The 144179-nt window shown below is 46.2% G+C and overlaps 1 protein-coding gene and 1 long non-coding RNA gene across 4 annotated transcripts; one reads left to right on the top strand and one right to left on the bottom strand.

Annotated features, from left to right (window-relative positions):
- Positions 1–37679: 37679 nt before the first annotated feature.
- LOC121065009 lies at positions 37680–97570 on the bottom strand. Its single transcript, XR_005816862.1, has 8 exons — positions 97088–97570; positions 96445–96659; positions 93399–95722; positions 85379–85480; positions 46927–48003; positions 45698–45917; positions 45328–45487; positions 37680–39062 (listed from the first exon to the last, which is right to left on the bottom strand). It is a non-coding gene; the product is annotated as an uncharacterized LOC121065009 (long non-coding RNA).
- Positions 97571–103533: 5963 nt separating this feature from the next.
- Positions 103534–143832, top strand: PTP4A3 (protein tyrosine phosphatase 4A3). 3 transcript variants are annotated; one of them, XM_040547393.1, is made up of 6 exons: positions 103534–103679; positions 132618–133410; positions 134809–134901; positions 138055–138185; positions 138766–138840; positions 139342–143832. In XM_040547393.1, the coding sequence occupies exons 2-6, from the start codon at positions 133306–133308 to the stop codon at positions 139457–139459; spliced, it is 522 nt and encodes a 173-aa protein (XP_040403327.1). In that variant the 5' UTR covers positions 103534–103679; positions 132618–133305; the 3' UTR covers positions 139460–143832. The 3 variants fall into 3 exon arrangements, 2 of the variants coding, with proteins under 2 accessions (XP_040403327.1, XP_040403328.1); XM_040547394.1 differs by lacking the exon at positions 103534–103679 and adding an exon at positions 106067–106284; XR_005816861.1 differs by lacking the exons at positions 103534–103679; positions 134809–134901; positions 138055–138185; positions 138766–138840; positions 139342–143832 and adding an exon at positions 123952–127597 and having other exon boundaries at positions 132618–133302.
- Positions 143833–144179: the final 347 nt, after the last annotated feature.

The following is a 144179-nucleotide window of genomic DNA, read 5'->3' as shown; positions in this document are numbered from 1 at the left end:
AATGAACACCAAGTTTGGCTAGGACTATTGTTTATGATAGAGACAAGTATTTTTTTGTTTGTTTAAAAAAAAAAATAAAAAATAAAAAAAGATTTCCATCAAACAAAGTCTTTTCCCTGAGTTCTCCTCTGGGACTGCTGCCATGGGAGCTGTTGTACAGTAGGAAGAGGGGAGAGTCGCTCAATCCCATCAGCAGACTGGCTCCTGCATGAGGACTTGCAGCCTGACATATGGGCATGGTCTTCATCCCAATCCACACAGTGTTTCATAATCCGAGGCAGGATTATCTCAGGTCATAGAATCATAGAATGGTTTGGGTTGGAAGGGACCTTGAAGATCATCTAGTTCCAAACTCTTCTACTAGATCAAGTTGCCCAAGGTTCCATCCAACCTGGCCTTGAACACTTCCAGGGATGGGGCATCCACAACTTCTCTGGGCAACCTGTTCCAGTGCCTCACCACCCTCATAGTAAAGAATTTCTTCCTTATATCTAATCTAAACCTACCTTCTTTTATTTTAAAGTTATTACTCCTTGTCCTATCACTCCACTCCCTGACAAAAAGTCCCTCCCCAGCTTTCCTGTAGGCACCCTGAAGGCCCCTACAAGGTCTCCCAGAGCCTTCTCTTCTCTAGGTTAAACAACCTCAAATCTCTCAGACTCTCTTCACGGGATCATCTGAACTCTTTGATTCAGCTTCTCTAACTGGTTAAAAAAATAAATAAACAAATTGAATTTTCATTAAAATTACTCAACTGTATTTACCGGAAAATTAGTAGGGAAAATTAGCACTCATCTACCTTACAAGATTTCTCTGAGACATAAGAAATGCAGCCAGAAGCGCCCTTAGGTGGGAGGCAATCTCGTCCTGTCATCAGGTACGATGCTGGTTACTGTTTTTTCCCCATCCCCAGTTTGCTTATTTGCTCAGTAAAGTCATGCCATACCAAGCAGAGCTTCACAAACCTCTGTGCAAAGCTCACTGATGCAACTTGTGCTGGCAGGAAAGAAGTAGAGAAAGGATAAGGGAGACCTCCAGAGATATTCTACTCACTGCTGATAACTTCCTCTCCCTTGATATTTCCTTTCCCGTGTCATAAACAAATTTAATCCTCAAAGTGGTGGCTAAGAGGTGTCTGAAACTAATAGCTGCAGCTGAAAACTTCCGTCCTTTCAGAAAGTGAGGTTTTGCCAGCAATTAGGTAGCCAGTGCTTTTCTGGCTCACTGTCTTGTCAGGAAGGGTGGAGCCATTTTCAGCTAATATTGTCTCTCTGAACATTTCACAGTCTTCTGAATCCTTGCAGTACCATCTAGGTCCTTCTCTGCTAATTAGAGAACACTGGTCATCCTCCAACACTTAAGCAGATTCATATGAGAGAGCAGTATTACACTGACCAGCCAGAAGATATAAAAATATAGCCTGTTAATTCTCTGATGCTGGTGCACAGCCCTCTTGTGCCATTACTGACACCTGTACCATTTCTCAAAATGCTTGATAACCTGGTCAGTGATGGATGGTCCAGATGTCTCTTCCACAGATACTCTTTCTTCTTTTTGCTGTCCTTCCCAGTAGAAATTCTTTCCTAGAGACTGAATGAAATCTTTTTTTTCTACTCAGCATGAGTGTAGAGAACAGTCCTCTCCTTCAGTCCTCTCCTTTACAGCTGAATCAGTCCCATTATTCCAACTCATACTCTTCAGTACTGGTTTTATTTACTTCCACTCATTGTTGTTCGTTTAGCCAAATATTTGTCTTTTTCCCTCTTTTTCTATGTTACAATAACAGCTTAAGGCCCCAGTCAAGACGAGGGTTGTATTATACTGGATTCTCTGTGTTTGCACATACAAGCACACACAGTGGGGAAGGCCCCTGTCCCAAGAAGTGTACTGAATGTATAAGGAATATAAGACCATCAAGAGAGGCCTGGACATACTGGAAAGAGTCCAATGGAGGGCCACCAAGATGATGGTGGGACCAGAGTACCTCTCCTGTGAGGAGAGCTGGGACTGCTCAGCCTGGAGAGGAGGAAGCTCAGGGGGATCTCATCACTGTGCACAAACACCTGAAGGGAGGCTGCAGAGAGGACAGAGCCAGGCTCTTGTCAGTGGTGCCCAGTGCCAGGACCAGAGGCAATGGGCACAAACTGGAGCACAGGAGATTCCCTCTGAACATCAGGAATCGCATCTGTATTGTGCAGCTAACAGAGCACTGGCACAGGTTGCCAGAGAGACTGTGGAGTCTCCTCCTTGGAGACCTTCAAAAGCCACCAAGATGTGGTCCTGGGCACCCTGTTGGACTTGGTCCTGCTTGAGCAGGGGCTGGACCAGGTGACCTCCAGAGTCCCTTCCAACCTCAATCATTCTGTGACACAGTGATTTAAAGAAAAGAGTCTGGTAACCATTGGCAATCAATCAGGACAGAAAGGGAGCAAAGAGAAGAGCCCTGCAATGCAGATGAATTTCCCTTACATCAAATGTTTTATGTACAAAAGAGCTACAGAGAAAAACTACCGTTAATACCCTGCAACTCCCTGCAGGTTCTTCACAAAAGCTGTCCTAGCCAGAATTGGCTCGAAGCCTTGCAATTATTGAATATGATTCCATCATATTTTTGCCTTGGAAGACACCAGACTTAGGTCCATACAAATTATGTCTATTTTTCCCCACAGTTATGATACAATAATTTCCCTGCTCTAAAAACTTTCACTGCCAGCCCAACTGCATTTTTCATTCTAGCAAACTGAAAATCTCCCAGATTCTGTCCCCTGTGCCACTAGCTCTTTTCAGAATATGATGATTTCCAGACACAAATATAGATAAAAATTCCCAGACAGAAAACATTGCTATTACCAAAAAAAAAGAGAGAGCGAGTATGAGAGAGATGGACCAAAGAACCTTTTGGCCTGCATCTATTAACAGTCTCCCTTAACACTGGATATGTTAATGGGTATTTTCATACTGTTTGAACAAAGCAGCACAATCTGCCTCATTTAAACCACAGGAAATGATTGTTCCATTAATTTGGTACATCTGCCAGGTACAGTAATTCTCTGCTAAATATTGCATGTGGTGGAGAGTTCTGGATGTTGAAGCAACAAGAGGCACCTTGGTATGTGATTAACTCTTACACTCATCATGGTAATTATTTATTAGGCCCAGCAGTGGCATCAGGCTGGATAACATCATGTGCCAATGACAGTGAGATGCCGACCTCCTGGGAGTGTTTGGGTTTCAATATCTGCCTCTCGCTCAGTGAATCTCAAGAAAAGGATTTCAATGAGGGGCAAGAAGGATGGCGTGCACTCAGCCCTGGTGAAGGATCTGTAGAAGATTTGCTTTTTCTGGAGGTTACAGTGGGCAGATCCTGAAGGGAATGGATGGTATTTACCTTCTTAGCTTCACTTTGCAAGTCAGTCAAAGGAAGGTTGGTTTGTTGGCCATCAAATCTGTAGGATGACAGTGACACTACAAGCTAGAAGACAGTTGGGTCTCTACTGTCCTGTGGAAAAGGTTTTGCCTGAAGTGGTTCCTGCCTCCAGTAAGCTCTTGGAAGAATTCTGATTCATTTCAGTGTCAGAGGCATCAGAATAGAAATATTACCCTAAAAAAAAAAAAAAAAAATTGACAATGAATTGAGCCAAGCCACAGATAACCACTGACCACTATTGACTGATGCTCAGCAGCAAATCTCCCTCCAAGAAAGATGCGCATTGAATCTCAATAGGGTAGTCAATCCTGAATTTTCCTACCTCGCAGGAGATGGTCAGAGTAACCCAGATCATCTCCAGCTCAGCCTCCTGCAAAGAGAAGGTTAAAAGGCAAATTGGGAATATCAGGACAAAGAAGAAGTAGACTTGAATTTTGCTTCTGCAGTCAGTGTTAAGGAGCATAAGAAAGCTGGAACCTATGCTTGGAAATGCAGAGTGAACATAAATTAAAAAATTATCAGTTTAAGATACAATTTCTCTAGACATTGAAGACAAATATAAAATGTCCTCATTTTTTATGGCTAGAATTTGCTAAATATTAAAACAAGTATGCATGACAACGTGCACTTTACTGAAATGTGTTTACACTGAAGGAAGGAACCCATCAAGGGTCAACATTAAAACAGAAATCCACAGAGCAAATTGGAGAGACAGAAAGTAGCAACTGAAGTTCTGTTTTTACTGACAACTTAAATATATATATATATATAAAATACCTCTTCTTCATCCCTCTCTTATCACATTTTTATAATAAAAGAACTTTTTTTTTAATATATAAAATGTTATTTCTTTCTAGTCAGCAGCTCTACAGAATCAGATTCTTCATCAGAAGATGCTGTGTCTGCTTTTCTTTTCTTAATTCAAGCAGAACATTACATCTTGGATACATTTTTTTCACAAAAAAAAAAAAATATTTGTCATCTATGACTGAAAATCTTTTGTTTTTCAATTTAAAAAGGAAAATAAATAATGTCTTATTCTGTAGACTCTTGAACAGCAAAGAAACAAAAACATCCTACGTATTAGTTATTCTTGTCAGGATTTTTATTCAGAAATATAATCATCTGTGAAGCATCATGCATCCCTGGTGGTAAATATACATAAATAACCAATCAGACAAAACAAGGACAACAGAGGTTTTTCAACTGCTATTAAAAACAGCCTGAAATGCAATATGTTTGCTTCCAAACGGCTATAGTGATCTTTTACTGTGGGGAGAAATTAACAGAGCAAATTGCTGAGATACAGAGCATAATCCATTCTGCACTGATGTCATGCAAATTGATTTGAATAGGCCTGATGTAAAGCTGCTTTGAAATCCCACATAGAGTCAAAACAGGCTTGAGCCTCTACACATTTATACCTCCAGTATTCAGCAGGCATTTTCAGGCCAGGAAAGGTGAATGTGGCTGTCTTGCCCTGGTAGGTGGGACACGCATGACATAGCTTCGTCCAATCAGACATTTTTCATCTTAATGATTTTTAAGTTACATATTTTCTACACAAATGAAACATACTACAGTTTGGGGAACTATCGTGTACTTATTAATAACAAATGTTAACAAAGTTTTGAACTTCCTTTGGAAAAACTCATGTTTACATCACAAACCATCACATAAGAGCAAATAAATGAAACTACACAAATTATGTATCTGAAATAGAGGAGCAATATGGGTTGAATTTGAAGCTTGATTCATGGCTTAGCTTTGCATGTGGTGGTGCCGACACTCTACAAGTTATCCTTGATGCATTTTGGATTTAGTTGGATAGATGATTCTTTACATGATTTTTTTTCTCTCTAACAGTCATTACTTCAAATGTTATCCATTTATCTCCTCCATTTAAGCAACATTATTCATCTGAACAATAAATTATGTCAATACCACCTGTGGAAATTTTCCAAATGCATTTGGAGAAAGGTCTGACAAACAGAATGTAGGAGTGAAAGCCAGATGAGATATCGGGGAAAACCTCACTGAAGTCTAGAAAATTGTCATTTTTTCACAGGGACTATATTTTTATTATTAGACACTATCAATTCAGCTACTGTCTCACTGTGTGACTGGACTAACTCCTGACCTCTTGCAGCCTTAGATCCCATAAATATAAAAGGCAACAACGCTTTCAAGTTAGGGTTTTATATTGGATTTACGTACTATTTAGATTAACAACACAAAGCACCATTCTACAGTTGTTACTCATATTCTTTTTTCTGGAATATATTCACATCCAACTTCCCACAAAACTGTTGCCTCTTAGCTTCATTTTGGATGCAGCTGTGTGGTGACTCACAGCCCTCACCTACCACAACTAAATTCTTCCTATTTACTTCCACACGTTGTCTCCTTTGTCCACACGCTTTACTTCATATCCTATAATCTATAGTATTATTCAGTTCACAATATTTCTCTCCACAGTGTGCTGTTGGAAGTTTTACTTGCAGATTCCAATTGGGCAGTAAAGAAAATCAATCACAGAGGAAGCCAGCTTGCCAGATATTAGCATGCCAACAACAGCTGGGAGAGAGCCTTGAATTTTTGTACCGCTGAGCTGAAATTATTGGGATTGATGGTAGAAAAATAACTTCACGGTGAAAAAAAGCATTCAGCTATCCCAGCCACAACAGATTTTGTTTGCATTATTATGTACAACTAGTGCTGTGAATGGAATAGGTTTGGCAACATCAGAAAATTCTTCTGGCATCTGACTTCACAGGACACTAGGGTGCCTGCAATGCATTTACTTACATTTTTGGAGAAGGTCTTCCCCTCTTTCATGTTATATTCCCCGGTGAAGAGTGTGTTTACTGCCATCATGGTTAGACTTTCACATGGCATCTACTGACATTAAGAACCACCATAAAAAGCATTATATAAGCATCACATAAACAGTAAGGTGAGGCAATTTGGGATTGTAAGAAGTTTAGAAGAACAAAACTCCTGTCCTTCATCTTGGATGTTATTACAAACTCGAAACACAGTCAAGTGTACCACTTCCTTACTCTTAGTCCAGTGCAAACACAACTTCATATGTTTTGTGTTTTTTTTCTCAATGAAGGCATACTTCAGGCATCAACATTGTGGCTGGGATTTCAGCTGAGACTAAGACATGTAAAGGCAATAGCTCCATGTGCACTACCCTCCCATTGCTGTCAGTGGCACAGTTTAGCTTGCTGTTAACCAGACACTAATGACTTGGTTTGGTTGCCCATTTGTAGGTGAGCAATGACATTTGCAGTGTTGTAGAAGACATCCAGCCAGCCTAAGTCTGATTCTCCAGAAGGGTGTGGAGCATGGGTCCTGAGAAACACAATCAAGTAAGCTTGGATGCCTTGATATCCTGTGATAACTCAGACATCACTGTTTGCTACCGGAAAGTATTTCAAATAAATCCTTCTACCTCGTCAGCTGAGTGGTTCACTAGGTTTCCGCTAGATATCCACGGACTAGAATGAAATTTCAGATACCCTGTTCACAGTATATAAGACATATAATTATAGGCTTTTAGATTTTGTTTCCTTAACCTCAAAGTGAATACCACTTTCCGCATGCCACTTTTCTACCAGATAGATATCACAAATATTTCTGTTGTCAAAGGGCAGTCAGGTAGTGCAGGAATATTAAACTGGGAGATGCCACTATATATATATATATATGAGACCAAATGCTTGTTCTCTCTTCCACCTGCAGCAGATTAAACCTATGAGATAAACCCAGCACCAGAACTAATACTTTCCTTTCCTTTCTTTGAATAGACAAAAAAAGCTGCAATACATTTGAGAATGGAGAAAGTAAGAAAAGAAGCAGAGACTGATCAAGGTGTGGATGCATCTTTAATGAACCTTGCTTGAGGCAGCTACAGAGCTCGTATTTCTGTTCATGTCAGCCTTACATTTTTTCTTTGTGCCAGGCCAATGGGCAGTAATGAGATGGCAATGATTCTTGTCTTACTTTTTTTTTTTTTCTGTTGTTGGTTGTTTGGGTTTCTGGTTTTTTTGGTTTTGTTTTGTGGGGTGTTGCCCAGAGTTTTTAGAGCAGCTCTACTTTCACATGTGGAGGCTGTCGTGATCACAGTGACTTTCACATAAGTTATGCAGCTTCATTATGTGAATATTTCTTTCCATTCTCCCATTTGTCCTACTCCAATGACAAGCTTTCAAAGGTATGTCCAAGGGCTGAATTCCAGGGTTCAAGAGCTGGAAAGGTGTCTATTGCAGATGCTGCTTATTAAGTAGTTTACCAAGTCATTACCCCTTAGGATGCCTCTTCTTGCTTACACTGGAACAGGCTAGGGAGTTAAAGGGATCTCTGGGAATTCGGTTAATTAATCCAACTGCAAACAGTAATTAGACTTTATCGTAATCAACTAATTAATTCTTCCAACTCAGTAGTTAATGTAATGAGTGAAAGAAACACAACCAGCTCTTGCAAGACATGAACCTCAGCTTAGAAAATAAAGGAGCAAAGGCCATTCAAACCAATTAAGGGGGAGTATATAGACAGAGTTACTCAGAGGAGAGGTGGTTGTAGAATACATGTCATGGTTTAGCTAGTATTTTTCCTTTACAGAATCACTTTGCAACTGGTTCCTAGTCAACTTCAAATGTCCTCCACACTTTCTCAGTTATGTGCTGCACATATCTTGTCCCTTCTTCTTTAACTCCTCTGAATTAACTATCTTGGAAATTATACTTTTTTATTCCCAAAATAATGATACTAACCAAGCACTGAGGAGGAAGAAGATGATCTTCCATAAATATACCTTTGCCTCCTCCTTAAATAAGGGCTTCACTGTTTCAGAAATGTTGACTGTAGCACAGTGTTTTACTGATGCATTTTTAAATGTTCTGTCATGCAGATATTAGCTGGTCAGTGGAATATTAGCCAGTGCTGGTGGAAGGATAAAAGAGTCCTGGTAGATGGTGGAGTCCTGGTGGATGACAAGCTGACCATGAGCGTGACAGCAACATGTCCTTGCAGCAAAGAAAGCCAATGACTTCCTGGGCAACGTTGGGGAAAACATCGCCATCAGGTCACTGTAGGTGATCCTGCCCCTTTACAGATACTTCCTCCTAAGAAAAAACAGGAGAAGAGGCTAACAGAACTATAAACTCTCTCCCTCTCTTTAGCATATTATCCAGTTTATATCATGTGCTCTGTAGCTCCCACAGTCCAGGTCAGGGTTGTTGGATCCAGAGAATATTGCAGATGTAGCTCCACTATGAGAACTATTTAAGGATAAGCCAATCCCAAAAGTTTCCCAATAAAAGCTATCTTCTAGGACTGTACCATCAATTGAAATGATGCTTCTCCTGTCCAACAGCAAGTGCCAAGGCAAACATTTGGTACAAACATTTGCTAGCTGTTTGAGTCAAAACTTTTCATTCTGCACTCACAGCAGGTGAGGCTCCCGCATTCTGTCATCAGGAATGTTCAGCTAACAAGAAATAACTTGTTAAGCTGCTATAACACTATTGCATGCACATGTACACACATTGCCCAGCTACCTCCATGCTAATACAGTTTTACCCTGGCTAGTGACACAACCATTATTAAAAAGCAGTCTATCTTTGTCAGACAAAAAAACCGCTAAAATGTTTCTGCACAGAACTCATTTAGCCGGTGTGTCCTTGCATGCCCTTACTTGAATTGACTCAGTGACTTTCTGAGCAGCAGCAAACCCTATCCATTCCCCTCTCCTTTTTAGCAAGTTCTTGTCCTCCTTCTGGCCTGTCCCAACTCTTGGTCATCTCTCACAGTCTCTGCATGAGCTGCAGCTCTTCAGCCCTGTGCTGGGACTTCCTAACCTGTTGCACTCTGTGTTCCACCACCTTTTGGGTTCAGTAGCAGTTGAAAGGAAGGAGCAGTCTCCCCTTTTTCCAGATGGCCCACCTGACAGCCTCTTGCAAAGGAACATAACAGACTCAGACAAATAAAACTAGCATTTTCCACCAGAATACACTAAAAAAGTCCTTCCTGGTATCTCTGTCTCCCCAGATAATTATCCCAGATCTCACTGCCTCTGAGATCTCTGATATATTTGTGTCGAAGACATTTATGGTGTTAGTACCTTCAAGGTCAACTCCATGTAATAAATCTAAAGGATAATTACCTGTTGGTGAAGCCAGCGGTCCTGGCATGGCCTGTGCTCTGACCTATTTAGGTTACAAATATAGATGTCACCCAGCTCTACTCCCTTCATCTCTGCTAGACTTTACTGCTCCTCAGCTGAGCAGTACCATAAGGCCACAAGTACATCAGTCCAGGCCAGGTTTATTGTAGTGCTGCACATTTAAGGGTATTTTAGCCAAATTAGTCAGTTTGTGAGCTCGATGATTGAAGTCCAGATATCTGCATCCCTCTGCCTTCTAGCATCTTCAAAGTCCGACAGTCCCTGGCAGCAGGTGGTTGCATCTCACATCATGGCAGCAAGCTCTATGTCATCTTGTCTGTCACAGTCTTATATCAGCTGTGTAGGTGGCTAAAGGAACAGAATCACAAAAGCAATAAAGAAATAGCTTCCTATAGCACTTAACTATTTTACATTTGAGAATGAGATGAGAGAATGGCTCGATTTTGCTTTCCCTCTGAGAAAGGGCTCTAAGTCAGCTAGCGATGCTGTGCAGGAGAAAATAAAAGTATTACCTCAAACAGCAACACTGCTGTGAAAATTCAGTAACTAATGGCACTATTCAGTAGGCACTGTGTGATTCTGTGCAGGGCAGGGAGCAGATAGAGAAGGTTATAAGGGATATGTAATCATGCGTGATGTTTATAGATGAGGGGCGTTTAGATACATGGTGTTAGATGAATTGTAAAGGAAGAAAGAGAGGGAGAGGGAGTGATGTGCATTACAGAATAACAAATAGAACTTAAAATGGTGAAAGCTTGACACCAAGGAACAAGAACAAGGTAGAAATGGAAGTGGAAAGAGAAGGGAGGATTACTTGCAACCTTCTCTATCTGTCTGTCTAGACATGGTAGTTATAAATTTACCATTTAATCATCAAAAATTAGGGTTGGCAGGACATCAAGAAGTCATGTAACAGCCTAATTCCCTGTCCCTAGGTCATTCTTCCCAGATGTTTACCCATCCCATTTATAAAGCCTTCTGGGACAGAATCTACATTTAACTCAGGCAATTTATTCTAGCATTTCTCAGTACTTGCTGTCTAGAAATTTCCTCCCTATGTCTAATCTGAAACTCCTTTATAGCAGTAATACCACTTATTTCATGACCTGCTCATGAGGAACACAAAGAACAGATTATTGCCTCCCCTCTTTCAAATTTTGCACTGCAGTACTGTTGTAATGTCTTTCCTGTGCTAAGCAATACCTATTCTCTCAGTCTTTCATCCTAAATCATGATGATGAAATCCTTTGCTTAATATTGTGATAATTCACTCTGTCCAACAAGTATTTTTGTTTTTAATATCATTATTCTCCCCTTCCTGAGGACTATGCTAACTTGACTACAGTGTTTGCCATTTTTACCGTTTGGGAGAGCTGATGAATTTTATGAGACTTCCCTCAGTTTCAGACTATGTCTCAGTTTCTCTCTACAGAACACAGGCAATGTTTAGTTATTTTATATGGTGCATCCTTCACCCATGCAACTCGCTGTCCTTATACCCAATCAAAGTCAAGATCATAATAGAGCAAAACTAGCATAGACCTGTGAGGTCCAGTTTAATTGCCCACACACAAGCACCTACTGCCTTTTGAGATGTCCTAACCTATCCCTTTCAGGCTCCTGGGCCAAAATACCATTGTGCTCCTGTATGTCATTTGCCATATTCGTTGACCCTGAGAAGTCTCAGATACTCTGATATCTCATTAAATTCCTCTATTTAACTGAATTGCACCCACAATTGTGATTATAACACCTGTGTTATAACAACATACTACTGTTCCAATGTGCACTAGGTGTCCAAATACTTCTCCTAGATGCTGAAAATGTACTCAATACCACCAGCAGACACTAGAGATGGGTTCAGCTGACCTGACACTTCATTACCTACATGTAAGCCTTGAGGTGTCCTTGGGTTATCTTTCCCAGCCTCTAGATGCAATCCAGTTAGGATTTTCCATTAATCTTGTATCATGTCTAGTAGCTCCATAAAAAAGATAAGGGATAAGCTAGGGCATCTCATATGGTGTCAGATACCTATGTCTATGAATATAAATACAGATAAAATAAAATACACACAAACTTTCATAACACAGACCTAGGCAAAACACTGTCAGTAGCATAAATTTTCTACTTGGAAAGGTTATTCCTTAGTTGACTGCTAGGAATTTTCATATTCTTTCTTTGAAACGTATGAGCTGTGTCATACTGTCTGTATACTTCATTTCTAGCACCTGATTGCAATTGTGTAGAATAGGGTACAGAGGTACTAGAAGAACCACATCCCATAGACACAAAATGCTGTTATCATGAGTCCCAAGAGGCTGAGACAGGAGAGACCTTAATTCAATATATGGATCTGTCATAGACCCCTAAAACAGGCTTTGTCACATGTAAATATATGTATGCATGGATGGTATGCCACCCCATAACCTTGGCCCTCCATCAGCCTCAGATACCTAAATACCTTCCAGCACTCATGAAGCAGGACAGAGCTATTCTCCTACTCTTATCTCTGGCAAGTCAGGATGCAACATGACTTTTCTAAGGCCAGGCAAGAAATCAACAGAGCAGAGAACTGAACAAGGGTCCCTGTAGGAAAACACTGTAAGCATTAGGGCAGCTTCCTCTGCAGCTTTCTGTAAATAGATAGATAGATAAATAAATAAATAAATAAATAAATATTGCTCTTTTCTCCCTGTAATGTTTAATCTGAATAATTCTTTTGGACTGAAAGGTCATGGAGCAATTGTTTATCCCTTACTACATGTATGTGAGGCACCTACCACAATGGGGTTAAATTCACGGGATGTCACAGCTGTAGAATAAACCATTGTTACAAAAACATCTCACTCCTAGTAAATGTTCTGCATTGAAGAGTATTCTTCAGTTTGTGTTTTGGTCCCTAGTTCCCTTTCCTCTTGACTTTCTTTTTCAATTTAGTATTTTACTCGTTCCTTGATAAATCAGGAAACTTTCCCATTGCATTCCACTCAGCTTTTATCAAGGGGCTTTATAAATAATAATAATGACCATGCAAAGATGCAATTCAGTTAACAATATAATGACTACAGGGATTAGCACTGCTGTATATTTTTATGGGTGTAATATGTCGTTTTCATTCTGTTGCCATAATGAAAATAACAAATTAACAGAAGCATTATGCAAATTATACATTAAAAATGTCATGTTTATTAGTCTATCACAGCAAAAGAGAAGCTACAGCAATAGCACTGTTAACTGCTTAACATCCACACTTGTAAAACAGAGAAGGATCTCATTTCAGCATGGTTTGGCTTAGCTTTAAGGTCATTTTCTGTGAGTTCAGTGGTGATATATGAGTGCCGAAAACAAAACATATGCTTAAAACATTTCTGGAGAAAAGATGTTAGAATTGGTTTCAGTTCAAGGACAATTCTTTTCAATTAACTTATCTCAAGTACCTGTCTTTGGAACAAATTCCCCAGAAGATCTCCTGCTCATTGCACCTGCAAAATATTTGTGTACAGCTTCTAAGGAAGTTCCTTGAAGTCTCGTCCCTAAGCCAGAATTGTCTACAAATATTTATCCAAGAAAAAACTTTATTATGTTTTGTGTAGGAGACAGTTTTGCCCTGCTCTCTTTGACATTAAGTGACATGTAGATGTCTTTTCCAACATACCCTGAACTTGATTTTGCTCCTAACCAGGAGGCAGATTAATGAAAATCCAGCAGTGATTGCTTTCTAACAGCATTCAGTGGTTAAACCTCAGTCATAAGAATTTCTTTGTCTTTGTAAAAAGAATTTGTTATTCACAGAAGAGGATTAGCAATAGTCAAGAGATTCACGCTTTGCTTTTGTTTATTAAATGCCAAACTCAGTAATATAGTTATGAGGTTTTCATAATATACTATATTATTGAAATTCATCAAACTTAATATAAAGACAAAGGGGAATTAATTTTCTTCATCAGATTCAGATTGAAAAACCAATAGTGCCAGAAGCTGTTTTTTGTTTTTTTTTCAAGAGAAACAGTCTTTTCATTGTGGATTTCCAATCAGGTAGCAGAAGGAGGCTGGGAAAAAACAACCTAAAGAAATAAAAAGGGACAATGTCTTGTCTTGTATGGGAAAAAATGGAAAAGTCAGAAAGAGTACCCACATTTCAAGGTTTTCACATCCCTGCCTCACTGCCTACATCATATCACCTTTCTATGCTCGTGGCCATGTAAATGCCAGATATGCTTGAATCTCCCTTTGGCACCAGTGGGGACCTACAAGCTGTCTGCACATACCCAAGAAGAGCAGATGCTCTGAGCTAAAGACTAATTTAAAAAACGATAGTAAACATAATTAAAAAGAAAGGGGGAAAAGGGAAATAACCATCAGACAAGTTCAAACACAAGCCAAACTAATCACAAGTTAAAAGAAACGCATTCATTTTACAGTTACTGTATTGGAATAAATATATGAAGTCATTTCCACAGGAGTTTAGAAACCTATAACAATAAACATGAAGCTGGTAGAAATTTTAGATTTCCATTCTGCGGAAATTATGACATCTTCAGAATAGATTTGTTAGACTGAAATGAAACAAAACCAGTTTTTGACATTTCTCACAGAATTTAATTGCCTGAAACATTTCTTAATTGTTTCAGTTCAATCAAGACATTCCATTTTGCTTTGATGCATTAGACTATTTCTAGTTCATTTCATTACTGAAATTCATATATATATATAAAACACTCTTTTTTAAATTAGGATTTGATTATGCTTCTTAAATTAAAATGTAAAACCAAATGAATATACATTGGTATTCTAAATAGGTAATTGATATTCTAACTGTACTGGTAATTAGAAGTTAGGCTGATTGTCGCTGGCAATCTGACCTCTCAGTGACCATTTCTTCTTGGCTTCCTAACAGGTAATTACAGAGCCAAGCAATGACAATGGGGATATTCACTTCATGTAATATAGTCAGGAGACCATATTTAAGTCAGGAACCCAGGTCCCATGCAGGGCTCAGGCTGCTCAGGAAGTGGTTCTGTGCAGACTAACTCTGCTGAAATCACCAGCTAACAAGAGGAGTCATACAGGATGGGTTAATACAGATAAAGCCAAGATTAATAATGCACAAGATTTTCTGAATTGAGAATCTGAGGTGTTGCATTATTTCTATGATACCCAATTTTTCACGCTTTCATAAAGAATTTTTTTCACAACCGTCTTATTTTTTTTAAAATGACATTTTACAGCAAAGGATGCATCTAGAAGAGCATTCTATATATCAATTTTAAAGACTTGTGGGGTTTTCTTTTTGTTTGTTTGTTTGTTTTTGGTCAGAGGGTGGAATTCAGCTCCATATTTTGCAGCTGAGATATCTTCCTTCTCACTGGGAAGGCTCACTGGGTTTGTCTTGTGGCCATCCCACCTCTGCTGCCTTCACACCAATGCTAACAACATGGGGTTGAGCCGTGTAAACCCTTCCACACCCATCAGGAGCTGTGGTCCAGAGGATGGGGTACACTATGCTTCAGCATTCTCATGCACCTTTTACCTAACAATATTTTTAGTGATTCAAGAGAGAGAAAAAGAAACCAATCACATGTCATTCCCACCTCTTGTTGTTCCCTTCCCTTTCAATTGGCCTCAGGGAATACTTCTGAGAGCAAGATTTGTATCAAACCTTAATCACCATCGAACTACAGTCAATATACTTGTCAGGTGGCTAGAACATGGGTTCCCTCTTTCACTGATGCCCTCCTAAATGTGCAAACAGAAGAATTAGAGGTTGAGCCCTCAGTCTGAGCCCCCAGTCCTGTATAGACACTAGGTTTGAAACTCTCGCCTTAGGTCCATTTTCAGAGAGAATAGTCCTAATGATTGTTTCTGCAGGTCAGGACCAACAAGTAGCGTAGAAGTTCTACCAAACTTTTTTACCAGTTATTACGGGTCCTAAGGTCAAGATGGTTCAGCAGTACCAGACTATTGGAGAGGGAGAGAAAAAGAGAGAAGACACAGTATTTCTGCTCTACCGATAGTGATCAGTACTTTGGGAAACATGACATGCAAGGGAGGAAAACAGGAACTGAATTCCTTTGCCAGGGATGCAGAAACCAAGGAGAGACAATACATCACTCTCCATTCCAACTGAGGTATAAAACATGGTTCTGAACTGAAATAAGGAAATTTAGGCTCTGTTCTCTGGGGAGTAACAAACTTTCCAACAAGAGCATATGTGAAGTCTGGGGTAGATAGCACAGGGATGAGACAGTCTCCATCCATGTCCAAAAATATTGCATGTTCTCAAAAGCAGTCCAAACACCCATCATATAATAATACTGAATTGTTAATTCTGTACATTTTCTCACAGTCCCTTCCAGCTCTATTTTCTGTGTTTCTCTGGATGATATAAGAAGGGAAAGCCATGAATAAGTATTCAGAACATGCTAATTTTACACTGGCTAGTTTTAATTAAGAAAAAAAGTAAAGGTCATTCTTAGAAGGGCTCCCATCCAGGCCAGCATGTTCCCTTGGATACTCCAGTTCCTTGGGTGGATTATTGTGTCCCTGAGATTTTTTTTATGCTGCATGCTGTGGGTAACACATGAAGAGGAAATCTTTTCTGCCCACCGCCATTGATATCTCCCACAAAGATTCATTTGATGCTTCTGATCTCTGGGAAGGGGAGAAGAAAGAAATCCTGATAAGTCTCGGCTTGCCAGCTTCATTGCTGAACTAATGCATTATTCATGCATTTCTGACAGAGAGCAGTGAGTCTAATGTGCAGAAATGAGCTTGGAAAGCTGTTGGATTATTTCTGAGGATTGGAAGATGCTCTGCTGTGGCTGCAAAGCTCTTTGTGTTGGTTGCTGCTGCTGTGCCAATACTCCCATGCAAAATGTGATTCCACCATCTAAAGACTATTAGAGCCTTTTGTTTGCATTGCTTTTTGCTTTGCAGATCCTGTCATCTTTTCCTATCTGCAATATTTACCAGTTGCTATTGGAAAACCTCAATGAGATGAAAAAATGATAGCCAATCTCACTCAAAAAAAAAAAAAAATCCTGGTGAAAAGAGTAATTCACATTGCCCTTTATGTTGTTATAATCAAAGAGTACAAGCCAAAAAGTATTTTATTTTAACTGACAAATAAAATATTTGGTGCTACGATATAACACCATGAAGAAATCCTCTGTGCTGTGGTGTAGTATCTGGGAGGCTTGCTGCTTTGCTGACTGAAGAGGATATTCAAGGGTGAATTTTCCTTCCGTGCTTAGATTCATATCCCCATACACAGATCTCAACAAAGCTGGGCAGAGTAAGCATTTTAGCAAAGTAAACATTTTTATCCAGTCATGTTATTTTGTATTATAAACATAAGCAAAGAATTCTGTCTTGTTATAGAGTTGACTGAGTCTGTTGATTTCAGTAGGGTAGCTATCAAACCAACAAGTGGTACATCAGCATGGCCCAAAGACTAGATGGGCTCAAGGAGCATGTGATAAAGATGGGGCAAGCAATGGAAATGAGCTAGACAGATAGTTTTCATTGCATCATTAGCATCACTGTCCCTGTCATTATCCATTAGATCCATTGTATGTAGTGCCCAGATTGCATTCAAAGGTTTACGCTCTTCCATCTTGAGACAGCAGCTATTTCCAGCCTCTGAATGACCTCTTCTGTCTCTTCAAGCAGTCAGCTGGACACTTAGATAAGGACTTCAGGTTTGAGATGTCCTCATCTCCTGATCTCCAGGAGGTGATGTGAGAGGGCTGAAATGGATCCCCTCATGATCAACTGCAAGAAGACCTTGAGGTTGGTTTTGTTCCCAGGAATATGTACCTGAAATCACTCTCATCTTGCGATGAATTTATAGACTTGGAGACTGATTTTGAGTGGTTTGTGTTGGCTACATCCAGTTAGCAGGTTGTTCAGTACTACTAAAATGGCATTTGGGGAAATAATGAAGACATTATCAAGTATGGCCAGACTATGCTTTTCCAGTATCAACATAATGCATCAGATTAAACTCATTTGCCTCTCAATGTCATGTGCATAGCATTAATGCTCTAGGCTAATGAAACCAATTGTAGGTTTTCCAGTGACTGTCAAACTGTAGTGGACTGGAGTACGTAAGATTATTCTGCACTGGTACAATCTGGAGCTTTATGACCAAGGAATCAGAAATAAACATCACTGCTATCTATTCCAGTTGTCTGGCCATTTCAGAAAACTGAGCTATCTGCAACATGAAAGCAACAATATCAGTAACATTACAAGCCCATCGATGATTTCATTGGAGTTTGTGTTGACAGAAAAGCTTTAATATTTTCCAGGCAGACTTCACATCCTAAATGAGATTGAAACACCCTGAAGGGCCTCCAAGAGCTAGCCTGAGCTTTGTCCAAGCACTGTAAATCTATTACAAAGAGACACGCTGAGAAATAAACTGGTAAAATTTCATGTTAAATGGGATGAACATCTCTTCCCATCATAGTTTCTGCACTGTTCTTTACCACAACTGCCAGGGTACAAACCAAAAATTATCAAAAATGTATTTATGATTTTTTTCCCTATACAAAGCTAAGACAAAGATAAAATTTCTTCAGCCACTATAATTTTGACCTACTCCACTGATTTCTATTAATACTGTTTGAAGACCTTTCCCATAATTCATAACTCTTGAGACAGAAGATGCTGCCCTTGTTTTACAGCAAGTTTTCTTATGTTATGTATAGTGCCACTGAGGACATTAATTTCCTATAGAGTAAAATAATGTCTAGTCTAACTTGCAATTCAGTGCAATATATTATTCCATGCTATAAAGGCTAACAAAAACTTTGATTGTACAAATCAGAATATATCAGGGTGATATGTTATTTTCCCCTTCTTTAGTTTCACTGTCCCCAGTGAAAGAAGGAGCCATGCAAATGATACAAAGTTCAGAAAATGAAACTTTGAATGGAAAACAGAAAGAGCTTGATCAGTTTAGTGTTTTTTTTTATAAAAGAAAAAAAAAAGGTTAAAGCGACTGTAATCAGACTATATAAATCTCTATGAAGGGAAAAGAAATTGCATAAGAGGCTCTCAACTTGGCAAAACACTGAGTAAGAATATCAAAATGATTGTACCAGACAAAGGATTATGTGGTTCCTACATCTCTTTCTAATAGATGCCTGTAGTGGATGAGTAGGGAAGACTATTTAACAAATGTCCAGGATGTTAATTTATGAAAAGTCAGAGTGAAATGAATTTAAGATTTATACTTGCAAAGGTAACGAGGTAACAAAACTCACTAATGTTGCAGTGGATTCTGCAGTAGTGGGTAGGGGGAAAGGGGCTTTCTTAAACTTTAAAGTATTGCTTACACATTAATGAACTCCAAGAAACCCCCCAGTTTCTCTTGTATGTCAAGTCAAATGAAATAATTTCAATTGTTGCTTCTGGCTGTGTGCTGTTTGGATTCATCACTGATGTAACTCATGGTCTGATCAGGATCAGTTAGTCCTGGCTCTGCTGTCTTCTATCAGGCTTGCAAGAAGTGAGGGAGAAAAAGTGTCATGAAATGTTTGGGCATTTCTGAACAAAGACAGTTTGTGCTTCCTCCGGAGAGAGGCAAATAAAAACAAACTAACAAAAACAGATGGCATGTTATAGCATTATGTCTAGGACTGCAAGATCTGAGAAAACAAATGCACACAAGCAGAGAGCTCTGTGTTCCCAAAATCAGGAGAATCATCTACTTCATCTCCTACCCATACGAGATCACTTTCAACTGTGTATTGGTTGAGTTATTCAGAGCTAGTAGATTTATTGTCAGGTAGCTTTTATGATGTGCAAAGATTTCACTTAGCCCCAAAATAAGATAATAATTGCTAATCACATCACTCTAACGCCCATTAATTTGTCCAATATTTGTCATAATAACATTATTATCCTGGTGAGCTAATGTACAGAATTAAAATGATCACCATCTTTGTTATACCTGTTGCTGCTCAGTGCTCAGTAAATACATTTGCTATCTAAGAAAATGTACAAGCAAGCAATTCCATTCTTATAAGGGACTTTGAATACCATATCAAGAATTAAATGGGGTTGTTATTAAGGTGGAATCCTACAATTCTGACAATGAAGCTGAGAATCTCCAAACAACACCCAACTGAAAGTGGGAAGAATTTAATTAAATGTCACTGTGCCTTAACTGACAGTGGTAGAGATCAGATCACTTTGACAGAGTCTGGCTTTATATCTACTTACATCCAGTCCTCAGAGATTTCTGCTACTTCCCCATCACCACATCCCTCTACAAGGCAGAGGATTAGCATCCTCATTAGAAAGATGAAGGAGGAGGAGTGGATATTGAAATTTAAATGACTTCATAGTATGAGAGAATCTTTGAGGTTGGCAGGGCCCTCTGGAGATTGTCTAGTGAGAAGCTGAAAGTTCAGGCAGGATGACATGGGGTGCGCTAACTTCTGTTGGTGTGGTTTTATGTCAGTCAAAATTAGGATCTAGATGCTTTCTCTCACATTCAGACTGTGTCAGGCTCTCCAAGGGGATAACACCTTCACTGTTTCTCAGAAGGGTAAAGGTGCTGGCTAGGGCAAGAGCCCAGCTCTTTTCTCCTCGGTGTCTGGTCTGCTACACTTTATTCCACCTCTAGAATACCTGATGGGTCTGCAGAAATATTCTCCAGACAAACCAAGAGCCAGGATATATTCATCAGACATTATCATTTAGGACAGATTTTACTGTCTCTCCAACCGGAAAATTAGGATGTTAATTTTCATCCAGAACATGACATCTTCACTTGCTCAAGTCCTAGCATTAAGAATTAAGCTGTATCCCACCACAAAGTCTGCAGCTCCACTCTTAGATCCTAGAATGCAGAATAAGGGGAATCTTCCAGACCTTACTGCCACAGATGGACAGCAGTAAACTTTCCTTTCAGCAGTCCAACACAGGGAACTCACGCTGTAAATCCTTAAAGGATGATCTCCCCAGACACCTGTAAGATGAGTCTGGTTAAGATGTTCCTGTTGCTGCATGATAAATTGAGAGTGAAAATCATGTTTTTGTATTTCATGCTCTCAGGACCTAACATTAACTGAGTTCTGTTCTTAAACCGACAGCTTCCTGCTTGACATTTATCTGTAGCTTTGGCTCAAAAATTATATTTGGACCGTATGTTCTGTTTTCCTGAAGGGAAATCACCATCTGTATTTGCAGTTGTTTGATGATTAGCTACAAGTAGTATCACACAGAGCTTTTTCAGGTGTTTGCGCTGGATAAAGATTCACCTCTTTTTGTTGTTTGGCTTACTATAGAGCTTCTAATTAATCCAAAACTTTGTTCTAAGGATCCTGTTTTCTCCCAGTGGCACTGGTTTCCAGCCATGATAGTGTAGCCACAGGGTGCCACTATCAGAAGTGTCTGTGCAAAGCACATTGGGGTCTATTGCGTAGGCAAATGCCAAGGCCCCAATCACAACACTCTGTTTGCAAAAGATATGGTTCATTATTCTTGCCTCATATTTCTTAACTGCTCTTGGCACTACAAAAATGGCAAAAATACATATGGAAAAAAAATGGCAGATTTCCATGCAGAGATAACAATATTTCAAAACAGTATTTCACTGTAGTACTCATGTGACTGGTCTCTGTGTCTCTGCAGAAAAATGGGGTAGCAAGATACCCTTGATGAAAAGAGAAAGGCTCTGCTTTAGTGCAATAACTTGGGAAAAAAAAAAAATATATATATATATATACTCACTTTGATTATTTTTTTCTGGCACAATATCCCTGTTTTTCTGTTTTTGCTTTTGTTCTTTAAATATTCATTCTGGGTGAGGCTATTAGTATGTGGTATAGCACTCTTTTTCCACAAAAGGCTCAGAAAATACTTGCCAAGTTCTCCCTTCATATAGTGAGAATTTTGTACCGCTGACCTAGAAGAAAAATGAAGTAGAAGTAAAAGATAACTTTATTAGATATACAAAAGACAGTTTTGTAAGGTCATGATAAGAACTTTAATGCCTGTTAACATATTTAGCAAGTTCTGCACTTGCCACACGTAGACTAAAGATTAGGGGTATATTGTTTGCTAAGCACAAGTACAGCAAGAATCTCAAATCCCAACCCTCAAAACCAAGTGCATCACCCTTCTTGGGTATATTCCTGGCAGTGGAAGTCATGCAATACTACCACTGATTGCACTTATTATGAACAACAGAAATACGAGGTGAACCACATAAGAGATGCGTGCTTAGTAAGGCACATGGCTATGGTCTTTAGGACAAGAGCTAACTTCACCCAGACTGGATGGCATTTATGTGCACAAGAGTAGGCATCTGAGTCCTCCTAAACATCAGTGGTGAGGACCCTAGTGTGTTTCTTTGCTTGTTTTTCCCCTAAGTAGCTGCTGTTGCTTATATCCTTCTATTGTTTGCTTCACCTTCTTTCCAGAAACATAAAACTCAGCTCAATAACAAACTTTGTGTACTCGTTACTTAGGCAGGTAGGACAAGTGTCATGTAGTGCTGCCCAGACTGCAATAGACAGGTCCATGTCAACATCCAGCAGTCCAAAGACCTCTAGTCATAGCTGCCTTTAAATGTGGCATCTCTTGCTTCTCTGACATACCTGGAGTACCTGGAGCTGTAGCAGCCTTCAAATTGCCTCTGCACTAAGTAAACAGACACATCTTGGATGTGCAAGGTCTGACCTCCAGTAAACACTCCCTGTGTCCTCACTCTCACCATTGTAGTCCAGCAAAAAGCCTTTGGGATTAACTCACACAACTTCACTTTTCCCATTTGCAGCTTTGCTACAGGGTACAGTTCAAGTGCCTACAAGCAAGCATTCAGCGCCAGCTGAGGCACTTCAGTGTCTGAGATACATGCACAAAACTGACAGCTATGGCAGAAAACCTACTGATGGTGCAAACCCTGCTGCAGAAGTACCTGGAGGCCAAGAAAGATACTCACAGGAATCTCAAATGGCACAAGACAGCTGTGTTTGTCACCTGTAATAGTCATTTATAGTCATCTAAGCACTCTTCACAGAAAAATTGGACCCTGCCAGTCACATGTGTGCATTAACAAAGCAAACACTGCTTTTGATTTTACTTTGCATTTTGTTCCCACAGACACTTTATCAGGATTGCATCTTCCCCTAAAAACTGAAAGCATGTGAGTCAAAATAATCAGAGGTATTTTGAACCCCAACCTTCACATCGAAGGGCCCGCTGTGTGTTTGAGCACAGCTTGTCCGAGCTGTCACTGTTACAGCTCTTCCCTTTGCAGCAACAGATCAGAGCACAGTGAAACCAAATGAACATAACATAAAAACATGGGTAAACATTAAAAAAAAAAAAAAAATAAGGAAATTACATGAAGTTTTATGTCATCAAATATTTTACTTTTTAATATCCAAATCTTGTCTCCTTAGGGAGGAGAAACATAAGTCATCCCCATGGCTTATATTTCCCTAAGAGAAGTTATTAATCTGCTTAAACTACTTCAGACTGTAATTATCACCACTTACTGTGAAACTAAAGCTTGAGAATTTTTGATTTTTACTATTATTTACTGAAGCTGTCCAGGACTCAATAGTAATCTCCTAAGAAAAGTTGTAATCAATATCTTATTAAGGATTTTTTTGGAGGCAAATTGGCTTTTATTCCACAGAAACCTATACATTTTCTTGTTTTAGTGAGCCCTTCCTCTCTGGCTATCTACTCCCTTTTCATTTCTTTCCAAATCAAAAACCAGATCCTATGATTTATTTTTAAAGAAAGTGAAACAAATGGAATTTGGAGATAATGGGAAATGTGTATACAGTGCAAGGAACAGGGGCCCAGGAGACCTGAGTGCTCCCTCCTGACTGTGGCATGAGGCACCTGGCATCTGTGACTTCACTTCCAACTGTATTCACCTTTTCTTTTGTGGCAATGCTTATTCTATGCCTCTTACTGAAAAGAATAAATAAGTAAATAAATAAAAATGCTGCAGCTCAAATATCAGGAGCAGGCACAAGAAATGATCTATGGAACAACACTGAAGTTTTGTCCATGCCGATTCCTGTAAACAACATTACAGACAGGGAGAGCTCACGGCCCCTGTCCTTAAGACAGACCCTTATAAAGTCAGAAAATTTCAAATCCCAGAGCAGATTCTTGCTATCAACCTGGCTTTTCTGAGTCTTCATCTTTAATTACCACAAAAGAAATAATTTTCCCTCTACCTTATATACTCAAAGCTCGATGGAAAGAATTGCAGTATGCAACTAAAATGAATGAATACTTAGGAGTGAACGTGTAGTCATGCAAAAGTCAATAAGCTGTTATTTTAATAGCTGAAGGGCAGTAAGTTTACAGTTAGGATGCTTTAAAATCTTTGAAGAAGTCTTTATTACAACCTTCATTAAATAAAAAGTATGTACAGCTAGAAGGAGTCAACAGGCTATGTTCAGAGTATTATGTAACATGTTAAAATAATAGAAATGAAATTGGAACCTGCCAGCAACAATACACGACTGAACTGAAGTGTGATGGATGGGATCTGAGAAATGAAACCCATTGGAATAAAAGAGGTAAAAGGGTGAAATGGCAACAAGAAACTGCTTAGGACCACAAATATGCTTGATGGAAAAAGGAAATGGGAAAAGTATCGGACTGAAACTGCAGAGCAGGAGGCATCTTTACTGTCACGTTGATGCCCTCTTCATTTGATGCTCAAGTTCACAAAGTCTATAAGTCTCTGTGCACTCCAGGCCTTCTCAATGTGTATGTATTTGGCCAGGGAAATCAAAAACAAAAAAGTCAATGTGTATTTTGTGTGCCCCATGCCTTTGTTTAAAGACTTGGCTAGTTCTGGCTTGTGCCTTGGCTTCCATCAGCCTCCTGCTTCCACCTCACAGCACCCATGAGCACTGAGGAAGCAAATCTGGCTTGGCCATCCTGAGTCATACAATGTCCTGGCACAACCCTTCTTGATCCTGCATCAAAATTACCTTCCTCTGCAGAGGGTTTTCCAGGATTTCCTGTGTAACCACTTGAGCAGACTGATAAACTAAGCACCCTGTCTTTATTTCTTATTCTCCTTCCTAGGTGAGGCAGTCAGAGGCAAAGCCCTTCCCTGATATTCCCTGCCCAAACTCACAGCTCGATCGGTTATTGCCATAAGGGGTTTAAAATCTGCATGAGACTTCTACAAATCTTTTCTTTCTTACAGGGGTAGATGATATTTATGGTGTGTTTAGCAGCTGTGGGGAAAAAGGGACCGAAAATTTATGATATCCTTCCCACCCTGCAGTGTCTGGGACATTTTCAAAAATCTGGAAATGCTCAGCATTTTAGACGAAGGCACTCTGAAAGGCTCTCAGTGCAGCAGCCAACATTTGCTTAATGTTCTGTTAATATTTAAACAACAAATCTGTCAACAGATTAATTGGCACTGTCACTTTCCAGCAGTTTTATGGGTACTTCAAGCCACTAGCAGTCTATTCCTAAAAGGAAGCATGTAACATTTAAATATGTATGCATACGAGATAATAGGAATATTAAGCATCCTGAGGAAAAGCCGTAATCACTATTATGCTGTTCTTGTGCTGAATTCCCAATGCTTCCAGCTTTCTCTGGAGAGGTGTTGGCAGAAAGACGCGATCAAAGGTCTCTAGAAATTACTTCAGCACTTCTTCCCATGGCAGGGGTGCCATGAATAGCAAGGGCCAAGGATCATGACAGGAGAGAGGAAGACGGATAATGTAGGAAGCCATTTTAGACATCCTGCCCTCTTCTGCTGCTGGAATACATGTAAGATGGATCAAACTGGGGCCCCCAGCACAAGAAGGATGTGGACCAGTTAGAGTAGGGCCAGAGGAGGGCCACGAAGATGATCAGAGGGCAGGAGCACCCCTCTATGGAGAAAGGCTGAGAGAGCTGGGGAAGTTCGGCCTACAGAAGAGAAGGCTCCAGGGAGACCTCATTGCAGCCTTTCAATGCCTAAAGGGGGCTTATAAGAAGGATGGAGAGGGACTTCTTTCTTGGGTAGATAATGATAGGACAAGGGGGAATGGTCTTAAACTAAAAGAGGGGAGGTATGGATTAGAGGTTAGGAGGAAATTCTTCACTCAGAAGGTAGTGAGGCACTGGCACAGGCTGCCCAGAGGAGCTGTGGATGCCCCATCCCTGGAGGTGTTCAAGGCCCAGCTGGATGGGGCCTTGGTCAACATGATCTAGTGGGTGGCATCCCTGCCTATGGCAGTTAGATGATATTTAAGGTCCCTTCCAACCCAAACCATTCTATGATTCTATGAAATTACACCCAATTAATTATAGTACTCTACCCTATCCAAGTCACAATCACTTGAAGAGTGATTCATTTCAACTTGTTTACCATCTCATACTTGGGCATTTCTTCTAATTTGTTGGTCAGGTTTTCTGAAGTGTCACTGGTGACAAAGTTGCAGAAAAAGGTAATTCTTGGACACTTTTTTTAGGATGCCACCTGTCATTCTCTGAAGACTCTCCTATCCTTTTTTCCAACTCATTGTTGAGGGAACTTGGATAATTAGATTTGGAATGATGCCTAAAAGCTGAAGTTAGGTGCAAGGAATCTTGTCTCAGGTATGTGGCAACACACAAACCCTACTTAAATAATCTGGCTTTGCCACCCCTGCTTTGACAGCGACAGCTAATTATGGGAAGGATTCAGTCAGATGGACAAAGATTAATGCATGCACTTTCTCAGATATGATCAGAGCTAATAGACTGAGGTCAATTTTGCAAGACTGATAGAAGCTGCCAGTGCATAATCCCATTGCTCTGCTCCATAAGCAAACATGTACCAATTTCAAGAGCAGTGATGCAGCCTTATTTGCTCTGCAGAGTGCTAAAAACACATAAGAGTGGGACAGAGAAGAAAACAGAAATAAAAATGAACAAACAAACAAAAACACTGAAGACCCTAAGTGATCCTTCACAAAACTTACTTTGTTCTCATTCCCTGGTAAATCCATTAGCTTGCACTTAGCACCATCCTTTGGTCCAATGTTTAGTGGCAAAATAAATTACAGCAAATTATTCAAGAACTCATAAAATACTATTTGGTTTCCACTGTTTGATTATATAACCCATGAAAGCTATTACACTTCCAAAAAGAGGTTGTTCTGTTCCTGGCCTCACGAGTATTTTTAGAAGCAATTCATAGAGATTTGTGAGTGTGTGTGTGTGTGTGTGTGTGTGCGCGCGTGTGCACGGCAACGTAAGGAACATAACAGTTGTGTGGTGTTGCTGTTCCACTACAAGGAGCTTAGGGAAGGTTTCTGATAACCTTCCACGTGTTTATCCTGGAGCATTTCTTGTTTGCACTGTAGTTTAGATGGGGATAATCATAATCATTTATATGTGTATATAGATATTTATATATATAAAGTACCTATCAACACATTGATAAACACTCTTTGGAACCACTCTGATGGCAGCGGTAAGAACAGAAGTTGGCTTGTTGTACCTTAGCACTTCTGTTTCCAAAATTGGTTGCAATTTGAAAAAAAAAAAATAAAAGCCCCAAAACTCTGCTATTTTGCTCTGTGTGCTTCATCACATTTCCTTGCTTAGCCAGAGGGTGAGTAAATGAGACATAGTTAGAGTTTACGTTTATAAAGATTCATAGCTTTAAATTTTCCCTTTAATTTCAAGCAATCAAGTAATACTTCTGTTCATTCAGCAGCTGTTCAGTGTCTCTTTGGTGAGGCAGGTATCTGTGCATTTGGGAGCTCAGACCATATTTCTGGAACATACAAACCAGAAGGATTTTGATATTTACCACTGAGAAGACTTTTTAACGTTTACCTAGTTATACTACCAAGCCATCACTCCTTAATTAATGACTGTTTTCTGGCTGCATCTGAGGTCTGTTTTGTCACTGGGGATGTCTGTAATTAACATTTAATTTAAAACTCAATATCATTATTTGGTTTTACAAGTGGCACCTTAACTGAAAAGTGAATTTAAAGAAAAAAAGCCAAATTTTGAGATATTTGCTGTTTACTTTTTTTCCCTTGTCGGACTTTTATTGAACACACTCTTTTCTCCTATAGTACAATATTCCAAATGCTACTAACTTTGTTCAAATGCTTGAACTTCAGAAATGGGCAATTTCTGACCTTCCAAAAATGTCTCTGATCCTCTAGGAGCTCATTACAGCTCCTCCTCCATTCAGTCTCTGCAACCACTTTCTCAGTTACGCCATTCTGATGTCACTTGTTAATAAATGTGTGAGGTGTCACGACCACTAGAGCTGGTTATTTAGAATAAAAGGCTATTATGTGTTTTAACAAAGGAGCTAATGAGATAGAGCTTTGATAATTACCTGCTATATTACTGTGAATAGATTCATTCTGTAAAATGTGTAAATTATTTAGGGACAAAAGAGACAAATTATCTCCTGGAGCCCCACATGGCTAGAAAGTTGGCACCATTCTCCCTTTGCCAAAGAGTTTTTCCAAATGAAGAAAGGAATATTACTTCAGGACTGTTAATTTTTCTGTTGAGGTGACCATTAAAATATTTCATTACTATTTTCCTTCTCCCTGTAGAGGAGATGAGAACATCATTGATCTGGGGATTTCTGACTTCAAATGAAAGACAGCAGTGTTGATGAAGAGATAGAAATACCAAGGATAAAGCAGGTGTGGTTATAATTAACATGTCTAGTATGTCCATCCTCATTGCTTTTCTGATCTGTGTTACAGCTTTAAGTATTAGCAGATCTCAGCTTTGAATTTACAATTTCAAGGTTTAAAGAGACATGGTTTCCTCTAAATTTTATTAGAGCTTAAAATACAATTATAAATCATGTATTAAATTACATTAGAATCTCTTTATATACACAGAATATTCCAGTTTGCTTTATCAGTATGAAAGATGGAGATGGCTTCAGCGTGATCTCTGAAATCTCCAATATAACAATTAATTCACCCAACACAAGCAACACAGTCAAAACAGCAATCCTTAAGTGCCAGCTGCAGCAATGAACTCCTTGAGAACCAATTTATCCTCAGAACATTTCACTCAAATTTGGCAAGTTTTATTTAAGGGAGAAATGAGAGGAAATGTTCTCTTTGCCGGATTGGTGAAGAAGAATGCGGTGAAACCATGCCCTTTGCTCTAAACATAGAATGAGACCCTGTTTACTGCATTTTGCAAGCACAGGATGCAAAGATGGTCTTTGCCCTAGAGATCATACACGTCGCCCAGGGAGGTTCTGGAGTCTCCATCCCTGGAGATATTCAAAGCCTGTCTGGACAATCTGCTGCAGTGGCCCTTCTTGAGCAGTGGGTTGGACTACAGGATGTCCAGAGGTAGGTGGCAACCTCACCCATCCAGTGATTCTGTGGCATTATATACAGCCACAGTACAACACAGAAAACCACTATGAATTTAAAATAAATTGATGTGTTTGTCACCATCCCTGGGGGTGTTCAGGTGATTAGGTGGTGATTAGGGACATGGTTTAGTGGGTCACATTGGTAGTAAGGGAATGGTTGGACCAGATGATCTTGGAGGGCTTTTCCAACCTTAACGATTCTGGGATTCCATGATTCTATATCACCAAATTGCTGCTTATTTCCCCACAACAGATCTGGTGGGTATGAGTCACCTTCATTGAAGGACTCAACGTGTTGCCTTAAACCACACTCGCAGAGTTGATGTGTCAATGTATAGTTGTACAGCTTTTGTACAAAAAAAAAAAAATCTATGTAGCTAGTTCTTACAGTTCAGTTGACGATCAGCAATTTATTAAAATGAACCCAATCAGGGCATGTTTGTTGCCCTTACCTGAGAAGAATGGAGCATGTGAGTCGTACTCTAAAAACTTGTCAAGCATTGATATATAAGGGGGAAAACAGGAATCTGTTCTAAGAGAATAAAACCTAGAAAGCAATCTAATATACTTGCAAGAAGATTTTAAGGTAAGAATGAATATATATATGGAACTTATTATTATTATTATTTTGGGGAGTAATTCTGAAGAGATCTTCCATGAGAAATATAACAGAACTGGAAGGAGACTTAAAGAATATTCCTTTTCCAGGACAAGCAGTTATTCTAGTATAAGCAGGTAGAATGAAGCGAGACAAAGAAATAAAAGTTAAATAACAAAAGAATTAACCTTAATTTACCCTAATTAACCTACAGATAAATTGGTCTCTGCAACTATATTCTGCCATCACATTATGGTTTTTAGAAGTTATTTTTATTGTCCAATCCATCTTCACTTCGACTTTCTTTCTCAAGTCCTCATTACTATTCCGCGGCTCAATAGCTTTTTTTTCACTGGACATGTTAAATGGTGGAAAAATAAAATGGATCAATACAGCGACTCAATTAATTCCTCATCTTAAATTCTAATAAAATCAATTTGGAGAAGTGGTGTATCATTAAGCTTACATCATAATGCAGTAATTAGAAACAACTTTCATCTTGCCAATTCCTTTGAAGATTTTAATGGCAATCAATTAAACATGCCTTGCTTCTCCATTAAAGATTTTCAAAATGGAAATGGGATGAGATGTTAAAGATAAGCTGGCTGATTACACAAGCATACCACCCATCCCCATTTCAAATATTCACCCCAGAATATGCAAAGTCACCATTAAAAAGTTTGCGTAAATTAAATCCCCTTCTCATAATAACCAACAGTACGTTCTCAGTTAATACATCATGTTTTAATAGAATTGTACAGAACTTTCTGATTTGCATATTTACTAAATGGAAATTTTGGTGTGGCTCATTGTGATCAGTCTGGTTTTTAGGTTTACAGACAGCCACTTTTAGAAGTTTAGCTAGATACATATTAAAAGGATGCAATTTAAGATTCACTGTCTACTATTTAAATACCTCTGCAGATTTTAAAGAGAAACGGAGAAATAGTGCATATGCAGATTCATTAATACTAACAATTATATTTTCAGTGGTGATTGCCTTTGTACTTGGTGATGCAAAAACAATGCAAAAAGACAGCACTGGGCTCAGATCACCTACAGTCTAGGCAGAAACCACCAGGTGCCTCTGTTAATTCTTCTGCCAAGGCTTTAAACCCAGTAGGTATTTGCATTCATAAGGAAAACACGCACACCTATTCAGTGGTTGAACATCTAATTAGTGACCACAGTTCTCCCCTGCTTCTCTCTGAAAGCAGAGAAATCCAGCTTCCATCATTGTTCATGTTTCACCTTATTGAAATGCAGCAGCATCATTCTGACACTGAGATGTCAGCACTGCACATGCTGTACGTGGTGAAGTCCCAGTAGGACTGAGCACAACAGGCATCTCCACACCACCATCTCTGTATTAGCACCCCATGCACCCCAGATACAGCACTTGGCTTTTTTTGTTCTTTGTTTTTTTGGTGGGGGGTTGCTAAGTTGCTCATATCTTACATATTAATGCTTGCACAACAAATCATCATAAGCAGATCAGAAGTATTGCCACTGAGATAATCACAGGAGAATATATGCTTTGAATTAATTCTAAAACCTGAATACCACTTATTGTCAAGCTCACTACATGGTCTTTTTATGTTATTTTTATTAATTTTAAAAAATGTGTTCTTTCTACAGTGAAAGAAAATAAAGAAGCCACATTTAAGTAAAAACCACTTCCAAGAAATGAACAACTTGTTCTTTAGTCCATGTCATCAAATTTTTATAGATAAAGCTATTTTGGGATATGTCAGTTAAAGAGACCTCATTGTGCCTACATTTGCAGTCAGCCTGAGTATTGATTAAAATATGAAATGTTATAATTAAAGTTCATTGGAGTTAGATTTCATAAAAAGTTATACTTTTGTTGAAAATGTAAACCCAACTTCTGTCTAACAGTTTTAAAACTTCTTTCCTGAACATTTTATGAAATATTAGTATGTGTAAACAATTCTATTTTTAAGTTTTCCTGAACCTTCTTGCATTTCAAGCAGAAAGTGAAAACTTTAAAAAAGTGTTCTAAGCAGGAGGGATTTAATACAGTGATAGTGAGGGGGAAGAGGGACAAGAACCAAAGAGAAAGAACAAAACCAAAAATGGAGAAGAGGAATATTTCATAGTTCAAAAGATAGCAACTTCAAAGAAAACAGTTTTAAAAGTATTTATGTAAAACAATTCCAAATAAAATTGCATTCTTCAGTCAAAACAGACAGCAAAAGGAGCTATCTTTCATTTATGTTTCAGAAACTGGTATTGGTGTTAACTTAGCCTGGCCTTCATTTGGATTTTAGCAATACTTCTATTTTTGACACTGAAGGATCAAATGGTAGGAAACCACCTTTCATTCTTCTTGAGTACTGGTTTTTGCACGCAAGAGCATATTCTATTTTTACTATAGAAAATTGCTCCAGACAGCCTCGGGTTTAAAGTCAAGCATGTTGTAGGAGAGTATGCAGATATCTGACAAACCAACTCCACATGGGTGCCATGGGGTGTTACAAGGAAGCAATGGGCAGAAGGGGCTGGTGGAAAAGGCACTGCAAGACATCAGGAAGGCAAGGAAATTCAAATCAAAGGCAATTCTTCTGGAAACCAGCTTCTCGCTAGAAAGAAACCCAAGTATCCACCCATGGAAGAGATCAGGATATTAATGGTTTATGGGAGTGGAGCCATTCTCAAAACAGAAAATGTGGGACATACTATATGACTTGCAGACATTTCCCAGAAATTATTAGCAGCTGCATCTTCTAGGTCATTGTCTATGCTACTGATATGTTAAATAAATGTGCAGCAGGATGTGGCTTAATTAGTCTATTACAACAGGAGGCAGAACTCCTGTGCACTTCTAGAAAGACACAGCACTAATTTAAAAGTGACCACCCCCCATGGCAGGTCCATCACTGAGTTAGGATTTTCCAGACAGAGAATAGATAGCTGTTTACCCAGAAACTTCTGGAAAAATCAATTAGACCAAGTTAGCAGCTGAACTTGGTTCAATTAACCCTGATACACAGTCTGCACTCAGAGAGAAAGCAATTGCAAGGGGCATTTTTCATCCCTGAAGAAACTATTTGCTTGCAGAAGTCCAACCACAAGTCAGGTACTGGATGTACAGCCCTCAACCTCACAACTGACTTGCTGGTCAAGGAATTAATTCAATTCAGACTCAGCTAGGGCACCAAGTTGGTTTTGAATTCCCACCCAAAACAACTTTGTAGATACTTTTGAAAAAGTCTTTTCTGCAGCTCTGCCCTGCTAATGTTTTTTATTTATTTATTTTTCGTCACAACACAATACCTGCTCTTTGTGAAAAGAGTAGAGATACCCCAGATTTCTCCTGTTGTCCAGCATAATGAAGCTGTTTAAGTGACAACAATTGACCTTTTTTTTTTTTTTTTTTTGCCATTTCCATGCACACCAGCTTCTCCTCCCTGCTCAGCAGCAATATCCCTCAGAGATGCTAGGGGTCAGCACACATCCAGATGGTGGTTGCTCTCCAGCAATGATATTAAGGCCTGTTATCACTGTGAAAGACATATTAATTTGCTAATGAATTGAGTCTGTCACTGCTGCAAGATTTGCAGGATGCTGATTTCTAGGAGGTTTGAGGAGACCCAAAGACATAGCTTTTCTCATGCCAGGCCTGTTGCATTTTGTTGAATACTGTGGTTGCCCACATCCTTCTTCTAGAAGTAGCTAATGAATACATTCACCAGCTATCCCCTGCAGCTGGGAGCAGGATGGGAGAGAGAGAACTGAAAGCAGGAAAACCCCATGGCTGGGATGCAAGCACCAATAATAGGCCACTTCCAACAGCATACACAGGGATTTGTTGGGCTTGAGGTTCACACTAAATATTGTGATAGCAGTCTAGCTGGACAGCATCTAACACAGATGGCCATTGATATATCGAGGAGGGGACGGTTAAAAAATACTGTTCATTTGCAGAGAAAATAATTGGAGATCTGATATACTGTGTTTCATGCATCTATTCAAGAATTGCAATCCAAGTGGCCTTAATGGTATCATCAGTCACTACAGACACTAGGAGAGACGGCAAGATAAGGCTGATACAAAACATAAAGCCATAAATATCCGAGCAATGTTTACCTTCCAAATATCTGCTGTGGGATATTCACCAGAGTCAGAATTTCATGCTGACGTCCCTTAAGAATTTCATAACGGGGCTCGTGGGCTATTGGCCGTTCTTTTGTTATGCTCTGGAGAAAAATCAAGCATGAAGGGAAGATTATTTGAAACTAGAAAGAAATACCAGTATTTCTTGCTGTTATTTACATTCCCACTGAGTATCAAAGTACTGTGCATGTACTCTTCATGTCTGTGGCATTTCCAGCCAGATTTCTGGGAATCCACTAGTAAAAAAGTACAACAAGTCTTCTACTCTTCATTAGCAGAAAGAGACAATTCAAATTTTAAAACAGAAGTCGTACAGAAAATTAATTATCTAATGTTTAAAAGTCCCACAGGTGCTGTTTCACACCCTTAACCTAATGGCATATGAGAGTCTCTGATTAGAAGATGAATTTTTATGTATGTAATGACCTGAAAAACATTGGGGGAAAAAAGAAAAAAAAAGAAAAAGAAAAAAAAAAACCAAGAGCTTTCTAGTCTGATTTTATCTTCAAATAAACATCCAAGGCTCTTAAAGAAGCCCACATTGTGCAACCATGTAATCCACTTGTAGCCATGGCACAAATCCTGTTTTCCTGAAGAAGCAACAATACAGGAAAAACAGAGAAGGAAAGGGATTTCAGGGAGGGAAGTAAATTAATGGATTCTTTGAGAAAGGAATGCAAAAGCATTAAAGAGTTTAACTTTGAAAAACACTTACAAAAAGAAAGCAAAAGTCTACAGAAATTATTAAAACATAACTGGGAAGCTGCATTTCCTTTAAAAGAGATGTGTAAGAAAAGGCTAGACTACCATGGTATCAATCCAAGTCAATACCCTCTTGAGGAAACGGCTTGACCAGATAAGCCCTCAAAATCTTTTCTAGCCTAATAATTCTACAGCATTCTCACACTCTTCTTCACCTCCTTTATGCCAACTAAAAAAAAAAAAAAACCACTGAATCTGCGCAACAACAATTTTACATGTCTGGTTTCCAGCAGAGGAAGGAGTTTCTCCATGCAGGAACTGAAGGAGACCACAGAGGATATTTTCTGCAGATCCATGTGCTGTGGAGAGCATTGCACGGATCCAATAAGCTATTCTGAGCAGGGCAACTGCCAGCACCACAACCTGGACAGGTGGCCATAACTCAGCCCTTGGGTCAACTAAATTTTATCTTCCACAACCATGAACTTGTGGCTGAGATGTCACATTCATATAAGGAAAGATGTTGCCTGCAGGCTGTGAGAGGAGATTTTTCTCTGCTGTCCATGTGAGAGCCTATGCATAAGGATCAGATTTTTTTCATGTTGTTTTCTTTTAAACAGAACAAATTACGCTCCTTGTCTATTTTCTGCACATGGAGGAATTCTTGTGCCAGGGAATGGCTAAGATAACAGCCAGCCAGAGGGTGATGAACTATATAAATGTTAAATATTATATATTACTTTTATTTATGCCTCCCATAATGATATTCCTTCCACTGTCTCTTACAGCCATGCTATAGTATAGAAGGGTCTAGGGATCCATGGTATAGATCACTTGGTTTTCTCTCTTTGGCCAGGTTTACTGGGTTAGATCCTGAACTGAGGGATTCAAAAGCAGGAGTGCAGTGAATTTCAAGTGGTAAATCCATTCTGGAAGTAAAAACCAATATTGTGCTCAAGGTCCTCCTTCTCCCCAGCGGTGGTCGATGCGTGTCCCACCACACCGTTAACATAGTCCATTTAGAAACCAAACCATCTTGAACAGCAGCTCATTAATATTGCTGAATTCTTTACTTTTTTTATGAGGGCATGTTTGTGTATGATTTACCTGTTCATGAAGCCTCAGTAGACTTGCACAAGGATTTGACTGAGGCTAAGGAGAGCAAATGGATTTATCTGCCCCTAGTAGCCAGTCTTCCTCCCTCACTCTCACACCTTCTCCACTCCTACTGATTTTAGATGTATATTGCATATCCCTGAGGGCTGATTTAGTGCAGCAGTACAGGTTTGGGAATGAAAAACAGGCACAGAAACAGCTCTGATGCATGGAGGGGGCAGCTTGCTGCATGCTTGTACTGTTTGCAGTGGGCACCTGAGCTGGGAGTGCTGCTCACTTGTCATCAAACCCTGGGTTAGCCTTCATAAACTGGTCTCTACAGACCTTTGATGGGATGAAGACTGGCTCAACCTCTGTGGCAGTGGCTGTTTTCTTGAGGAAAAAAGAAATATAACTTGGAAACAAAGTCACAAGAATGAGAAGTTTTCCACTTCCTTCACAATGTAAAAGTCTGTGAGATTTGTGCCCATGAGGCTTTAAACACCTGTGACAAGCAGGACTCCAGGAGAAGCCTCTAGAGAAGCCTGTAGTTCTCCCATATCTCTCCCAGTTTATCAAGGAAAGCAGGAATAGAGCAAGAAAGTGCAAGGCATCTGCTTCTGCCTTGTCCTTCCTGCTATTTGATGATGTTTGCTTTCCTATGGCTAGCAGACAGAGAGTTTAGGGATATGATGGGAAACAGCTATTGACTCTTCTCATAATTATTTATATATCACTCAAAGCATACAGATTAGTGAAAATATAGATTTTTGTCAGTGCCTACTTCACAGACAGAAACAGCCACAGGAACTTCACTATTTTCTGAGATGACAGGAAAAATAAAAGACATGTCATTGTGCCTGCTGAGTCTGTTGCAACGCGCATTTCAATTACTCCTGTCAATGAAAACATCTTATCATGTGTTTAGTAAAGAATGAACAGCTCACCTCGCCTGACCCCAGATTTCCTTCTCTTTTTATTAATCAGCACAGTTGGCAGAAATATTCTTGATTTTCTCCATGAGTTCTGATATTGATTTGAATTAAGTGCCTGTATCTGAGGGGGAGCTGAATGGAGAGAATGAAAATCAGTTCAGATCTCCCAGCAGCCAGCTGCTGCTACCCCCCTTCTCTGCTCCATTGTCGGAGGGTCTGAAATTCATCAAGAGGTACACCACTCCTTTTTAGAGGACGAAATGAAAGAGTTTAAATCCAGAAAGAAACTATGTCCTTTCTCCACCCCACATGGAAATGAAAGAGATTGAAACACTGAAGGCATCAGAAGAATGAAGCTTCTATTTTTCTCTAGTGCAGAGACTGCAACCCCATGAAGTTTCCAGAAGGCATTCAAGCTCATCTTTCTGACCATCTTTGCCAAAAAAAAAAAAAGTTCTGCTTAAACTAGAGAGATGCAATTATGCTAAATTGTGCAAAGGTAAATGAGACTCAGCCATGCACGAGGGCCTTAGAAGAAGAAAACGGGGCAGATCCTGTGGTTTCCATGGAATTAGTCTTCATGACAATCAATTTGATCTGAAAAGCTGGGTTGTGAATTCTTTCAGAATTTTATTATTATAGCATCAGGAAATTGCAATGACTTGAGAGGCTATCCACAAGCCAAAAACACTTTTACTTTCTCAGACATTTTTGCAGCCTTTCAACAAAATTTAGGGATTAAAAGCATCTGTCTTTGGGTGTGCTATCCATTTTCTGAGTTTTGTTGTAAATGCTGCTAACTGATTAAGCATGCTGCTTTTATTTATTTTTTTCTTCAAGAGCTGTCAGAAGTCCTGGCTTTTTACCACCACCACCACCTGAAGTTTCTTTGGGTGTTAATAGGTAGAATAATGAAGAGGTCTTATATATGACTAGCAGTTAGAGGTCTAGAAGGAGGGATGAAACACTAATGGATCCCTAGAGAAACAGAGAATAGGGAATAGTGCTGTACTCTTGCCAGCAGAAGAAAACACCATAAAGGCATAGGGAAGCTGTAAAATGACCCAAGGTACATATAACAATAAAGTACAGTTGAAAGCAATGCTGATGGGACATTGGAGATAAGGACTAGATAGGGTGGTGAAGGATGAAAGAGTGGAAAGAACATTTTTCTGAGTGCTTTTGTCCATGTTGATAATTTGCTTAAATTAATCTCTATGTAAATGAAAAGCTCACTATTTTATTTATTTGGAGGAGGTTTCTGATCTCTGTGCACTCAAAGACATACGTATGCAAACACAAGTACACAGATCCCAGAATCCCAGAATCCCAGACTGGTTGGGGTGGGAAGGGACCTCTGGGTCCATCTGGTCCAGCCCCTGCTCAAGCAGGGCCACCTCCAGCAGGGTGCCCAGGACCACATCCTGGTGGATTTTGAAGGTCTCCAAGGAGGACACTCCACAACCCCTCTGGCAACCTGTGCCAGTGCTCTGTTAGCTGCACAATACAGATGTGATTCCTGATGTTCAGAGGGAACCTCCTGTGCTCCAGTTTGTGCCCATTGCCTCTGGTCCTGGCACTGGGCACCACTGACAATAGCCTGGCTATGTCTTGTTTTCACCCTCCTTTCTGGTGTTTATAGACAGTGATGAGATCTCCCGCCCCGAGCGTCCTCTTCTCCAGGCTGCATGGTCCCAGCTCTCAGCCTCTCCTCACCACAGAGGTACTCCAGTCCCACCATCATCTTGGTGGCTCTCTGCTGGACTCTTTCCAGTATGCCCACATCTCTCCTGTAACAGAGGGCCCAGAACTGGGCGCAGTACTGCAGGTGCAGCCTCACCAATGCTGAGTTAGTGGAAGTATCTTAGGAAAAGCCAAGGGCAGGGCTGAGCTAAATCTCTTCCTCTTAGGTTTCCAGGGGACTGGAAGTTAATTGAAATAACCTGTCAGTGTCTTTGTCAGCTTACATACTCCCAGAAAAGTAAAAACTGATGAATCCATGGGGGCTGGAAAGCCTGGAGGAGCCTGGAGAGATCTGAAATTTCAGCCACCGCAAGCACAGGTCAACCTGAGCTCAGCTCTGGGACTTACCTCTGGAGGCCAGCCTGGTAGAGCTGACAAACTATTTATACCCTCTGCTTTCTTCTACCAGCAAAACAACTGGGACTTCCTAGCCCAGGAAGGACTGCTGTTTTACAGTCAGGGAAGCACAACACAGGTATCAGCACAAGGGCAGTGTCTCAAAGAAATTAGTTGGTGGCCAGGGTATGCCATCTCCCCATCCAATCTTCAAAAAAATCTCGAATGGAAGTCAGGACAGATTTTTCTCTATGTGTTATCACACCTGGTCCTTTTTCTTCCAGTCTCCTTGTCTGCCTGTGGCTAGGCTCAGACTGATAATGAGGTCTCCCCCTCTGTATCCTCAATGCTTTGTGCGTCACACTCTTTGAAGCCACCAAATCTAAGCAGGAGCTGTTGTTTTGCAAGCTTTCTTGTGCTCTTGTGGCTGTTAGCTATCTGTGGGTTCAGCTCACAACTTCCAGGCTATTCTGCACCATTCTCACAGAAAGAAATAAACAGTCTCTGTGACTTTTGTCCATGGCGTGCTGTAAAGGAAAGCAAATGAATTGTGAAAAATAAATAAATAAATAGAATTTTAGTCCCTGCAAACCTGAAAAGAGGAGGAATTGTCCAATTAGGAATGAGGTGAACCTAAGTTCATTAACTTTTTTAAGCCTAATGAAGTCCATGGGAAAGTGGAACTACAAAAAAATAAAAATAAAATAAAATATTATTATTATCATTATTATTAAAAAAAAATAAAAAAAAAGGTCATAACTGAACGTAATGCTATCAGGAAAACGAAAGAAAGAGACACGTGGCTAAGTTACTACAGCTCCACAAGCCATAGGCTACTCACAGACAAAAAATGAAACAAGTTTATGTTGACACAATTTACCTCTCACTTGCAATAAACAAAAGATTGTGCTGTGAGCGAGAATTGCATAGCTAACGCAGGGTGACCTCACTTGGCAGTTGTACCTCCACTTCCTGATGGAGCCTCCAGAATGACCATTTGGACAAATTATTTAAATATTGATACAATGAAATCTGGTCCCAGTGTCTGTTCCTTGAAATCATAGGAGAAAAAATAGCAATATCAGGAATATAACCCAAACCCTCTGTCTACATTTTTGCTTTTCATAGGGACCAAACTAGAACCCTACAGGAAAAAAAAAAAATCATAATAATGATGCAAAAAGTCCTGCCTGAACGCTACTATTGTTTCAGAACCTATTCACTTGATTTATTTTTTTTCCTGACAAACTGCAAATGCTTTCTGCCTTCCTCAGCCTTCATGCATAGCATATTTGTAGCAAGAGAGATTCCGTAGGCTAGGTCCATTCGGTTGGCTGTACAGCTCCGATCAGAGATTGTTTTAGATGAATAGAGACTGTCATTTTTAAAGTAACAGCTGTTGCTCCCAAAATTGGACATTTTCCAGCCAACCGCTGGTATGAACGGAAGCATAAATAGAATCCATTTAGAAGAGGCAAGAAACGAGGCGCTGGTGTCACAGGTGACAGCTGTCCTCGGTGCTGGAAGGAAGGTCAGGTGGCAGAAGTGTCCTCCCAGCTGCTGCTGCTTCAGCGATAATTGTCAACCTTATGCTTTGCGCCCGTGATTGCCTCAGGTAAATCGAGCCTTGGCACTTCTTGTCTGAAGAAAACTCACAGAAGAAATAACAGTTTTTTGCAAGCTGTTTATCCAAGCAGCCAGGAACTGGAGGACTTCACCCAGGAAAAGGTGCAAACGCTCCCTAAGAAGAGCTTCCAGAAATTAACCCTTTCATGGAGCCACAAAGCAGCTTCTTTACCCCCCAGTATGCTCAGATACTAACCGACTTGCTAAAAAATATGAGTATATTAAAATGGTTAATAAATCAGTGGGACAGTCTTATTCTTCTCTGAGGGGTTTGTATTCAAGGGTCATGTGTTAGCTGGGATACAGGGATTCAATGTTGTATTAACTGCTGTAAATACGTGTAATGTAAGTGTCAACACTATGGATGTCTGCATCTCTGGTGTTCTCCCTGGGCAAGATTCATTTACCCACAGTTATGCATCTCATACTATTTTGGGTTGAAATTATCACATTTCTGCTTTATCTGTAACTGTCTCCACCTGACTGAAGAATGGTCTGTGACATGCTTCTATGCAGATATTAAAAATTTAGAAGCTCCCAGACAGTTGTATGAATTCTGCCCTATACACCCCAGGACAACACAATTTCCAGTGGTCTAAACCAGCCCAAAAAGCTGGAGATTTCCTCCTGGAGAGTTACACTCAATGGTAGACTTCACACACTGCAGGAAAGCTCAGGCCAGCCAAGTTTCCTACCAGGAGGCCTTACTGGTCCAAGTCCCCCTGCTGAAGTCAACACTGGGACAGCATCCCTGTGAATGAGATGCTGTATAATACCAGTGGATCATCTGTAAGCCCTGCAAGGTTTATTTCACTTCTGAAAGAAGCCCTACACACCCTGAGGTCCCTCTCTTGGCTTGGCTACTTCTGACATTCCCCTGAGTTGTCTGCTGTTACCGTTATGTAGAAGTAATTTATCCTACATCCTACCTTACAGGATGTGGCCTGGCGATGTTCTTCCCAAATCTTCCCAAATAAATGTGTGTTATCCCCATACTTCTGGTTTTAGTGCCATTTACTAATAAGTCTACACTGAGACTTACAGACCAAATGAGTCTTGAAGTTAACAACTAGGAGGTTAACAAATTTTGAAGGAAAGTGTGAAAGAGGTCAACTGATGTTTTTCTCCTGGGGCCGCTGTCAGCTGACTAATAAAACTGGCCAACCCAAAATATTGCACCTGTTTCAGTCCAACTGCCTCATATTGTGGATGAGGAACTGAAGGTAAATAGCATGTCCAAAAGTGCCATGATCAAACAACTCAAGGAGCCTTTAGGCCCTCCAGTAAATGCCTCTACTATTGAGCCATTGCTAAAGCAGGTTTAACCAAACCTCCCCAAGATTGTCTCTTTTTTATTCCATGTGGAGGTCTTGCTATCTCCCAGAATAGCACTGCCTACTGTGGGTTCTGACCCATTCTCAGATAAAACACTTGTTCCATTCTGGATCTCCTGGACTTCAAGGACAGTATGTGCTGTCAGTGGTTGCACATACGATGAAAGATTCATGAGCTCTGTTTTGAAAGGACACGCCAGCCTCAAGCACAGTTCACATCTGGGTTTTGTTTTTGAAAGAGCTGAATTTCAGCATCCAGTAGTTGGTATCTCTACTGCTGAATAATAATACCAGATACTGTTGAATAATTACCAGATTGCCCCCAAGATCAGATAATAACTTCAAAAACATCAATGGGGAGAGAATCTGCTCACGGCCATGCATCCCAGATGGCTGCTTGCATCTGATCTTAAGGGTTCTCCCTGGCAAACAACCCCTTTTCTCCACTCCATGGGGGTTTGTCTGGCTGCCTTCCAGAAGAGGTCAGAACTGATGTGTGAAGGGTTCACCCACTTCATGGACCCAGAGAGCAACAAGCTTCTTCAGCTTACTTCTTGCAAGTGGTGGAGTGCTGTTAACTTCACAGAGCAAACTCCTTTCTGCCTCGCATGAAAACATTATTAGCTGAAACTCAGCACTGTATGAAACACAATGAACTGGGTTCCCAGATCATCTTTTCCTTCCCCGTTCTCAGTGACTGAACTATCCTGCCAGCTAATTTAGAAGGAAAATTCACTGCAAACAAAGGGAGCAAAACAAATGATTTTCCTTTCACGTCAGATGGCCTCCAGTTTCTCAATTCAAACCACGTCCAGGATACGCAACAAGTGGAAGCTCTTAGCATGGTCTTACAGCCATACCTGCTGGGGAAGGCTGCAAACAGGAAAGCCCTTATCATCTCTCCCACTTCATCATGTTCCCACTCCATGGGACCAGCCCATCACTTGCTGGACATGTGTTGGCTCTATGCCTTTTCTTTTCCAGTGAGCTCTTGGAAGTCTTTACGTCAAACTATAGGCAGTGTCATATCAGGCAGATATATGGGATAAGAGGTCCAGAACCATAAGGAAAGTGAATGGCACCATGATAGATATTGCAGGTGGAAATTCCTGTTATTGCACGTCAATAAAGGTTTATCTCTGATGTTCCATCTACAGAGCTATTGATTTCCCAAAGCCAACAAGTTTTGGCCACTGCTTCTGCTACTAGGCAAAGGAAAATGAGGCAATGTAACCATGGTCCTCGTGGCATGGTAGCTCTGCTACATAGGAAGGGGAAGCAGCAAGGAGAAATTTGCCCTTCTTGCTGCCTTTGACCTGCCAGCTCCTATGCTGTAACAGTGACCGACAACTTCATGTCAGTGTCTGCATAGTCACTCCTGTTTGATTGTTCAATTATAAGCAGCTCTGTGGAAGAGTGAGAAAAGGGAAAAGCGTGGGCAGGAAATGAGAGAGGAGGATTTGTCAAGAGGAAGAATGCTAATGTGCAGCTGGAGAGGGATGTGGCTAGAGTAAAACAATGACAGGGAAAAAAGAAAAAACAGAACAAAACACAAAGAGTGGTGAGGGGAACAAACTGCATATGGGTTTGTTATTTAATGAATCTTGTGCATGCTGATAATAGTGTTGGTTGGTCTTAATGAGGTCAATGTCCAGCGGGAACTGAAGGGAACCAGCCCTTTCATAAAGACCATCAACAGCATTGTCAACTTCCCTCCTTGCATTGAAGGACTCACTGGGAATTTATGAAATCATAGCTCCTGGAGAGAGACCTGTTGTCTGTGCACCTCACTGATGGCTTGAACATACAGGTGAGGGCATGAGGCTTGCTCCCTCCCTCCCTCCCTCCCTGCCTCCATCCATCCATCCATCCATCCTTCCATCTATTGCGACTCAATGGATGAATGCACTCTTCTGTCAGCCCGTCAGCTACTTTTCCCACTGCTGCATTTAATTCTTTACTGGAGATGAGAATACAGAGAAAGAGTCTTAGAATGGGAAATTGATTTCAAGTCAATCCATGGGTCAAGTTTAAAACAATCCCAAGGTGGTTCATATTGAAGCTGGGGAGATCCACACCATGTTGTAAGTTCTGAAAGTGGAGGGCATTCATGGGCGTTCTCATCCCTAGAGAGCCACTGATTTTACAGAATACTTAATAACAACCTGCAGGTCAGAAATTCCCTGAACAGAAAGTGGCTGGATGCCAGGAGAATACTGGAGGAAAATGTATTATATGCTTACCCTGTTCTTATATTTGGTATCACCCTGGGCCACTGTGAGAAACAGGGCGCTGGGTTACACAGCAAAAGTTGCCACCGATATTCTTCTGTTATTCCATGACCTGCTACATCCTTTGTGTAAGCAACACCCCCTCATCCCTTAGGTGCACACACAAACTCACAGCCCCTCACTCCAACACACTACCTTTGGGCTTTCAGTACGTCCCACCATCACAGTCACGCCTGTCCCTCAGACCCCTCTTTCCTATATTCCTATATTTTTCTTCTTCTAATATACACTTTTTTTCTGGTTGCCAGAGCTTCTTTTGTTACTTCCTAAATGTTATTTTTGTTGTGAGATGCATTGAGTACCTAGGAAATCTCTTGTACCCTTATCAAAGAAAGAAATCTATCTAAAGAAGATATATTTTCTTAGAAAACAGCTTGTACCCAGTCCAAAATAGGTCTACGGTACAAAATGACTTCCAATACCAAGGACTATCTTTGTCTCAGAAGCTGTTGGCCTCAGGCATCCTGTATAAACAGGAAACAAGTGTGACATGTAGAGGATGGTTTAGAGCATCTAGTTTGACAGTATATGTGCTAGAATAGACCAAATGGCATTACCACATTTCTTGTACTGGAAGGGAGGTGTATACGCACCCAGCTATCCATCATATGGTAATTTAAGCATTACCATCCTGGCATTGCAGCATGTTCCTTCAGGTTCCTACAAAATTTTCACTCTGGTGGTAAACATCACCAAAGCAGCAAATATATCCTCTCATGCAGCATTGTTGGGCATGGTTCATTTTTCCAAAAAATTATTTTCTAAAAAGGACTCAGATCCTGAAACCCAGTCAGGGCTGTGTGTGTTGGGAGGGGATGGAGGGCAAGAAGCCACACCGGTTAATGGATCAATGATGAATTGTGTGTGTGACCCAAGCCATTATTTTTGCCTTTTGTGGCTCAAATCTGAGAGCTGCCCCAGCAGAACAGCCATCCTCCCAGGGCACTGGCAAGTCACAAAGCTCTGAAAAGTGCACTTTCATGTGCAGAAACAATGGTAATTTTTAATCTGCCTAGCACTTCAGGGCTCTGCGCTGCTTTTCCTGCAGCCGGCAGAGGTAGGTGAGACCCTGCTGAGGATCTGCTGGCTGTGCTGAGATTGTATATGCAAGTCCACGCACAGCATATTTATTAAACAGGACAAGAGAGAGGAGAGCCAGTACATGACATGCAGATCAAAAGTCATAGGCTCAGGCTGCCCAATAAAGTCAAAGAGGAACCAGCTGGAACAGCAACCTGAAGCACTACAGGCTTGTTTCCTTCCAGTAGCAGCCACTGATGATGTATGGCCCTAAACTGTACCATGAGAAGGATTCAATGACCCCTGGGGGTCCCTTCCAGCTCAGGACATTCTATGATTCTATGAGTTTAGCTGAATATTTCTATTTTTTCCCATCATCCTACCACTTGAGAATGATGCTCAGACTTAAGCACATATTGGAGGGCCACCTTTCTTTGTGGCAACCCCACTGTATATGCAGTGACCCCATGGCTGCAAGATGTTTATAACTAGGACAAATACGTCTTCTCCATGTACAGTACCTGGACTGAACTGGCCTGTCTCAGCAGCTGTCTATTTGCACTTCTCATCCTGGGACAGTTCTCTGTCCACAGCCTCCTATGCTGTCCTCCTCAGTTTTACCCACCCAAGTGAAGCATGTGGGTGTCTGCTGTTGACAACAGGAGATCAAGGCAAGGATTCCTAAAAAATCATAGATAGTATAAGTCTAAAACTCCAAACGGTTTGGTCCAGAATCATACTTTTAGCCACTTTACCTTTTCTATCTCTAGATCCAAACATTGTCCTTGCACCCTTCTCTTTCAACCTTGTTCCCTGTTTACCTTCCCCAGATCTTTGGTGTCCCCAAATCTTATTTCTTCTTCTGGACCACTAAACCCCACTCCCACCTACCATTCTCAGCAACTTCCTTTCCTTGTGCTGACCCTCTGTGGTGTTCCATGGTGTTTCTTTTGTGTCCTTCAGACTGTCACATCCCCTGGCCTTGTGATGTCTTCATCTTGGCTTTAGTAACCTAGCTTTGCTTCTGCTGTAGCTCCAGATGTGACCACCCATGCTCCGATCAACAGCTTCTCCCACAGATATCCAGTGTTTGCACTCCTTGCACTTTATGCTGGATAAGCAAAGCAGAGTAAAAACAATTCAGGATAAGGGCTGTTTACAAATTATAGGCTTTGGATTTGGCTACTTGCTAAGGCAACATATCACTGCTTTTCAGCAAAAAGCAAAATCTGACTTTTTTGGCTTTCTGCATATGTTTCCACTGAAATTTTAATTTTCTAAATTAACTCCAGTCAGGCTGAGTTCAAAGCCTCTACAGGGCTTTGAACGCAGGAGGGGACACCGATTTTAGTACTGCCTCTGTTGTACTGCAGTGACTGAAATTAAATTATTGCACTTCTTCGTGTAGAAGTCTCCGAGATTTGTAAAGTTTCACTTCTTCATCGAGAAGAGTTGCTTATATGAATTAATTAGAGGTTTAGGACATGGAATTCCATCAGGAAAAAAAACAGAAAGATCCTTCTTGGGAAAAGGTTAATGACTTTTATAAGGACAGTCCTTGGCTCCAGCCTTTGCTGGAGGACCACTGTACCTGAGAGGACTACATGAAGCATACCAAGGGAATGGGAATTACTGATTTTGTTGGCAAGAACCCTAACTCCTGGTTTCTGTGTGAAGGCAGAGCTTCCTGCTTTGCCTTCTCTTATGCATGAGGATGGACTTCACATTACTGCTGTAATTTTTATGAGAAATCTCCTATAACCCTATGTTCCTGTAAGAGTTGTATCCACATTAGCAGAAGTCCTCAGTGAGTGGTAGGCAGCATTTCAGGACAGCCACAGCAGTTGAGTAGCGTATCCTTTAATATGCCTTCTAATCAGGGAAAGAATAGAGCAAAAATAGAGGAGGCAAGGGCCAAGGAGGGATGAAAACAACACAGGGCAACTTCAAGGGTATTCTGCAAAGCATCTGCGTACATTATGGGAAGAAAGTAAATGAAGAAGTTGATCTCAGCTCATGGAATAGGTCTACGTAAAAGAAGCATATCCAGCAGCATTCCCATGGGTCTGCACCATGTGCTAGGATCGCTCCTGCATTCGAGTTTTGGATAGCTCACTCACCAAGAACACGCTGAAGCCTGCTGAGTCAGGAGGCAGACCTGACACTTGTTTTACCTCCAGCCAAGTGATTGCCAAGCTAGGCAGAGGGAGCAGTTTGCAGAAAAACAAGTCCATTGACACTTCCTTAGCCAGCTTTGTGTTTTGCTGCTTTCCTTGCATGCATCCAGACATGCAGCCTCCTAATACTACACAGAGAGGAGTTGCACTAACTACAGTTCAATGGGATGGTTCACACGGGTTTCTGCAAGGCTGGGATGGGCATTAGTAGGAATTTTAGGTTTTTAGATGGCCATGTTCATTTAAAAAATTAGACATAATTTCTGACCAGTGTTTAGCTTTTGATCAAGTTGCCAAAAGAGAAGCAAAATGTATATTACTAAAAGAGGGCTGGCGCTCTACAGGACATAAAGAGAAGCTTTGAAGTCCACAAACATAATTTCAGGGAGAGAAGTAAATAATGAATACATTTTCCCTCCATGAGTAAGCAAACAGATGGGAAGCAATGCAGAAGCTTCAAAAGGGAAAATCATCAAGCTGTGCTCCAAAAAAAAGACCTGCAAGATCCATTTGGATGCGTCTCACTGGCTCATCAGACAGTGGCAACCCTACAAGCTGGGTGAAATCCTGCTTTGTGAGATGGAGCTTCAATTTTTGTCTTTTGGTCTTTTATCCTCTGGCTTCTCTTGTTTTTCTTGCAGAAAGAGAAGGAGCCCAGGATGGCCTCTCCCCAGCTCCTTTCCATGTAAAAACTGTAAAGCAGGGTGTGCTCTAAAAGGAACTGGGTTTGCCAAGCAGCATTCACCCCGATGCTCAGGACTCCTCTGCAGCTTGCCATACTCTGCAACTGACTTTTGTTTGTCATGTAACAGCCATAAAATATGAGCATGATCCCCCACCAGCACAGGAGTGGAAATTGCCAATTTGCTGACTCCTTCTTGGACTCTCACTGCTCCCTTGCACTGGAAGGTGGCACGTTGATGCCTCTCTGATGGGTTGTGTCATCCAGGGCAGTGGGAGCAGCCATCTCTGCAGCTTCCTGCCTCTGGCCCAGCCAGCAGGTCCTCCAGACTCCTCCACCTAAAGAAGAAAGCAGCAGGCATTCACCAGTTAAGCAAACAGCATCAGCAGACTTACCAGAAAACACGCATGTGCAGAGACGCTTACCCTTTGATCATAATGTAAGGGTCTTCAAGAAGTCCATAGGCTGTGATGCAGAAAGCTCATAGCAAAAGCTCTTCCTAAACACTCAAGCTCTCAAAATTAAGTAAATGGAGGTATCCCCAGAGAGAGCAGCATTTCAGCACAGGCTTAATAGTCTTAAAAGCTGATGAAAGAGGAATGAATGGCCAACATCCTATGTGCTTGCCATCCTACTCACAAAAGCCTAGTTTCCATGTTGATCAGGCACTAAACCAACACTGCCTTGCAATTTTAGCCCTCTTCACTATTGGTAGCTTTATTGGCTCAGCACTTGGTTGGAGAACCATGGATATGATGTTCCAGGCACATTACCTACACAGAGCCCCCCCCCAGAGCCTCAGACCCATCTTCTGAGACCCTCCAGTCACAACCAATTACTATTTCTGGAGGTTTCCCAAGCAATATTATGCATAGGATGATTGTACGTGCAGAGGGTTGAAAGTACATATTTTTCTTGGTTGAGGTTTCTTGGTTGCTCACACTCTGCTCAAATTTCTTATTCTAAGAATTCATTTCTATAAAGGGCACATTTCAGAGCAAATTCTCAATAGAAAATGTCTCTTTAGGAGGTATACTCATTACATATAGTATCAGGCAGGGATAAGATTATCTCACACTTAAGAATGACTCTGATACATTTCAGACAATATAACTACTGATTCTCATGCACAAACAATGGAGTAAACATGACAGATTATTTCATTGCTTTGAGAATTCCAGGTAGGAAGGAAAATAAATAAATTCAAACCAACCAGTGTGTGTTTTGTCAGATGAAATCAGGAAGGAATTATATTTTCTTTCTAAGAGTACAAGAGCATACTAAATACAATGAAGAGTTGGCTTTTGTCTTTTTTTGTTTGTTTGTTCATTTTTTTTGTTATTTTTTTAACAAGAAGGGAATAATAAATGCACACTTGCATCCACTGATAGTTTCTCTGTTGGCAGATACAACCAACAGCTTTCTCCAGTTAAGGACAGGAAATTGAAAGAAATCTTAGGGGGAGTAAGACAGGCATTAAAAAAAAACAAATGTATTCTGAGTGGCAGAAAGTCACTCAAAGTTTAATAACAGCAGGAAGACAGCCATGCAAAGTGTATGTCAGCTATGTATGTCAGCTATGTGCAATAGCTCTGATTTTTTACCTTTCAGATTGTACTCATCTGGTTTAAAAAAAATAATAATAATAACCCCAGAAGGCCAAAGGGGAATCATTTGAATGGTAGAGGTTGGATTAGAATAAATGATCCTTGCAAGAGAGTGGGAAACCTGCTTCAGGTGGGAAACTTGGAGACACTAAACAAAAGAAAAATGCAATAAGGGCATGTCAAAGGAAAACTCTTTGAATACCTTCAGCAAAGCACCACACAGCTTAGAAAACAAGAAAACCCAAGCTCCAGCTCTTGTGTTTCTTTCACCAAACAGCCAGCCTGCTTCATCTCAGCCTCCGGTGAAGGCTTTAGCCACACTGGCTGTGCCAGGCAGACAATGATCCCACGATCCAGGCCTTCAGCACATCAGTACTGTGAACGTTCATTCCCAGGAGACAGATGAAAATGGGAATAACCATCACTAAAACCGCAGCAGCTGCCTGCAAATCTCAGAACTCAACAAGCTGATTTCCCATTTGTCCAAAAGAAAAACACAGAACAAAATGAAGCCCCCACTCGGTTCCTCGTTCCATGACACCCAAGGCCAGGAAGCATTGCTGTTTCCCCATCACTGTGAACACTGATCTCTTCAGCTACACACTTGAAAATACACCTCACACTTCCCTAAAATGCAGAGCTCCTTTGTAGTCCCAAGCCCTACGGACAACTCCTTGTTAACCCACCAAGCACACGGCAGTAAGGGCTGGTTGTGGATGATTTTCCATACCAAAGGGTACAAAATGATTTAGAAGACTGTCTTCCAGAGGCCCAATTTCATCCTGATGGACAGGAATGTACATTGGGAAGGGATCCAGAGAATTCAAAATGTGGGAGGAGAGCAAGAAAGGTGAGAAGAAGCTGCTAAGGAGACACTAGCAGTGCAGACAAGCAAGTTGTTTGAGAGTGAAAGAATCCAGCCACCTTCCTTGAACCTATCCTGTACCAACAACCCTAATCCCAAGTGGCACTATACCATGCTTCTTATTTTAGTCATATCATCATATAACCACGTTTGCTGTGGGCAAGGCAAAAATGCAGAGACTTATCCTGGGCCCCATTACCTGCTGGTGGAACCTGGCATCAACAAACTCAACAGCTTGTATCCCTCAGGAAGAGCTGAGAGCTTCCTAGGGAGTTAGTCCAGCCTGAACACATGCCAGAAGTAAGTCCCGCAATGCTCATTTCATATGAATTTCAGGACAAATGCAGGACTGAGCCCAAAGCAAAGGCTTTCTATTCCTGAGTTTAGTTATAGAGCAACTTCCCAGGTTGGTCTGGTGAGCAGGAGCAACAGCTGCCTTTCAGGAGACCATTTGTCCTCTAAGACCCACAAGGTGTGGGCAATGCTCACTATCACTCTGCCCCAGCCATTGCCCTCCAGCTGCAGCCACCAGGAGAGAGAAAGACCTTGTGTATTACTGACATACATGTCATTGCTGCCCAGGGCATCCAGAAAGACCGAGCAATTGAACTGGCTGACCAGCTTAAGATGTGTCCATGCCCTATCACAGGAGTACAGGCCTGGAGAAGGATGGCTACATCCAGTTCTGTTCCCCCTTGGGGCAACTGCGTCGTATATTCCCTATCATAGCCCTACCATATGCTTATTTAGGGTTGATAATTGTATTCTTTCCCAAAAACACACTGCATTGTTTCGCCCCTGTCTGGCAGCTTCAGCGAAGCACTGGGGAAGCAGCCTGAATGAATGCATTTGAGCATCACATAAATTCTTGTAAGAAAAGGTTATGCAAATATTTCATCTGCACAGCAGCAGGCTTTGACCTCGGGGCAACCTCTGTGGCTGTGTTGTCTCTGCTAAAGGCTTTCAAGTACTCTCAGATCTGGCATGTGAGATTAATAGCCATGTAAAGGGGTTAGGTTTTGTGCAGAAACATTGCTGAAAGGCAGCACAGTGATTCCTCTGACTCAGTAGGAGAGGGGTCTTGCTATACAGCTACAGTTGGCCAGCGGGAGAATTTCAATCCAGCTCCAGCTTCAGTACGGCTTCCTCAAAGGCATTGGGGCACCCCATTCCCTATACAGAGATGTTTAAGGGGAGTAACTACATTCATATAATTACAGTCTCTGCCTCATCCTGGTCGTTGCTCCTTGGCTGGTGATCCCTGCCACAAATCCATTGCTTGCGCTGGAACAAGAGCACTGTCATCACATCTCGTCTCTAGGCTTTTCTGGGGAATTTATCCAGAACTGTGCTGACTGCAGTGTGACTGCCAGAATATGGTCTGAAAATGAGTAATGTCTTTCACAGCAGGCCAGCTCTAAACCCACATACCATTCAAACTATATCTTAGACACTAAGGGGGAAGTAAGTGTTGAACAAGACCCAGTATTATTTGACAACAGTTATAAGGCTCAGGGACAGCACGCAGTGATGATTTTCCAGCATTAGGGACTTCCTCTGACAAAGATGAGTTCTTTACTTTTAATGTTTTTTGAAGGATTTTCCCCCATTTAATTTACATACTGCTGTTTGACTCCACCTAAACTCCTGGTGTCCTCACTGTCCCTTGGGAAGAAATTCAAAATGTTAATAAAAAGCCTATGCGAAGTAAAGAAAGAAAATCATTTTTAATGTGCAAACACTGAGATCTCTCCCTCTGTCCTTTTATTCACCTAATTTACTGTGTGGTTTTCTGCCATTTAACTTGACAAAGACTCTTTCCTTCTGTATCTCTCACTGTGGAGTATACATCCTTGTAAACAACTGTCCTCAGACCCAGGCTGTCCCAACCATTTATTTAGCTTTCCTCTCCAACTCTGGTTTATTTGTTCCTATCAAGATGATGGTCTTGCTGTTCCTCTTAATTAAAACAAGCATTTGAAGAGGCAAATGCCTCTCTGCAGGTGTTATCTCCTGTACTTGACTGACTAAATAATAGCCTGTTGCCTCAGCAAAGGGCAAGTCCTTCATCTTCGCCACTACATACATCTTTCAGTGTGGAGTGCATTTCCTGCTGATCCTTATGTTTGATATATCCTTGTAGCTGCAAGTATGTGCACAAGCACACTAGATGCAAACAGCTACATGGGATAAGAGTGCTGGTCACAGTGGTGTGGAGTTTTGTGTTGAAGAATGCTTTCTGAATAGCTTTGGATCAAGAATAGGTCATGGATGACCTACAAAAGCTTTTTTTTCTGTTTTTTTTTTTGTTTTTTTGTTTTTTTTGGCATCCTTGCTGTCCTTTCCTGCACCTTTAAACTCCATCCAGTTTTAACAAGTGTTTACACAGGTGCCAGAATTGTAACAAAACCAAAGTCAGAAAGGACCTCAAAGAATCCTCTGGTTGCTCAGGGTCTTGTCCTATCATTTTTTTAATATCTCCAAGGAAACTCTACAGCCTTTCTGTGCAATATGTTACTGTGTTTGAACGAGCATTGATAGTAATGAAATTTTAGCAATAGCCATTGGATTAGCATGTTCTGGAACAAACTTTGGATGAGCACCTGCCAGCCTGGACTTGACTTGTGCTATATCTCTGTTCTCTGTATCTCATTAGTAGTATCTCAAAATCGTTCTTCTCAAGGGTTTTGGTTCCAGGGGCTGTGACTACTTTCAGATTGGTTATCCATGGTCACTTTTTATTCAGATCCAATTTCAGAATATCTACTGTAGCCTCATAGGCAACAAGCTCGAAATGGCTTCAGCCTTTCTGCTTCTTCACGGAAACTTTTTATTTGTACTATGGAAACATTAATGGAGCAAACCAGCCATATGAAGACACTTTCTACAGTTCTATCTAGACTAACAGGAAGAGAAGGAGAAAGTTTTGATACCTTCTTTCTTTTTTCTTTCTTTTTTTTTTTTTCCTCTTTTAAATCCTTCTTTATCAAGTCTTGAAAAATATTCTGCTTTCAGGTTTCCAGATGGCCCCATCTCTATGATTATTTATTGTGTGGACACGAGGAGGCTGGTTGGCAGTAAACAAAGGTCCACAAATTTTCAAAAGGAATTCATACCACTTGTTGAAAAACTAATTAAGTATCATACAGACTAGATGCATGCTACAGTGATTGCAAATGCTTTGTGTCTCAAGTGCTATCGTAGCACAGACATCAACTTTATAATTTTAATTTCCTTACACTCACCCTCTCTTCAGTTCCGCCCGAGTGATTTATTTGGGCTTTTCAAGTGGTATAAATTAGCATAAATTGAAATGTCAATATCAGGCAAGAGGGAAAAAAGAAAAAACTCAAAAACTAATCACTGTTGGGAAAACTACGTATCTTTTTTCAGTTGCCTGAAGAGTCCTTATTTTTAACTAAGGAAGCATTACCATTTCAAAATGCTACAACGTCAAGTAGTTTAGTTAGTCTCATAAAGGAGAAGGAAGTGCAGGTCATGGCTTAGAAAACTCTAGCTGGTCTGTCATTCTTAATTTCCCATTCCTATAGCGCAGGAGTGGATCAGTCTTACCACGTATAACACTAGGACAGATGAAGCATCATCCCACAGGATTAGAGGTTGGACCAGATGATCTTGGAGGTCTTTTCCAACCTTAATGATTCTATGATTCCAAGAGAGGAGAATATTTCTCTATTTGAAGTAGTCTGAGGCTCATGCAGAAGTCCATGTAATCTTAAAGGATTGATTACTCCTTTGACTTCATATGGAGGATGTTCAGATGGTAATGTATTGGGCAGAAGCAAGGGGTAGGAAATTGCCCATATCAAAAACAACTCATTGCACTGGGTATGGACAAGAGGTAGGTACTGGAGAAACCCAGAGATGACCCCTAAGACAGTAAACTTTCCAGCTAAAGCGACAGACATCACAGACACAGACCATGTTATACAACAGTGTTGCATGGGAGGCTTTTTAAAAGCCATGAGGCAATAAGCCAGGGCAATTTCTATTTCATCTTGTACCTTCTCCGGTCTTTAGGAAAACTTCCACTTATTGTCACCATCCGTACCATGAAATAAAAGCTAGAAGCAACCATCTGAGAAGTCACAAACACATGGCTGCGAAGCAAAGGTGTTCCTTCTGTATATACCTGCAAGGGAAGGAGGATGACTGTGTTTCTTCACTGTTCATCATATATCCCAGCATCTTTTATCGGAAGTGCTAAATGAGAGACAACATATGGTGACGGCTATGTTAACGAACTATAATTGGGAGCAGCCAGGAAACAAATGAAGTGTCTGAAATCAGTTTTCATTTCAAAGTGCAATCTCTTCAAATCAGTTGCAGCACTTTGGACGTGGCTTTTCTGGTCTGGATGCTGCAGCCACAGCTTTTTCACACGACTCTAACTGGCTCTGACTTTGTTATCTTCCTGCCTGCCATTCGTCATGTCCATCTCCTGTTCTTTATCAAGCCCTTAGACCGTAAATTCACACACCCTTGCACAAAGGAGCTGTCAGTGGTAGTCTTTTGTTATATAGGCATGCAGCCTCCCATCATGCAGCCCAGCATTTCTCCCTTGCTGTTATCCCATGCCAAAGGGAGGAACAGATATCCAGAGGTAGCGGGAATTAAACATTTCAGAGCTGGGACTCCCATTATTTCAATAATGCAGGTGCATTAATGTTCCTCGAGGCTCATTACTTCCCTTGCCTTCAATGAAATCAGAGACCTTGAAGGGATCAATAAGTACATTATTACTCCTGTTCAATTACATTCCTGCCTGATTCCAAGCCATCTGAAGGAAGCCATTCATTGGATTCAGCTTTCACAAGCTGATTGCTACACCACCAGGCAGCTTAGCTCTGAGGTGGTGCCAGCCATCCCCTCCTTGTACAAGGTACACTGCCTACAAGGGCAATCAGAACACGTTGTTATCTGAGAGGCAGTAATGAATATATTAGGGATGAGATGCCTAGATGGTAAAACTGCTGAATATACTTTCTGACAACCTATGAGGTCTCCAATTACTTCACTGCAAAATTGCAGCAGCTTTTAGGGCAGGAGGGATTTTACTGCTTGTTAGTTGCTTTGTTCAGTACAAAGTTATTTCTCTAGTTGTGCTTAGAAAGGGATAGATTCCTGTTTTCTAAGGCAAGTGGTAAGCATATTTGCATGTGCACCCTATTTTATGCAATAACAAAGTGAGACAAATCTGGTGCCCATTGCATGAGATTCTGTGACTGTAGAAGTAAAGCTTCTCAAAACAGGAAACCCGACAATTTTATGCACAAAAGGAAAAGCCATCTTCCTAAAGCACTTGTCTGCTTGTTGGTGACACTAAACCCAAAGACCACATTCTCATTGCAGTTAAATTGGCATCACCTGCTTCATTTTCTGTGCCTGCCCAGCTAGCTTCCAGTTTGTAGCTGAGATACAATAACCCTTTGCAATTCCTCCTGCAATTAGTGGAAGAGGCAAAACAGGTGACAAGACTTGAGGCAAGACAGGCGACAAGACTTCATCTTTCTTTTGGAAAAGGAGACTTTATGATGATCTGCAACCTCTTGCCTGCCCTGCCACAAGTTTTATGCTGGAGGACATTTCTTAATCATATAACGTTCTAAATATTAGTTTGAATCTGAAAGTCCACAGAGTTTGAACTAGAAATGAGATGCTTATTTTAATGGAGAACAATTAGCTATTGGAGCTTATCATGATGGGAAGAAGGAAAATTCTCCACTGCTCAAACCCCTTAATCAAAGTTGGATAACCTTCCATAAGAGCGGCTATTAAGCAGCAACCTAAATGAGATTATAAAACCATGTGGAGCCTCTTCCTAAGACATTTCCCTCCAGACTCTGAGCCTTTATTTTTGCTTATTCATTCACCGAGGCTAATGTTCAGAACCCTAACCCATGGCACCCAGCATAAGCTTTACAAATAAGCAAAGGTCTTGAAAAGCTTTTGCTCAAAAATAAATAAATAAAAAATCATTACATGGTATCAGTGCCTCAGCTGGTGCCTTTTAACAATCTGTTGGCAAGCAGGTGTGTTTTTATTGTATGGAGAAATGTAAAAAGCAGCAGGGATGTATATGGGGATGTACAGCCCTTGTAGTCTGGGCAATGGTAATGACCTGGAACATTGGAAATGCCCTTGATCTCTCTTGTTTTCTTCCCTAGGATTTTGGCACTAAAAGTATTAAATTGGTTAGATGTTGGGAAATATTTTGAAACTGGAAGGACCCAAATCTGGAAATAAATGAACTTTCAGGGTCCTTCCAACTTGGACCATTCTATGATTCTATGATTCTTGATTCTGTGAATATTCTTACCCCATTTCTGCATTCATAATGAAACCTCTGTTTTTTTTCTCCAAAGAAGGGTGGAAACCCAGCTTTTTGGTTGCCACATTGCCCAGCTAATGGCACAGGAGTCGAGGACTCCAGAGGCTGACAGATACTGACCAGGAGCTGTCTATCTGGCACGTCGTTCAAGTAAAGCAGGCTCCAGAGCAGTTTGCTGAATGGAAAATAATAATAGTAATAATAAAATAAAATAAAATAAAATAAAATAAAATAAAATAAAATAAATAAAATAAAATTAATAAAATAAAATAATAAAATAAAAACGCCCTTCCTCAAGATGTTGCAAATGACATGGATCAACAATTCCAGTAACAGGTGTATTTTTCCCAGCATTTTCTCCACCACTTCTCCTAACAAGTTCAGTATTTCCTCAACCACGCTGTATTTCTTGGCTCACAGAGACTCATTGCTGCCTGCCAGACAGAGGCCTGTTTCAGCCTGTAACCTGCCCCTCCGCAGCCATATTAGAAAATTCTGACACTGTTTTTAGCTAAAAAACATGCCTTCATTTGAGGCATGTCTGCCTGGCTACTCAGTTTAGTACTTGTGTGGTTTTGTAGACGATCTTATGCTTTATCCATAGCAAAAATTGTCTTTTAGTAGAGAATGAATGAGGAGAAAGTTACTCCCGACTGCATGAAAAATGCAGCCTTTAGCTAACGCAGTTAAAATTTACAGTTGGTGTTTTGAAGGAGTATCTTGGAATAGGGCCTATCTTTTCTTTGCACAACAAAGACCCATTATTGACTATGAGCAGCGTAGGAGCAACACTTAATAAATGTGTTAATTAATCAATTCTCTTTAGGAAGATATTGCAGAGAATGGTTCCCATACAATTCTCCCAGATAACAGTTTCTGGGACATCAGGAATTAGAGAAAGCTGTCATTGGGTTAAAAGAAGCAAAGGTACACAGACACACACAGCTCCTGCAAACCACTGCCTAGATTTACCCTTCCTATTTCAAAACACTGCTCTAAAATACCTCTCTGGGGCAGATTCATTTGATGGGGACAGATTTATGGTAGCACTTTCCCCCAGAACATACCCATTTCATTCCAAAGTAGCTCCAGTTCTGAGCAGTAATAAAAACTAAATTACATTTATAAAATCCCTTGATCCCACCTTTAAGGACTGCCAGTAACAGCATTTTCATAAAAGGAAATGTCTCTCTTAGCTCCAAATCTTTCCATTTCTGTTGGAAATTAAAGTGGGGAATAATTTCTTAAGAAAAAGATTTCTGCCATTGACTGACATTCGTGTTAGGCATGGTTAATATTTAATAAAATGTTGAACACACCATGCTATATATCAAGCACTTCAGACACCAGATACTAGATGAGTATCGTATGAGCAACATTTCAATTTACTGAATGTTCGTTCCTATTGCTCCAGAGATTGTGAACTTTCAAATGGCTTTGTGTTTTGAGGGGATTTTTAGAGGAATTCCTACCAGAGGGGAGGCTATGATGGAGGAGATAAAATCCTTCTTGGAAGCAGGAGGGGTTTAGGTATCAGCCCCACACAACACAAACCCTTCCCACTGGCTTCAGAGTACATCTTTGCCATTTGTCCACAGCCTTGGAAGGACTCAAGAATGTCTGTACAGACCAAGATTAGAGTTCCTGGTATCCTACCCCAGGGTAAGGTGAGCATAGGACAGCTAAAGAGGATTATAAGGACAAGTCATAGAGAAAATGGTTCTTATCCAGGATATCCTCTCATCATCTGGTTTGTTGACTACAGTGATTTTAGTAATTTCCTTACTTGAAGATAAGGCCCAAGTCACTGTTGACGTCCCCCATGTTTAATAACAGAAAGCCCAAGAAAATAAAAGTGGTTGCTGGATGAGTGCCTCAATCACATCAATGCTAGGAGGAACAGTGGGTATCAGTGGAAGGACAAGGCACAGGAAAGGTGTTTTTCTCCTAACTGTTCTCTGCTCTGTGCAGAGAGGTCACCAGTCCCTCATTTCACCAGCTCATCACTTCCCACGACAACTAGATCTGCTTTAGGAATAGCCAAAAAATAAGCCCAATAAGCCCATAATCTACTGGTTTCTTGCCCAAGCAACCTGACTTCATTGTGGACTCTCATCTTTTGCAAGTGTGAACAGGAATCTCAGTGACCACCCCACTGCAGCTCCTCTTCTTGTTGAGGGAGGACTGTGAGATAATATTATCACAGTGACATGTTCACCAACCAACTAAGCAGCTTCCCATAGCAGAACATGATGTTAATTGTAAGGTTCTAGCAGAATGCCTGGCACATTTGGACCCATTAGCATCCCACCTTCCCACAGAAAAAGTCTGATGAGACCATCAGACAGTGCTTTCTGCTCTTTCCTGGTCCCACAAATTGTGGTTCTCCTTTCATATTCTCATCATCATCTTTAAAGCCCTTAGAAAAATGAATTGGACTTTCTCAGCAAGCTCATTTTTCTACTGCAGAGCTGCAACAGCTGTAGTTAACAGAGATGTAAGGGCTGAAACTTTGCCAGGATGATGGATGATTATTGACTGTAGAATTCCCTGAAAGTAGTTGTATGATGCAATTCATGTCCAGCAATGGCAGTACATTTACCATCAGTGATGGAAAGAGACTTGCACTCCAAATTTATCCTGGAATAAAATGCTGTTGTCAAGGTTAAATTAATTCAGGATATCAAAAGAAAGCAAAGGAACGAAAGCAGACTGTGAACAAGTCCTTCATCCTCTGCGTGTTGCCACAACACTGTGATGATGAACAAAAAGGTTATTAACGACAGATATAGAAGCAGAATACCTGTCTCCACTTCTTAAATTTTTCTCTATCTTTAAATGAAATCACTCTCTAGAATACAATCACCTCCAAATAAAAAGAAGTGTTAGCTTTTTGGCAGCGTATATGAGAATATGAATATATAGACCTGAAGACAAATAAGGAAGGACACTATCCAACTGTGGGATTTTTTTGTTTATTTACTTGTTTGTTTTTAGACAGAGTCTTACTGGAATTGGACAAGAAAATATTGTTGACATGCCAACATTAACAAAAAGACTTCAAAATCTCTTTCAGGGCTCTTCCAAAATAAAGTCTGACCTGTTAGGCAATGCCTGTGCTTGCACACAGGGGCATTGGTTTAGTTGTGACTCCAGGAGAAGAGTGCTGCTGCAGGGGCTGAAAGATCCAAGCTCGTGTGTATTTACTGAGGGAAAAAACCCTTAGATCATTTACCTCTGAAGATGAACAACCCTACATGCACTGTACACATGGGAATATCAGAAATATTGTTGTATTATTATGGTCCTAACCCATTTAATATTTGTTTAAGCAAGAAAAAGTGAAACAATAAAGCTTTCAGAAATTTAAGAGTATTAGATGAAACCTTCATTTCAACAGTTTCCCTCTTTTCATTTACCCACTTCAAGCTTCAGGTATAAAGAGCCTCTGCTCTGAAATAGTTGGGGACATTTTTATGGAAAGATGACAGAATCACAGGGTTTTTGAGGTGACAGGGGCCTCTGGAGATTGCCTGCTCTTGATCAAAGCAAGGTCAGCCAGAGCAGGTTGCCCAGCTGAGTATTGAAGTATTGAATATCTCCAAGGATGAAGACTCCAAAGCCTCTATAGACAACCTGTTCCAGTGTTTGACCACCATCACAATAAAAATAATTTAAAAAAAAAAAAAAGCCTTTTTCTTATGTTTAAATGAAATTATTATATTTCAGTTCGTACCCATTGCCTCTTGTTGTTTCTACGAGCACCAATGACAAAAGTTGGCTCCATCTTCTTTACATACACCCCCAATCCCATCCTGTCCCAGACAGGTACATACAATAAGATCCCCCTGAGCCTCCTCTCCTTCGTGCTGAACAGTCCCAGCAGTCTCATCCTCTCCTCGTATGTCAGAAATTCCCTTCCCTTATTCTTTGTGGCTCTTCACCTGAGTCACTCCTCTGTGATCACGATTAGATAGCTGTGAGTTGCAGCTGCTGGGTCCTGATCCCACCTGCTTGAAGACAAGCCTTAGAGCCACTCAGGAAGAGAGGATAGAAAAGAAGCAGAATGCAGCTTCAGCCTTTATGTCTTCCTCCCCTGCAGCTTCACTGTTGGGAAACCGCAAGCACAACACATGTTTTTTTAAGATATTAAGAAAGTACATGGCATGCCAGAAAAGGGAAGACACCTCAGATGGCTAGCCCAGCTTGTAGAGGTGTAGTCAGCATGGGAAAAATGAGACTGAAAAAGTAAGGCAGGCACTGTGCAGAGCAACTTTAGGTAGAGATGGGCATAGCCGACAGGGCTCAGTAGAGGACCAGATGTTGAAATCTCTGATGAAGTACTGCTGGTGGTCAATATGACAGCAAGATAAATTACAAAGTGTGTCAAATAGCAGGGCTTACGCATTAAGGACTTCCTCCATGAGTAAGGGCAGCAGACATGAGCTTGCTACTGCGTAATAGCTTTACAGCATAAAAGCTTGTTTCCCTGGGATGTCTGCTTTTGTTACAAAACCAGACATGCTTTTACCTCTTGACCTGTCTGTCTTTCCTTCAGCACTGAGAAAAAACAGTCTCCAGTCAGTAAAGATCTGGCATCTCTTCTGGAAATCATGGAGATAAATTAGTAGAAAAGTGAGGTGGAAGCTTATGCTATTGAAATATGTGCCCTGTCTCCTGGACTGTCAGATTAAATGCTTTCATAGCATTCAGTTGGCTGAATGTTTCCCTTTTTTCACCCTTTTCCTTTTTTTAATAAATATCCATATTTCCTCCAGACTGCCAGATTATCTTCAGGTAGGTGCACATCATTGCGCTAAATGTTTTTTTCTCATTAGCAGCTCAACATTCAGACTGATGTCTGGGGTCTCTGCCAAGTTTCCTTCTCTTCTAGTTGAGAAAAAAAGTCTGTCATTTAGATGTGGAGGATTCATTTTTCTTTTTGGCATCTCTATGGCTCTGGTTTTTTTTCCCCACAAACTTAACATTTCCAAAAGAATTTGAAATAGTCTGACGTATAGTATATGGAATTAGGTAGTTAGGGTGTAATGTCTGTTGCAGTGACTCCAAGCTGAATTCACTGTTCCAGAGGGTTCTTGAACAAGATCTATTCCTGGGGAAAAGTCCTGGTTTGGGTGACTGTAGTTGCTGTGGTTTTGGAAAAAGCTCTGTGTTTGATTTATCTGAAAACAGGCAATGTGAGGAAATTTGATTCTCCAGGCATCAGTGCCTGGGTCTTAACACCGAGATGAGTTCTGTTACTTTTCTCTGAATGATAACTCTAAAGTTACTTCAGAAAAATATTGGAAGAAATCTACATTTTTTGTGTACATTTGTCCATTCCTTCTTAAAGACATGCTAAAGGAAAGCTAGAGGATGTCACTGGCCAGTATGTTGATTTTCATATACTGTCTATCCACTCATACAGCCATCATCTGGTCTTTACAAATCACAAATAACTTTGAGGAGGCAACCTGATAGAAAAGCATTCTGCATCATTCCCGTGGACTTAATTAACAGACAGGGCTAAGATTCCCTGAGATCACTCACACCTGTTCTTCAGCTGAATGAAAACATCGAGTAGCATAAAAATATTTGTCTTCTTTTGGATCCCTGGTTCAAAATGATAGCTAAATGCATCAAAACACAATGTGAGGGTACGAGATATCCCTTACTGCAATTACACGTGGCAGCCACACTAATTAGTCACCTCAGCCTAGATGGTGGGGAGGTGAGATTATAAATTTAAGCTGCCTGGGTCACAACTGTAACAAAGCCAGAAGACAAAAAGACTTGTGGGAAAGAGATAATATTTTAACTATCTGTATTTTGGAAAAGTTCATCAATTGTGAAATGCCATAGGAGTTAAGAAAACATTTTATCTACTAAAATTGATTGAGTGCTGTTTCTCTGTAGAGAGGAAATTCTTGCCTGTTGCTATTTTTTGTTTCTTCAGAAAAATTTTGTCTCCAGAGACTATACAGGGATTCAAGCCCTCATGAACCATTGCTAGTAGCCATAAGCTTGAATATTTTTTTTTCATTTTTTGTTGTTGTTTTTAAGGAATAAACTTGCTATTTTGACCCAGTTAGTTAAATTAACCTTGCTTTCTGCACTGATCCCCCAAGCCCAGCAGAAAACAAAATATCAACACTCGTTTGCTGAAGAAAAAAACATCAGAACTGAAAATTGGATTTTGCTATGTTTTTTTTTTCTTTCTCTTTTTAGCAAGAGAATTTCTTGCTTTTGCAAAAATAAAAGAAAGCCAATTCATTTACCTACTCCCTGCCTTTGGGCTGCTTTGCAGAAACATCAGTTTATAAATGCTTCAGGAATGTTTTGCCTTCGTCATGGGTCCGGGATGAACAACCCAACCTGCCATAGCTTGATTCCTCTTCCGTGTAAGCATCCATCACCTCTTGACAGCTCTAAAGCTTCGAGTTTTTTAAATTATGTTTTTGGAAGATGGGAACAATGGGATTGCATTCTCCGAGCACACAGCAAAAACATGGCTTTTGAGGGCTTGTAACCAAAGGAAAGAGGAGTGATGGGGGTTGTGGCAGCTTTGTCCTCCTCTGCCTCCCAAACCCATGTTTTTCTCCTCTACCTCCTTTCCTTGACCACAAACAAGGGTTTGTGTCCCTAATACCCTGTGACATTGCCACAGCTCTGCTGCCTCTTTTGCTATAGAAAAAAGGGTGTCGACTACCGTGGCAGTTCTCCAGAATACATCCCAATCTCTCACTGCTCGGTGGGGCAGCAGGTCCAGCTCCCCAGAGCCTTTCATCACAAATCTCCAACCCATTGAGCCATGCTTTTATTGCTCCTCTTTCCCCACAGGAGGAGCAGCTCAGCTCTAGCCCTGTAGTTCTGCTAAAAGAATTGTGTCACTTTTGATCCAGAAAGACCACAGAAATGACTCTAAGACACCGTCAAAACTAATAAATATGTCCATCTCTCAGAAGACTAGAGGGGATGTAATTATCGTTTCTGATTTAAAATAAATAAATAAATGTTCCAAATATGAATGTAAAACAGAATTCCAAAGTAACTGATGTTTTTCCAAGGCATATATCCACCTCTCTCATCCTCCCAGCAGAGGGAAAGCCACAGAGAGAAATTTTTGCACAGCTCTAAACTCAATGAGTTTCTCCTGCTCTCCACCCCTAAACATTTCAGCTATCTAATGGCTTTTTTGGAGCACCCATGGACACAAATCTTGCTCCAGAGGGTCACCATGTAAATTCAGCCTGTTGGTGGAGCTGGATCACAGCATGAGTTGAACAAGCGGTAATGTGACAGTGGGTTTGGAGTGGGTTTTCTGGGTGGGTATTTTGCATATTTCACATTTTGCACACAAAACACACAGAGACTCTGTCTATGCCCTAGGCTGGACCTGCAATAACGTAACTGATGGGGCTAATCCTCAGCAGAAATTTCAAACAGTTTACATAGTTTAGGGCTCATATTGGCTATACTTGGAGCAGATTGTACACAAGTTATTCTGGACTTTTTTGTACAAAGGTTGAAAAAGAAAAAGAAAAATAGAAGACAGTGAACACTAGCTCTTCTTTGTTTGCTCTATTATCAATTTTTCTTTTGCTATTTCATAAAAGTAAGAAGAGGCATTGACTTCTGTGATTCCATCCTGGAGATATCCCAAGGGAATTGCACCCCAGAAACCACCTCCTAAGACAACCAGCCCATCTGAAAGTTCTCGCAAATGTGTCTCAGTAAACAGCTTGTTTTTTAGCTGCTTGCGGTAACGAGCTTTAATGTGTGGGGGGTAACATTATCCTAAAGTAACAGTCTTGTAATGCTCTATAAAACACCAAATTTTCACCAGATCACTGATCACCTTGGCCTAGAAGAGCCTAAAGTACATCATCTTTTTCAGCCAGTTTTATTCATAATCAGAAAAAAATCTAATTTTCTTCCCTTCTTTAAATTGGAAGTAATAAAATTTTCTCTTGCCCTCCCTTAGTTCGTCTTGTTGGTCTAGATAAGGGCTACTTTACAAAACTCTCTGTGCCTGTGTATTTACGTAGAGCTTAGCATAATGAGCCACTAATCTTGTTTGAGGCCTCCAAGCAGTATTGAAATATAGATTGTTATTAATAACGATAGCACTTCTGTACTACTGTTGCTGAAATGGCAGCCCTTCCCACCGTGCTTGCAAATGTTGCAGAAGAGTGTGTTAGCTGAATATCAAATGAGTATGTCAGAAAAACAATGTTAACCACCCCAACTATTCCCAGCTATCCAGAATGAATTCTGGTCCTGCAGATTCCTACATTAAAAAATTAATAAATACATAAGTAAACTGTTGGAAACTTCAGACCAGGCTTGCAGCTGATCGAGATGATGTGAGTCAAACAAGAAACAGTTCCACCAAGACTGATAAATCAGAGAATACTGCTGGTGTCTCATTGACCTCACTACGAAGTGAAGTGAAGTCTGGTCATGAAGATCCTTGATCCCAGGAGCTGGGAATGCTGCCATGGCTCTGTTCCCTAACTTGTCCAACACTGTTGGTCACAAAGATGCCACTCTTCAGAGTGAATTAGGAACAGTTGTCTCACAACAATTTTCCACCACTAAATGACATTTTGTTCAAACGGAGATGCTGTGCTGAAACATGTTGATTTCAGTGAAACTCCAGGTAGCAAAACTGAAGAAATAGAGATGGTTTTGATTTTCTCATTTCCCTTTGATGCTGAAATGTTTTGTTTCATTAAAGTAGAGGAGATCTGTTTTGACTTTCTTACCCTTTTATTTCACCTTAATTTTATGCCATGATCCTTTAAATCCTGTATTTATATATTTGCCTACTACAGTAATAGTTCCTCAGACCATCTGAAAATTTGAAAGAAAATAAGTATAATTCACATTTTCAGAGAATATATTGATCACTTCGTAATGTTCATACAATCACTGATGTCTTATAAGCGTGGGGTGGTTTTTTTTCATTTCACTGAAGTTTCTTTTTGCCTCAAAAGCAATATTCAGAATGGTAGTTTTTCCCACAGAAGGAAAATTTTACTTACCATCAGAACTAACATGCTACACTAACAGTGTCTAATCACTGCAATAGGAAGAGGACATGTGCTGAAGGTTTGCCTTTAATAGCCAGTTCCTCAAAGTCAGGAGAAGCAGCCCAAGCCTCTACCTAGAAGTCTAATGACTGACATACAAAGCCTAAAGCCAGGGCTGGGTATAACCCTGTGTCCCATGCTACATCCCCTGTGAACGAAGCCCTGGGAATCTCTGCCTTCATTTCTACCCCTCTCTCAATGCAACAAAACACCTCAGCAATGCGATTTCAGGATGCTCTGGCACCCATCTTGATTTTTCTCGTGTTTTCACATTTATAACCATTTCTCTCCGCTTAACTCTTAATATCTTTCGTATACCTTGTGCATGAAAACTCTGCAGTTTTAATCAGGAGTGGATGCCTCTGGCCATTCTGCTGCCAAATAAAACACCAGCAGCATAACGATGCCGTGGCACAGCTTCAGCTTTAATGCTCTGACAAGTTTTTTATTACTCCAGATTTTGACTAACATATTCATATTTCTAGATGCTTTCCTTGTTCTCACTTTTATTTCCACCTCTGTACTGCTGTTATCTATTATTACCAGGTTGCCACAGTAACTGCATTCCTCAACACTCCTTATTTGCTCCATCTCAATTGTTATATGGGCTCTGTTTGTTCCCACTGTTGCCAAGATCTCCATCTATTTTGTCAAAACTTTCAGCCTTATCTTTCCCCCTTTATCAGCGGTTTGGAAGCTTTTGGCTGTGTGTCACGGGCCAAGAAAGAGGTACCTCCTTGTCTAAGGCCCGTTGTTCACATTTCTAATTGACAATACTCTTATTTTCTGAGGCAGCTGACTCTCAGGCATCAGTGTCTGCAGGGCATTGAGGTTTCTCGATCTCTGAAAACCCCTCAAGGAGGATGGAGACTCCCTCTTCAGCCTGCTGTAGATCACTGGGTCTGCTCTGAGGTTGATTTTTAGCAAACTGCCCACCCCAGCAGCTTTGGCCAGGCTGCAGAAACATCCCCACGTGCAGCACTGGGCAGCTGCTGAATCCACTCCATGCCAGTAGACCCCTTGTGAAACTGCTAAACGCACTCCTGCAAGCTCTGCAAGGGGATCTCCTTTCTCTCTCTCTCTATGTTCTGCTGCCCTCTCCTGCTCAGCAAGAAAACCTCTCAAACCTTTCAAATCACAGAAAGCCCCTCTACAGAGACCCTCCCAGAAATTATAGCATCCCTTATGCATATGACAAGTCTTGACAGAGCAGAGCCTCCCTGATGGGAACAAAGGGGCAGAGGCAGACACAAGGTACAAGGTATCAGTGGAGACCAGGGTTAACACTTCCCAAATACCTGCTTTGGGGAAAAAAAAATATATATATATATATATATATACACATGTATATATATATATATATATATTTGCAAGGACGGTTCTGCAAAAGCCATAATGAAATGCTCCTACAGCTTCACTGCAGCTGAAAGGGGCATTTTCCAATGCCCATGTGTACCCTGAGGCAGTGAGGATGTTTCCCTCCCTTTTTTTTCCCATGTTTTCCCTGAATTTTCCAGAACTGAAGGTGCAGCAGTGGGGAGGATGGGGACAATGATGGCAATGCAGCCACCAGTGCCAAGCACCTCACCACCTAGGTACCTGTCTCAGGTTTATCGCCTACCCAAGTGGGATTTAGACTTCATTTCAGACATGACCAGAGTGATTTCATGGTGCTTTCACTGGAGTGTGGATGAATGGCTTTGCCAGAAACTTCGTTTGGGGTGACAGAAACCCAGCACCAAAGGCACGGACTGCTGCAACTCCTCCACAGAAGCAGAAATGGGAGCAATTTCCTCCCATTAAAAAACACCATAGGAAAAAGGAGACTGTGGCTGATTTTATTCAATTTGTTCACTTTGGCCTTGAAAGGAAGGCAAATGGCTTCCTTTAACTCCCTCCTCACAGTCGGTCACTGGGATGTCTCACAGTAACGCAGGCACCTGAATCATCTCGTCCTCCTCTTGAAAGCCCTTGGCTGACACTACTGTTGTAAACATTGCTGACCCTGTGCCTTGTTTTAGAGACCAAACTGTTTTCCCCACCTGAAGACAGACTGGCAAAAAATTATACATGACTCTATGTGATTTATGTTCACTGTTTCTTTGTATGATTCATGACTATTTTCTCTATGGAACTGCGGTGTAACGGCTCAGCATGATACCACTGACAGCAAAATATTGAATTAAATTCCTATATTAAATAGCATCTTCCTTCAGCAGTATATCATATTAGTTAAAATTTTTTGAAAGGCTGGCTTGACTAAAGAGTCAATGAAAATCTGTACATCTTCTTTCCCTGGAAAAGGGCCAACTAAACTAATATCTGGTAACACCAAATGGGTATATCCACTTCCATCAAGAAAATTAGAAAAAGAGTGGTTGCTGTCCTGCATGGAATATGCTTCCACATACATGGAAAGTGTTGGCTGAAAGCTCTGTCTGAAGCACAAGTGGAGGAATACATCCAAGAGGGATAGTGGACAGGTTATCCACATGGTCAGGGACATGCTGGAGCAGGCAATACCCTGGAGAGGATGTTATAGAGCCTGCCAGGAAAAGCCTGACTTCGCCATGTATCCAAATTATTCCAAATCTTTCCCAAGAATGCAGTCCCTTATGATGTTGTCAATATTTGGAGTTTCTAGTGATAAGTATCTCCCTGGAACAAACATGTAAGCTAGCATCAGACAGCAGACAGAAAATACATAAGTGGCTGGGAAAACTACTGACAGTTTTGTTTTAAATTCAGATGCTAACATTTACCCTGAAGTGTTGAGCAACAGGAGAATGGAACCAACTGAGCCTGTAAAAGCAAAATAGGCTACATTATTAGACAGCACTCTTAAAGCAAGTTTTGATGTTCACTTAATTATATCCCTTTGGTTGAATCAGGAAAACAGAACCATGCCTTATTAATACTTCACATTCTTATGAAGGTCTGTGATTGGGTTGAGTGGATGGCCTTAACAGAATCTGTCAAACAACAGGATAATCCTAATTTAAACGAAAAAGCTCTCTCTCCCAAAGGAGCCTTTTTTTTTTTTTTTTTGATAAACAACTCTTTCATTAAGGCACAAGCCTCGCAAGGCATTGAGTCATGTGTTCATAATATAATGACTTACATGATTAACACAGAGTTAACATAGAAAGGTATAAGGTACTTAAGAAAAATCTTTTTATTCCCAAGAAGAAAAGGAAGGCTGTGATGGCAGTATTAATATTTACTGTTGGTGGTGCAGCAACTACCTCTACCCTCAGTATAAATTATTCCTTAAACTCTGCTGCCCTCCAGTAAGGTGGGGGTCCAGGGAACTTAGGACAACAGATCATTTAGAGTTGCCTAAAAATGTAACTCTATTGGAAGAAAAATCCTTCATAAGCTTATCAAAATCATTACCAGAATGAGTAATTTCTACCAACACACTGAGAACTCAAGAATAATATCAATCAAATCAGTGAAAGCAGAAAGGTGCATTTGTCAAAACAGTATTACCAGCAAGGAGGCATATTATAGCAAAAGTGCAGAAAACTGCACTTTCTCCTCTCAGAAAAGCCATAATTTGGCAAAGAACTTCAGCGTGTGCCTAAACTATAACATATATTACACACAATGGAAACAAAACAGTGGGGTTATTACTCCCCAGAATGGTGGGACTTAATTTCCCCCATCTGGCAATTAACAGAGCATGGAAAAAAAAATATGTTAGAAATCCAAGTATAAATATATGCTGGGAAGTGGTAATACAAATTTGATGTACAAGACTGTTGGCTATGATGTCCAATCCTCACAAAGCTTGTACAACTACACCCATTACTGATTCACTTGCAATCGAGCATGCTACAGATCTGCCAATATACCAGTGTGCCTCGGGCCTTTTTGAAAACCCATTCTACATGAGAAACAAGAAAATCCAGGCTTCTGTTATTTATGATTTAAAGCGGAGTCTCTAGAGTTTTGTCAATGCTGAGAAATGCTCGTGCTTCAAGGCATGTGGTAACCTCTGACTAATAGAGGTCAGGAGGAATGCCTCCTCGCTGGCAGATTGTCCCTTGGTGGTAGGACTACCTGTAGCATCTCAAGGCATGTGTGCTTAGTGACTGTCAAAAATAAGTAGCTGATCCTGGCTTATAATTTCTCCATCCCTGGCCATGAGGGGCATCTCCATGAGGATCTCAAAGGATGTTGGTGATGGGACATCAGGTCATGGTAGGATCCCTGGGCTGGCCCTTGCTTATTCCCCAACCAGCTGCAACCTGTCCAGAGGCTTGAGGGTCTCTGTGCAATCAGTTTTGGCTTTTGGGTTAAACTTGAAGGGTCACAAGAAATGTAGCTGTACACTGGGGATAGCAGCTGGAAGACTGGGGAGGACACCATAGCAGAGACAATAATAAAGCTGTGCTTTCAGCTAGAAGTAGAGAAGCGAATAAAAATTTGATTGTACACAATTCAATTGCTCTTCATCCTTTCAATGCCTTTCAAGCCTGGAACAGCCCTATGAGTGTCAAGAGTGTTACGCAGAGACCTTTGGACACAGGTCTCATTGGATATGTCTCTACCATCATTTATCTCAGCTTCCCAATCACCTCCGCAGTCCTAGTTCCTGATCATCCACAGATGCATAAATATCAACTCGCTCCCAGGATATTTTGCAGTAAAACAGTCAGTTCCCTGTACAGAGTAGTGGGCATAACCAATGAAGGGAAAGGGGAAAGCGAGGAAAGTATGGCTGTAAATGCTTAAGAAAACAAAGGGGAGAGCATGATGAAATCCCCAGATCTGGCAAGTCCTGTACATCGAATATATTACTCCCACTCAACAGAGTACTGCTGTAGAGCACCACTCCCAGCTGCAGCCCCTGTCCATGTGCTGCTGTCCCATCTCACCTGCAGCAAGGATGGACCAACACAGCAAAGCTGAACTCTGCAGGGCCAAAATTTCTCCTGGGCTGATTACTATGCTATGCTCAGTCTGCCCTGGTAGAGCTGAGTGAAGCTTTGACAGAGGAAATTTGGGCCCAGTCCTCAAGAGTTCATGAACCTTTCAGCAAAACTGGCTCCTGTTCCAAAAAGTCCTGGGCTGATGGCCAAGAAAAACTCCGGCTCCAAGAACACCTTGCCTTGCCATAGCTCTTCTGCATCCATCTACACCAGGGAACCCAGGATGCTCTTTTTGTCTTTGATTGCACACACAGAAGTGGCAAGGGAGCTGGCTACCAGGAAAACAAAAACAGAGAGGCCAGGTGTATGCTAAAACTGGCTAGAGGGAACCTCTACCCTCTGTTAGCTGATACAACAAGTGGGTAATAAATTGTGCTAAGTTGCAGATGCATTCCCACGGAATTATAACACTGTATTCACACCTGGTCTTGCACTGAATGCCGAGGAAGAGGGAAGGAGGTGCTGTCATGCTTTTCCTCCCATTCTGCAATCAGAACAGTTAGCTTCTCACATTTGTTAACCTACTCTGGGAAAGTGACTTTGAAACACATGGTCAGGACCCAGGGAGCCGCAAATAGAAAAAGGGATTTGCTGGCGTGTGCCCTTGCAGACAATAGCTGTTTGCAGGCATTGTTAGATTGGGCACGGGCAGCCTGCAGCTCCCAGGCATCATCTGCTGTCCACATAGTCCAGAAATGGCTCTCGAGTTATGTCCCTGGCCCTGTAGGAGTGCCAACCACCAGGACTTCTGAGGGTGTTTGACCCCTCCATCGCAGGAGGAGATAAGCAGAAAAGATGAGCAAGACCACCATCTCCAGAAGGCAGCTGGGACCTGTCATGTACCCCAGCCAATGCCACCCTGATGTCACTCTGTGCCGTGTCCTGCCCATGGACTACTCCTGGAGCTGCTCCAGCTCTCCAGACATACAAAATACCCACATTTTTCAACCCAGAGCCATGTGGAGTGCCTGGTAGGCTGCTAGGAGGAGCAGGAAGGTTTGTACCCTTGAATGATGGAGGGCACCTATGGGGTGGAGTCTTCTTCCAGCTGGGACTCTTAGGACAAGGTGGGATGTACTCAGGGGATGTAGATATCCATCATACAATAGCAAAGGGCAGAGTGCTCTGCACCACAATTTGAACTTCTTTCAACCAAAGAGTACAACCAGCAGGTCAAGGGTTTACAGAGAACTGGCAGATCAAAGAGCCATCTATGTGGATTTTTTCAGGTATAGTCAGAGAGGGTTAGACAGGGTTAGGCAAGCATGCTGGTCTCATTTCCACTGCATTCCTGGCTACTGTATATTCAATGAGCAGGAAACTCTGCCCTGATATATGTAACAAGGACTTTGCACAACATCACTACATAGCCTATACCACTGATGCTGATTTTCTTTTCATTCAAGAAAAAACAGGGGAAATCTCTGTTTGTGTCCCTGCCAGCTCCAGGAATTTCCATTTGTCCAGGCAGAGAAGCACTTTGCAAATTGTCAAGGAAGCAAAACTCCTTCTGAGGAGTTGACACGCAATGCCAGCCCTCTGAGGAGCAGGTTCAGGTTTTCGTGCCACCGCCCATTTCCTCTATGGCTCCGAGGAATTTGCTTCATCTCTCCATGTCCTTCAGATCTGCCTCTGTAACATGAGGTTAACGCTGCTGACCCAGCAAGGAGAAAGGTCTTCGATTATCTCTGATACCACAAAGAAGGATCCCAGGGAGAGTTTAACGAGAGGAGGGGATTATTTTCAACTCTGTTTCTTAATTGCATAGGCTGCTATTTGCAAGTAATTGGGGGAAAACACTCAAGTGTCTGTGAGTGGGGACAGAGAGAGGAGAATTCCTCCAATTTACATCTCATCGTTGCTAGCTGAGATAAATGTGCTTTTCTCTTTCTTATCAAACTGTTGTGAATGGTGGCCAAACTGTGCAACACCAGTCTGTCCTGGGTATGGATAGATGGTGTAGGTGCTTCGCACTGGCAGGACAAATGATTAATGAGGCCTTCCTTAAAGGTGATGCCTTTTGAGCTACAGTTATCACCTAATGCTTTAAACTAATGGGTAGCTAAAGCCTGGAAGGGTCACCTATTTGTTTTATGACCAAAGCTTTCTCACTCCAGCCTCCCATGCAGTTCCACTTACAAACTCCAGTTCTGCTGCAGATTTACCCAATAATGGAACTGGGAGAGGTTTGCGCCTTTTTACAGCCCTAATACAGAAGTCCGGAGGAGTCTATATAAACTACAAGAAGAAAAGCAGGTCTGACCATGGACATGATGTTGCCAAGCCTACTCTGGAGGTAGTCAGACTGCAGGTGGCCCAGTTTTAGAGCAGTCACATCATGGTTACAGAAAGCCATGCTCAGATACCTTCTCATGAAGAACAGACAAAACATGGTCCGTCTGTTCACGCTGCACGAACAGGTTCTTGGACTTCTCATGTTCTTCCACTCTCGTCAGACCGTTTGTATCTCAGCCTTCTCAAAAATGATGGAAACTGTGGTTGAGGTTGGGCTCACATCCATGCTGAGCTAGCCGTGTGAGCAGAGCCTTGATGTGAGCAGACCCAAAACCCATCTGGTTTTGGATCAGGTTGGAATTAAAATAAATAAATTATTATTAATAATAATGATGATGATAATGATGATAACGATAATAATAATAATAATAATAATAATAATAATAATAATAATAATAATAAAGGAGCCTTCCCAGTCATCTGACATCTCAAGACTCAGGTTTAGGTAGGTATTGGCATCTACTTGTGTGCTAGTGTCTGAGCTACCTTTATAGTCAATGGACACCGTGGGCAGCAAGCAATTGCTTTTACAGAGGTCTTTAGTGCCATTTTAGACACCCTACACAATCCTACTTGGCTATAATTATGGTTTCAGATGAGCACAGCTCTCCTTTATGGCTTCTGCTCTGTCTACCAGCCCCATGCCAACTTTTAGGGTGCCAGGGGCTGTGCCAAATGGTAGTATGAGCCTGTGATAACCACGTACTACCTCAGGTGAATAGTGCCAGCTTCGTCCAGAGGGCGATGTACCCTAAAGCAGAAACCTTTGAGTTACAGATCCAGGAAAGAGCAGGTCACTCAGAAGACCTGTGCCATTTCTGCCTGCCCCACAGAGATTTCTGGATGCTGTTGGGCATTTCAAATGGCACAGGGCATTTTTTTTTTTGGCAAATGAATCCTTTGTGCTGTCATCTGCACTATCAAAAAAAAAAGAGAAAATAATCCCAAAAAGCAATCATATCCAATGTCAATGCAAGTGACCTCGTGAAGTATAATGCAGTGGGTAAACAAATCCATCCTTTTGGGTCAGTTATTGTTTCTTTTCTCTGAGCAAAACTCCTACCTGACATTTTAAGCTGGCAAGTCCGCATTAAATAATAGCACCTTGCTTAACTCATTTTACATTTATATTGCCTCTCAGACGCGTTTGCTGCATGGGATGTTAACTGCACTCCTTGCCAATAAGCCATCCAGAGAAGCAGAACAACATTAATGATCAGAAAAAACAAAAGCAAGTCAATAATAACCTCAGTGGTAATTTCATGATGAGAAATTCACTCGTGCCCTTATTTGTGCCTGGGAGCTCTCATTGTTCTTATTAGGAATCCTCAGGCATGAAAAGTGGATGTGATTTCTAATTTAAATAGAATTTGTATCACCCTCTAAAAATGAATCTTTCTGAAACGATTAAGCAGGGTTCCAACCCTGCATTTTGAAGAGGGTTGAATGTTCTTAATAAAGTTGTGGGTGCATAACTGAATGATGGAAACAAGCACCACTGCCCTTCACAGCACAGAAATGGGACCTTTAACCACACTTCATACACTTCATATAGCTGCATGACAACATGGAGTGGATGGAGGATCTGTGCTTCTGGAAGAAAAGCAGAATGATGTGATATCTCTCCCACTTACCAGATAATTGATAAGGTACCAATAGCCCTGTTCAAAAGAACCCCACACACTTAGATATGGCACGAGATGTGAATTAGCTTGATAAGGGTAAAGTAGAAAAGCATGAATTTATTTGAAGATAGACTTGAACCACTAGAGTTACAGGAAGCTATGGTGTCAGATCGAGTTATGGTTTAGCTGAATAAAAAAACTTCCTTAGCAGTAGAAATATCTCAGATAGCTTCTGTCCCTTCTTCTCCCCAAGGTGAGGTGGAACCTCCATCCACCAACTAAAGATGGATTCTCCACTATCTACAGAATAGTCTAGAGCAATTTGAATGCCAACGTTTCTAAAGTGACTTTTACACATCCTAGCCCCTTTTCTTCGGTAAGAATGACAGAGTTGTGATATGAAATCTTCTAAGGCCACTTCAATTTAGCCTTGCCCAGCCTTGCCCACCCCTTCCTCATGGGCATTTCCTTCCCATTTCCTATCATCAGACCCGCACATGCCTGGCCTCAGGCTCCTTGTCTCTGCTACAACTGCCTGAAACACATTCGTATAACTCCTGAATGTTGTAAGACCTATTAAACATAATTTCTTGTTACATTCATAATTATCTTCTCGCTGTGACAGTAGCACCACACAGTACCTATCAGGAGCACAGTGATTAAACCCTGTCACACTCCATACCTCAGGAACAATGACTGGGGACTCTTGCTATGGTGGTTGTTTCATTAATGGTCCGTTGAGTATAAAACAGTGATGCAGAGCTGCTGCTCATGCCCATTTCTGCACATCAGGCACTCTGGGGCAGCTCTGCATCACCCAGTGAATTTTCTGCCAGCAGAGGTGGCTTTAGCAGGAAGGCAGAGCAGGTTTCTCCCAAACTCATCGTACTTCCACATCCTGCCTCCAGCTCCATCCATTCATTTACTTTCAGGAAGACCAAGTACCTATTTTTAGTATTTTTGATTTTTTTTCCAAAATAACTGTTTACTTCCACACTGAAGGACAAAGGCACAGGGATCGGGGACAACTCTATAACCAAGGAGCTGTGGTCTGAAAAGCACCAGCTCTGCAAAGGATTTTGAGTTCAAAAAAATCTCCCACAGCCAAATAAAGCCTTAGGTGCATGAGGAATTAAGCAGGACCAAGAAGAGGTTTTAACCACTGTGTACTGCAATCTCATGTACAGTTTTGGTTCAAATAAGATGAAACATATTTAAAACCATACATCAAACACCTCACTGTTCAAAAACTATCAAAAGGGATTTTAATGAAGGGTTTGAGGTACAGATCACAAAGGGATGGGGCTGAGCTGATTCTTGCAGAGAAAAATGTGGATATTAATTAGTTATTAATTAGTTATATATCTATTATATATAATATGGGAGAAAGAAATGACAAAAAGCTGATTTGTGAGTTGATTGCACATCTCCACATACCATTTTTTCCTTCACCCTTACCTCTGGAACTTTGGAAAAATTATTATCTGAAGGACCAGCATGTCTTCACTGACAGATTAAAGCGAAGCCTTTACTCCGTTTTCACCAGCAGCAAATAAATAATTAATTAAATGATTAAAACAGTACGAACTGTACTCCTCTGATCCTGTGGCAGTGTTCAGGACTCTGAACAGGCAGGAAAAAAAAAAAAAGCAGAACAAGAGAGAGATGGAGATCCAGGACCCTCGTGGTGTCCACCCCTGGGATGCAGAAGGGTGAGCTGGTCTCTAGCACATGGCTGAAATAATCATTCCCACTTCCTTTGCTTCACAGAGCAGCTCAGGATACTGAGCATGGCCTCCTAATACAGCAAGGGAGAAGTCAGACTATAAAAATGGTGTTCCTTTTCTATCTCAGAAAGTAAGAGCATGTCCTTTGCAGACTCAGCATCAAATGTCCATCAGTGACCCAACCACCAGGTCTTTCCGGTCCCACCTGGGTGTTATGCTGGAGGTTAAGGTGACCTTGAAGGAGTACGGGCTTATGGGCATGAAAAAAAACTCTTGAAATCAAAAGGCCTGGTACTGTTGAATTCTCCATCCTAGGACAAGACAGTTCCTGGAGGCTCAAAGCTTTGCTGCTGTGCTCACATGTGAATTAGCCCCTTCCTCTGGAAATCACTTTATCATACAACATAGGCAAAAAGAACAATTCCATGGTTGAGGTCATGCCAAAATCCACTTTAATAACCATAAAATATGGTCAGAACAGGATCAGTATTTCCATCACATACAGGGGGAAATTGAGGCAAGGAAAGGGAGTGCTGAGAGCTCAGACAGGGCAGGAGGGGGAGCTGCAGGGGTTCAGAGCTGGCAATTTCTCTAAGTGTCTGTGCAGCCTTTGGAGCCCAGAAGTGAATGGTAGATATGAAATTTCCAAGCAAGAAGAACAACAGCAGTTATAGTCTCATCAAAAATGGGTCAAAAGGGGCACAGAGCCTGGAGATCTGGATTTTCAAATTTGCAAAAATCACTGCTTCAGCAAACCTAAATCCACTCATCTTTCCTCCCCCCTCTGATCCCCACCTCCCCCAGCTAATGACTTACCAGGACCCTATAAAGTCAAGTGAAAATGCTGCGTTTAAGCAGATTATCATGGGCCAGTGCCAGGGCTGTGGAGGTCACCTCTGAGGATTGCTCTTTTATAGATGACAATTTGTTGCTTCGGTGGCGGAACGCTTTTGCCAGTGTGCACTTTTGCCCATGAGCAAAGTGCTATTTAAATTCCACCTGCCACAAGACATGCCATAGGACTCCTGATATCCAAAGAGCTGTTGGCACAAACTGGGGTTTGAGGAGATGCAGAAGTTGCGGAGCAGTGACACTTCTGTCTGACCATGACCACATTCAGGGTGGTCTGATACTAAGGCCTTCCTCCCCATCTCTCCGAGTCATCCTCTCTGTACTGGGGGCCACACAAGTCACAGCCACAGACTCCGTTATAGGAAACCCAGTGAGTCTTGCAGGGAAAACTTGCGATTAAATACACAAATAAACCATTGAGTTATTCCCGAACAGTAGCTGGTAAGAAGCAGCAACCTCTGTGAGCAGGTCAGTGGACACCTGTTGGGTAGGCTCCTCCGGCTGGAGCATCTCAGCTTTGATCCCTGCATGGACATCAAACTCTTATTTCCTTGAGGCTATTATGGCTCCATGCCACATTAACAAAGTATTTTTTTCCCCAGATTTGGGCTTGCTGGAGGAATCTCTCTCCTGCTGCAGTTGCATGGTTGCTCGTTGTCCATGGCCACCAGGACATGTCCACGAAGAAAATCTCCAATTCTCCTGCCTATCCCTTCAGGTTTCATCTCTCCCCACTCAATGCTGAAGAGTCACAGTCATGGGATCTGCCACGTGCATCAGCCAACCACCCAAAAGCCACTGCACAGGAGAGGAAGGGGAGAAAAGGACACACACCTTGGGTGTTCTCTCCTAAATACCTTTCCCTGGCAAGCATGTGGGCTTGGGCACTATTTCCAGTGCCCTCATCTCCATCACTGCTGGGAAATGCCTTATTTTTCTTGCTGCTATTTTAACCCCTAGCAGAACATTTTGAAGGAGCAGCCTCTCTGCTAAGCATGAGCAACATGTACCAGGGTCTCCCCTCTTATTCCTTACCCCTTCCCAGATGTGGTTGAACTGGACACACGACCAGCACTAGGTTTTTGGGAAGTGCCATCCTGCATAAATTTGGTGTCCCCCTCCCCCCCCCCAGCCCTTTTATAGCACAGCCGAGCTTACTTTTCTTGCATACCATTGTGCAGCTTCAGCCCCTCCAAAGGTAGCTTTGTTATTCTGTATTTTTGTATATTTTTATTGGATCACAGATCTACTACTGGGGGTAAATCTATATCAAAGACACTTGATGTTTTCATTGAAAAGGTTTAGCTGGTAAATAAAGCTAATCTTGCTAATTAAATGAAGAAAAGGAGAATACACTCCCTTTTACTGTGCAACTGTCCTGGTTTCAGTTAGGACAGAGTTAATTTTCCTCCTAGTAGCTGGCAGGGTGCTATGTTTTGGATTAGGATGAGAAAAGCGCTGATAACATGCTGATGTTTTAATTGTTGTAGAGCAGTGCTTACACCAAGCCAAGGACTTTTCAGCCTCTCTCTGTCCTGCTAGCGAGCAGGCTAGGGATGCAGCAGAAGCTGGGAGGGGACAGACCCAGGACAGCTGACCCAAACTGGCCAAAGGGGTATTCCATACCATCTGATGTCATGCTGAACAATATATAGGGGTGGCTAGCCGGGGTGGAGGTGTGGCCGGCTGCTCGGGGATAGGCTGGGCATCGGTCAACGGGTGGTGAGCAATTGCATTGTGCATCACTTATTTCGTACACATTATTACTATTAATACTATTATTATTATTATTATTGTTGTTATTCTTTTCCCTGTCTTAATAAACTGTCTTTATCTCAACTCACAGGCTTCACTTTCCCGTTTCTCTCCCCCATCCCGGAGAGGGAGGGGGGAGGGTGAGCGAACGGCTGTGTGGTGTTTGACTGCCAGCCGGGCTAAACCACAACAGCAACAAACTGGGGATAGCAAGGTAATAAAACACAAAATTAATTATCACAGTGGAAAGAGATGTTTCTTCTCATCTTCACATCTTTATCTCAGACAAGGGCAGGAGTCCGTACTGCTGAGCATCTAGAACCTTCCCAGGGATGGTGGATGTCTGCACATTTCTCCTCCCATGCCTCTCCTCTTGTATATGTCCAAGGAGTTTGGCAACCACAGATCACCCTCAGCAAGCATCCCTTTAGCTGCTCATTGAACCCAATGTGCAGCGTTGTGGCTTTCTCCATCCCAAGAACACTCAAAGCCATAGCCAACACCACACTTTAACAAGGTGAAGATGCATGTGGCTTCTGGGCTAGCAGCAAAACTCTCTAGTTTAGAAAACAGGCTTTAGGAAATGAATGGAAGCAGGAAACAACACACCAGGCACCCATCTACCCATGCAGCCCAGAGGTATCTATCAAAGGGTGCACCCTAAGAACAGGTCACCCCATTTTCAGTGGGGTAAGTGATGGTAAAACCCCTCAATCCACAGGTCTTGCTGCAGGAGCAGGGAGCCCACGAGGTAAATCCCAGGCACCACACGGGCAAAGCTCCAGCTCCTTGAGTCCAGCCACAAACATCAGCGAGCACAAGGGCGGGCAGACCCGAGATGAAGTTTCACACGACCTTCCTCCCTGAACCAAAACTGCTGACGTCTGCCCGGCCCCGTGGCTGGGCACAAAGCCAGGGCTTGCTTGTGAAAGTTTGTCCCCCTTCCAGCTGGAACCGCTGAATCCCCGAACCTGCTCTGCTGCTGATCTTGCTCCTCCTGCAGCCAGGCAAGGATGACCCCGGGCTGCGGTTCACCTCCTGCAAATGCAGCCTGGGTCTGCACAAGTCTCCAGCAACAAGCTGAAATCACCCCCTGCTGTACCTCCAAAATACAGAGGCAAAAAGCAGTTTGCAGACTCACTCCAGAAATACGCCTGGAAATTAAGCACCGGCATTCACAGTTTGTGGCCAAAGCCCTGCCTTGCTACCCTATGCCCACCACCACTTCACTATCTCCATCCTTCGACCTCCTCCTTTGCAAGTGCAGAAAGGAGCAGATCTCAGCTGCACAGGTTACAAGAGAGACAGGAGAAATGAGTTGATGACTTTTCCTTTTCCTTTTCCTTTTCCTTCTCCTTCTCCTTCTCCTTCTCCTTTTCCTTCTCCTTCTCCTTCTCCTTCTCCTTCTCCTTTCCCTTTCCCTTTCCCTTTCCCTTTCCCTTTCCCTTTCCCTTTCCCTTCCTCTTTCACTTTCCCTTCCCCTTCCCCTTCCTCTTCCCCTTTCCCTTTCCCCTTCCCTTACTTGTTAGGGTCACCTTCCATCTGAAATAAATAAGGAAATTATTCCTTTGAGAGGTATCCTTATCATTAACAAGATGCCTGGATTTCCATATCAAGGGCCTGGCTCTTATTTCTCGGAGTTAATAAAAAAATGCCCCAGGGACTTCTGATTTACATTCAGCTGCTGGTGAGAAACCTATTGATAAAGTTAATAAATAGTAAAGGAAGAATTGGACAGATTGTGTATAAGGGTTATCTCTAAACCCAAATAGGTATGACAAATAAATAAAAGCAATAAAGGCCATTCCACCTAAACAGACTGGCTGCTTTTGCAGTAAGAAAAACTGTTATTTCAGTCATTATTCTTCAAAAAGATGAACAAAGAAGAGCTCAAATCCATAAACTATCAAGTCAACTTGATTAAATTGTCTATAAACATGAAGCAGTCAAAATAGGAATGCAATTAGGACAGTGAAGGGAGAAAAAAAAAAAAAAAAGCACTGAATTGCAGGATAACTTCACAAAACAACGTTTCAAATAGCAATTTAGCTTCTCTCTAGTTAGAGGCTGGAAGGAAATAAGCTTGAAGAAACCTGATAAGCAGATAACTGAATTATCACAATTCATTCCTCCCTCCAGCACAGCTCCATTAATAGGATCTTTGAGTGTTGGAGAGGGTTGGAGAACTGGCTATCATCCCTCGGATAACAATTCAAATCCTCTTCTCGATGAGAAGTTTAATCCCAGATCTGGTCAAGAATGGGGATGGAGTATCTACCAAGCTGTGTTGTGCCAACCAGCCTCTACCAACCCTGCTGGCCACCAGTTGGCACGTGGTCAACACCTGGTCTCCTTTGGTCCTTCCCATGAGTAGATTCAGATGCTCAGAGTCATCTCCTAATCTAAAAGCATGGACCTTTTGCTGGAATTCAGCTCGGAGATGGTTTGTTCTGTAAAGGGAGGCTCAACTGTGGTGCGAGATAAACTCTATGTGAAAGCATCTCCAAGGCTTTAGACAAAAATTCAAATTTAGTTGCAAACATTCAGGGGTGCTCACATTTAGCATTTTCTGTTCACAGACTCCTGAATGAGTACAGTCCCTGGTGGGCACCTTCAGCAGCACATCATGATAGAGCCAGCACCAGTCTCATTATAGAGCTAAGAAAAGTAGTAAATGGCAAGAAGCCCAAATCACCCAGAAAGAGGGTGCTCTTCTCCTCCTTTAGGGAAATGTGAAGAGCTTTTGTGAGATTAACACAGTTTCTAGGGGAGATTTCCTTGGGAGAAATGCAGTTTCTTGGAGGTGAAGAGCATCACAGTGCAGAAGGTGGCCCAACTTAATTCCTGTGCAAGCCCTCAAATGGTTAAAGTTCTTACAGATGTAGTTGTCCACATAAATAATGACATTATTTATGGATACTTATAACCTTTGTTCACCATAAAATAAATAAATAATTAAATGACAGCAACGATTGAGGCAGAAAAGTAATATTTTCCCCATATCCCCCCTGGAGTTTAGCCCTGGGAGAAGGAAGGTGGTGGTGGCGGCTGATGGCTCAGGTCACAGCCACTTCCCAGGCAAGCCCTGGCAAAAATAATCCCAAATCCAGCTGGAAACTTTACAGGGTACAGAAGGAAAAGGAGCAAAGGAGGCGGGATGTTTTCAAGACAGGTGAAGCACCATCTCTCGAGAAGCCAGACATGTGCCTGCTTTCCACAGGGAGAGCTCTGCATCTTCACAGCCTACCCCCGGGGTCTGATCCATGCTAATGGGACTCTCCCAACACCCCATGGGGTCAATCCTTCAAAGATTCAGGATTTAGATCACAATCTGGGAATGCACCACAGAGGCCTCCAGATCTGAGGGGTTTTTGGAACACACTGGAAAGAGATGGGTCACTTGGAAAGAAAATTAAACAGTTGGCTCCCTACTTGGCCTTGATTTTGCTGGTGGAGGCAGATGTTTGATTCAAGGGTTTGGGCTGATAGCTATGCACCAGAGATACGGAGGTCACAGAAAGGAGAGAGCACCTTTTCAGATATATCTATGCTGAATCCTAAGCACATTTGCCTGAGGGGGGATGTCACATGTATAATAATTTTAGCAAAATGCCATAGCCTGTTAATTATCTGACAAACTTATAGAAAACAAGTTTATAATAGAAATAAGGCGTACCCTTATTTAAGTGTTTTTTAAACAAGCCCAGGTCAGTGGAAATTTTGCAGCTGATTATATGAACCCTCGGATTTAGATAGTTTATTCAGGATCAGCAATGTCCTATTTATCAGCCTACAGCTGAAGAAACGAAGAAATGAACTGATAGAAAGTAATACCCACTCTGTACACCGGGTGAGCAAGCTGTACTGACGGCTCCCACCGGGGTGGCTGGCACTCAGAGGCACTTGCAGCCAATTCCAGACGCTGAAAAATCCTGAGTCAGCCCTTAAAACTCAAATGCCTGGCTTCAAAACCCACAAGAGACTTTGACATTTATGAATAATAATAACAACAGCAGCAGCAGCAACAACCTTGGCATCTTTCGGCTGTATTCCCAGCTTGTGTTTCCCAGCCAGCATTCACTTTTTGATCATGAAACCTGAGAATATCATATGTTAGAGGGTCCCAGGAGCTAGATATATCAGGGAAAACCTCAAATATTGCAAAACTAACAATAAAGTTACATGACTTGACACCAGCGTTGTGCCTGGCATCTTTATGAAGCAGGCTTATGTATATTTCTTTCACCTACCTAGACAAACCTACCAAATATCTGTCCTCTCCAGCAACTAAGGGATTTCACAAGACAGTAAAACTCCAGGGAAAAAAAAATAATAAAATAAATTAAAAAATAATAAAAACAAGTGTAATAAATGACTGTCTTTGAAAAAAAAATATAATAATCATGTCATGTAAAATACTGGAGCTTCTTAAACACCATCAGGGGGGAGCTGAGAAGTTTCCTAGCTGATTTCTGCACATGACAGGATTTTAGCACTTCTTTTTCTTTTGGGCATGCATTTTGACATGTTAAAGTTTTCTGCTTTTCTCAATTTCTTTGAGTTTTGCCCTGAAAAGGCGGAATGAGAGAGAGAGCAGGAAGAAGCAGAAACAGGAAAGCCAAAAATATCCTTGATTTTCGTTCTCCAAAAATGGCCAGTTTGGAGGTAAAAAAAAAAAAAAAAAACAACAATGTTTTGCTTGGTGGGTTAAGGCAAATGCCCCTTTTTGAAAAAATAAAAATAAAAATAAAATGCTGTTTCCTATCCAAAAAAGCCTTCTGGCACTAGGAAATACGTGTTTTGATGCACTTAGGGCAAACAGAGAAGCAGGGGGCATGTTCAGGACTGCAGCCGCAGTGCCGGCCTCTGTCCCCATCTCTGTCCCTTCCTCACGTCTCCTGCCTCAGTTTCCCTCTGTGCAAAACACGCTAAAAATAACATCTCTCCTCCCAGAGGAAGCTCTGAGGAATAATTAACTAATGTTTGCAGAGTGTCATCAAGCGCTAATTGCTATCATTAGGCAGGAGAGGAACAGTTGGGGTTTGCTTTGGTCCTAATGGCGCGTGTTTTCCTGGGTTCAGTAAGCCACTGATGGGGCTGTAAGTGGCTCCCCAAGGCTCTGAAACAGTTTCTGCAAATATAAACACCAGCAAATTAATTTAGCACTCCGGGAAAGTGGAGGGTCCAGCCTCCACAGAGCATGACACGTTAGGGATGAGCCAAATACTCTTGTTATTCCCGTTATTTTGGGAAATATATTAAAGGGCCAAGGCTGAGCTGTCTGTCTCCATCCTTTGATTTGTCTGACCTTTTCCTTCAAATCTACCCTAGTAGATCACCCCAGTAGCAGCAGGGCCATCTGGAGCTGTGCCCCCAGAGCAGGCTCATCCCTCCCTTTCCTGGAGGATGTGCCAGAGACGGGCAGAGAGAGCATGCCCCAAGAGCCTGACACCCCCAGAACCTGCAGACCTAAAGGCATTCTTCATGTTGGGAGGAGAAATAGCCACAGTCAGGCTAAGTGCTTACCGGGAACCACAGCTCTCATTTAATTGCTTTCTCCTAATAGACAAGTGGGGAGAAATAGTCTTGCTGATTAGCTTCTATTTGTGAAGACCTAACGAAGCAGGGAGATGGGAATAGTCCTTAACATGGACCTCTTCCAAAGACGTAGTGGAGGAGTCCTTCTTCCCAGCTCTTTGGTGTTTTGCAAGAGTTTTTTTAAGTACCTTTATACGTATATGTGCAGAGACACATACAGTCTCAGAAAGCAAAGCAAAAAGTCAAATATTTGTACGCAAAGCAAAACATCAAATATTAGTATTTGAAAAATGGGTCTTGCCAAGCAAAATGTATTCAGCCCTGAGTTTTCCCCTTCAGTGCTTTAAAAACAGTTTATTTCAAAATACAAACTGACCGAACTTCTTAAGTGCAAAGTCTTTTATAGACCCAAACCCCAAAATTTTAAGCAAAACTTTCAAAGTCCCTTCCTATCCCCAAAAAATGTTCTGGAGATGGGCGAGCCATTCAAACCCACCCTCCGTAAGAAACAAGGTTCCCCGATGTAAAAACAAGTTTCTTGTTTTCTGCCAGTGAAAAATTAGCATTGATGGATTAGCATTGATGAAAAATTAGCTAATTATAGTTGTGGGGCACAGGGCTGGTGACATGGGGACATGGGGCAGGTGTGGAGGAAAAGGCAGCTTGATCCTCACTGCAGGTGTCCACCGAGGGGGGAAGATGGTGTCCCCCTTGCAATTTGTCCCCTGGCAGGGGAATTTGGGGCAGATCCCAGCAGGATGGCAGCGGCGCAGAGCAGCCCGGTGTCTCGATTCCACGGTTGAAAGCTGGAAGTGAAATGTTGTGAATATTCTCCTTTCCCCTGCGAAGAAAGTGCCCCTTCAGAGCCAGATGGGCTCGATCCTTCCTCTCACACCAAAGCCCCTGCAATTAGTAGGATTAAGCTTGGAACAATCAGCCTGTGTTACCCCAATATGACATTAGATGTCACCCATGCACTGCATTTACTCTCTGTCCCCCTGCCCCGGTCCCCACATTGGAAAGCCATGGAAAACCCCTTTCCCTCCCCAAAATCTGAGGTCTGACCGTTGGGTGATTCAGGTTGGGGTGGCCCTCAGGAGGTGTCCTGGTCCAGGCACCTGGAGATGGTCCCGACACCAGACGTGCTGACGGCCCAGGATCTGACACCTGGGAGAAGAGGGGATGGGAGAAGGATATCTCTGCCTCAGGCCACGGCCCTAAGCCTTGGGGTGCAGAGGGAGGTACGTGGCTGTAACCCAGCAGAAACGGGATTTGGGCTCACAAAATGGTCCACAGCCCAGATATTTAACTCTCCATGCAGTCTGTGAGCTGGCACTGCTCATGCCTGGGCACCCTTCGATGGGGACTGAAGGGTTTGGAGACAGGACCCCGCTGGGAGGCACCCCAAATTCAGCAAGAAGAGCAGGAAACTGTACAGGTATCAGCTGTGCCAGGGACAGGACCATGGCCAGTGAGGACATAGGGCTCACTCCCATTTTGTAAGGCAAGTGGAGTGCTCTCCAAAACCAGGACAGAGCCAGCTGAACCCCCCCGGTGCTGTTTGGGTGCTGTCCCAACCCTACACCGGGTGGAATGGGACATCTTCCAGCATCGTCTGGGGCTGGTGGGAGGAATCCTGGCATCCTCCAGTCCTGCAGAGGACCGAAGGAGGCCGACCTCATGGAAATCCCCTTCCACGTTCCCGGCAGCAGTGTTTCCTCTCTTGCAAGGGCTTGCGGTGGTGGCAGGCGGGGGGGAGGCACTTTAGGGAGCGTGTTTACAGAGCTCCTGCCAAACCACAGGAAGTCCCAGCTCCTGGGGATGAAGAGCAGGAGGAGGAGGAGGAAGAAGAAGAGGCCAAGGCTCTGTCAGCTCCTCTCCACCGCCACCGGCAAACGAAAGCCAGAGCACTGCACTGCTGCTTTGCAGAGCCATGTGAGAGGCAGGAGGGGCTGAATCCTTCTCTCCTCACTGTTTTATCTCAGAGTAGCTCAGAGGGTGAAGGCTGCCAGCAAAAGGAGAAAAAAGCACCTGGGAAATTCATTGTTCTTCCACCCACATCTGCTGTTTGAGCATGGCCAGGGTGGCTTTGCTCAGACACCAGAGCCCTGGCAGCTGAGGGCAGACCCTTGCAAATAAAACAAAACAGCTCACAGCCCAGAAAGCCGGCATTTATTTGTTATAAAATCAATCTGAACTGATTTGGATATGCCATTTATTTGTTGCATTCCTGTTTACTCACCTGGGGCTTGTTGTCTTATGTGGTTCTCCCAGTGTTTGAAGGGCTGGCAGCAGAGCAGACCAAGCAGCTGAGGGACCTGCTGCCGCAGCCACCGCTCCCAGCCCCGAGATGCCTCTTGCCCGTTGAGGCTATCAAAGTCTTGGGCAGTGCATTTGAAGATGCTCCTGCTTGATCAGAGGGCACTGAACACCCTAATCAACATATATGGGACTGGCAAAGAGCTCTTGGGACCAGGCACCATGGGGATCTCCTTGCTGACACCTCCTGAGCAGGATCTGGGCAGCAGGTCCATGGCACGGTGAGCATTTCACGTTCCTCCTGAGATTGCAGGGCCTCCTGCTGGCAGCCCTGGGTGGCCTTGTTTGCATCCTTGGTGAAGACCATGGCCTTGCTTGCACCCCTGAAGACCACAAAGACCATGCCCTCATCATATCTAAAGGGAAGCATGGCTCAACAGTCACTGGAGGAGCACTCCCTGTCCTCACCATTTGACTCGTTCAGCGAGGACAGATATCCACACCCTGATTTATCTGTTCACATCTGCAGGGGCACAGACAGGCAGAAAAACAACCCATCTCCTGAAATATTACCTCATGCTGCTTGAGCCATTAGGAACTGCAAATTAATCTGTAACAGACTGGATTTAAGAGCAAAAGAAAAATATAACTTCATTTGCTGGACATGCTATTTCGGAATGAATAATACCGCTCGGTTTTAATAGCCATTAAACAGCCAGGCTCAATAAAAAGAAAAGAGCAAAGTTCCCAAGAGATTTCAGCTGACAATGAATATCATACTGAATATAGGCAGGAATAAGAGTTATACTGGCATCGTTGCTGCACTGTAGTCTATACAATTAGTACTTCTCCACACTCCTTTTTGGCAACGGCTTTATCAAATCCCAGATGTCCACAGTGAGTTAAGAGTTGCTGGAGCACCTCGCAGTCAAAAACTTTGCTCAGGCTCTCATATCCTGCAGTGTTCGTAATCATTAATTATCTGTATGTGATGCTGGTTCCCAGAAGAATGGCCTCTCCTATTAACTGAGCCATATTTAATCTCAGGAGAATTCAGGATGTATTTGTAAGAGAAATTCAGCAGGCTGTGCCAACATTTCTTTTTCTATTACAGCGAATTTTTACATCACGAAGACCTCTGTGATAACCCAGGGGGACTGGGCTTCTCCTTCTTAAGCTAAAAACCCCAGTTCTGCAAACTTTTCCTCCTACGTTAGATTTCCCAGGTCTTTCTATCATTCTTTTCCTGACTTAGAGCACGGTGACAAAAATACACTGCCCCACTTCCAAGCATGTAACTTTGACTTTCAGGCCAGGCTATGTGCTTGTTTACACCTCTCAGCATGCTCTCTGCTCCCTCTAGAAGAGGGTGGATTTCCTGACTCACATTCGCCTGGTAACCCATTGCCCAAACCGGTTGTTCCCCATTCTGTATTTGTGCAGCTGCTGCTGCCTTATTCCACCCCGTGTCTCTCCCAGCTGAAGCTCACTCTACTTTTTTTTTGGCTATTCCTCTCCTAAGTTGAAGCCGCCCTACATCCCAGCTTCATCCTCCAGTGCCATTCGCGGTCTTCATCACGTTCTGCAGATCAAATAAGCCTCCTCTCTTAGTTCATCCACCCTGCAGAGCCACGCTCACCTTTCCCTTCTCCTCTAGGAGGCCGCGTTAACAGCATCCGAGCCTTACATTTTAGATGGTTTAGGAGAAAATCAGGGATGAAAGCCTTGCAGGAGCCAAGGCACATGGCAGCTGCTGCTTCTCTCCCTTCCAGAAGGACTCTCACAAAGAGAATTTGATGGATGTGAAAGTTTCTTCTTGACCAGAGCCACCTCTTTGGTACCTACCATTTATTTGTAAAGAGGTCATTTGATTGCCTGTCCCAGCTTCTTGCTTCTTTTTTGTAGAGCTATATGTTTCCTACTGTCTTTCCCCTGCTGGCTCTGTTAATCTCATTTTACTGTACTTGGACACCTCATCTTAATGGCACTGTGCCTCACCATCCCTCATCCTAAGCATGAAACTGCCACGTTACTTGGAAAAAACTGCCCAAAATCCTGTTTGATCCTATGCTAAACATTAGCACTGCCCTCAGAGAGTGCTGGGGTCTCATTCCTAAGCCCATCAGACCCTAAGGAAACCCTTAAGCTTAAGCACACAACACATCACGAGCTTCACCACTGGCTCACGTAGTTTTGGCTCTGGCCCATAACATTGTCGGGTCTAAATGTCTTCATCTGTGGGTTCAAAAATAGCCAGCGATGCTTATCTATTCCAGGGAAATGGAACAGATAATTCATTTCACACCTGCACAATGGACTCGCATCTGATGAAGGTTTTCCACGTCCCAAAGGGAAAGCACGTGAGCCAAATCCTGCTCTCAAGCTCAGGACTTGGTCAGCCCATAGTGGCTGTGGGTACTGATGCCTGGGCAGAACTGGGGCTCTCAGCTGTGATGGGTCATGATGACTGCCAGCAGAGCACCCTCCCATTTCTTACCCACCCCTCCAAGATGCTCTTGGAAGCCCCCTTCCCCAACAATTAAAAAATTAAAGGAAAATAAGGGACAAGGCTAAGTGGGTGCCTATGGACACTGTCTACTCTCCCAAGACCACCCAGGTCCAGCTTGGAGGTGTGATGCAGAAGAAGCACTTCTCTTGGAGGTTAAGGAAATTTGGATGAGGATTACCAGAAGTTTCCTGTCTACCCTCCAGAGATTTCCATTGGTGCTTGCAAAGTCAGCCCCCAGGGAGGGAAAAAGCAGTGGAAATAGGTTACGGTGCTTTTTCCACGCTGGGAATGATTCGTGTCCTTCTTGCTGGAGAACCAGGAACCTGGGATTTCTTTGGTGCTTCCAAGCCAAGCTCATACCCCCGCCCTCCTGGGAGGGAAACTGTTCCCACAAAGGCTGGGCAGAGGTGCAGGGGACGTACGAGTGCAGTGGAGGTGCTGCGGGTGCCACCGTCCCCCCATCTGTGGGGTGTGTGTGCATCAGCTGCCTGGTACCTGGTGGTGTGCCAGAGACCTGGGGCCTCGGCGGGATTCCAAACACACTCAGCTGAAGCACCGATATTTAAAAGTTGGCTCCCTAGGGTCCTTATACAAAAAAAAAAAAAAAAAGGCAGAGCATCACTCCTGGAGCTTCTTTAAGGATCTGTAAGATAGCAAGCACGATCCCCATCTCCTTGGGTGTTTTTTTTCTTTTTTTTTTTTTTCTCTTTTGTGGCAAGTTGTTCCCAGTCACGACAGGGAGGAATCAGAGCTTGCATTCCACCCACACTTCAGCCGAGACTTGCCTCAGGCTGCTCAGCTCTTCTGAAGGGAGACAAAATCCATCCCAAAACCCTCGGTGCCAGAAGATGGAAGGGTTCCAATGCAAACGATGGGACAAATAAGCCGGCCAGCGCCAGCCCTCTGTCAGTCAGCCTCCTCTCTGAACCGAAAAGCAAAGCAACTCCCAGAGGTCTCTCCCGCTCCGGGCATGGCTTTGCAATTATAAATTATCCCAAGATTATCTCTGGCCACAGCGCTGCCGTATTCACCTCCTCTGTGCTTGCCGGGAGATTAATTGCTGCTGCATCGGCTGCACTGCGGAACAAAAGCTGGGGACGCAGCAAACTCCTAATTACCGCCATCATTCAGTGGCAGCAAGGGCTGATAAATGTAAAAGTAAATAGGTGAGGAAATGCTTTTCGTTTTAACACGGTCTGCTGGCAAGGACGTCAGGATGAATGGGACCAGCCACTCATTAGGGTTGTGTTAGGTGGGGGAGCGATGCTCAGAGCGGATCCCTCGTGGCATCAGCAGGCAGCAGCCAGGTACCAGGAGGTGCTTCTTGCTTCCACCACGTCCTAACGTGATGTTTGGTGATGCCTGGCTGCAGCACCCATCCTAATCCCTGATACCTTCCTCTCCCATGCAGTCTGGTGGGCTCATCTGCATCGTAGAGCTGATGGGGCATCTGCAACTGATGGGGCATCACCGTGGTGCCAACCTCAGTGCCCAAATTCAACCTCTTTTGCTGGTAGATCTCATGCCTCGCATGAGGAAATGTGGAGCCGCCTAAGGATACTGGTGCTACTGGTGCCCATTCTGAGCTTGCTTTCCCACTCGAAAACCCTGGTTATCTCCTGAACACCCTGCCTGAGCATGAAGTGCCCAAAAGAAGGAGCTCCATCTCCCCTGGCCATCAATAGGAAGACCTCTGGTCTGCAGAAGTCACCCTCATCACCTTCATCCATGGTGGGAACAAGCAGCAAACCCACTGCTCTTCTCTGTCTCCAGGCTGGAGCAGAGAAAAGCGAAGCTCCACGGGACTGCTGGAAGCTTCTGGCCCCCAGTATCAGTGTCGCTCTGGTGCTGTGGGATTTCCACGCTCCTGGAAGCATGGCGAGAGCCCGGGCCCCAGGGGCTCGGAGGAGACACCAGGAGAGCTCCGCGGCCCCGAGCGGGAGCGGGCTGGCAATCTGCGAGGCATTCTCATGGGATTTCCTCTCTCCCTCCTGGTTCGGTTTGAGCTGGAAACACCATGAGAATGACTTTCCTCCTCGCATTTCAGCAGTTTTGCTTCCGGGCCTGGGCTAAACAAGGAAGTGCAGAGGCGTGGGAACTGAGGGGAGACGCAAACACACAAGAGCGTGGTCTGAACCGATCCAACCCTCCCCGTGCGCCTCCCTGCCTGACCCGCCAGGGCAATTCTCCTGCCAGATTAATTCCTCCACCCGGCCTGATGCCTCCAGGTGGAGATGGTTTTCTCTGCTTTCCCCGCGGGCCAAATCCCGCTCGCCCTCAGACACCAAAGCAGCCCCAGCAATAGCCATGCAGACTGCAGTGGTGTGGGACGAGGACATTTGGAGCAGGATTTCGATGCCCACAGCCCGTGGACTCCAAAGCACTTGGACACGGGGACCAGACCTCCAGAGAACCTCAATCCTTTTGCTGTCTACCATGAGACAGGGTAAAAGGGCTTGGCTTCTCAATGCGCTTGGTGTTTCAGCACCCCAAGAGCGGGGAGTATTTCAGGTGACTGAAGTGAAACCACAAAACTGTTCAGGCAAGGCCGACCCTATCCTCCAGAACCGAAATCCCTTCCCTGACACTCGCCTTCAGCACCCACTAACCAAACAAGGTGTGCCCACAGCAGGCACGGCATGTAGGGATGAATAATGCTCCTCTCACCCCTCGCGTATGTCAGAATAAAGTTCAGCCATCACCACGGGCTAAGGCACCGCACAAGGGAGGCTAAGACCAAACACGCAATACCTCGAAGCTATGAGGAATGAGGAAATGGAAAGGACTTGTTCCCACCCCAACCGACTTGAGGCACTGCTCCTTCCCATAAGCCTCCACCAGACTGGCAGGAAAATCTCTTTAGGATTATGGGGATCTGTTCAGGAGCTCAGAGGTTAATTGGAGCAACACCCTTGGGTGTTTACACGCAGAAAGGAAGGGACAGCTTCTGGCAGTAAGGTCATGGAGCTACCGAGCACATCCCTCTGGAGCGTTCGGCATTATTTAATTATTGCTGTACAAATAGCTAACGTGATTTAAAGTATTCAAGGTCTCTCAGGCTTTGCAAGAGAAACAAGTCTCTTTTTTTTTTTAAGGACCTCTCCCAGGGGCTGGGTGTAGCAGCATTTTAGCCCAGCAAGCCCTGTCGCAGCACTGAGCACTCGAAGCCAGATGACTTTAGGGCTTCTGGGCAGGATCTGGCCCAGAGCATGGGCAAAGCAGCTCGGGTGCATCTCGGATGCTTAAATGTTGCCATTAAGAGTGTCAGCACCAGCCAGAACAGGACTTATAGCAACTCAAGAGGTCAACTCCAATCCCACCTGAAATTCTGTGTACTGCTCAGCACCAAGGGATCCCCATCGTCCCAGAGGCTGCTTGCTGAGTGCATTACATGTGAATTTGAGCCCAGCAGTCAGCATTAGTACTGGTCACACAACTGTCTTCTCATCCTTGATGATGCTACCTAGCACTACCATCACCTAGCCAGGCTCTGCTGCCCTCTCCTCTACGGCAAGCACCATTGTGTGCCCGCTCTGCACACTGGTCTTAGCTGCATGTGCATCCCCAGAGGCATGTGCATAGTTTCTCTGTGTCCTCAGCTCAGAAGAAGCCCAGCCCTGGCCAATGGCCCTCCCTCCCCGCCTGTTAAAAGAAGCAAGAAAGGTAGAGACATGGCCACGAGCCGTCCTGTGACTCTGCTCCCTACTGGCTCTCTCCCATCTGCCCTGCCCAAGGCATTTTTCCCCGTCACGGTCTGGCACATCTATTTCAGCTCTCAAATTCAGACGACTGTCACATATCACGGGGAACAAGAAACAGATTCCCACTGGTGAAGGAGGGTCCTAGGGCAGTGTGGCGTCAATGACGTGCCCTTGAGGTTCAGAGGAGGAGGACCCGACTGCTTATTAGTCCCATTTCCCAGCTGGAAGTTTCTAGGGATAACCTAGCCAGGGAATTCTAGGGAAAGCTTTCAAAAAACTTCTAGTAATGCACTGGGAGAAGAAAATCCCCAGCCTTAATGCTGCTCATTGCACAACAAACCACGTGAACCACTGGACGCGGATCCAAAACATCAGGAAAAATGCAGAAGTCTCTACACCCTTCTAGAAAAATCATCTCATCTCTAGAATAGAATAGAATAGAATAGAATAGAATAGAATAGACCAGACCAGACCAGACCAGACCAGACCAGACCAGACCGACCCTTGGACACGGCCTCTTGTGCCGGGATAGATTACACATAGATAATTCATATACATAATATACATATACACATAGATAATTCAATACACATAGATTCTAGGATTTTCTTGTTACCTTGTGCTAGATGATTTCTGTCTTTGAAAGGACTCAAATTCGCAGTCTCATCGCCACTGCATTCCCCTCCTTGCTCCTCTCCCAGGCCCTCTTCTCCAGCTTCCCTGGTCAGCATGAGCTCTCAAGCATCACATCATGACCTCTCAGCATCACAAGGTTGAGCTGCTTTGCCCGTTAGCACTTCCATTAATTCAAAGATGCCTTGTCTTGGAGGACAGGAAGGACAGCAAGATGGAAGCACGAGGTAAGGCCACAATTGCTCCTCCAGAAGTCAAGCACATGCTCGGTGGCCAGCTAGATAATACCTCGCATAGTCCTGCCATTGAGAGCTAGGAAATGAGTCAATAGCACCATGCTGCACCTTCACACTGGCAGGAAAAAGAGTCAGGAATGAAGGCGAGTCATGAAATCAGAGCAGCATTACTCAGCATGGTCTGCCTGTCACGGCATCGTGTGATCGACCACTTGAGTCACAGGAGAGGAATTCATCTCTGTTAAGTTTATGCACCTAAAGCGCAGTCTTTTATGCCTGGCCACACGACTTTGGCTTCTTTTATAGCCTGTGATTCATCTGACCTCTCTCAGATACTGTTGAGGATAGAATCACGCTCTGGTTCTTCCTATTCCTCTGCATCGGAAATAAAGGGAGCCGACGGTGACTAGTTCATCTCAAGTCAGACATCTCACTTTTAGGTGCCAAACTAAGAGCAAAGGAATCCCACTCTGGGTATTGTCATTTCTCCTTAATTGAAGGGCTTAAAGCTTTCAAAGCAGGAGGACAATGACAGTTGAATTTGTGGTTGGGCTTTTCATGCCAACATTCAGAGACCGTTCCTCCCCTGCCAGCTTGCTCAGCTTAATTCATGGGAATGTCTAGAAACAGGCACCCCTGGAGCACAGCAAAAATGAGCCCAGCTCTGGCATTTGTGTGAGCAACCCGTCCTTTATTATTTGAGAAATGCCAGCATTGTGCAGCAACTATAGGCACCAGGGAGCCTACAGAGGCTTCTTTGTCACAAAGACCAAGTGCAAAGCTCCATGTGGAAGGTGCTCTGCTGTTTCTGCAGTATTTCAGGTGCAAAGGCACAATGCACAGCTGGTTTCGGGGGTGTTTGAGGAGTTTAGAATACATAAGGAATCTGTCCTGAAATGTCATTTGGGACAGGAAGGATTGGAGAGCCAGGAAAGACAGGGTAATGCTGGTTAACTAAAAGAGGTATCGCGAGCGAGGTGCAAATCCTCCTGTGCTCCGGGGAGGACAGGAGCTTGAGGGCAGCTAAAGTGATAAGGAGAACCACAGGAGTGGGTTTTTCCCCCCTGAAAGGACCCAATTCCCCTAAGAGTATCCTACAGCACCGCAAGCCACATGGATGGAGGTAAATCATTCCTCAGCCCCTGGAGGATGGATCTCTGAGGAGATGAGGTTTCCCTCTCCGTTAGGAGATAGATCATAGAGGAGTAGAAACAAGGACCTCATCATTTCAGCTTCCCACCCCCAGAAGTGTTGCTTGCAGAGGAATTTGAGGCACAGCAGAGCAAAGGAGGGAAGGAAAAGGCTTGGGCTGTGCCCATGGGCTGCACTCAGACCCCAAGGGGCTACAGCAGGGCCAGGAGGAGAGCACTGGGGAAGGAAGTCTTACGGCAAGGTCGGACAGCAGCTGTCTCCAGGAATGAATCCAGGAGCAGCATCCTCCTGGGATGGGCCAGGAGGATCTTGCATTGACTGCCTGCCCTTCCTGAGTTCGGGAGGAAATTAATCTCCCACCGTGGGCTTCGGTTTATTTTTACATTGCGAGTTAGCCCGAAGGGAAAAAAAAATCATAAAAAAAATAAAAATCTATTCCCTAAAAGGAATAGCAAATTTCACAGCGAACTAAGGAGATTAGTCAAATCCCTGTGACCGTCAGCAGTTTCACTTAGGTCAAAGCCTGGCATAACTCAATCTCTGTGAGAATGGAGAGGAGCAGCTCGGACTGCCCAGCTCTGCAGACGGAGCAGCCTCTCCGAAAGGGCCCTTCTGCAATATCTGGAGGGAAACGTCCCTTCTGCAGCCCCGGAGAGGAGAGGCAAACAGTCAGGCTGGCCCAGAGCTCAGACAGTGAAAGGGAGCATTATCTCTTGCAGATACCACAGGGAGACCTTCCATGCTGGGAAGCAGAAGGGGAACCGATTTCCCAGGCTAGGAGACATCAAAGACTGTGTGAAACCTTCCGAAAATGCTCACCCTGAATTTCTCATGCCTGGGTGGGCATGTGGGATGACTCTCCATAGGGTCAGGGAAACGGAGACAGCGGGAGCTGTCGGGTTCTGATTCGCCTCTTGCTCTGGGGGAGAAAAAGGAGAGAATTTGGTTCAAAAGCTAAAAATAAACACGCCACCCGCAGGTTTGGTTTTGCACAAAAAAAAAATCGGCTTGAGTGAGGTAACCTAGGGCCCTTTCTGGATGAAATCATTCCCATCCCCTGGCCAACACGCCCATGCTAATGGGCTCAAAGAGCCATCAGCCTTTCAGGCTGTGCATCCAGCTTCATCCCAGGGACCAGTGGGAGCTGTCACACCACCGCCGCACTGCACGCAGCGAGCAGAGAGGTGTCGGAGAAGGAAAGCGAACAATTTTTTTGGATTGCTCTAGGGAGAAATGGGGCTTTCAGCTTGTACTCCAGGGATTTTAAAGATCTGTAGCCCTCTCGGTGCGACAGTCTCCCTCCCTTTATATGAATACAGGCAGTATTGTTTTAAATTGTGTCCCGGAGCCAAATAAGATGGGAAAGCCCGTGGTGTCTGCAGAGAGGCTGGAGGCTCTTTGCAATTGTTTCCCTTTCCCTGATAAAGCTGCTGGTGCGGTTTTTTTGAAGAAAGTAGCATTTTTTCACAATTCTGAGCTCGTCTCACAGGGCAGCTCGTTCTCTCTTTGTGGCTTCTCTGCCATTTGAACCCTTTCAGTAGTACCAGCCCTGAGGTTTTCAAAGTCATGAGTCAGGCACTGGGAAATCCTTACACTGATTTAGAAACTACAAGATTCAAAACAAAACAGCAAAAGACAAACCAAATGCGGGGACTTTCGAGTTGCTTCTGATTTTCGAGCCTTTAACGTTGAGAGTGGAAGGGTCCCATCGCGGTGCTGCTGGGCACCATCACACCTGCTTTTCCATTTGCTGTTTCTTTTCTTGTGTTATGAGCTCTCTGGGGCAGAAAGCATCTTCCTGTCCCGTGAATAGGCAGAATTTAGCACAAGGCGGTCTTCAAGCAGGATGCAGCCTCCTGGGCAACAGGGGAATGAACGAAAATCATTACAGTCAGCTGCTTTACCTATGAAATACACATCTGAGGGGAAAGCAAGACAGCAGACAGGATAAGGGAAGGCAGCCAGCACCCTTGGCCACCACAGCTGCTGGCATTTTCAGCTTTTGTATCAGCTCCTGACCCGGTGAGAGCTTTGCTGCAGGGAAAAAAAAAAAAAAAAGCAATAAAGATGATTCTAGTGCTGCTGGTGTCAAAGCACAGTCTGCATAAAGGAAAAGACATTCGGGTTCTGGTTTTAGTAGCAGACATTGTGGGAGCCCCTGAAAGCCCTCTCTGCCCAGGTTCCCAGTTTGATTAGTGCTGTTGGAGCAAGCAGGAAGACAATCCCACTCCCAGAAATTTACATCTCTGACGCAGGGCACAAAAGCAAAAAATGTGGCCCTCACCTCTGCAGGTGGAAAAAGCAGATCCAGAAGGATGGGGTGACCGCATGGCTCTGACCTCCTTTTCTGCTGTAGATGGTCTCTTCTACCACCAAATGTCACCAATCCTATGATTAAAGCCTATTTTGACCTTTCTTTAAAGTCTCGGAGCATGGAGGAATGAGTGAGGAAGCCTGAACGCTCTTGCCTGCTGCAACAACCTGACCTTGGAGCCAGAAATGCAAGAGTGAAAATGCAACAGAAAAGGAAAACCTTCAAAATCTTTGATCCAGATGGAGGAGCAGGATCAAAACCACAGTAGTGCCTACTTGGCAGATCTACCTATGTCAAGGCTGAATTTGGTTCTGGACCTGTGGGAATAATAATAATAAAAAGGGAACATCCTCTGCTATTTCCGTAACATGGAGCTGACCAAAAGCATGAGTTAGGCTTTGCCCCCGGGGGGTCCAGGCTGGGCAGAGGTAAGGGCCCTTTGCTCCTGGTGATCTTACCCGTCTGACATTTCTTCTCATGCATTTTCAAACCCTCCAGCCCCCTCCCCCCACCCCCCCCCCAAAAAAAAAAAAAAAAAAAAAAAAAAAAAAACTAACTGAAAACACACCTTTCAAAGTAACATTTTCCAGACTGCTTTGCAAAAGGTGAAGTGGGATGCGTTTTTTTCAGCACGGCTTTGGCAGAAGCTCGCTGCTCTTACCTGGCCCCTCGGTGTCTGCGCCCCGACAGATTCCTCCTGCAAATCTCCAGCTCCTCTGGGCTTCGCCTTTTTGTGGTGTTTGTTTCTTTGCCCTTTTTAAATAAACCATCGGCAGTTACTATGGTAACACGCCTCATTCTCTCTCCCTCCTCCCCAAAAGTCTATTTCTATTTAACAGGCTTTTAAAAAGGCTCTATTTATATTTTCTTTTGTTATCCTGCCCCTGCTCCCTTGCAGCCAGCCAAGGGCAGGCGCGGAGAAGTGCAGGCACTAGCCTCTGTTACTAATAATGGCCATCCATAAACACGAGAGCGAGCCGTGGGGATCAAAGCTGTGACCTTCATCAGGAGATGCTCTGCTCCTTAGGCGAACAAAAAGGAAATCTGAGGCATGGTACACGGCGTGCTCAGGCGGAAAGCGATGCTAGCAGGGGCCATCCCCACCTTCCACCCTCCAGCATCACATCGAGAGGCTGCAAGTCCTCCCCAAAAGGCCAGCAGGCAAAAAGCAGCCTTGCTGTCACTGCAGGCAGCTCCCACCTTTCCTCCTTTCTCACCGTCACACATTTGTCTGCTCTGCTGGTAATTGGATAAAGGGAAAAAGAAGAGCTGTGCTGCATTTTTTTTGCTTCCCAGGAGGCAAAAAGAAAGGCTCCCTTCTTATGCTTTTTCATTTTAACTATCAGGGCTGCTAGCAAACGTCAAGGTTTACTTCCTTAAGGCTCGTTATATCATTTAAACGTGCAGGTTGCAATTTATCTTAACCCTTCACAGAAGCTGTAGGTGCCCAAATTTTTTTACCATGGCAGCTTTTCTCCTACTGTCTTTCAGGCCTTTCTGCTAATAGAAAACAATGGGTGTGAAACAGTCCAAGTCCCATTTGGTTCCTTTCTCCATTGAGAGGTTTCACTTGCACGGTCAGGCTGGTGCCAGAAACCACACGTTTTTTGGTCATCTTTAGGGTGTTCCAGGAAACATATTGTTGACAGAGCTCAATTTTTCAGTAGGAAAAGCAAGTAGAAGAAAGACTTCCCAGCCCTCCCCTTCTTCCCTCCACATAAAGACAGCTTTCGGGACTTCTTTGCTGCCAAAGCATGACCCCAAAAATCACAAAACCATTTTTCTTCTCACTCCCCAGCCTGGCCAGCACAAGAAACTGTGACGTTCCTCCAGAAAGGGTTAAGATATCTAAAACTTCAGCCTCAATAAGCAGCCAGCAAAAGTGTCCTGTCCCCAGGGCAGGCTCAGTGTATGAGAATTTGCTCAGATCATGTAATGTTTGTAACTTGATTTCCTGCCGGAAAGCTTCAGTGGGTGGAGTTTCTGCTGAACCAGACAGAACTAGAATTATTTCCTTCTCCGGATTGCTTGTGCATGTCCAGTCAAGCTCAACTGAATTAACAGCAACCGGCTCGTTTCCCCCACACCCCCTTTCCCATTCACCTCTGGCAGCGGAGGCACGGGAAGTATGCGATAATCCTGCTGCCAGCCCGAGTGCCTGAGGAGATGGGATGGTCCCACAACCTTCTTCAGGCCCAGCTTTTTTTTTTTTTTATATTCTGGAGAAAGGATGTCCTAATGACCAGCCTGCTGCCCTACTGATTTCCTACACGGCCTTGGGAAAGCCCCTTAACCTCTGCCTGCCCCCACTTTCTGTGAAATGGAAAGGAAGCTTGTGGGAGGCCTGGTCTCCCTGCTGCCACCGCTGGTATCAAAGCAAGGCCCGCCAGGACCGAAAGCAGGAACTTCTCCAGTTTAAGCTTAAAAACCAGTCGCTTTTATTTTTCCTGGAACAGTGCAGACCTGTGGTGGATTGCCACGGAGGCACTTCTGCAAGGGAAAAAACAGCTCCCACACTCACAACTGCAAACTGATTCATCCCTCCCCTGCCTCCACCACCCCAGGAGCCATGAGTTTCCTTCACATCCCTCACCAAGCGCAGCCAAACCCCCTCAGGAAGGCCAGATCCTGCCCCAGGTGCTGGATTTTTGTACCAAAGTTCTGGGTTTCACCTAATTTATCGCCAAAGAGGTCTAAGCTGAACCACAGCAAGGTGCTTTCATCTAGACTAAGAGCATCCACGAAGGGGTGAACGTGTGCCTAGCCAAGTGAGATCCTACAGATCTTGTAGGAGAAGGAATTAGAGCCCAGGCCAGGAATCTACACCATGTACAGCCCCAGGACTCTGCTGGCTTTGAATGGTGCCAGATCAAGTTATTTGCGGTTCATCTGGTAATCCAGACACTTGACCATCGATGTTAAGATGAAGGTGAACAAGTTCCTTTCCCTCGGTCAACTTCCAGAAGTGTCTCTTGAAAATCCTCCCCATTCACCCCAACAAAAAAAAAATGAAGCACTGTTATTATTTTTTTTTTCTCACGGGACTAAGGAGGAAACTCCTCCGAGGCACAGAGACATTTCTGAGCTCCATCTTTTTCTCTTTCTTCCAGTCGCCGTCTCAGCACCAGCCGCAGAGCTCGTCTCTACCGGATGCCCAGGGCACACCCTCTCCCCTCTGCACCGATAGTATCGTGCCCTCAGGATGTGTCTGCACTCCCAGGTAGAGCTGGTTACGCAGAATAGTCCTTTCCTTAGGGCTGGCTAAGTCTGGATGTCTGGGTGTGAGACAGAAAGTAGGCCCTGCTGCTTATCACACAAGGAAAATTATGCAACTATGTCCTTTAATGAGGAGAACGAAGGCTCTGAATAGGTCCATGAGGTTGGCTGCAGGTAACTTCTGGCAGTGAGCAGGGCTCCTGCAGCACTTCCCAACGCTTCCAAGTGCCAGATGAAGTGGGGCATGGATGGAGCAACCAGCTGCCTCCCACCAACCTCCTTAAATCAAAGGGCCACTACACCATCTGCAATAAAAAAGGACAAAGCTTGAGGACCATAGCACGTAGCATCACCAGGACAGCCATCAACTCATAAAAGTCAAATGGTTTTCTGTTACTGCTACTCAGCGATGATCCCTGTATGGCCTCCCCCATCTCTCGTCCATGCAAATACAACCTCATAGAGTCTGGGCCCAGCTCTTTCTGGTCTGAAGGCTTCATCGGCTATTAATACCCGGGGAAGCCATGAAGTATGCAAGCACGGTTTTGATGAGTGTGGGAACAAGAAAGGCGTTAGCACGTATGAGTGAACTTCAGTTTCGCTCCTGTGCTGAATGCAACTCAATTAGTCAGTGCCTTCAAGTGAAGTCCAAGTGTTGGTCCAGCTACTAAGTGACTCTTCAGGAAGAGGCAAATGCTCCATTTTCGGCCTCTTCTGGAGGAAAAGCTAACTTAATTAAAAAAAAAAAATCTGAATCAGAACTTTTGCTTTTTTTTTTTTTTTTTCCTAAACTTTCTCAGCTCTCCCAGAAAGAAGTATTTACTAGTCACTGCCCAGCAGCTTCCAGGAGCTGTGCAAGCTGGAGAAAGCCAGGCTGCAGGTGAACGTGACGTCTGTCAGGAATGCTAACCAGAAACCTCATCCAGCTGTTGAAATCCCAGAGGAACACGATGTGGTAACTGCTCCGCCAAAGGAGCTGAAAACTACCTGCTCTACTCGGTGGAGGACTTGTTCAGTTTAATTAATTAGTGGATGGGAGGAAGGAGTGATCTGTGCTGAAGCATTAACACCAACATACCAGGAATCCATGTTTCACTTCCTACCCCAGTGGAGTGGTTTCTCCTGCAGCCTTCCCAAATGAGAATTATCATTTTTCTGCTCCTTTCCTCCAGCAACTACGAGAAATATTCTCTGCAGGTGGCAAAAAGGAGAGTAATTTTTTCCATCAGTTCGGTGTTAGAGCGTTCTGGCTCAAAGAAAGCTGCATTTGGCTGAAATGGAAACAACAGAAGGGATAGGGAAGGACTAGGGAAAAAAGAATAATACAGAAACTCAGAAAAAACAGGTGTATGGCTGCTGCCCCCTGGGATTAGTACCCGCACAGAGGTTACAATCCTTCCACCTTGCTTTTCAGTGCCTTACACTGAAAAACATGCTCAAGGATGCTACCACGCACAGGATATTGTCGATATTTGTGCTGCAAATCCATTCAAATTCAGGAAATTACAGCTAACATGAAGCCTATGTGATCCTCTTAAGGCAGTGACCTGATTGTGGAAACATTTCTCTCTGCCTGTTTTTTTCTAAAATATTCTTGAGAACAAGGCAGGGTTTGGCTGAAGATGGGCTAAGGCTCGCCAGGAGACCTGAAGGTGTTCCTCCAATCAATTTTTTATATTCACACACAGTAAAGGATACAGAAAAACAAACACGTTCCCACAGAGTCTAAAGCAGTTCCCCATCACGCCTGGGAAACCCCAGGGAAGGAAAAAGGGTTGTGCTGCTTCAACCATAAAGGATTTCACCAAAAACACCCAAGTAAAGCAGCTGCAAAGTTGCTTTTCTTTGTTCTTTTTTATTTATTTTTTTTCGGTTTTGAGTGTTTTGTGTTTTTTTTTTCCAGTTTTCAGTTTTTTGCTTTTAAAGAAAGCACTTGCAAGTGGGTTTTTAGTCAGTCCTACATCAGCAGCCCCAGCACAGCTGTGGCCCTCCAGAGCTTTTGCTAAGCTCTGTTGGACTGATTTTAGCACCCCAAAAAGACGTGCTCCAAGTATTTCATTCAACAAACTGACGTGAAGAACAGATCATTTTCTCACTTAGAAAGCACAGCGGGGAGTGAAAGAGCAAAACCTAAATGTTGGCAGCAAGGGAAGTCACGGTTTTGTTTCTGTTTTCTGCAGGGCTCCACTGCAAGGTGTGAGTTTGCTGCTGTCTCATCGAGGTTAGGCTGATACTGTGCCTCTCCCTGGAGAGGGCAAGGCAGGATTTCGGCGTGCAGGTGGATGGCCCTTTTATCCAGCCGCCTGTTTTCACGCTTACCAGGACTGAACGTCTCTAACATCCTCTGAAATTCACCAAGAGAGTCAAAAATTTAGCAAAAGATCCATTTTCTCTACTTACCCAGATATGAAGACTCATTACATTAAGACTGGTAAAACTGACTTTTCCCTTTACTAATTCTGTGTGTGTGTGTGACGTTTTAAGAAATTCAAAATCTTTATTTTCATCTCTTTTTTTTTTTTTCTTATGGAAACACTGAGCATCAGACGTCCGCAGGTTCTGCTGGAGGATAAGCAGAGGCTGTGGCCTCCTGACCTTTTCAACAAGGTGGGTTCTCAGAAAATACCCAGCTTTGTGAGATGGTTCTGGACACAGGTTTAGTGCCTCTGAGAGCCTGAACATCCCTTGGGGAAAACACAGCCTTGAAATGGAAGCATGTTGGAGGCTCTCCCAATATCCACCTCCAGCTCTTATTTGTGCACAACGCCTTTTGAACCCCCAAAAAGCCCCACAACCCCTCTCCTTCAACGCCGGTGACACCCTCGGCATCTCCACAAGGAGCCCTGCTAGGAGAAGCCCGCGAGAAATCAGCAATAAATGCGAAAAAAAAGGGAAAAAAGGGCAAAAAGAGGCCGCCGGGCCTCCCTCCCCCCCTCCCCTCCTCCCCCCCTCCCCTCAGCCGGCCCCGCCCACCCACAAACCCCGCCCGCCACCCCGTGACCCCGCCCACTCCGTAACCACGCCCCCTCCCCGCCAAAACCACGCCCCCTCCCTCCTCGGCCCCCCGTTGGCTCCCCGCCGCCGCCGCCACGTGACGAGGGAGAGGCGCGGCCCGAGCGCGGGGAGGGGGGGGCGTGGCCAAGCGGGAGGGGGCGTGGCCAAAGCGGCGGCGGCGGCGCGCGCGCGGGACGGGAGCGGAGCGGCGGCGGCGGCGGCCTCGGGACCGGGAGCGGCACCGGGAGCGGGTCCGGGACCGGCGGGGGCCGCATGTGCGGGCGGGGAGCGGCGAGGGCGGCGTGGGGCCGAGCCGGGAGGCGCTGCCGGAGCTGCCGGAGCCGGCGAGCAGGTCGGTACCGGGAGAACCGGGCGGCGGGGAGGGAGAGGAAGGGGGTTTGGGGGGGGGAAATGGGGTTAAAGGGGGGGGAAATGGGGTTAAAGGGGAGGGGAATGGGTTTTTTGGGGGGGCACGGGGACAGCGCGGGGTCGTTCCACGCGTGGGAGACGCTGTGGGTACGGTGAGAGCCAGGAGGGGGCGGTGGGAGGGGGGGGATGCGCGGTGCGGGGGTCCCGGAAATTTGGGAGGGGGGTGGGGGTGTTGGGGGGCACGGGGCAAGAGGGTTTGCACGGTGCGATGAGCCCTGCACGGTGCTCTGAGGCTTGCACGGTGCAATGAGCCTGGCGTGGTGCAATGAGCCCTGCACCGTGGGAGGCTGGTGTTATGGGGGGGGGGGGTGGGTGCTGCACGGTGCGGGGGTCCTGGAAATTTGGGGGGGGTGTTGGGGGGCACGGTGCAGTAAGGCTTGCACGGTGCTCAGAGCCTTGCACGGTGCAATAAGCCTTGCATGGGAGGGCAAGCAACGTTGCACGGTGCTCTAAGCCTTGCCCGCCGTGGCTATATTTGCTGGTTTTGGTCGGATTATGTATATATGTTTTTTGGTCGGATCGTTGATAATAGCGAGCTGTGAAACGCCGGCGGGTGTACGTAAAGCTGGGGACTTTGTACTCCCACCAGCATCCGGCACAGGTACCCGAATACAGGCAGGAGCTTCATCTCGTGTTGTCAGTAGGCTTCAGAGTTAACAGCCCAGGTGCTGGCCGTGCCAGCAGCCCGGTACCTCAGCCAAGTCCCTGGCACGGGGGGGATGTCAGATCCCAGCAGGGACCGTCACACGTGGCACCGGGGCAGGTGGAGGAAGCGACTTTTATCCTTCGGGGAATGCCCTGCGCTCCCTCGGGGGAGCAATCCTCGTGCTCCCTCGCACGAGGCCCAAAATAGCCGTGTCACCAGAGCCCCGCGAGCTTTCGGCCCCGTTGGCTCCGCTGGCAAAAGGCGAAACCTTTCGGGGAATAACAGCGTGCTTAAAGGTTGGCAAGGGACCTCTGGAGGTCGGCTCCTCCACCCTCCTTTCTTTATCACTGCTTTAATTTCATTTTTTACGTGCGCCTCGTTGACTGAAAATCACGCGCCGGCTCCCAGTCCCTGGCGAGAAGCATCCTCTGCAAAGTGCATTTCTTTGCTTTGTGCCTTTAAAGACATCAAAAAAAGCCGCGTTTAGGCCCATTTCCAGCCTAATCATCCCTTGCGAGCGGTGGAAATCGGCGCCTTGAAATCCAGCGGCGCTTGGTATTAAAATAGCCAGCAATAAACATAGGCTCCTATCAATAACCTTAATTACGGTTTGGGGTTCGTCTTAAATAGATGCACGTTGCCACGCCGTAGGGAAGTGCAGGTTTAGCATCCGGACGGGGCGTAACGTGTTTTTGTAGTGTCAGTGGAGAAAACAAACAAACAAACAAAAAAAAACAAACATGGGGGTTTATCTATAACGTGCTGTTGGGGAAGAAAATGGCAAATTTTGGGGTCGGGAGCGTGGGACTTGTTTCTGGGCACCACGTGGGTGTTGGGGTTGTCCCATCTCTGGAGGTGCAGCATCCGCATTTGCATCTCAGGAAGGCTTGGATGGGGCGAGCAAGTCTTAATGCTCTGCAAAAACCCACTCAGATGGTTTTTTGGGTTCTTTTCCCTCTGATTTTATCCCAAATTCATGGAGGCAAGCAGCGCCTGCCGCTCCGTTACGGGCTCGGTTTTACCCGCTTACGCCACTTGGCGAGCACGAGAAGGGCCCGGATTCCTGTGGCAAGGAGCCCTTAAAATTTCAACAGCTCTACCTATAAATATAGGCAGCGTGAAAGGCAATCCGCCTTCCAAAAAAAAAAAATTAAACAAATAAATAAATAAAAGCACCGCGCTCCTTTTTTTAGTCCGCCCGTATCTGCCCGACTTTGGCGCAATGCAACGCGTCTCCGGCTGGGAGCCTCCAATGCCTCTTGCTGATTTCTGTACAAATAAAAATGGGTGTAAAGGTGGCGTTTTAGGGTGAAACACACCGGGATGCCATGGCAGGAGGATGGCAGCGGGGGCAGCTTTTGGGATGGCTCGGTCCTGGCGGAGCTGCGGCGCCGTGGGGCGGCGCGCGTGGAGCCCGGAGCATCCCTTTGGGTGCGAGATGGTGCCTTGGGTGAAAATCGAAAAAAAAAATCATAAAAAAAAAAAATAAAGAAGTGTGGCTGGGAAATCCCCCTCGGCAAGGGGTCTCCGGTGAGGAGCCGTGGGTCACCTCGCGGGGCCAAAGCTCGGGGTTGGGGACCGGGGGCTGGCGGCGCGGGGAAGCGCTGCGTGTGCACTTCGCCCCGGCGCGGAGCAGACAGGCTCCGCACGTGACCGTCTGCATTTCAGCTGATCGCTGGACCACTCTGCCAACAGGCTCTTCTCGCAGCTCGGCGGCTGCGATACCGCTTCTTTTTCCCCTTCCCTTCCCCACCCCTTCCTTCTTTCTCCCCTCCCCACCCCCCCCCCCCCCAGGTCCTCCGCCTGCTTTCCGAGCCCAAGGCTGCGACAGGGAGCCCGGCTGCAGCTGCGCGGGGTCCGCATCCAAATGGTTTCCTGGAAGGCGAGTGGGTTTTTTTTTGTTGTTTTTTTTGTTTTTTTTTTAATCTTAAAATGATCCTTTTCCCTTCGTCTCTATGCTGGTTGCGTGTCGGCTTTCGTGGCTTTCGTTCCTCGTGGCACGGGGGGGGGGGGTGGGAAGGAGGGGCCGAAGGGTTTTTTTTTTTTCGCCCGCGCGGATCTCTCCCCGCTGCGGTATCGCGCCCGATCGATGGCAGCTCTGTCCCCTGTCGTCTCTGCGATAGTTGCCGGCGATTTCCTCTTGACGTCAGTGCAGTTAATCAGACGGGGAACGTGGGAGCTGGCAGCGCCGCTGCCTCTGAGCGCCTCGCAAAGCCGGGGGGGGGGGGGTTGGACACGGGGCGCCCGCACGGGCTTGTGCTGGGGGAGACGGCATCGAGGCAGGCTTTCAACCCGGGGAGAGCTGGCTGCAGAGCCAAACCGGTGCTCTTCGCCCTTACCAATCCTCCCTGCATCTGTTTTTTCCCTTTAAAAATTATTATTATTATTTTTTCCTATTAATAATAAGAGAAGCAACGCAATCCCTACACCTGCTGCATTGCCGGAAGCAAGGGCTCGAGAGCCCTCCTTGATTTTTAAGCAGCCTCTATTTACCTAGCTAAACCTTTTTCTTCTTTTTTCTGTGTTTTTTCTTTTTTACCCCTAAGCATTACGTGAAGACATCTGACGGCTTTTTTTTTATGGCCGGGCTGACAACGCGGGTGGCGGTACCCGCGGAGCCAGCGCCACCCCCGGCACCCCGCCGGCCGCTCGGAGCCCCTCGCGTCGCGCTGCTTAATGACAGACTTAACGAAGCGTCTCGGCATTTCTGCCGGGACACGAATGCGGTCCCTCCTGGCCACGGTTTTTACAGGGCCGGCTCGCGGAGGGAGGGCGAGCTGGGCAAGGAAACGCTTCCCGGCGGCACCCTTGGGAGCTGCGCACCGAGATGGAAACGCCCGTGTCCTCCAGCCCGGCCCTCCCCGCCGAGCCGTTTCCTTCCCCGCTCCGAGCTGCCACTCAAAGCCTCTCCTCGCTGCTGTGGTTTTCCACAGCCGGCTGCCGAGCGTGACAGCGGCGAGAAGAAAGGCAGCGCGGGGGGCGATGCTGTCGGCTGCCGCCACCCGGGGACGCGGCCGCGCAGGTGGGCTGCGGTTGGGTCCCCCCCTTCCTCCACCCTCCAGGGTGTTTCGTGACCCATCCCACCTGCCTGCGCCTCTCCCAGGGCTCCTTCTCCTCCAGGTAGCCCAAGCAGAGCAGCCGAGATGCCCCGAGATAGGTGAGGAGCAGACAACATCCCCATAACCCTACAGGGGCAATGGGGAGAGTGATGGGGCTACGGGGTTTTGCTTTAGGAACGGCCCCAACCCCTTGGTGGCATCTCCCAGTGCTTCCAGGCTTCAGGCAGGACCTCAGCTCAGGCTCAGGCTCCCCACCACCTATCTTGCTCAGGACCTCCCCCCTCTTTATTTTATTTTATTTTAAGATCAAGGTGCTTCCTAGCAAATAGCTGGAGGAGAAGCACGCGGTGGGTTTTGGGGTTCACGGGGGATGCGGAGCAGACCTGGCCCCAGCCTGTTGGCTTTGGGTTTTCGGGGTCACAGCCCCCAAGCCCCACTCTCGCTCCAGGGAAGCAACGTGGCTGGGTGCATTTTTCAGCTCTCCAGGGCACAGGGGCTTAAAAAAACCCCATTGCCTCCGAGCTAAGCAGGGTAACGCTTCATAGCTGGGTGCAGGAGTTAATTTTTCTTCCCTCTGCCGTGCCCTGCAGCTTTTCTTCCCATGCAGAGGGAGCGGGGGAATTTGGGGTGCGAGTCTGGGCGATCCCGATGTCCCCTAGGAGGGCGGCCACCCCGGGGCCCCCTCCGTGTGAACGGGGTCAGCAGCTGGGAAATGGCAGAGCAGAGTGGTAATTCCCAGCTGCCACGAAAGCGGCTCTCAAATCAAATTCCCTCCGAGAGCGATTCCAAGTATTTGAGGGTTTGAACTTTTCCGGGGAGGGCTTTGGGAGCTGCCGGCTACCGCGCTGCACCCTTGGCACCGCGGGGGAGAGACCCCGGGGGAATCGGTTTCGTTATCCCAGCCTCTAAAAGGTTTTTATTTTATTTTTTTGTTAATGTATAAATCATTATTTTTATTTGTTAGCTGCGTGCCCGCCGCGACGACCCAGAGCGGAGCGCTGCTGGAAGCAAAGCTTGCCCTAAACCCCGGAGGGGCCCCGGGGGTTGCAGGAGTTGCCCGTGGGGCTCGGTGGCCCTCGTGGTGCCACCGTACCTGTCCCCACACGTCCCCGGGGGCCGGGCGCCCCTTGCCATGCATTCCTCGGCCGGCACTGCTTGGTAACGTGGGCACAACAGAAAACAAACTTTGCCGCGAGCTTTGCTCTCCCAGAGCCCCTGAAGCTCGCTTTCAAAAAAAAAAAAAAACAACAACAAAAAAAAAAGAGCAATGTGGTCTTTTTTTTTTTTTTTTTTTTTTTTTTTTTCCCTCGTGCTCATGAAAATTCTCATACCAAAGCTGTAACCTCCGCTGGCCCCGGTTTTGTTGGTTTTTAAGGTGGCTTTTTGGGGGCGTTTAAGGGGAGGTTTATCCAGCCCCGCTCCCCAGCCTCTGTGGGTGCCAGATTACAGCGTGTGCAGAAGGCAAAAAAACAGGGGGTTTGGTCAAAAAATGACCAAATTGCGGCTGGGGACAGGCTGGGTACCCCGAAACAGGGACAATGTGCAAATGCAGCCGGGCTGGAAATAGCCCCCAGACTACAGGGATCCAGACTATAGGGATCCCCAAAGGGATGCTGATAGCGGGGCCGTATCCAAACTCACACCTCTGCTTCCCCACCACCCCTCCTTTGCCCTTTTTAGAGCGAGCTGGGGATGAACCAAGCCTATTTGGGGCAAAACCCTGCTAAAAACCCATTTGCAGCAGGGTTTTCCTCCCCGTGCACCCTTCATCTCAAGATTTTCTCGGCTCCTTGTAGACTCCTTTCCCATCCTTCCGCCAAGCCGTCCGTCAGCCTGGCGGTGTTTTAATAATCCTTGACTCTTTTTTTTTTTAAGTTATTATGGTTGTTTTTCTTTTTAATTATCATTTTTTTTCTGCAGGGAGGTGGGAGAAGCGCATCTCCTAAGGCAGGGAAATGGCAGAGACCTGCGAGTCCCAAGGGGAGCTTTGCCACGGATGGGAACAGCCCCTGTGCTTACCCGGCCGGGTCCGGCCTCCCAGCCCGAAGTGGCATCCCTCGGACCACACACTTTGCTCTCTCTTTTCTCCCTCCCGACCTAATCCCTCCAACCCCTTAGGCTTTTTTTTTCGTTGTTGTTGTCGTTGCTGCTCCTCTCCGAATTCCTTCTCGTTCGCAGGCTCGCCGCCAGCATGCAACACGCTATAAAAAGGGGACTTGTTCTCCAGGCTCCCCTCCGGTACAGAACATTTACACAAATAGCCCCGCCACTCCGTCCCGTTCCCCCTGCTAGCGCTGAGCCGCTGGGAGGGTGCCTGGGGAGCGGGGCTGCCGTCTTAAGAGAAGCCAAGAAGTCGAATTTCCCGGAGCCCGAAGCCCAGCCAGCGTTTAAGCTCCCCTCCTCCTCCCGTCAGCTGGAAAAACAGAGCCGTGCCTTTATTTCATTTTATTTTTTTTCGCCCCTCTCAATCCCGGTGGAGCTTCCCCGAGAGTAAACGCAGCGGATGCGCTTTGCATCCCTTTGGGCAGGTGCGGCCGCGGGGCAGGATTTGGGCACGACCACAACGTTTTGGGCCCCAGCAAATCCTCCGGGAAAGGAGTTGCAGAGCCCTAGGTCTAAAAAAAAAAAAACCAATGCTTGTGGTTCCAGCGTGGTTGGGACGGGCTGGAGGGTTCATCCCTGCGGTGGGGACGGTCTGGGTGAGTCGTGTTTGCTCCCTCAGCTTCATCCCACTGCTGCATCTAGCACGGGGACCCCGCTTCGCCACCCGTTTTGCACTTTCTGGAGGCTCTGCGTTCGTTTGTAGGGATGCTGAGATGCTCGTCCTGCTTTGGGTCATGCAGAGCTCTCACCAAGCTTCTCCTTCCTCCAGACTTCCCCATTACACCATCCAGACCTGCAGAAGGATGCCCCACACCAGCTGACAGAGGCGCTCCCATTTGAAGCTGATTTCCTTAGCACTCTCCTCTTTTGCAATGCAAAACCCCTTTTTGGCAAAAGAGATGGGTTTTTTTTTGTTTTTTTTTTTTTTTTTTCCCTAAGGCAGCCTTCGGTACCATCCTTCCTTCTCCCTCCAGCTCGCAGCCTCGGGTAGCGACGTGACGGCTCAATCCCGGCCGTGCTAATCTCGTGCTAATCTCTGCCCTGTTCTTGCGAAGCAGAAGTTTCCTGCGCGGGGCTGAGCCGGGTCCTTTGCTCAAAGCCGAATTGATTTATGGCATTTAACTTCACCGGAGCAAAACGCACGCAGCTCCCTAGCACGGGTCCCCTCTGGGTGCCTAGGGCCGTCCACGACTCGTTAGGGTGTGATTAAAACCTTACCAAGCAGGCTTGAGGCTCCGTGCATGAGACCCTACAAAACTCAGCACGATTTGAGCCTGCTCCAACGTAGGATTTACTGTCAGGGCTCTGCTTGCCCCCTGGGGGTGGTAAATTCCCGCTTTGTCGCCTCGTTTCCCCCGCTCTTTCTTTTTGCTGCCACGTTTGCCGTCTCTGCTGTGGGTTTTCTTGGCCGGTGGGCGCGTTTTTGCACTTTTTTTGGAGGCCGTGCGGTCATTCCTGGGGATGCTGAACTGCTCCTTCTGGTTTGGACCCTCTTCTTGGCAGGTGGGGCTCGGTTCCTACCCTCCCTGCCTGGAAATCTTCTCCAGGTGCCCAACTTCCCCAGCCTCCTGACCACCACCAGCCAGCTCCCTTATTTTCCCCAAGCTTTCCTTTACTTAAAAGCTGATTTCGATGTGTTTTTTTTTTTTTTTTTTTTCATCCTGCTTAACCTAAGCTGCATCAGCCTTCGTCTGTCTGAGGCAGGGTTTTACGTTCATTGCAGCATCCGTCTGCAGTGCCGTGCCCTCGTTAAACCGCGCGTAAATTGGCATCGCCGCGGAGGAGCTGGGCCCTGCGGTTCTTAGCAGGATTATTCTTGGCTCTCCGCTCTCCCAGCGAAGCCGCTCTGCTGGCGTAACAGTTCCCAGCCTCGCTCCTCTCCAAAGTCAGGTGCCAACCCGGCGCTGAGCAAATTCCTGGGAGCAAACCAGAACCCGCTGCATCGCTCCGCAGCAAGTGGGTTTCCACCCAGAGCATCTCTTCTCTATTCTGCGGTGGTTTTAGCACATCACGTCAGGCATTAAACTCTCCGAATCCTCCCCGAGCAGCCCGCAGGCTCCTTTACAACCGCAGCTCCAGCCCGGACCTCCCGTTGGGCATCGCCTCCTGCGCTTTTTGCCATCGCTGGTCTTGGTGGTGCTGGTGTTATCGTGTTTTCCTCGCTGCCTACATCACCGTCCATTGCTTCCAGCACTTCTTTTAGGTGCAGCTGGCCATTTGCTCCCTGCAGTTGCTCTTCCTCTTTCCTCTCTCCCCGTTTCCTTGATTTCTCGCTGTGTTTGAAGCCAGGGGAGGTCGGGGCGTGTTTCGCAACCCTTCCGCTCCCGTTATTCGTTTCTTAGAAGCGAAGGGGAAGGAACCGCAAGCAACAAAGAGCCCGAGCTTGGAGGACTGGCTGTTTATTTGTCAAAGCTAGAAAAGCCAAAGAAGACGAGAGGAAATCCTCAGCAAAAATGTACCTCAATTAACTTCAGGCTTGGGCACATCAATTCTCGGAGGAGCAGAGCCGTGGCAGCGGGAAGGGGGGGGACATCTTCCTGATGTGACTTTAGACGGAGGTGTTTCCACTGCAATTACTGCAAATAACATTAAATATAACAAAATAACATCTCAGGTTTGCATTTTGCACCCTGGGCTGGCCTTTTTTGCATCGTGCATCCCATCTTGGTGGCACCTCCTGCAGTGGGTTTGCCATAAGCCAGCCCCAGGGGTGCAAATGGGGTCAAGGAGACTCGAGCCAGCCTTTAGATGCTCCGAAGAGAGGATGGGGACAGCAGGATGGCTCAGATACCAAGGCAGAAGATGCTCCGAGACAAAAATAAGATCCTTAAAGAGCATTGAGGATGGCTTAAGATCTTCTCCCTTGGAAGCAGCAATTACCAGATGAAAGAAAATGTCTTCAAGCCGGTGACCAGACATCTTGGAGCATCTGGTTTGAGTTTTGCCCGTGCGCTCGGGGCGGCAGGGAAGGCTGCTCGCTGTGGTTATAGCCGGGCAAGGCGGAGCGGCGTCCTTCGGGGAATATGGCCGGCGCTTACGAAACGCCCCGGACAGGAGCGATTTCCACATCCCATCACAGAACCGTTTAGGTTTTCTCTTGCCTTTTTGTCCCTCCTCGCTCCCGAGGAGGCATCGCTGGCGTGTAATTACCGCCGGCTGTAACGCAGCCAGACCGATGTCTTCCTGGCAGAGGCGAGCACAATAGGAGCCAACGGCTATTGCGTGCCCCAAATAAAACGATTCCAGCCCCAGGGCCTCACCCAAACGCGAGGCATCCAGGACCAGCTCGGTGCAGTTTGCTCAAACCCACAAGACTCGCTCTGCTGGCAGCTGCCCCTAAATTCGTTTTGTTTTTTTTAACTTGGTTTCCCCCGCGAAGCCACCTGCCCGCTGGCCACATCTCGAAGCGCACCTGCGGCTGCCAGGAGCAGCACATCTGGCTGCCGTTAGCGGGCTCCGTTCGGGGCTTTCTTGCTGAAAAAGATTATTCACGGCTTTAATTGAAAGCAGAGGCCGAGGCACGGCACGCGGCTGCACCCCGCCGGCCGGCGCGTGGCTTTGCCCGGCTTTGATGGAAGGATGGAGACACCAGGTTCCCCCGAGGAGCCGTCCTGGAGCATCCCACCGCGCTTCTCATCCTGCTCCCAGCTGGGATTTACACCGAAACCCGAAGGATTTAACTTTCGAGCCCTGAGCAAAGACAGCCCGAGGTGATGCAAATGCATGACCTGGCCCAAATCTCAGGAAGAGGTAAATATTGCATCACGCGGAGCGGGCTGTATCCTTTGCCCCAGCTTGAGGCGCTTTGCTTTTCCCTCATCCTCCCAAGTGGCTTTGACGGGGAAAAGATGTACCAGCAGCTGGGCTCAGCTCCATGGACCGTCCATTTGAAATTTTGGTGGTTCTCACCCAGTTTGGGAGCCTCTGTTGCTCTTATTCTGATTCAAATCCACCTCCGCTTTGTGCACATCTCAGACGTGGGGGCTCAAACTCAGCCCCCTTCCAAGCAGGAGGTTTTGGGAGGAGATGCACGGTGGGAAAGGCTTTCTCCTTGCTACCCAGTTTAATTACGGGTGCTGTGCTGTTTGCAGTAGGACGGATCCCCATCCCGTCCCCGTGTGAGGCTGCCGGCGGGGAGGAATTGGGTTTCACAACCCATCTTTCCAGGCTGCCACAAGATTACTGGAAGGAGAGGAATGTGCCGGAGAAAACGTCCCAGTTGCTGTTAAAAGGCACGGCTTTCTCTCCTCCTTTCCTCCCCGCGTCACCCTGGGGTGCCTTTGCCCTCCTGGCCTCCCCTTCCTGTGCAAATAATTGCAGGCGCGATAAGCGGGAGCCATTTGGCTCTCGTGTCAAGGAGCTCGTTGCTTGTGCTTGCGGTGCTCCCGGGACGGAGCTCAGCCCCTTTATATCTGAACAATAAATCTCATGGCTCTCCAGGACACACCCTTCGCGCGAGGCACTGATGCCTCTTAAATAATGGGCCTGCCAGATGCTTACTCCGTCTGGGTGAAGAGCACGCCAGCCAGTTGTAGCATCTGCAAATCATTTTCCAGGAGAGCCCAGACAGCGCGGGAGGCTCGCTCGAGTCCCTTTCATCCGGCCCTTTTGAATCCCCGCAAACATTTCTGGGCTGCTTGGAGCAGAAGCGTTTGCGCCGAGAGGAGCTGCTGGAGCCTTCTCCGTGTGTGCTGGAGGTGAGGGACGTACCCTGCACATCTTGGGTGCTGGGGAGCTGGGTTGAGAAATGCTTCGGAAAGTCTGAAATCCGTGCCAGGCAGAGGTTAATTTAGGCTGTTTTCTCGGATCCATTCCTTATGTCCACTGATGCTTGGAAATACTGGGAGCATCAGACGCAGAGCTGTGGTGCTGAGTGTTGGTTGAGCTGGTCTGGCACTGGATCATCTCCTTCTGGATGATGTGACACTGAAAAGGCTGAAGGTGGGGACAGCTTTCTCTGTTGTGCCCCATTGCTCTTGTTTTGGGGCACTGGGACCCCAGTAACATTTTACCTCCAGCAAGAAGAAATCCTGCAAGTTCTCTGCAGGTCTCGTTGCATCTGACATGCCGGGGGTGAGAGCTCCGTGGTGCACTTGCCCTGGTTTCTCTCCCAGCCTAATTACAAGCCTCTTGGACTCTCTCAGGCAGCTTTGGCAGGTGCTCTGCTTTTCTAGCTCCAGCGCCGGGGAGCCCCGGCCACAGCCGCGAAGTCTTTCCCCGGCTATTAGAAAGCGCTTTCCGCTGCTGGAAGCTGTGAAGTGAAAAGGACCTACACAAATAAACTTCCCAAGGGCAGGGAGTCAAAATATCCCTGGGCGTGTTTGGTGGAAAAAAGGTTAGCCAGCCCCAAGTCTTGGACTCACTGCTGGCCTGACCTTGTTGACAAAACACGGGGTTATTAATTGGGGTTTTAGGCAAACGGCCCGAGGATATTCAGCAGGAGCTTGTCCATCACAGCGGCTGAGATCTCCCAGGGCAGCGCCGTGAGAGCAAATCTGGCCGTGCTCTTCGCAGACCTCCGCGGAGAGCTGAATGAAATCCCTTCAGGATGCCTTGGCTTGCCAAGCTCCCCCGAAAGCCAGGCGGCAGATTTGAAGGCTGGTGCATAACATGCTCTGGACCTCGGGTGGAGGGGATGCACGCTGCACAGCACACTGTGCTGTCTCCTGCTCCCCTGCTGATCCTTTTCCAGCCCCAGCCTTCGTCTCTCAAGGACATGATGTGTTTGGAGATGCACTTAGGGACTGGCCGCGGCTCTGGGTTGGGGTTTTGTTGCTGAGGATAAGGCGTGCAGGGGTCTCAGATTCCCGCAGTGGCCACGGGAGCATGGGGATTCCCCAGTAGTGGAGCTGGGGCAGAAGCACAGGAGGTGCCCACTGAGAAACTAGGCACTTTAGGGTTTGCTGAAAGGACTCTGTTGACCATAATCGAGCTCTTGGCTCCCTAAATTCAGGTTTCTTCTCTCAAACTGAATCCTACCCGTAGCACTGTAACTCCAAGCAGGAGCTTCGTGTTCAGGAGCGACCTGTGCTGCCCCAGCACGGTCCTAAACCTCAGCAGCCACTCGGTGCTGCTCCAGCCTTTGACATGCTCGCCGTCCCGTGCCAATCCCCAAGCTTAGTGGTTTTTCTTGGGGCTGCAGCAGGGCGGCTGTGGCTACTTCGGGTGCACCCGCAGTGTTTCAGCCGGAGAAGAGCCGCCGGAGCGGCTCAGCCGAGCGGGAGCAGGAGCCGGCTGTTCCTATCGCGGCTGGCGAGTTCATTCACAGGATCTCACGGCAGCGAACAGCCCATCTGCTCGCTTCCCTCGGCTCGGAAAGCAAGCAGAAACCAGTGCTGGCGCCGGCCCAGAACAGAAGCTATGGGATTCCTCCTCGACAGCGTGACAGCAAACGCTTGTCTCGCACGGGGCCAGTGCTGGGCGGCTCTCGCCCGCAGAGCCCGCGGCAAAGCCCGTCCTGTTTCAGGAAGAGCTTGCCTTTGGGCTGCCAGCTTTCCTGCACCTGAGTGACTAAGCGAGCTGGAAAGCACCTTTGGTGCGCGCCAGGGTGGTGGAAATTTGGCTGCCAGCAAGGAAACATGCCAGCACACATCCCACCGTGCTGCGAGGAGGTGGGCAGCACCTGCAAAGGGGCTGTGCCCTCTCCACAGCTCCCTTGAAAGGCTGGCAAAAGTCTCTAAAGGGCAGCCTCGTTCAGGTTGTTCCCTGTGTGGGTGAAATGTGCTCCTCGAGGTTTTGCCAGGTCCAAGCAGCCCCACAGCTGAAGCCCCCTTGCCTGGGATGCTCGGCTTTTCTTGGCTTCCTTACTTCAAGTTGCTCTTTGCAACCAAGCGAGAGGGATCGAGGTGCCTATTCCTCTCGCACAGCCTCCTGACGTGGTCTTGCCCACGGTGAAACCAGCGCAGGGGTGGAGCAGTCCGTCGGGCAGGAATTCAGAGCAGCCCAACAGCTCTCCGCAGAGCCGCGATGGCAGGCGGCCTGCATTTCGCAAGTGGGGTTTTCCCATCAGACTCTCCTGCTGCTATAAATAACAGGAAACGTTCTGCCATCTCTGCTCTGGAGAAGGTCAGGAGCTGGATTCTGTGGTCTCTGGAGTTTTAATGAGATTGGAGGTTCATGCAGCGTACCCAGAAGTCCCCTGGGATGGCCTGCCTGAGGCCCTTTGGTTCCTTGGATGGCAAAGTCTCAAGCACCGGCCTTTGGCAGAGTCGCCTTAGCCACCCTTTTGAGATGTCAGGTCCTGCTAAACCCTCCACGTGCTGTTCATCTCCAAGACCAGATGTTAACTCTTGGATCGCTGCCGAACCTGCTCGTGAGAGGTTTGATCCATCCCCTGCCTGCGGCAGGCAAAGCTTCTGCTGTGGGTCCCGGGACAAACACACGGACACCAGCTGGTGCTCCCCTGAGCTTGCTGGGAGCTCGTCTTGTGATTTCCCTCACCAGCACTTGGTGTACTACTCGTGGTGGGCAAATTCCTAAAATTTACCCTTTGTCTTCTCCATCAAGGAGGCTGACTTTTCCTGAATCTTTTTTGGGGCTGAGGGACCAGCCCTTTGACTCCTGGGCTGTTGGTCAGAGGTGGGAAGGTGGGGTGGGAAACTTGTGTCCTCTGATGGCCAACCATTGTGGTTGTCAGTGCAACAGGGGAAAAAAGAGCCCCTAGTGAATGAAAGAAAACTTGGCACTCGGTGAGCCAAAATTTCTAGCTTTTATTCAAATCATAGTATTTGTCTTGCAGTATTCCCCCAAACCAATACTCAGTCAAGAGTGAGGTGAAACTAGCCATGCAGTGCTCTCCTATCTCCATTATTCGGGTCTGCTCCTGAATGTCTCCCTTCAACTACGTTTTTTCTTGGCAACATCTCGCTGCCTATAAATGCACGCGTACCACAGCAAGGTTCCTACCCAAACTCTGGTTCCTCAAGGTTGCTGTCCTCCATCCTCGTGGACAGGGCTTTGCTTAACATCTGGTGCCAAGTGGTGGCCGGTGAGGTGGAAAGATGGTCTGAACAGGCATAGACCACAATAACTTATATCTCGTGCAATTGATGTGTGCAAATAAATCTCTTAAAATAGGGATGTGGATGTCCCATGCTGCTGCTGTAGTTAGTATGAGGGATGGGGAGTTACTTCCATAAGTTGACTTGCTCCTCAGCCCTCTGTCTCTGTATTAATTAGAGAAGGAGTGAATGCAAAGGGTAAATGGTGTTTCTCCAGGTCTAGCTGGCGTGGAAAAAACTCATGCGCACCTTCCCTGGCTGGTCACAGTGGTGGGTCTCCATTGGGCTTGTATTTCCCGTTGGGCATCCCCAGCTTCTCTCCTCATGGTTCTCCCCTTGGGCTTGCGGCAGGATGGAAATGCGACAAATCCACCAGGAAGATCTGGCTCCAGGAGTCTGCTCAGACATCTCAGCGGCTTTCCCTGGTCGTGGAGAGCTGTGTTGCCCCAGCAGCCACGCGGGGAGGAGGCAAAGCCGCCGGCTGCTGCCTCTCCCTTTTCCCCAGCAGCTGCAGGAGTGCTTTGATGTCTGCTCCTCTGGCCCGAGCACCCAGCACCAAGATTAACCACCCGTCAGACCCCTTCGCCGCCTCCAGATTAATCTCCTAAACACAGGCAAGCCCCGCTCAGAGGGCTCCCGGTATTCCCTCCTTGCAAAAGAAGGGTTAAAAATAGTTTCTTCCCTTGCACCTGCTCCTCCAAAGCCAAAAGTGAGTTTTATTTTTACAGCCCAGATTTCCTGGTGGCTGTCTTCTCTGGTGGGGTGTAGGGGAACGGGGCAAGTAGAAAAATCATCAGTCTTAATAGCGCAAAGAAAATAGGCAGCGTGGAAAGTGCTTGTGCTACACATGGGTTGGAGGGAGCCCTTTCCCTCCTTATAACCACGTGCTTCAAAACTGAGGCAGAAGTGCAGCTCCAGTGTTGGTCCTCAGGAAAAACACCTGATTTTGCTCTTCTTTTGTATTTTTCCAGGCCAACCCTTCAAGGGACAGGAGGGCTGAACAATTGCAAATGGAACTGTGTGTTTGTGGGAGTGTTATTTGTGGGGTTTCCTGGGTCTAAGTTAGCATCCCCTGTGCAGAGCTCTGAAGCGGAGAAGGAAGCCTGGCTCGGCCCTGATTAGTTTCAGTGAGGGCGAATTATTATTTTTTTTAAGGCCTGCATGTTTACATTTCATAAGCTTATTTTAAAACACATGTATACAAGAGCAGGCTTATTTATAAGGCAGAATAGCCTACTGTGTCCTTACCTGACTTGAGTGTCAAAGAAGCAGCTTTTTTTTTTTAACTTTTTACAAGCATGGTTTAAAATAAAATCCTGGTTTGTTGCACCCCAGTGAATCTGCCCGGGAGGAGGTCAGTGCAAGGTCTTGTTTTCTGACTGTAAAAAGCTCTTCTGCTTGTTTACAGAGCTTCTTCTTGCCAGCTGTCATTTTAGGATAATCTGTTAATGACAGCTATAGGTAAAAAACTCATTTCCATCCCCCAGAGTCCTGGCAAGCCTGCACTGCCAAAATCCCAAACTAGCCCAGCTTCCCAGCGAAAAGCCTTTGGGAACTTTCCATCTGTAGAGCAGGATCTGCTGGGTGACCCATTCAGTCGAGGTCTTGGCAAGGTTTCTGGCTCCAAATCCCCAAGGTAAATACATAAGAAAGCCTTTTAGGGGCGATGGGCGTTATCTGCCTCTTAGTCCCGCTGGCAAAAACCGCGGGAGAGGCCCCGCTGGCTGCCCCCGAGGAGTTTCTCCAACAAGGATGGGGTAATCCTGAGTGAGGAGGAGGTGGAGGAATGAGGGGGTGCCAGCAGCCAGGGGAGGATTTTATTCTTCATTCGCTGTTTTAACTCTCTGAACTGGTGAGGAGCACCTTATGGTGGTGCAGAAAAGCTTCAGGTGAATGTTAAGTGTGGTGAGATGTTAAGTATGGGCCTTAATGGCAGACCCAAGGAGTGAAGTCAGTCACTAAGTCTCACAAAAGAGAAGTGAAGCAAGTAAAATTTCTCTCACATGGGAGGAAAGATGTTTTTATGCCTATGCTGAGAGAGATTTTTCTGCTTCTAGCAAACTTTCACGAAGCCTGTGGTCCTGGTGGGTATGCTGAAGGCCTAGGAGGCCGGGAGGTGAGCAGCTACCTTGTGTACCCAAGGAAATAGCTGAAGCAGACATAGGGCGAGGGCCGGGTTTCCATCCAGCAGAGCTGTAAAACCAAAGCCCTGACCACTGGTGGTTATTTAAAGACTTCCTGCGATGGGAAGGTGCTTGGCCTACGTTCAGGCTGGGCGCCTGCTCTCTGCAAAGCCAAATAAACAGAATCCACTTGAACTTTCCACCTTGCGGGCTCGGCCAGATGCCTCATCCCTCGCTACAAGCGGGCCTGCTCCGTGCCTTGGACGGGCTCTGCCTCCAGGCCTCCACAGAGGATTTGGGGTGACCACCACACTGTGGGGTGCTTTTCCTTTCACCCAAAGGAGGAGTTGGGCACTGTCATCCCACTGCTTGGAGCTGGAAGGCGGCAGCAGGGCGGGAAGGCCTGTGTCTCCAGGATGGGCTGGGATGTCCTACGTGTGGTCTGTGTCCTCAAATGACCATGGGCAGGGCAAAGAGAGAGGAAATTATATCCTTTAACTCTAGATGTGTAGTTTCAATGCTAACTTCCCAAGAGGAGGACAGCTGAGATATTTCCATGTAGTCGGGTGCAGGAATTTTGTCCATCCATCACAGACCTACTGGACGGAGTCCAACAACGGGACACAAAGATGGTGGGACAGGAGCAGCTCTCCTGTGAGGAGAGGCTGAGAGCTGGGACTGCTCAGCCTGAAGAGGAGGAGGCTCGGGGGGATTTCATCAATGTGCACAAACACCTGAAGGGAGGCTGCATAGAGGACAGAGCCAGGCTCTTGTCAGTGGTGCCCAGTGCCAGGACAAGAGGCAGTGAGCACAAAACGGAGCACAGGAGGTTCCCTCTGAACATCAGGCAGCACTTCGGTGCTGTGCGAGTGGCTGAGCGCTGGCACAGGTTGTCCAGAGAGGTTATGGAGTCTCCTCCTTGGAGATCTTCAAAAGCCACCAGGATAAGATTTGATAAGATTTATTTAACATGGTGCATGTCTATCCTTGCTTCTGTACCTTCCCTGGTGACCCAGGACATTTTGGCAACCCAGTGAACTCTGCAATGGATGCACCTCCGTGGATAGCTCCCTACTGCCAGCAGCAGCCCCATGGCCTGGGAACTTTTGCAAGACTTGGCAGCGGGGCCACTGCAGGCGTATTTCACACAGGACCCAAAAATATTGCTGTCAGTGCAGCGTTGGTCGGTTTGAACGCAGGGTCAGGTCCCAAAGAAATCAAGACTGTTGATGGACAAACCTAAGCATATTCGAATGTTTCGTCTGATTTTCTTGGATTGCAAAGTTTCCAAGGGAGCCAAAAAGCTCGCTTCTCTTCTTGTTTACTTTGCAGACCAGAAATACAGCTGGGTTCAGTGAAATTAGGAAGCTTAAGTTCTTGTAGCAATGTAGTAGAGGGGGCAACTGGAAAAGCTCAAATGTCTTCTTCAGAGCCCATAAAATAAGTTCAAGATGTTCTTCCCCAACTCTGCTGCCCTGTTTCTGCTCTGTGCCCGTGTTTGGCATTGATGCTGATGATTCAGGCACAGGGCAGCCCCGATATCAAAATCCTGACTTGAAATTCCTCTGAATTTGTAGTAAGGCAGCAAATCTGGAGGCTTTTCTCTCGATAAAGGTCAATGAGTTGGGACCACGCAGATGTTTCCAAGCACATGAGTGCCAGTGCTGAGTCTGGATGATAGCACAGGAGACGGCGGGTGCAACCAGAGCATCGTTTTAAACTGCAAATGAACCCTGAAATGACAGCAAACTTGAAGCAAGCCCACGTTTCGGGCCAGGCTGGCCGTGAATCAGCTTCGGAAAATGAAAGATGAAACTTTCTGACTTCAGCTCAAGTTATGAACTTATAAACTCCCAATTATCTGATTTGCTGGAGGCAAGCCAGAGACAAACATTTTTCGAGGCGAGCATGTGGGATGGCTTCCTGAAAGTGAACTCATTCAAAAAGGCGTGATTTGGAAGCAAGAAGTTAGACTCAAAAGCTGATGCTGATATTTCGAACTGGGTTAATCCCACATGAACGTGGCTTGCTATGGATTCCTGAGCTCCTTTTGAGTATCCTCTGTCCTGTTGCTCTGTGATAAAATGTAGGGGCACAATACACCACTTTCAAAAGTTGAAAAAATGCCTCTTTTTATGCCCATCTGAATGATGTCAAATGTGCAGAAAATTTCTTGGCTTGGTCTTCTCCCCCAGATACCAAGCTGGTGGCTGGCCGTGAACTACATACAAGTGAAGGCCAACAAGGCAACCCACAGCCCGACTTTTTTTTTTTTCATAGCACAACTTTGTGGTACCCATTTCCCCTTTAAAAAATTAATTTCTTTTCTCTGTTACTTTAAAAATTGCTGTGTATTCCCCGAAACTATTTTCAGGTATATGTTCTGATTTTCTTAATGGTTCCCCCCTTTGGGTCAGCCTTATATTTTTACATAATTTAAGCTAAAAGGTATGTATATGTTTATATATCTCTAAAATGCTAACACAAAACTGAAAGAGGAATTTGGGAAATATGTTCAATGGGCTGGGGGGCGGGGGGAATGGCATTTGTAGGCTCAGAAAGTGAAGCGTCCTTAACATGAATGGGATCAGTGGGATGGATTTGGAAATGGGACAAGAAAAAGATGCTCGGTGGTCTTCCATGCTTCCCCAGCTGTCGTATCTCTCCTGCAGATAAAATGTTGAACATTATCCTGCAGGTGAAACGCGGGAGAGGCATCGTGCAGGCAGCTGGGCAGCAGTTCCCCCTGTGAACTGCTGGAAGTGCCATCTGCTGAAGTCAGTGGAGGTTTTGTTGAGCTCTGTTTGTTTTAGTCAAGCGGCTGGGTCAAGGACCGGGGTTTATCATCAAAGGGATGCACCCACAGCACCGGCTGCTGGGAATTGTCCTCGTCCTTGGGGCTGTGGCCACAGCCTGGGGGGATTGCCGGGGTGTGCTGTAGGTGAGGAGTTAGTGACACTGTGCCACTGCCTATGGCCCTGGTGCCTGTCCCCTCTGCGTCTCCGTACCAGCAACGGTGCTCACATCTGTGGTTGTGGCAGCGAAATGGGTGAGTTCAAAGTTCTCTGCATCCACCAAAATCTCTTGTTCCTACCCCAGTACAAGACTCGTATGCTGGGAGCAGATTTTGGGTAGCACCCCTCTGCCTTGGAGCAAGAGGAAGGCTGCGTGGTGCACCTACATGCAGCTCGCTGCGGTCCTTTTAGCTGGCAGGGGCTGTGGGTCCAGCTTAGCAGGAGAAACCTGCATCGCCAAAGCCCCTGAGCAGCCCTGTGACCACATCCCATTAACCCAGCACCCGCCTTTCTGCAGGGAAGCCTCGTGGCAAGGTCCCCGAAGTCTTTTAGGTATCACTGCCAGGCAGAGCAGACGCAGCCCGTGGGTAAAGCTCGGGGGAACTCCTTTTGCTGTGTTTCTAGTAAATGCCTGCCCAGGGCAGGGTAATGACTGCAGAGAGGATGTGCTCCATCCAGCTGATGGATGCCGTTTACGGTAGATCTGGAAATGGGGCGGGGGGGGTGGGGGGGGGGATTGTTCTCTTCAAGAGGCTGATAAAATGCTGGGGAAATTCCTGCCTGGAAAGACGCAGCAGTTTCGTGCTGTGCTGGTGCCTTCAATTACAGCGCTCATTTAGCAACCCTTGGCCGCCCATCCCAACCCCGTGCTGCCCACGGTGCCAGGACAGCTGCAGATGGGCTGGGAACGGAGCCAGCTGAAAATCCACTTTTTTTTTTCTTTTTTTTTTTTTAATTCCACCCCCCGAGGCGGGATCCGCTCCTGGTGCAATCGCCCGGGAGGGAGCTGCCAGCGAGAGCCCCTAAGAAAATGCTGGAGTCTGCGGGGATGGAGGAAAACCCCAATGCTGGAGGAAAAATATTCAGACTCTTGCATGGAATCTGGCATAGATGAGGCAAGCTTTCACGTGTTTAAAAGCTGGCTGTTGTGGTTTCACCAGTCCTTGTCTTTTCCCCCTGTCCTTGTTGGCATCCAGCGTGCTATAATCACGATTTACCAGCAGGGAAGAGAAAATACCCCACGGGAAGGATGTTGCAGCACATTCACCCCTTGCTCTGGTGCAGGATTAGGGATGCTAAACCGTACCCGGGAACCCAGGAGCCACCTTCTCGTCTCCACAGCCGCGTGGGTCAGGAGCAGGGAGGTCGAGCCCAGCAGAGTGCTTGTTAGAAGGAGGTGAAATTACTGGGATGAGCTGCCCCACCCATCCAGGACGCTTGCTTGGCTGTTTTCTTCAATTAGGTATGCTCCTTTTGCTTTTCCGTGCAGAAAAAAAAGGCCGTTTCAACCTAAAAAAAAGACACAATTTGAGGATCCTGCCTCATTTGGTGCTTGGTTTCACCAGGAACTTCTCGATGCTCAGGGCTGCCCATCCCCTGGCCGGTTTTGCTGTTAGCTCTCGTGTGCGGGGCCAAAGCTGCGGGACAGATTTGCAAAGTAGCGAGGCGTCCTTTGCGCTGGCTGCTGCAAGCGCTCTGTGCACAGCTCCTGTAGGGCGCTGTAATGCGGTTTTTCTGCTGAGATAGTTAAAATTCTATGGGTTTCAGCCAGGTGTATTAATAGGTATGCCCTCCTTTAGCTGCCTCTCCGTACCGCTGATTTTGTAAGGGAGGAACTGATCCAGCACTAAGCATTGGGTACTTCTGCGTGGTCTCCGCAGATTTTCCCTGATGTTATATTTTCTGTTTGCTGTAGCCGGGCTCTTTAGGAAGCAGCAGGAAAAAGAGATGGAGAGAAATCCTCCCCGGAGAGCACCCATTATGGGGTGGGTTGGGAACAGCTGCGTGTCCCCCAGCCTGAATCCATCTCGTGTGTCCCTGTGCCCCAATCTCAAGCCAAATATTTAACCTGCTCCTGGAGACCTCTGTTTCCCTAAGCAGAAAGGGGTGATGGGGGTGCCCAGCCAGCAGCAGGTTTTCTGCCAAAATGCATCGAGGTGAGCCTGAAAATAAATATTTAATATCTTCGGCAGCTGGCTGCTGGCTTCATCATCAGAACTGATGAATTGAGGCTTGCAGCTTTATTTATCCAAGCCAGGGAAGCACGATTGCTTTTGGCCTGCTTAGAGCCTGCTCCAGCGCAGCAAGGGTGGTCAGGAAATGCCACCCACGCCAGGGTGTCGAGATGTCCCTGAAACCACGGGGAGCAGAGCAGCTTGCGTGTCTCCAGGCCATCAAAACCTCCCCCTGGGGCCTGGGAGGACGTGCAGAGCGCAGATGAAACGCCGCGTCCTGTCTGTCCTGTCCCTGCCGGCTCCGGCCCTAGGAGCTGGGGAAGATTTCCTGCTGAGCAGGGCGGGGAGGCTTTCGCATCTCAGCCTTGATTTAATTTTCAGGTGATAAAAAAGCGTTGCGTCCCTTCCCCGGCACAGCTCAGCAGCCAGCACGTTCAAACACTTCCCGTTCTGCAGGGAATTTGCATTTCCCTAAAGGCAGCACCGGTTTTATGCAAATAGCCCCGATGAAAGAAAGTCGAAGCCAAAGCGTGCTCGTGAGTAAGCAATTCTTGGGGATTTTTTGTCGAGAAATCAGGTGCTCTCCTGCAAGCCTCTCGGCATTTCAGGGAGCAGCAGCATGCGCTGCCAGCCAGGGGCTCCTCCAAGCCTGAAAAGCTTTGGGTGAGGAGTGCTCCACCTCGACGTTGTCCCAGGAACACGGAACAAGGTGCTTTGGGGGTAGCAATGTCTTGCTGCTGGGTTTGCTCCTTGCTGCACCATTCCCACGGGACGTGGCATCCCGAGTTGTTGCGGGGTTCACATGCAACAGTATCTGCTTTGTTACCGTAAGCAAAGGGTTTCCTGACTAAAGCTTTAATCTCCTCTTTTCTTCCCTTCTTGCCATCCCTGGAAGACGTCAGCCTTCTGCAGTGCCCTCCAAAATCACCTGGGCACGGTGCACTGCAGCCAGCTGTGCAGTGCTGCACAACATCCCCCTTGCTTTCTCTACCAAGCCGGGAAGATGAGTGAGCAGCAGCATCCCGCAGCATTTCTGGCCTCTCCCATTCAGAGCGGGCTTTTTGCTCACGCAGACGGTTGTGATTTCTCTTTCTGAGATGCCAGGTTGTTTGCTGGCTTTTATAAAGCCACCGATGAAGTCGGATGCTGCTCCTGGAGGCTTTCCACGCTGGGTGACCCGTGGCTGGTTGCTGATCTGAATTCTGTGATTCTGGGATCTGGGAGATTGGTTGCCGCAGAAATCAGTGCTTAAAGTCCCCCGGTGTTTGCAGTGGCTATGCAAAACATCTCCTTCCCGGAGCACCATCTACTTGCTGGCTCAGGCTACTTCTTCCAAAGCAATGCTTGGTCCTGCCTCCTCCTCCTCCTCCCAGTCTGGCCCCCCATCTACCTGACTGACGGGATGTCAGGGGAGGCTGTGACTTCAAGCATTTCGTTCCCTTTGATCTTTTATTTAAGAGAAAACCACCTTTATTTGCTCAGCCAGCTCCGGCGGGTGGGGGGCGCGGGCACAGCGTCTCTCGGCGCTGGACTTTTGCGCAAGAGCAGCAGCGGGTCAGACCAAAGCCCTGCGAGGTTTTGTCCCCGTCCACCAGAAACCGGCGGCTCGGAGGCGTTCGCAAACCCACTTTTGCCAACCCACGTGCTCTGGGTGGTGGAGGAGACCTAAGAGTGGGAGCAAGGACCCGTGAAATCCCTCTCAGCCTGCTGCCATTAACTCGGAGGAGCTGCCTTTCTTCGGGGCTCGGCTTCTCTGATCGATGCTGGCTCGCTGCCACCAGAGATCTTTCCATAGGGCTTATCACAAAGCAGCCCGAACATGTTTCCTCCTATCCCACGTTTTGCCATCCCCGGCACGTTGCGGGACAGCGTGTGCTTGCAACACCACCCGCGGGTCGAAATCCGCCCCGTTGGGCAGGTTGAGTCCCCTGGAGCCCCCTTCTTCGTCAACAAGCGTCCGGCGGTCGGCGATGGGGTTGTGCAAGACACGCCGGTGACGCAGAGAGGGCTGCCTCTGCCCTTTGGTCAGGGCTTGCAGAGGTGGCAGGAGCAAGAGGTGTGGGTGCCCTCCGACACCTACGCACCAGGACCCCACCACCGAGCGGGGCCGCGCAAATCGGAGAGCGAAGTCGGGGTCCCGTTGGAGACGGGGGCTCAACCAGCGATTTGGGGGCGGACGGGGGAAAAAATGCAGAAAATAATGCTATTTTTTTTTCCCCAGAAACAGCTTTCCTGGCACAAGTTTGAGCCAGGCTTTGATGGGAAGGTCTCAAGAGCCCTTCCTGTCCTTCCCATCCCCACGAGCTGCTGCCAGCGCTCCCGGCGCTTCCCATTTGCCCTTCAGGCACTTTCCACGAATATTAGATTTGCTCAAAACCACAAGAGCAGAGGGGCAGACGTTCGGCCACGATGGATATTCGGGGTGGTAGGGGCACGTGGTGGTGGTGGCCAAGGGGCACTGCCAGTGCCAGGGTCGGTTGTTCCTTGGGGCGAGGATGATCCTTCGGGTTTTGTCTTTCGGTGGATGCTCTCAAGCAAGCCTGGAAATGTCCCAACAGAGGAAGAATCCTCTTCTTTTTCCTCCAATTTCTCTCGCCAAAAGAAATCCCTGAGGGATGTGAGCGGACACAGCCCCCAGTATTTGGAGTTCCCTGTGCATCGGGTGCCGGAGCATAGGGACTGGCAATCCCCAAACAGCCAAACCCTCCCCAAAAACCCTCTCTGCATATCTGGGAGGCAGCCAGCTTCCAGCGTGCAATTACCATTCCCTGCAGAGTTGGCCTCGCCCCCCCCTACTTCTTCTTTTTTTTTTTTTTTGATTTTTTTCCTCCTTTCCCTTCACATCCAAGCCAGGAAAAGCCTCTGACGTCGGCGCCGCAAGCCGGTGGGGGAAGGCGGTGGAGGGGATATCCCGGATCATAAAACCAGGATCACATCGCCCGTGAGTTACCCATGGGGAGGGGGACGGATCGTTTTCCCCCAAATGCTGAATTTTTGGTGCCTTTTTTTGCATTTTTCTTGAGCGTCTCCCACTGGCTGAACCTCTTAGAGTGCAGGCGGGAGTTGGGCTAAAAAAAAGCCATCTCTGCACACCCCGTATTTAGGTTGCTCAGGGAGGGTTGTAGGGGGGGGGTGAAACCCGAAACAGCAGCTGAAGGGCTGCTAAAGGGATGTCTGCAGCATCTCGTGTTACCTCCGGGGCTGTAGGTGCCTCTTCAAAGAATAAAAGTGCAAATAAAAGATAAAAAGGAGTCGATTGTGTTACCCCGGCCTCGGGTGCGTTCCCTGCTTGCACAACGCTGGGAGGACCGTGCTGTTATCTGTCTGTCTGTCTGTCTGCCGAGCTACCTGATCTTCCCCAGTCCTCCCTCTTCTCCCTGCCTCCCAAGTGCCTCCTGCTTGCGAATCTCCGCTCTGACGTCGTGCCAGCATCCCGGCCTCTTTCCTAAATACCACCAAAAACTCCTTCAGCCCAACCGAGGCTACAAGATAAGGGGCCACACGGTTCTTTTCTGCAAATTTAGGTGGGAGCTGGTGTCTTACCATGTGCTAAAAGGGAGTGGAGGGAGATGCAGGAACTCCTCATCCTCTTTTTGCAGCTCAACACCTGGAGCAGGACGTGCTGGTGGCCGCCTGCAGCTCTGCCCCCAGCCGCCGGGCTCCTGCGGGGTTTCTTGTTTTTGTCTCTCTCCTCCCGGACCTTTCCTGTCGAGTTCCCGTTTCCTTCCGCGCGGATGCGGCTGGAGGAAATCTCAGCGCGGTCGCTTTCCTCCAGCCGGCCCCTGCGATGGCCCCGCGTCTTCTCCAGGTCCTGGGGCACGGTGGTGGTGTCGGCAACCCCAAGATAAGGGGTGGATTTGTGCAAAACCGCTACGTGGGAATGACTGGGACCGCTCAGAAACTTGCGTTCACTTTTGGGGGTGTCGGGATGGAGATGCTCTCAGTGGAGCCGCGGTTGGGAGCAGAAGGACTCGGTCATAAGTGGAAGAAGAGGTTGGTGGTATCCTGCTACATGGGCTGAAACCCGCCGAGCAGATGTAACGGAGACGGGTGTTTTGCTCGTCTTTTTCTGAAGGTGAACGTTGAACATGAGATGAGTGCGCTGGGGGATGGCTATATTTATCTACGGGTAAGATGCGCATCGTCTGGGTGAGTAAGGCCCTTTGTTCCAAGTGAAAAACCCACGTGGAGCAACGATTTGGCTCTGCAGAGCTTCCTTTTCCTTTGCTTAGGGAGTTGCTGTGTTTAGGAAAACCTGACTTTAGCAGCTGCATCCCGCTAACCCCCGTCACACCAAACACCGGCTGTTCCTGCAGCCTGCCTTCTGCTCGTCGACCAAGCCCTTTCATTAGCTGCATCGAGGAAGACCTGCCCCTTATTTTGCGTCAAGGTACGGGGAGGACAAGCAGCCCCATCCCTGCCATTGCAGGGTTCTTCCCCAGACGGCTGGGATGAGGCCGAGGTGTGCACCACGGAGCCACCAGGCTGCAAATAAATAATTAGGAAGGGAGCCTGGCGCTCCTTTCCACTCCAGGATGTATGCTTGGGGTGGTGGCTTGGTCCCTGTGTCCTTGAGCAGCATCCCCATCCACTTGGGTCATAACAACCCCAAGGCAGCTTGGGGAAGGGTGCCCAGGGAAGTGGTGGAGTTCCCATCCCTGGAGATGTTCAAGAGTTGTGTGGATGTGGCACTAAGGGACATGGTTTAGTGGTGGGACTCGGTGGGTTGGTGGCTGGACTTGATGATCTTGAAGGTCTTTTCCAACCTAGGTTGTTTTGTGATTGCTTCCTCACCATGCCAGAGTGTGTTTACCCTGTATCCTCACAGGACTCTTGTCTACAAAACCTCTTGTATGCTTGAATCTCTAGAAAGGGCATCCCCATGGTAAATAGGAGCTGGAGATTTCCAGCTCATGGCCTCGTTGGGTGACTTGCTCCACGTTTGTGCCATCCCCAAATCGGGGCTCTCTTTTGGGTCTGAGTTCTGCAGGTCACCCTTTTCTGGGTTTCTCAGACACAAAGGACAGCACCATCCTCTTCCCTGCACCCTGCTGTGCACCAGGATCCGTCCGTGGGCATCCCATCCCCGTGGGACCCCCAGCCTGGCAGCATGTCGTGGTAACACAGCAGCTCCAAAATGCACGTAGACAATTTTGGGGACGGGACTTTGTCCATCCAAGCAAGATGAAGTCCGTTAATGCACGCAGAGATGAAGTTTTCAGCACACATTGGGGCAAAACAAAACTCTGCTGTCTTGTCAGCCAAGCTGAGCTGCGAGGTGAGGACATCTGGGACCACGTGGCGAGTCCCCAGTGCTCGCCCCTTCCTTCATTGGGCTTCACCCCGATGAGCTTGAGCCTGGAGGACCAGCACCGTGCCACCGCGCATCCTCATCCAGGGCTGATTTACTGCTTGTGCTTCCTCCTGCTCCCCTGGAGCTCTCGAGTCTGAAGGGTATTTATTCTCTTGGCAGGTTATTAATATGAGCTGAAATCCCCTTGTCCGCATTGTTCTGCCGTACTTAATATGGTAATCAACGCCGCAGCCTGTATGGCCAGGGATGATTTGTGATTGAAAATCCATTAGGAATTTATGGGCTTTGGGCTGAATTGCTGGGACGTGCAGTTGCCAAAATATTTGAAATGCTTCCCCTGGAAATGAGACCTTGTGGGAAACGAGTGCTCGCTTTTCTCAAACACAATCAGTTCCCAGTGAGTCTCCGTTGCTGGCAGCAAGTACACCCAAGGCAGTAAAAAAACCCTATAATATGCAGGGCACCTATGGAGCACGAAGCGAAGACCAGACTATGGCTCCCGACGTGCAGTGCAGAGTTGCAGTCAATCCCTTCCAACCACAACCAGTCTGTGAAGCTGGATATAAAAAAAAAAAAAAAAAATGCTGAGAGGCTGCTCGAATCAGACCCCAAATGCAGCTCCCACCTCACTCCCATCCTTCAGCCGAACTTGCAGCTCTTACCAGCCGCCAAAATGGGATTTTCTCAGTGAGGGCTGCAAAATCCCCCCTGGGACATCCCACTCACCCCCACAGCCCCAGTACGAAGCCCATTTTTAACGAAGCTTTGCAGGAAGCAGCAGCTGCCCTGCACCCATCACTGCAGCCGGTATCACCCCATAATCCAGGCTGGCTTTGAGTTTTGCAGAGCATCCCCGCAGGACAGGTGATTATTTTTCTTCATCAAAAAAACACCAGTGTGGCGTGGATGCCACCGCTCCCATCCTCGCGTCCTTCCTGCTTCATCCCTCACCCAGAAAAACTGGGTTCGGTGGGACCAGGGTCTGCAGAGGGGATCTGTGCCGAAATCCCCTTCAATTTTGGTGCCTGGCCCCCTTTAAACTCCTTTCCATAAACCCGTCCTCGCGGGTCCAGGCTCTGTGCTGCACGCCAGGGCAGTGCCAGGTCTGGCACGTGCTGCAAATAATTAACAATTAGGGCACCGGCAGCGGGAAAATCCGTGATTTGCACAGCCAACTCGGGCACGTTTCAGTCGGAAGGCTTCCCCTTGCCACATCACCTGCTTCATGGCTTTTTTTTTTTTTTTCCCATTTATTTTTTTTTCCATTCAAACCGCTTGGAAAACAAGCGGGTGGGATGCCTGGAAATGATGCCTGGGTGCCGAGGAGCCCGGCGGCGATGCTGGTGCTCAGCCACCTCCGGGACCCGCTTTGTCTCTTTGCCTCGGAGCCTTTTTGGGGTGAAACGATGCAGGGGAAACTTTCCGGGAGATGAGAGGAGAGGCGAGGGGGCGCGTGCTCGCCCAGCTCCGGTTACTTATGTGCTTATGTTCTATTTTGAGGCTCCGGCCACGCGGCGCTAAGCAGCCGCTGACCCAGGGACGGGACGGGCTTCAAAACAAGAGTCCGGTGGGTGACGATCTGGGGAAAAAACAGGTTTCTCTCAGCCCAGCACGGGGCTTGCAGCGTCCTCATCTTCCTCCAGGTCCGTCCTCTCTTGGCTGTTTGCGTGGTGGTCGTCGTGTTGGGTTTTGCTCCCCCTGGTTTAACCTCAGGGAGAGGAGGCTGGGTGGCCAGGGCGACATTTAATGCTGAATTTTGCTGATCGTGCCCACCTGTGGGTGCTCTTGCACCCTGAGGAAGGGTGCTGTGGCTAGGAAGGACCTGGCTCCTGGCCAAACCCCGTGGCTTTCTCCTTCCCATCACCATCACGAAGGCAAAGAGGTGTCCCCGTGCTGCCCCCGGGGTACTCCGTGGGTAGCCGTGTGCCGGCAGCGGGGCGAGCGAAGGAGCATCCAACCCCAGCAGCAGCAAAACCACCCGCCTACCACCCCCTCCTCCGCCAACCCCCCCCAAAAAAAAGCTCATTTGCAGGCAGCTTAGTCGGCCTAAGAGCATTAGGGATGCATTCGGTTGGCATTAGCCGCTCGAGTCGCGCCGGGAGCGTGTGGCTGCTTAGGGGCAGGCTGGGCGCGTTGTGCACGGTGCCGAGGTTGCCAGGACGCTCGGGTAAGGTCCGGAGGGACGGGATGGGTGAGAAATCGGGGTGCTGCCCCGACACGCCGCCCCCACGGGGGTGCTGCCAGGGCGGTTACGAAAACGCCGCCGAGTTGCGTAAAAAGGCGGGCGGCTGAGGAGGGGTTGGGGCGAGCACGTGCCGGCCGGCACAGCCCGCACCCACGGGGCAGGAACGCCAGGAGTCCCTCGCCCTTCACCACCTCGGAGCCTCCTCATCCTCCTCCCTGCACCCCTGACCCCGACCGTCGGAGCAGGCTGAGGCTGGGGATGCTCAATGGGGACGCAGGTTCTGGCGCAAGCCATTAGGGCTGTGAGCTCCATCCACTTGATGCAAATAGGGTTTTAGCTCCACATCCCCATCCCATCCACCCTGAATCTTTTGGAGACACGGAGAGCGGTGCCGGGGGTTCCTTTGGTTTGACTCACGGGGCTGCCCTGACCTCTGCGTTTTACTTTCCCTCCCCTTAACAGCCTCGCTCTCCGCCGGGATTTATGGAGGTGCCGAGAAGCAGCTTTGAGCACTGCAGCCCCCGGCCGCCTCGCCTCGCCCGGCGTCCCGACCTTCGGATTTAACCATTCAAGGCTCCCGTGCATGGATTGCCCGAACCAGGCACCGCTGCCGGCCGCCGCCGCCGCCGCCCCGTAGGCTCCCGGCCCCCCTTGCCGCCCCCAAGTACTCCACATACCCCGATGGGGTAACGTGACGGGGCCACCGCCGTGCCACCACCATCCCCATACGCAGAGGCCTTTCTAGAGCGCGGCACCGGAGGCGACAGCCGCTCGCCATTGCACACGCCGAGGACGCCGACACTACAGCAAAGGGATTTTTTTTTTTTTTGTAATTATTATTATTATTATTATCGTTAATATTATTACTACCGTTTGGCTTTCACCCCGGGGGGGGGCTTGCGGTGTGTCGAGGAAGCCGGCGCGCTCCCAGGAGCTGGGATTATTTGCACAACGTTTGTACATTGAGTTCTCGATCCTGTTTTTGGTGTTTTGTTTTTTTTTTGTTTTTTTTTTTTTTGTTTTGTTTGTTTGTTTTTTAAGCGCAGAGGGGTGTTGGGTTTTCTTTTCCCCTCCACGCCACGCTTTTCTTGGGTTTTTTCCCCCTGCCGCCATCAGCATCACCTCTGCGTCACCGTCCTCCCATCCCACCATGGCCCGGATGAACCGCCCTGCGCCGGTGGAGGTCTGCTACAAAAACATGAGGTTCCTCATCACCCACAACCCCACCAACGCCACACTCAGCACCTTCTTGGAGGTAAGAAGGATCGCGGTCCCGTTGCACTTTTTGGGGTTAAAGCTGCAGTCGGCTCATTGGGATGCAATGGGGATGGATCGTGGGGTAGCTCATCCATAGGACACCGGCACAATCCTATTGGTACCCCCCAGCCCCGATGGCATCCCGGATGAGGTCCTTGTCGTCACCAGCTTTTTAGGGCAGGATATTTTGGAGAACCCCAAGTACGGGGTTTGTCAGAGCTTCGCCAACCCCATTGCATCCCCGGGCAGCTCCAGCAAAATGTTACCTCGGGAGCTTTGCAGCGAGATGCGCAAATGCACGCCACCTCCCTGGCACCTCAATAAAGGATTTCCCACCCCAAATATCCCAGTGCCTCCGAGAGAGCAGGAAACTCCCCCATACCCAAAAAACACGTGAGCACCAGGGACGCGTGTGAACGCGAGGGAGAAACCCGGCACAGCCACCCCATACTGGTGGCAAAATTCCCCTTCCTTCCAGCCGCTGCGATTTTTGGCTGAGCGCACGGGGATTCGCCGCGGTTTGGCCGCCGCGTGCTGGGAAGGGATCAGCGGGATCATCCGAGCCCCCGGCCCGCCACGAGCAGGCACCGGGATGATCTCAGGCGGCGCCCAGCCGGGGCTGATACGCCGGCACGTAATCCAGGGGCAAGCCGTGCCACGGGTGCTAAGCCCGGCTGGAAGGAGCCCAAGTCCCGGCGTGCCCGCAGCGCGTTCGAGTAATTAACTCACGGGTTACAGCAGCAAAATGCCTTCGTCAGTCCCAAAGAAGCCCCGGGCAAGATGCTGAGTGCGTTCAGAGGGATGCGCCAAGCCCTCGTCCATCTCCACGCGCTTCTGCAAGGGGAGTTTAAACCTTGCTGAACACCAATAACACCTCTTTTGTTGCATTTGTCTCTTTTTTGGGGATTTTTCTTTGGGGCATCCGTTGCAGCTCTGCATCATGTCCCATGCTGTGGGTTTTGGTCTTGGTGCTGGGACCTCAGGCGCTATTTTAGTCCTGATCTTTTAGTCCTCCTATTTTGTGGTCCTGGTCTTTGTCTTGGGTGCTTACATGGGGAATGCAATGTGTTTCCAAATACCCTCTTGGCTTTAAAATTAAATGGCTCCATTGGCACTCGGGATAAAAAATCCAGCCCCATGCCCACGCGAGGGGTTTGGTGCCCTGGTGTTTAAAGTTTCCTTGGGATTTGTTTTAATGTTTCCTTCCCAGGCCAAGCAGACCATGGGAATTTCTGCTCGAGCATCCAGAGAAGTGGGCATGATGCAGTTTTAGGGGATTTGTGGGTCCGTGTGGTCATCACAGGGCTCGGCCACGTTGGGGATAACCAGGGTGCAACCCAGCGGGATTTTTCCAGCTCTGCCCATCGTAAGACCCCTCGTCTCCTTTCCTCCCCAGGATCTGAAGAAGTACGGTGCCACCACGGTTGTGCGAGTGTGCGAAGTGACCTACGACAAGACCCCCCTGGAGAAGGACGGCATCACCGTCATGGTAGGTGGGCGCTGGAGGGGCACCTCCATCCGTGTCCCCCACGTCCCACGGGTGCAAAAAGCAATGAGGCTCCACGGGGGGACACGCAGGAGCTCGGGGTCCCCCCGATCCCATAGGGTAGCACCAGACAGCGATGCTTTATACTCAGCATCTCTGCTTCGTGTCTGTGCACGAAGGGGGGCTTAAAAATGAACAAGCTCCTTGCTGGGAAAGCTGGAAGTATCTGGGCTGTGTTTGGGATGGATATAGGGGGTGGCGAGGGAGAGGTTTGTGGGTTTGGGGCCATTGCTGCCTTTCCAAGGGACCGCAGAAGCCTTTGGAGGTTTTGTTGTGTTGTCTGAGCTGCAGGCTCCCTGCCACGCAACTGAGGCTTCCCACTGAGCTCGAACGGGATTTCTGCAGCAAAGCTCCCCCCGCAGCCGGCACAGGGAGTGTTTGAACAAGTGGGGGGAAATTCTTTTCAAAGTAAATGAAAAATCACAGGCTTTCCTTGGTCGGCGGAGGGGAAAAGCTCCGAACAGGAGAAACTCAGCTTGCTTTGAAACCAGCCTGCAGCAATCCAGGCGTTTGCTTTACCGTGATGCCCAGGAGGAGAGAGATGAGAAGAATTTCCAAAGCTGAGCACCGAACCCCGTCCCCTGGGTCTGCTCAGCATCCCTCCTTCGGCAGAGATCGTGCTTGCCCCGGAGCTTGAAGGCAGGGTTCGAAGCCCAACTTGGGCCTCGGGCAGAGGCGGGCGAGCTCCCCGCTTGCCGGCGTCGGGCTGAAATTGGGCTGGTGCTTTAAAAAAAGAAAGCAGTGCCCACGCAGCCGAAACTGTGACTCATGCAGCCGAGCCCGCAGCTGCCTGCGCTGCCCGGCGCTGGGGCTTGGAAGCAGCCACGAGAGCCACCGAGCCCACGTGGAAGGTGCACGTCGTTCCCGTTACCCTCGGCGTTACCTTATCAAAGGGGGATCAGGAATCGGTTTTTTTTTGCTGTTTTTTTTTTTTTTTTTTTTTTTTTTTTCCTGGGGAATCAAGGGGAGCGAGCAGTGAGGAGAAGAAAGGCAAGGATGCTGAGCTGGCAGCTCCCAGGCTGTATCTCGCTGATAAATAATTGGAGGTGATGTCAGGCGGGATTGCCGTGCCGGGGATTTGGCACCGTCAGCGCCCGGTGAGCTGGGAGCCGCTTCCCAGCCTCGTGGGGCAGTGAGGAATGGGAGAAAAACGGCAAAGGAGCTTTTGGGGGGATGTGGGGCACCCCCATCCTGCCCTTCGCAGAGCAGGCATGTGGTTTTTGGTGGGCTCCAGCCTTTTTCCAGCTGAAACACGAGGGTTTTCTCCCTGTTGGGAAGGGTCTGGTATAAGGGACATCCTAAATATCAGTATAGATATACCCTAAATATAAGGGACATCCTAAATATCAATATAGATATACCCTAGATATAAAGGATATCCTAGATATCAGTATAGATATATTCTAGATATAAGGATATTCTAGATATCAGATATATCCTAGATATAAGGGATATCCTGGATATCAGTATAGATATACCCTAGATATAAGGGATATCCAAGATGTCAGTATATATATATCCTAGATATAAGACATCCTATATATAGATATATATCCTATATGTAAGCTATATGTATAGATAGATACAAATGCATCCTTTGTATAAGATACATTCTAGATGTAGGGAGATATGTATCCTATATATACCTATATCCTATATATACCTATATCTTATAGAGAGAGATACCTATTTCCTAGGTACAGAACCTCAGCCTGGAGGACTCCAGCCACAAATGGGGTAAAAGGCAGAATTTGATCTGTAAGACAGGAGAGACTGTGCCCTACATATGCATCCTATATGCGGGATATCGCTGTCTCTCTCTGTAAGATATGTCCTACATAGAATGGTATCTACATCCTAGATCTACGATATCCTATAGGACATGACAGATATATCTTACATAGAGAGATATCTATAGATATAGATTATATCTCTAGATATCATCAAGCCACGATGATTCTGGCCCCGTGCTTCCCACTGCTCAAATTTCTCTTCATCCCATCCAAGTGAAGCTCTCCTGCCCATCCCTGCCTCACAGCCCACTTTCCTCCTGCCAAGAAAAAACATTTTGGGATAGAAATGTCCCCATTTTGGGAGCGATGTGCAACCCCAAGTGGCTGCCAGTGCCCATAGGGAGAGACCATCCCTTTCCCAAAACTCTGCAGCATTCGAAGGCAAGGAGGAGGATGCTTTTTCCCCGCAGTAGCAGAGCCTGGGTGGGGGATGCTTAATGCAGCACCCATTTTACCTGCTACATCACCAAGGCCTGATGTGGAGTCTGTGCAGCTCGAGGACCCTTTCTGATGGCCAGGGACACGATGTGGCAGCGAGAGAGAGAGCAAAGCATGCCATTTGGCTCTTGCCCCCAGCAGCCTTTTGGAAAATCAATTATCCTTTTTTTTTTTTTTTCCTTAATAGCCTTTCTGTAAGGATGCTATTTAAATGGACCCGTTCGAAGGGTCTCCTTCTGGAAGGACAGAGCCCTTCAGCTTCTGCTAGAGCTGCGGAGGGGGTCCCCAAAGCAGCAGCCTCCCAGATGTCCCGAGCATCCTTCCCAGGCTGTGTATTTGCTTTTTCCTCGCCTTTCTACAGCAATCTGAATTTTGGAAGTGGGAGATGTTGGCTGTCTCCTGATCACCTTTGTTAAATTTCCTGCAAAGTGGCTTTGTCCTCCTGGCACTGGGTGTGCTGGTGAGGGGAAGGATGGGGCTTGCAGCTGCCCCCAGCTCGGCGCAGGCATCCGGATGGCAGCTGCCAAATGCAAATGTGTTTGAGTGAAACCCCAAATGAGCTAGGAGGAGGCAGGCAATGGGCTCTGGAGGCAGGCAGACGTGGGGACAGGACCACGCTGGAGGCCGTATAGGTGCTTCTGAAGGATGAGCCTCTTCCTAAATGGAAGACCCTGAGCCTAACACCATCCACCCACAAACCCTGAGCCAAAGCAGTGCTGCAAAACCCCAAACCCACTCCTATCCCCAGCTAGCTGCACCCTGAGCTCAATTCCCAGCACACAGCATCTCCCCAGGATAAAAGCAATCCCCTCTGGCTTTCCCCGCGGGGATCTGACGGTGGTTTTCTCTTCCCCCGTTCCCGCAGGACTGGCCGTTCGATGACGGAGCGCCTCCTCCCAGCAAGATCGTGGAAGACTGGCTCAACTTGCTCAAGACCAAGTTCTGCGAAGACCCCGGCTGCTGCGTGGCCGTGCACTGCGTGGCCGGCTTGGGGCGGTAAGTCAGAGCCCAGCACGAAAAACCTCCCCGCTTCCCCAGTCCTGTCCCCTTTTTAGCAGGGATTTTGCAGCAGCGGAGATGGTGGGAATAGGCAGTGATGTGCTGCTGCCTGAGCTCCTCCTTGCTCTTCTTGCCTCCTAATTTTGGGTACCAGGGGTACCGGGGATGCTCAGTGCTGTGCTGCGGGTGCCCAGCAGTGGTTTTGCTTTTGTAATCTTCTTGCAGTCCTTCCACTGAGACCAGGAGCCCCTGCTGCAGGTCGGGGCTGTGTTCTGCATGTACATTTGTATCTGCTTGTACAAAGATTGGCTTCTGAAATCCTTCCGCTCGTGAAAAGAGCAGCAAAAAGCTGCCAGCTCCATCCCGTGGGTTTGACCTCCAGGATCAGCCACTCTTTGGGGCAGCGCTTGCGGCTGTAAATTTTAATTTACAAATTAAAATCCGGTGCTGGCGACTGCCCACAAAACCACTGTTACAGCCCCGTGGTCCCCACGGTGCCACCACCCCAGGACAGGACATGAGCTCCTGGATTTGGGCTGTGTGGCAGGGAGGTGACCGTCCTGCCGTTGCCTTTCAGCGCTCCTGTCCTCGTCGCGCTGGCCTTGATCGAGAGCGGGATGAAGTACGAAGACGCCATCCAGTTCATCCGACAGTAAGTGTCCCAGCGAGCGGCGTTTCAGCACGTAAACCCCAGGCTGGTTGGGGTGGGAAGGGACGTCTGGGGCCATCTGGTCCAGCCCCTGCTCAAGCAGGGTGCCCAGGAACATGTCTTGGTGGCTTCTGAAGGTCTCCAAGGAGGGAGAAAGCAGCCCTGCTCCAAGGGAATAGAAAGATCTGGTGCAGCTCAGCTTTTTGGAGGTTTCTGTTACAGGAGGCTGTGCCAGCATGTTGTACCACAGCGCAGGATTTTAGGGTGACTCCAAACAAATCAGCCTCCGTGCCCTCGCAGAGCAGCCCAGGGCACTTGCAAAGAGCTTGCACTGATGGGACCTGGTGCCACTGCTGGGGTTTGTCCCCATCGACATCCCTGCAGGGTGCACCTCATCCTCCAAAATCCCAAATTATGGCTCCAGGCAGGGGATTTTTGCCCCACAGTGGGTGGGTTTGGAAGGGTCTCGCCCCTCGCCAACCCCTCTCTTCTCATCGCCCGCAGGAAGCGCAGAGGAGCCATCAACAGCAAGCAGCTGACGTACTTGGAAAAATACCGACCAAAGCAGAGACTCCGATTTAAGGACCCTCATAACCACAAGAACAAATGCTGCATCATGTAACCTCAACGACCTCTTGCCAAAACCCGTGCACACAAACACCCGGGCACTCGCACGCATCCCCCTCTCTCCTCCCAGCCCCGCGCACCCCACGCACTGCCCCGCTCGCGGACCCAGCTAATAGGGGTTGGGGTTTTGGGGGACATGGAGCACCCCCGATGTGTGCCGGCACCCGGAGCACGCTCACCTTGCCGAATCCCCCCCAAAAAAGGATGCTCGGTCCAGCCACAGCCCCGAGGAGGGAAGGCGGTGCTGCCCTTTGACTCTCGGCGCTACCAGGCAATGAGTTCCCGTGGTGCCGGTTCTTTGTCGCCTTCCTCCTCCTCTTCCTCCTCCCTTTCCCCTCTTGTTGCACTGAGAGCAAGTCCCGGCGTGAGGAGGGATGGATGGGCACGGGGGCACTTGGTTTTGGGGGGATGCAGGCCGGGCTGTGCCAGCCAAGGAGGGATGGGGAGCAGGAGGGCTGGGGCACCCCAAAAAAAAACCCTTTCCCACCTCTTCCCTAAAAATAAGGGCTGCAGCAGCAGGGATAAAGGTGGTGATGGCAGGGAGGGAAGAAGGGGGCTCGTAGCATGGTGCTGGCCCTATGGCCATGGGAAAGGCTGAGCGAAGTCCCCCCAGCACCATTCCCTTTCTCCTGCCCCCTTCTCCATCACCAACTCCCTGTGGGGCTTGCGGGGGGCTTGCTGCCCCTCCGGGTCCCGCAGGGCTGCAGCGAAGGCAGGGGCACCAGGAAATTCGGGGATCGTGGCAGGGCTTTGAGGCACCCAGCTTTTGGGGATGTAGGGTCAGCGCTGGGTCCCTCCAGGTGCGGGGTGCTCTTATTTATGGCTTCCAAACTCAAAGTAGAGGGTGGTGGTTTCTCTCTCCCCATGTCCCCCCAGCTGAGCTCACAGCGATGCTGCAGCACCGAGCGTGTGCTCAGCATCTTTCCCATTGCATCCCCAAGCCACGGAGCAAACCCAAATTCTGCACGTGATGCCCTGGGAACATAAAGTGTATCTCGGGGCACATCCACATCCTCCAGCACTGAGTTTGCTGGCCGAAGTGCCAGGCTGCAGTTTTCCTGGTGGATTTGGAGTGCCCCTGGCAAGAGCGCGTCACCAGATTTTGCACCTGCCTTTCCCCCCTCCTCCTCCGTGGCATCTGCACCATGTGCGCTTGGCACCCCAAAAAACCTTGGTGCGTGCCATGGGGTGTGTGCAGAGCTGCCCCCGAGCCGGGACGTGAAACATCTCTCAACTTTCTGCCTTTGAACGCTTGCAGCAGCGGGAGCGGTGGGCACATAGGGGGCACGGGGGTAGTTTTTTTTCTTTTGATGAGGGTAAGAAGAGATTTGCTAATTAAAGGAAAAAAAAAAAAAGTTTGTCTTCCGCACGTCCTCTGGCCTTTCTTTCTCCCATCGCTGCCCTGCAGAGCCCAGGAGGTGACCCACAGCCCCCCAGGCTCATCCTCAGCGCTGTCACCAGGGCGTACATGTGGCCCCAAGGGATGCTCCAGGGCTTCTGTGGGCTTGCAGTTGCCCACCCCTCAGCTGCAGAGAGCCAAAGATGTTGGGGCGAGGTGGGCTGGTCATCCAGCATCTCGTGGTTTTGGTCTACCCAACTGGAGATGCCTTCAGCGCCCTGCGTTGGGCATCTCCAAAGGTTTGTTGGGCATCTCCAGAGGTTTGTGGGCCTTCTGAAATGCAGACAATCCGGAAATAATTGCTTCAGAGGGTTAGTCTCTTGGGATAAGCAGCGATGAAGGCTGGTTAGACACCTCAGGTACCTGCAGAGGGATAGGGGATGGCTTTGTGCCACCAGACGTGGAGATGACCAAGGATGACCTTGGAGCGCTTGCCAGCACCGCTCCTGCTCTCCTGCTGAGAGCCAGCCCCAACCCATGGCACGTAGCTCCCCTCCTGGGGACATTCGTGGGGCCAAGCAAAGTGGTCCCTTGGGGTGGGACAGAACATGGGGTGGGACAGCCCACAATCCCTTGGGTTTCTCTACCCCTTTCCAGGCTGTCGGTGCCCAGATCTCACGGGGAAGGCGGTGGTGGTTGAAGGGTGATAAAGCAGGCTGATAAAAGGGCCTGATCCCTCTCAGTAGGTCACCATCCCATTCCTGCTGATTTTCCCGATCACGTCCTGCTGCTAAAATAGGTGCCGCTTCGTCCCTGAAGGTGTTAGGAGGGGGCTCGGCACTGCAACCAGGGTGGCCCCAATCCCCCTTGGACCTGTGGAAGGTTTAGGATAAGACTGGGAACCACCACTGAGGGCACAGAGGTGTTTCTGCCCTGGCAAAGGGAGGAGAAATGTTCTCACCCATGCTCACAGGAGCACTGCACACCAGATTGCCTGGGGCAAGATTTCGGGGGCAACGCAGGGGGACAGGCTTGGCGGCGCTTCTTCGCTTCAGGTAGCATCCACCCAACACCTTAAAAATAGGGAGATTTTAGTGTTAAGAGCAGTCCTTGACCTGGAAAAATCTACGTGGCTAAATCCTGAGCACCCCTGGCTGGCAGAGCAACGCCTTGATGTCCTCCAGTTTTGTGAGTCACTGCGAAAGAAACCATGCTGCTTTAATTGCCCTACTTTTTTCTTCTTTTTTCCCTTTTTTGTCCTTTTCTTTTTTTTTTCTTTTTGAATGGATGTGTTTGCCCATCCCAGAACTTGCTGTCACCTCCCACATGCTGCTCCGTGGACAGGACACCCAGGAGCTGCCACCCTTGCATGGAGGGTTTGAAACCTCTCCGAGGTTTCTCCATGTTGGACTGCCAAACGTTTGGAACGTCTTTTTTTTTTTTTTTTTTTTTTTTTTTTTTAGGAATTGGGCTCCTACCTCTGAGGTACCAGCTCCTCAGAGCCAGCACAGAGCCAGTTACAGAAACAACAGGCTATGGGAATGGAAGGGTCTTCCAATTGGGTTTTGGGTAAGAAATCTCAAAGAATCCAGTTCTTTCCATGTCTCAGGACAGTAACAGGGAAAGTTGGAGCTCAGTAGACTTGCAGTGCCTGAGCAAGTCCTGAGTGACCAGGCGCTCATAGCTTGGGCTGATTTTGGGGTCCCTCTTTACGGTAATCTAATCCCTGTTTCACCTCAGATGCTGAGACATGTTGAAAGGAGAGATGTAGAAAATCTGACACGTTTACCAGTTCTGTTGCTGCTTCAGTTGTCTCCCCCGGGTCTTGCAGAAGTCATAGGGAATGCACACCCTGTGGCTTTGGCTGCAAGCAAACCACGTTAGCCTGCCCTTATCTGCAGAGGCAAAGGTACAAATTGGGTTTTAGCCTTCTGCACCCCTATCCCCCTTCCATGGAAACCCCCCATCTGTCCAGCATCCGCAGGGACTCATCTCCAAACCACCCGCAAGGTCTCCAGAGACCCAAGTGATGGCAAAACCATCAAGCTAAGAGCTCGTAGGCTTTGCCCAGGAGTAAATCATGGCTGAACGTCATACAGGGGATAAATCTGAGCAGGAATTCATGGTTGGAAGGAGGACAACGTGGCCATTAAAAATGGGCAGATCTTTGTTTAGGGAAGGTCTGGTGGCAGTCTTTGTATTTCTAAATTCATATTCTGAGTCTTGCAGCTTGGGCTGAGAGCATCGGATGAGGTTATGAGTAACAGATTCTCCAAGGATGCAAAGGGTCTTGCTCTATCTACAACAGAACGAGTCAATTTATTTTATTTTATTTCTCTTGGGTTTGTTTGTTGTTTTTTTTTATTGGTCCCAGTGGGGAAGCACCCGGGGAGATTCGTGACTTCCATGCAGTTTCCAGGGGCTTCTATCTCATTTCCTTCCAGCGGGCAGGGTAGGTGCAGTTCAGTGGGTGGCTTTGGATGGGATGCTGGCTGGTGGGAGAAAAATGGGGCCAATTTCTTTACACAGTGGGGGTCACGGGCCCGTTATGATCCCGCTCACAGGCCCCAGTAGACATTCCTGGGGAGGGGGGCATTTTGCCGCACTCGGCTTCCCTTTAGACGACAATCTCCAAATAAACCCGCGACTTCCCCACTGTTTCTTTCTGTGTAACAAAGGACTGCATATTTTCCTTTTTAACTCCGTGGGCAATCGTAGTAGTATGTAGATTAAGCCCAGATGGGTTTTTTTTATTTTTTTTTTCAGTCTGAGCCATAGCTAAGTTATTATACCCAATGCTTTTTGTATCAGATGGCGTCACTTTAAATATGCAGATGAGGTATAGGATCTCAACACTTTATAACCTTTTTAAAAAAGAAACTTGTCTGTTTACTTATGTCTTCTGTAAAAAGGAAAAAAAAATGTATGCCTTTTAGTTATCACTTTTTTTTTTTTTTTTTTGAGTTTTATGAAATTACAGTGGTTTCACTCCAGCAGCGGCGAAATAAAAAGCGTTTCACTGTTTTGTACATCCCTGTGTGCTGCAGTACTGCTGGGGTCGGTGGAGGGATGCACAAGGAGGGTGTATTGGGGTCCTTGGCTGGCATCTTCAACCCTCTCTTGTCCCCCTCAAATGTGTCCCAGCTACATTCCCTGGGATATTTGTACCTGTCTCATCCCCCTCCCCTTTTCTCAGGGCTCCCAGGACGGATAACGGAGGTGGCTGGGAAAGGGTAGGACCTACTGTGACCTACTGAGACCCCGGAGCACATGCTCGATTAATTACATGCTTGATTAATTACATGCTCGATTGCCAAAGCATGTCATGGTTTGTAGGTATCCGCCTCGTCTTCAAATAATTGGCATAAGGAAAGCC

This window comes from Cygnus olor, chromosome 2 (genome assembly GCF_009769625.2).
Source record: "Cygnus olor isolate bCygOlo1 chromosome 2, bCygOlo1.pri.v2, whole genome shotgun sequence".
NCBI classification, from domain to species: Eukaryota; Metazoa; Chordata; class Aves; order Anseriformes; family Anatidae; genus Cygnus; species Cygnus olor.
This window is presented reverse-complemented; position numbering and strand designations above follow the sequence as displayed.

Coding starts and splice junctions, on each gene's coding strand:
- PTP4A3 (XM_040547393.1), top strand. CDS start 133,306: ATGGCCCGGATGAACCGCCCTGCGCCGGTGGAGGTCTGCTACAAAAAC. Junction 133,411..134,808: donor CACTCAGCACCTTCTTGGAG/GTAAGAAGGATC, acceptor TTTCCTCCCCAG/GATCTGAAGAAGTACGGTGC. Junction 134,902..138,054: donor AGGACGGCATCACCGTCATG/GTAGGTGGGCGC, acceptor CCGTTCCCGCAG/GACTGGCCGTTCGATGACGG.